The 144,179-nt window shown below is 40.1% G+C and overlaps 5 protein-coding genes across 5 annotated transcripts; 3 read left to right on the top strand and 2 right to left on the bottom strand.

The window, feature by feature from the left end:
• The first annotated feature begins 74,629 nt into the window (after positions 1-74,629).
• zhx2a (zinc fingers and homeoboxes 2a) lies at positions 74,630-106,192 on the top strand. Its single transcript, XM_061051132.1, has 13 exons — positions 74,630-75,054; positions 92,826-93,344; positions 93,557-94,270; positions 95,043-95,255; positions 95,633-95,881; positions 96,526-96,741; positions 96,910-96,994; positions 97,910-98,098; positions 100,272-100,672; positions 101,470-101,722; positions 101,817-101,967; positions 102,334-102,459; positions 104,536-106,192. The coding sequence occupies exons 2-12, from the start codon at positions 93,249-93,251 to the stop codon at positions 102,449-102,451; spliced, it is 2,685 nt and encodes an 894-aa protein (XP_060907115.1). The 5' UTR covers positions 74,630-75,054; positions 92,826-93,248; the 3' UTR covers positions 102,452-102,459; positions 104,536-106,192.
• Positions 106,193-108,079: 1,887 nt separating this feature from the next.
• derl1 (derlin 1) lies at positions 108,080-114,919 on the bottom strand. The gene is made up of 8 exons (XM_061051131.1): positions 114,587-114,919; positions 112,753-112,864; positions 112,599-112,663; positions 111,984-112,010; positions 110,805-110,900; positions 110,512-110,564; positions 109,612-109,722; positions 108,080-108,928 (listed from the first exon to the last, which is right to left on the bottom strand). The coding sequence occupies exons 1-8, from the start codon at positions 114,737-114,739 to the stop codon at positions 108,793-108,795; spliced, it is 753 nt and encodes a 250-aa protein (XP_060907114.1). The 5' UTR covers positions 114,740-114,919; the 3' UTR covers positions 108,080-108,792.
• A 1,218-nt stretch (positions 114,920-116,137) lies between these two features.
• On the top strand, positions 116,138-127,643 carry tbc1d31 (TBC1 domain family, member 31). The gene is made up of 23 exons (XM_061051129.1): positions 116,138-116,569; positions 119,628-119,768; positions 120,372-120,487; positions 120,639-120,817; positions 120,977-121,128; positions 121,281-121,440; positions 122,074-122,274; positions 122,383-122,556; positions 122,659-122,738; positions 122,842-122,988; positions 123,119-123,252; positions 123,578-123,711; positions 123,814-123,993; positions 124,081-124,313; positions 124,406-124,478; positions 124,625-124,704; positions 124,808-124,943; positions 125,148-125,240; positions 125,473-125,601; positions 125,734-125,928; positions 126,172-126,232; positions 126,327-126,500; positions 126,908-127,643. The coding sequence occupies exons 1-23, from the start codon at positions 116,499-116,501 to the stop codon at positions 127,060-127,062; spliced, it is 3,198 nt and encodes a 1,065-aa protein (XP_060907112.1). The 5' UTR covers positions 116,138-116,498; the 3' UTR covers positions 127,063-127,643.
• A 1,888-nt stretch (positions 127,644-129,531) lies between these two features.
• Positions 129,532-133,658, top strand: LOC132984332 (protein FAM83A). The gene is made up of 6 exons (XM_061051128.1): positions 129,532-129,902; positions 130,081-130,209; positions 130,370-130,482; positions 130,751-130,918; positions 131,727-131,851; positions 132,090-133,658. Exons 1-6 carry the CDS (start codon positions 129,611-129,613, stop codon positions 133,189-133,191), a joined length of 1,929 nt encoding a protein of 642 aa, XP_060907111.1. The 5' UTR covers positions 129,532-129,610; the 3' UTR covers positions 133,192-133,658.
• Positions 133,659-139,590: 5,932 nt separating this feature from the next.
• On the bottom strand, positions 139,591-143,604 carry zgc:101716 (uncharacterized protein LOC492784 homolog). Its single transcript, XM_061051127.1, has 8 exons — positions 143,380-143,604; positions 142,333-142,434; positions 141,964-142,107; positions 141,367-141,417; positions 141,121-141,265; positions 140,853-140,991; positions 140,238-140,370; positions 139,591-140,142 (listed from the first exon to the last, which is right to left on the bottom strand). Exons 1-8 carry the CDS (start codon positions 143,482-143,484, stop codon positions 139,966-139,968), a joined length of 996 nt encoding a protein of 331 aa, XP_060907110.1. The 5' UTR covers positions 143,485-143,604; the 3' UTR covers positions 139,591-139,965.
• Positions 143,605-144,179: the final 575 nt, after the last annotated feature.

Genomic DNA, 144,179 nt, shown 5'->3' with positions numbered 1-144,179 from the left:
AACTCACTCTATTCTAGGTATGTGGCTGTTTCTGCTTGGTTACAAAAATGGTTTTATTGGTTTTACTTTTACCATTCTGAGGGTAAATTATACAGACTTAAAAAGAAAACACTTTCTTAGAAGTCAACTGCTTTTTCCAATACGAATCTTTCCCAAAGGCCACCCACCCTAAATTGTCTGATTAAGCTCAGTGACTTTAAGGTCGACTTTAGTCAGGTTAGGTGATGGAACATATGTCTCCTCGAGCCTGAAGCAGACATCTTACATCCTACACCCATAATGACTACAACCTGACTCTACAGATCGCTCCTCTTACTTTCATGGCAGCAATTTGCTCTGTGATTGCTTCCTCTCCTCTAAAGATGAAAATGATTTTCTTACACAAATTTTCATTTTATTTTTCGGAGAAAGGGTCTCCCAGGTTGGAGAGCCCTGGTATGTTGGCATATGTGGGTCTCATGAGTATGCGACCTGAAGTTTTAAGTGTGCGTATGCATCGTGTGTTTTGGTGCAACAGCTGGTTCTCAGATCTGTTTAAGCTCATTCTGCCTTCAGGCACTGCAGCTCACTCAGGGTTGAACTTATTTCAAGGTTAACACTCAAAGTTTTCACTTTTCCCTTTGTGCAAATAAAACTGGGGAATCAATTTCATACATTAACGTCAAATCCAGTGACTCTCGACTCAGAAGTAGTCCAACATACATTAGAAATATTAGGATATTTGAAATGAGAAGAAGTGATATCCAGGCAAAACTGGAAGCCTTTTAAGACGTTTTTGATATAGAGATACATTTTGGGTGGAGTACTTTTTTCAATCTTGTTGCTAAGTTGAACTTCCTCCATGCTTGTGAAAGGATGTGCACACAGTTCTGAAAAGCATCTTCCAGCCAACGTTTGACAGCTGAAGAGAACAAAAGATCTCTTGAGAATGACATGAGACAGAAACGGTGAAAACAAAAGCAAATGTTGATCACAATGAAAACAGACAGGAGAGAGACGAGGGGGAAAGAAGATAACAAGGACGAGACAGCGAAGGAATAGCAGGGGGTCTCAGTGCCTAAAATGTGAGATTAGTTGTGGAGTAGTTCCTGCAGTAATTTTAAGGGGATTTCCCTTCTGAGCCGCACAGCTGATTGCAGGAGGGCTTTAAACTTTAAAGGGCGATTGAGGAGAAAGAGAGGGGGGTACAGGGATGTCAACAGTGTAAGAGGGGGTGATGTTTGGATAACCAGGGAGGTAGTGGTGGAGATGAACATGAACAACAGATGAAGGAGAAACACGGCAAGACTTTGAATAAGTGGATATAAAGATAATATTAAAAATAATGAGGAGGATCACTCGGGCACTGATCAAAGAGATAATCAGTCAAAGGTTGATCTTAAAGTAAATAGTCCTGTGACCCAGTGTAATACTCATATGTTAAGACTTATACTAGGTATTAGCTTGAGGCTAGTTACCAACATGAGTCTACCTGTCTGTCTAGTTCTGCTTAAAGTGCAGATTAGATCGGCGCCAGACAATTGATGCTCCATGTGCGTGTTACAGGTATTGCCTCTCTAGGATAAGGCCTAAAATCTCGTGTGTTTGTGTGTGTGTGTTAATTTGTATGACTGGTCGGAGCTGATGGATAACAGAACTAGCAAAAACTTTTCATTGCACCCACCAGCTTTAACACACACTAACGTTGACATAATGCAAGGCCACCTCCTACAAAGTGGCAGCTCTATATAACAAGCAACTCTTCCAGCTTTTGTCCTCAGCATTGCTCCTGTACCAAAAACATATCAACAAGAAAAGTCTCCATCCAATCATAGCACTATACTCTCCAACGCACAGACAGCGCAGGCCAACACTGGTTGCGCTGTTCCCGATGTTTTGAGAGTGTGAAATTGAGCCCAGATGCTCAATAAAGCAGTGGGAACAAGAGACGATGCGTGTGTGTGTGTGTGTGTGTGTGTGTGTGTATGTGTGTGTGTGTTTGCTGAGAAGAGGTTCCCTGCCCAGCATTACTCACGCCAAACTTAAAACAACTGTATCAGTCAACCATGTTTTTTCCTCATTAATGGTTTTTAGCATTAATCAATGTGGATTCACAACTTAAATCACATTAATCACAAAAAATAAAATATGTTTCAGAAAGTCTAAATCAGAATCAGCCCTCCTCTCTTCTTACTATCTCAAACACAAACACACACACACACACACATATAGTCAATGCAGCACATTGTTTTTAATCGAGCAGTCCACCCTTCATTATTTTCCCTCTTATCTGGACCGTAAAGGGGTCAGACACACTTAAAGGAAGTGTGTCCACTGGAAAATTAGCTCACGAGACCGGGGTGTTTACGTAAGACAGTCCAACATCTTATGAGTATCCGCCTGCTAATCAGCGACTGGAACTGATTCTCATTGCTTTCCTATCTGTGTGTGTGTGTGTGTGTGTGTGTGTGTCTTTGTGTTTGTGTGTGGGTGTTCTCCACTTCCGTCTGTAAAGTAATTTTAGAAGGAGCCTGGATGGTTTCCCTCACGCATTCACCTACAACCACAACCACACACACACACACACACACACACACACACACACACACACACACACACACACACACACACACACACACACACACACACACACACACAGACACACTCTAGTTGGAGCTCACTGTTTTTGTTTTGGGTATTTTAAAGGCGTAAATATGTTGCATTTTAAGTCCATTAACATGACACTCAGCCTCCTCATGAAACCGAAGGGTCCATCAATGTGGTGGTTATGGTTGACAAACACATAGAAAACCAACCTCCATGCTAACTCCCACCGCCTGCTCCAGATCAAGTTAAATAAATGTAGAAATGACTTTGAGCTAGAGCAATCGCTTTGAAAGTGTAACGTTTACAGATAGAAATTTGCAAAGAGTGTATTAAAAAGTTGGGACAGATGTAGGAGAATGATGATAACCAAACAAAAATATAAAAATATGAGAGTATGAGAAATGAGCCGATGGATTAGGTTGAAAAAATGGGCAACAAGAAATAACACCCACCTCTTCCAAGAGGAGATTTTACAAGAAAAATGGGAAAAGGAGGAGGGAAAAGTCTATTACAATTTTATTTACAATCAGAGGCCCTCCAAGACAATTTAAGAGATAAACAGTGGCCTTAACCCTGTTTCATTAGTTCTTCTAAAATTATACAATCACAAACTTGAAAGAATAATGAATAACCCACAATGAATGACATGAGTGAGTAATAAGGTAAACCATATAACTAGTGGAACAAAGCCGGCAAGATTCAGATTGATGTGAATACAGTAACTTCGACTGCTTCCAGTCATTTGCACATGTTGATCTCATTCCATTATACCCAAGTTAAGACCAATTACAAGCCGTAGTACACTGGTGGGCGTCAGTTATCACTGCTCTGCTCGGGGATCTTATCCCAAACCAAAGCATGACTCTTTGTGAAGACTAATGTTCCACTCGAGGAGACAAAGAGACCATCCACCCCTATCGAGCTTGACCTGCTGCTCACTCAGATACAAGCAACAGGCCTCATGGTCTGGATATTTTTGGCAAAATACAAACATCAACATATGGTGTGTTTTCATGTTCACATGGTACGATTAAACTGCAATGTACTGGGATGGGCACTTTAAAAAACTCAAATAGGGAGTTTAAATTGTCACTATTAGGCAACCCCTATTAATGACAAACTAACAGGTGGTCAATTTTCTGCACATGTATCAAGAGGCTATGACGCATATCTGGCTAATATCAACAAATGAGGTCATCATGAGTCATTTAATAATCCTCAGAGATAGTGATAGCCTGTTTCTAGGTGAGAAAACATAAACATCACAATTTGGAAAATAAACTTTGCTTATCACAGAAATCCTCAGACTTGAGGAGCATCTTTAATAAAAAACTTTTAAGGGGCTTTCATACTAAGTATATGTAGGACAGGAGTATTTCCTGATGTATTCTTTACACCAAGGGAATAAAGCAAGAAGTCAATATCTGTTCAAATTCTGAACCGTTACTTAAAATGAAACAGGGGGAATCAATAATCCACAGAAACAGATTGAAAGACTAAATCCCCAAAAAGCTTTAAAATGTAAGACTATGGTAGAAAAACTGATTTATTAAATTGTGTATGTACATATACAATATGCTCAGTATATGCTTTATACTAATTCTAAACTAAAAAAATGTGTAAAACAGCCTATTGCCTTGTACAAATCAGAGTTTTCTAAAGCGTAACACAGTAAAAATGGGTGAGCTGAGATGTGTGCAGTGGATTGGAATGGAAGTTGAAGCTGACTGTTCACCAGCTGTGTAATGGACATGGACATAAGTGCTCCCTGGTGGAGCGTCCATCCACTGTGAAGACAGCCTTGAAAATAGATAAGACTACATTTCCTGCTGTGTTATATTATATCTTGTGGTGTTCAATACCCCTGTTGTAGAGATATTCAGCTTTTTAAGTGCACTTACACGATGTCTAAGTGTTAGGAGCATGTGTATTTGTCCTTGTGTGCATGCTTGATTGTAAATGTGTGCAAAGGGGGGATGATGTGAAAAACAAATTTGCAACTGGCATGACTTCATCACAGGCGGGGTGTGAGCTGCCTCCAGCTTCACTGCCAGCTCTGGCACTTCTCCTATTTAGGGCACAGGCCATTTGTAAATGTAATCATCGTCGTGGAAACGTGCTGAAAAACAGGCTGATGTAGAGGGAGCAACCGATGTTACACTGAGGTCAAAACAATTGATTTCGACCGGCTGGCGGTTCTTCATGGGCAGTCACACATCATAGAGAGCTTTGGGAATATAAAAAGAAAATAGTCCATACAACATCTTCATTTTCACAGTTGATTGTTTAAATCATCTAAAACACCTCAGTGTAGAATCTCATGTCAAACCTGGTCGGTGAAGAAAGCACAAAGCTTTGAGCTGCAGCACATACGTACACTCAGTATGGCCAAGTGAACTGTAACTTGTGTTTTGCAATCCCGTCCCATGTGAGTTTTATATTGTGCTGTTGTCGTGGAGTTGTGTTAGTTTAATAAACAGTGCTATATTCCATAAGTTGCTATAAAGATCTATTGGCTTCTCCCAAGCTCTTAGTACTGCATGCAGACATTTGATGGCAAAGACACAAGCATCAGGAGACAGAAAAACTGATTGGACCAACATTTGGCTCGGATCTATTCAGCGGAGTGAAATCTTAAATCTCTCAGAAATGAGTTGGGACAGTTAAATGCCAGGTTCATTTCGGGAGAGGAACCTTTAATAAATAACTTTAATGATGGAGTCACACAGAACAATTGTAGTTTCTGCCCTCATTCATGCAGTGATTAATGGTTTGCCAACCTGTCGGGCAATGTAGAATGTGATGCACTTTGTCAGAAAGCATTTGAAATAGTTGGTGTTTGAGCTGATGGTGCAGGTTCTATATCATTACATTTTAAAATATTTGAACACCCTAATAGAACCTTTATTTAAAAAATAAATAAATACATACTGTACATATGTGTCCAAAATGGGGTTTCTTATAGGTGTCATTGCCTCTTATGAATGGGCTTTGTTGCTCTCATGGAGTTCTGCTTAGCAGGTTTATTGTATCTCTGTGTTAGAGGATGTTTGCTAGATGGTTCTTGATAAGGTAAGGTCAATGAGGTCACTTAAGGTGCTGGCATTAATCATCTTACCTTTGTCATAATCATACAGATTATACTCAAGATTTCGATCTCAGAAGTGTTCTGGTTTCTGTTTTTAGCAGTAGTGTTATCCTCCACTGGCATTTGAGCACACTTTGGCGGTATGTAGGAAACGTTGGCTTCATTATAGCCTCTGGGGTCTGAGATTGACATGGTCACAAAAGTATTAGATTAACTGCACTTGTGACCTAATGACGGGGCTAGCAGAGAGGTTAAGTGGTTAATAAAGTGATCAACTTATGATGCAAGCTTGAAAGTTTGAGATATTCAACTCAAAACCACAATTAACCATTATTTATTGGGCCACTGGGCACCATGTATTTACATTTAAAGTTTCATGATAATGCATGAATTGTTTTCTGACTCAACCATCCTTAGAACAGTGCTGGTTGCGTGTCTACATTGATGCATTAAGTCTTTATTATTTTGTGTGTTCTTAAATGCTACCTTGGCAGCAGGGAGCTTTTTGGCTGGAGATAGTCTGAATCCACTGCTTGTCATGAGGGTAACCCCCTTCAGACACAAAAATACACGTCAGTAGTCATCGTCAGCGCAGGGTAACTATGTCACTCTGTGAGTCACTGTGACTGGGAACACCCAGACAGCAAATTCAAGGGTTCCCTGTGAGTCTGTGAGGAGGTTTGTGTGTGGTTGTGTATGAGTCTGTGGGGGGATTATGTGTGTGCACAAACAATTGAGCAATATGATCTCCAGGGGGTGATTAGTGATAAAGAAAAGCTTCTTTTTCTTCTTTGTGGGGTTTATAGCATTTTTTCCACTGTATCACTTTGCTATGTGACCAGATGTGCAATCGTATCAATGTTTCTGAAACCTCTTGGTTGCTTCCTGTAACGTTTTTCTACTTAACGCATGCACCACACTTGTGAACATGTCCTGACATTCTCCAGGTGGAGCTGCAAAAAGTGAACACAAATTTGTTCACCTGACGTTTCCCAGACTTTTTTCCTGCCAGTCCACAGAAAAACTTTGTGTGCAGTCGAGTGGAGCTGATGTGTGAACCCAGCAGGTAATAGTCACCACAAGTAAGAGTTTGTAATGACATTCACGGTTATACGCTTCACTGCTTAGCTCATTTAGCCCGTTTATTGTTTTTCCACTCTTGTGTTTGTCCCCTATAGACATGCTGTAGTGATATGTTGCACACGTGGACACAAACAGGGACTTCAAAGCATGCATCGTGTTTTATAATAATCTTTTACTTTTACTCTGTGGAAATAGAGACACACAAGTACATCAACTCAGCATGGCGGCATATTACAAGACATCTGGGTCGACTGAATGACGCATGTGAATAACATTCTTTCTCACTCAAACATGATGCAATAAATGCCTGCTTGAAACGTAATTCTCACTCAAACTTGACAAAGTTCTGCACTCACACAGTTAATATTAAAGCAGGCTACAGGTGGTTACATTAGACTGTCGTCAGAACAAGCAAAACACGTCAAGTGCGGCGCTTCAAAGACTGTCAAATTACTTGCAAAACTTCCGTATTCATGACGTATTTGCAGATATTAAGGGACATGGGTGGAAGGCAGTTCCTGAAAAAATCCAGCCCTGAATGTCCTAAAATGATCTAGGCATGAGAGACACCCCGACATTGTCACACCTCTACTTCAGAGTTTCATTGTTTTTTTTTATTGCTTTGTGTTCTCCATGCTGTTGTATTCAACATGCTGATGCTGACAGGAGTTCTTCTTAGTTCTTAGTTCTAAGTGATTATCTTTTATCAGAATGACTACACAATGTTTGACAACATGAAACACAATGAACTGTTGACTGTCTCATTTCTTCATCATTATAGTAGGGAGTTATTTTGTGAAAGCCATCCTGAAAAGTTTATCTAGCACCATTAATGACAGTGATTCATGAGTCCAAAATTGCAGCTGGTTATTGTGTTTCAGACTTGTTCATACCATCTGTGTATTTACAAGATGTAATAAGAAGATATAAGAGTGCCATATATTGTATTCCACTGTAATAGTCATTGTTTTATTAGAATTGCCAAGCTCACCAACAAATGCACTTTTTAAACCATGACTTATCAAGAGACGGATCATATGATCTTATTTTTGTTCCTTTTCTTTCATAAACATCTTTTCAAACCTCACTGTGATGAAAAAGAAAAACTGAAGAGTTGACCAAAATATATTATTTGTTTGTGGTTTCCTAAAACACATCAAGAAACCACAAGCCAACATTGTTTGGTTAACTTTACTAAGTTAGAACATCAACAACAAAAATTAATCACAAATGTGGTTGAATATAAAACACCTATTTTTTTTAACATGACAGTCTTTACTATTGCTTTCTGACACAAACATGGTCACATTTTCAAAAACAGTCACGGACTGTTGACTGTTGTTGTGTTGTTAGGGGGAAAACAATCTCTATCAGATGTTGTTTTTGGCTTTGTTGTTTTGTATCATCCAAGCATTGTGTGGCCGTAAGCAATTATTACTGGCTTGGGCCTTCACATCATTCTGTAAAAGCATGAATATCATTCCATCAGTGCCATCAGCGACTCTTAATTGATCACAGATTCATGAAGACAGAATATATTTGGCTCTTCCCAGTCTGCACCTGGTTATCTTTTGTGGCACCAGCACTGTTTGGTTTCATTGCAATGCATAATGCATCGACCATTTGTTTGGACCACTCAGTCGTACAACTTCATCAAACAAGAGAATTCTCTATACATCTTTCTTGCCAATAACCATTCATCTGAAAATGTCACCCATGATTGATGTTTTTAAAAAGAGCCAAGAAGGTGCAGCAGTGTCGAGTTTGTAGTAAATCAGATGAGCCCTTCTTGAGAGTGCTGGGCAGGTCCAGCAATAGAGCGTATAGACGGTATGATGTCACAGTGGGCAGAGTCACCGCGCTTGAAGCCAGTGAGCGTCAGAAAGCACGTACTGGTGTCAGGAATCAACAAGAAGTGAGCTGTAAACGTCTCTTAATCAGCTGGAAATTGCCGTCTTTTCAGTAAATATTTCTTGACGATGTTGTCTTACAGAAAAAAAAACTGATGTAAAGTTTAATAGAAGCCACAGGAGGAAGCCGTTCAGTAACAGTAATAACTTAAAATACTAATAATAATATAGTTAAAGAACAATGATGACTCAGCAGCTAAAGACGACAGGATATGTTGTCAGACTCCAAAGGTATTCTCAACGTCCGCCCCTACAGTCCACTTAGCCACCTGATGCCTTATGTTGAGTCTATTGACCAATCAGAGGCTGTGTTCCTGATTTTTCATGAACAACATTCTTATGTGTTTCTGCCCTGTGTTTCAGCAGTATCCCTCGTCTCTTTAACTAAAGCACTGCACCTGAAATAACTAGTAGTACAATGGAAATGTAATAAATAATGTGGACTGACCTTTTCCAGTTATAGTCTTGTGAGTATTCTTTTCCCCTTCAGTTTCAGTCAGTTTTTTACATATTTCATAGTGTGTTTATAATTTCATTGATCTGCAGTGATGTCAGAAGACACACAGCTCGCTTATCCAACAGATTTTATTTTATTTCAACTTGCATTTTTTTTTATACAATTGCAGCAAAATAATTTAAACTAACAGTGACAGAAAAGGCCATATGTTTTTTCAGCTACTCGGGCTTCAAATGAGAGCAAATCAACTGCCCTGTTGTGGACAGATACATCCCAAACAGGGTCTGCTCTTAAGGGGTTAGGATACTAAAGGAAAGTGGTCCTTGTGCAAAAGGCTACGAGGAATGAAATAATTTAAGAAAACGTATTTTCTCAATCAGCTTTAGTTCGAAATTTGGTCCTACATCATCACACCGTTTTCTGTTAAAGTGAGGATAGTTTTTTTTATGTATTAAATTTAACTCAAAGATGATGCCATGCTCCTCTATGCAATTGTCTAGATTAATAAAGCTGTGAATCAAAGTCTGATAACTGTTGACTGATTAACTGTTATCACACAGTCCTTACAGAGCAGATGAACTGAGTTTTGTTAATCCTGAAATAATGGCCGCCCCCACATTGATTATTCTTCTACATACTAGAACGGCAGGATTTAACAATTCAGGGGAAAATGTGAAAAAAGAAAGCTTGTTTAAGTGTTTGAACAAAGCTCTATAAGCCCCTCATGTGCACTGCCTTGTTGTTTATGAGTTCTATTACCTCAGCAGTTCTTCAAAGCCTCCATCGACTACATGATGTATGATGATAATATAACCAGACTTAAATCCCAGATGATCCCTTTGGCCACACCATGCCCCTTTAGACAGCAAGCTCATCCTGAAAATGTTCCATTTGATAATGCACCGTACCTTGAAATTTTAATATGTTTTGTAAACAAGCCTCTGACTTAAACTGGACCATGAAATTCAATGCATCAGAAACATGTGGTGTGCTGCAGAGACGGGAAAGCCACAGTGGATGGACGAGGGACCATCTCAGAGGAAATCAGATTCCATTAGTTTGCAAAAATCCCTAACATCCTGTCTGTCTGATAAGCATGACAAAATGCAGCGGTGTTCAGTAATTCTTAGCAGATATGTAGGTTAGGATCAATATGATGCTCTGTGAACTGTTAAGTAATGTTTCTTTCTTCTTCTAAAAAAGAATTAATCGTATGCACAAATACACTGTTTTAATCACTATACATTTTATTTTCCAGTGAGTGTTAAACATTTGCTTTTGGACACATCATGTGTGTTTGAAGTTATCTTATGATATGAAACACATTCAAAACTAAATTCATCATTTTCAATCAAAATCGTCGAAGGTTTTCAGGGATCTCAGACAAACTCATTTTCTGCTCAACTTCCAGGAGGTAAAGTCAATTTTATAGATTTACTGGAGGAAATCTCTGCTGATATTTATCAGAGCTTAATCCACACTAACTGATAGATGGAAGATATATTTAACCATGACTCGGAGCACATGAAAATATTGAATTTTGACACAAATGTAAAGGTGTGAAAGTCTACTCAAAAAATTTCTGTTCTTTTTCCAATTCTACTGTCATACTTCAAGGTGTGAATAATCAAACTTGTATTTTTCATAGTTTCTTTCATGCCAAGTTGAAGCTTGAAGTGCTTGAAAGGGCAAGATCAGATGGATGGAACAAAAATAATGATAGGCCCATATAAAGTGATATTTAAATAAGAAAGAAATCAGACAAATTGTGAGTAAATTCAAAAGAAACAAATGAGACAATCAAGAGAAAACAAACAACAACAGCAAAAGGATATAGTAATGGTAAAGCGAGGTCTACTGGAAACATTAGAAGCAAATTTTAAAAGTTAGGTCTTTAATATACATTTGAACATATCAAAGCAGACCAAGGCCAGATGTTTGTCTTGACAGTTTTAGAAAAGTGTGCAGATGTCTGCTTATAAGAATTCATCTAATCCCCTGAGCAAACAGTGATGAATAAAAAGTCGTGATGGCAGAGGAATGTGAGGTCCTTCATGTCAACTATTAGACCAAAAGCATGACAAACATAAATATTTATCATGTTAATGGAGGAAGTCATAAATATTCATTCACAAGTTCCATGTTTGAATTGTCAAAATACACATTCCTGATCTTCCAAATACAAATAAAACCGCAAAAGTTTACAAAAGTTCATATTACCAGTTGACTTACAGACCGAGACGTTTCAACAGCAGAGAGAGAGAGAGGGGGACAGAATGTGAAGGGGAGCTCCCACATGTGAGACCTCAATCATTCACTCTGATGGAGAGGAGAGCAAAAGAGGAGGGGAATGAAATACACTCTGAACTCTCTCTGTCCTTTAATCCCAATGATAAACTGATGATCCAGATGAAGACGGTTCAGGTGTTAAAGCTGATAAGAAGGTCAGAATCAGGGCTGCTAGTGTGGGAGGTCCAAAACTGTTGAATGGGAAAAGAAAGAGATGAGTCATTATGGCACTATGTGACTGATTTAAACTAAAGTAAGGACAGGTGGCGGTAATGCACCCTAACTCTGGTTGGCAGTTGTCATTAAACAAAAGAAGTACAAGAAGTGGAAAGTTTGGTTATAATGCTGCCAGTTTAGCATGGCTAAAAGCACCTTTATCTTACACTGAGGACAAAAAGGGAGAAAAAGAACATCGGTGAGTCGTGTGCAGCTACGCAATAGGACATGAAAGCATGAAGTCATCCAAACCAAACCATCTAATAAAGATAAACCTGTTGTCTGCTTTCTAAGTTCACTATTGTATTTTGTGATGTTGACATAGTATGGTGTGTCTTTCCCTCATGGCTCCAAACTGCACCAATTTTCATGAAATCAACTTGAGTGGTTTAAAATATTCAGAAATTTGGGATGCAATTTGTCACTAATGCATTGTGAGCTTGTTAGTATGCACTAACACCAGAGGGCTTATAGCATTTTAGAATGTTATGTTTGAAATGTGATCAAAAAAATATAGATTTTTCACATTTCTGAAATCATATATTATTAAATATCCAGATTCTTTCAGAAGTTCATGAACATGTTTAAGCACTGTTTGATATATCTCCATATTTGTACTTTATCTTTTGAAAGCGCAGCAAAACGCAGATCTGTAAGTAAAGTTCTTACAAAGCCCTTCATTGTAATCCTTTCAGCGTGGTTGTGGTGCACTCGATCTACGACTCACCTTTTTGTCTGCATGACCTCAACAATCACGGGCCGAGCTTTTTCCAGGAAAGTGTGTGGCGTGTTAGCTCTTCTAGCTCTCCAAGTTGTAAGTTTAGCCAGGAAAAGAACAAACCCTTTAACAGCAGCATGGCTGCAGCAGTTGATGTCATGATGTAAAGTTCCCCCATGAGATTGCTACCAGGACGGTCAATGTCAACCTCAGAGCTCATATTGCTGAGCGAGATTTCTCAACCTCCTGCTCAAATTCTGTTTTTCCTATTAAATGATTCATAAATGGCACTAAAACAAATTCCACTCCATCAGCTGCTTCAGTTAAATTGTTAACTCTAATGACACTTAACTGTATACATCCCAGAATAACACTATTTTACATGATGTTTGGTATCCTCTCTGTCTGTGCTCTGACATCGTCAGCCCCTCTCCCCCTGATGCCTTTTATGTCATTGCATCTGATTGGTCGAATGGCTGACGCATTGACACATTATTCAGTCAGTGTGTGTGGGGCCCATTAGTGCGGAGAAAGTCCAATCTTTTTTTCTGTCCTGTATTAAATAACAACCAGAAGGGGCAAAAAAAGGAAACCAGCTCTCGATTGGGAGCTGGCTTCCATCCTTCACATAAAAGATATGGCTCATAGAGCTGACACGACCAAAACATAACTATTGGTTTCAAGCTGTCATCTTAACCGTACTCAAAATGGAGTATGTTACAATCTAACTTTAATCGGTGGTGTCAGGTAACCCCCTTTACCTTTTTTAGATTTTTTTTTAATAGAATTTCTAACATTGTGGCACAAGAAAGAAAAAAATGATTTAGGTATTCGAGGCAACAATCTTAATAAATAAGACATGTGATAGTCACAGCATCATTTTTCTCAAACATTTCTTCTATCTTATTTCTTTTTCTTTTTCTTTTTTTTCTGATGACCAAATTTCATCCTCCCTCTGATTCGTTGCATTGGTGTGTTCTCTACTGCCTCTATGTGTTCATTCATTAAAGCTTTTTAATTTATGATGGGTGTCATCAACAAGCAAATCCTCACATCTGGACCTCTGCAGGATGTCTGCGTGCACTCATAAACATGAAACATACTTCAGCGCACACAAACTCAAAGCTGAACAAGTGCACAAGTGCACAGCTAAATGCACACGGCATTGAAAGCAAGCAGATACACTGATTTATGGCAAATATAATCTGCACACACTACAAAACCATTCCGATAAACAGAGCGCACATCTTCATCAATTACCATGACAATGATCAATAACATTCCCACCCTTTCTTCTCTGTAAAGCCCCTAAAGCCAGTCACACACACACTCACATCATTGTAGAGTGGAGTCATGAAAAAGACCACAGTCTGAAGATTCAAGAACTTTAAAGCAACAGCAAAAACTGTACAGTGTTTTAGCGTTGTTTACTTCCATCATAGGACAGCCATGATGATAACGTAGCAAATTCTTGTGCTCACTGCCTTGTTGTGTACTGCTGTCATACTTACATACAACCTGAAACCTTACTGAACGCTTGTTAAAGGCTTTATATGTGATTTTTCACACTTAAATATAATATAAATCAAGTATATCCTCTGAAAATAACTCTGTGAGTCATGACTGTCTACAATGGGTGTAACACCCGAGTCCCACTGTCTGTGATGTTTTCAGAGTTTTCAGATATCTTCAGTTTGTTTACATCGGCAGGACGGCCGGCTGACTCCTCCCTTCACGTATAAAAGTTGTTTAATTGAGGGACTAGAGAAAAGAAGAATAACATACTGTACTCACTGCTTAACTGTGTTTCTAGATCACGCTCATTTCAGGTAAATTTACATGCAGTGTGAAGATACGAGCATAATAAAGATCGCTAGCATTAGCATGCTAACACAACAATGCACCGCGAGTTGTTTTGGTTTCATGCTGGTGCTCAAGGGCGACATCTGCTGGATCAAAAAATCGCATATAAAGCCTTTAATATAATATGCATTGATGAGACACTTAAAGTATTTGTGGACACACTGCTATGGTCATGAATCAGAGTAATGTTTGTCTTACAGTCATTGGCTCTGTGAGTCAGCATGTGGCACATTGGTAACAAGACCTCAGATATTTACAATGAGACCTCCAACACTTGTTTCTATACCCTCTAATACAGTACATCCTACTAGATTGTTTCTTTAATCAGCGCGTCTATGTACAAAATATACATCGTCACCATCCTGCACTGCACAAAAACATGGAACACAACGATGAAATCCTACTTGGTTGGTTAGGGGTAGAAAACAATTAAGTAGTTTTGTTTAAAGGAAATTGATTTGTTGCATGAGTAAGCTGTAAATTCAAGGTGTGTGTGCTAGTTATATACTTTATTTAACAGTCACATAATGTTAGGGGGTTTGACTTTGACTTGAACCAGTCTCCTGAGTGAAAGGCCTTTGTTTGTCACTTTTGTACAATCAACCCATACAGACGTATATGTGGCCCGTCTCACTGTTGAACATGTGTATTTTCCTTATTTAATTTGTTAGCAGTCTTTTGTGAAAATCAATTAAGCGTTTCTATCCTTCATGTATAGCATTCAACACAGCACAGGTGAAGAGAGTGATTTTTTAATCCAATTTGTAAGAGTTTTATCACCCATATAGGACTTTGTGCAAGATCAATTTGAGTTTTGAATTCTAAAAAAAAAGAGGTAAATGTATGTTTCTTTGCAATGATTTGTAGTTGTTGAGGAATAGCTCACAAATACATAGCAGGGTCCAGTTTTTACTTATTTCTGAAAGACTTTCAACTTTCCACATGGAAAGAGATAATGTTACTACATCACAGCTAACTTGCTGATCATGTGATAGCGCCCCTAACTTCTCTCAAGTTTCCCTCATGGGTTAGTGGTTGTATTTGTCTTTAGGATTGTAGAAAGACCTGGGTTATTTCATCTGACACGTCTGTTTTGATTGCTTGGCATTTGAGAGAACTGTGAAACTGTTGCAACGTTTCCACTTGTGGGCTGACGTTGCTAACTCTACCTGATTTCTGTGGTGGATTTTGGGGTTTGATTTTCCATAAAAACAGTTTAGCTAGGATTTAGTCATGGGGTCAAGCAATATGGAGGAGACATGTCAATATGGAAATCAAGAAGGTAAGGTCCTCCAGATGGATAGCCTTTGACAACAGTTTAACAGCAGCGTTAGCCCTGCCCCTGGCTCTGATTGGCTAATCGTTAGTCCCTAGTCCCTTAGTGGATCAGTCGTTTTTAATGGCGGGGACATTGTTTCATGTCATGATGCCATCAAATTATGGCAAGTTGTTGGATTCAAGGGTTTGGACCCTGCATCTGTTTAGATTGAGTCAAGTTTTTTAAGTTCTCAAACTATTTTGAGAAGCGAGAGAAAGTCATGTGAGTCCTGCCTCTGCTTTAAAGAAAGTAAGTGAGAGCAAACGCAGAATGGCCAAAAAAGGCAAAAATTGCTACAATAAAGAAAAATCCTAAGAATTAAAAATACACCTGCTGACATTTGTCATGACATGTTCATACAGAGGGGAAGTCGTGTATCACCTCAGGCAGTCTCTTTCTCTCAGTCCAGCTGGTTGATGGTGTTAGAAATATAGCTGACACCGGAGTGACCCTCCTCCACCCTGCTACTCTTTCCGTTTTAATGCCTCTTTATCTCTTTTCTCTCTCTCCCCGTGTCTCTCTTAATTTTCTGGGTTTTCCTGATAGTTTGGATTCAGCACAAGCATAACAAACACTGTTGCTATAGAGATATTTCTAAAGGTCCCAGGAAAACATGACAGTGCATCACTTCTGAGAAGGGGGACTTCTATTGGCCTATGAGCTACAAGTGTTGTTTAATATGGTGTGACTTTTAATAATGACTTCACCTGATTATTTATTAAACTATTGTGTATTTAATATAGTGGGAGAGAAGGACTAAAACAATATAAAGGTTTTGTTGCACTAATGATTTGTTAAGTGCCACATGATGTCCTTTTTTTCCTGAGCAAGATCCTTAATGTTTTTTTCTGTTACGTCAAGTTGTCTCTGTATGATTTTCCCAGATGAGCTCACCTACTTTCTGCTCCCCGACACCACCTGACTGAGGCTGACGTCTGTCTAACGTAACACATGTCAAGGTTATGGCTGGGGGTGTGTGAGGGTTTCTGTGGTGTGTGTGTGTATATGTGTCTGTCAGAGTAAAACAGGGCAGAAACAGTTTGGAGTCAAATGTACTTATTAGTATAGTCGTTGCATATATTTTTTTATTCATCCACCAAATGATGAATGCCTCTTGGCATGAGACTGACTGTGTGCGTGCTGCCTGTGTGTGATCATACTGAGCGGAGGGACTGAGGTGTGGCAGGGTTAAGGGGTTAAAGGTGGTCTCATATACAAGAGTGACTGAAGATGAGAAAAACAAGTGAAGCTTTGGCAAGTTAGGGATAGTTTCCCCCATCATGCGTCCACCGACAGTGACACTTCAGCCTGCAGGATTTAATGAGTCTACAGTTTTCCACTGAGCTGTTAGAACTGAACTGAACAAAACCTAAACTCATAATCTTAAAACGAGCAGATTATAATGAATGATTAAAACGTTTTAATATCGTTAAACAAATTACTTTTACTTTTGATGGTGCTCTAGGGGAGGCTAAAGTTTCTAATCCTTTTTTTAAATTTCCAATTATTTCATTTTCATTCATTTAATGTATTACATATTTCTTTATTATCTCCTTATTTCTGATATTATTCCCAACTTATTATTCGTATATCTCCTCTTTCCATCTGCAATAGCCCACAGCCTTTAACTTGATAGGCTATCTTGATTTGTGTGTGTCAGTGTGTGTTTTTGTCTTTAGCAGATACTATGTGCCTTTTGGACAAAAGGTTTCCAGTATTTTCAGCTGTTATTTCCCTTCTAATTTCAGGACCACATTTTTCTCACAGTGTAACAAAAGCAGACCACTTAAATATGAGAAGAAAGCATTAAAGTCCTCCACATCTTTTTGAGTTTAAACAGATTTATTTTCAAGACGACAAAACAATCTGATAAAACAGAAATACTGGAACCTCACATTCCTTGTGTCACTTCATTTCCAGCTTCTACTTGCGACTATTTTGGTCATTAGAAGAAAACTCACCTCCTTGCATACATTTGGGTATTACTCTCTGCTGGAGCTTTTGAGTAGTTTACATAACCTTATGTCAACTTCCTCCTATTGATTACAGCATGACATAGCAGTACTTCAGCTCACTGTTATTGTGTGGTGAAGGTTAACTTCTCAGGCATCGAGTGTCGGCATGCACACGTGTATGTGTGTATGGTGGTGAGACTGCTGGTACTTAAGGCTTACTCTATTAGGTCATAGCTTCATGAAGTGCGCACATGCAAACATTTGGGGTTTGTTTGGGTCAGGAAGAGTTATGGGTCAATTTGGAAAAGTCTTCAGTTTTAGGCTTATGTCCATGGAGTATTAAAACCAGGGGATGGTAGGGGGTGAATTCAAACTTTCACCACCTTTTATAGCTTTTTTTTCTAACATCTAATCTGTTAGATTTGTCCATATCAAAGCCACCCGATGATACAATTTTAGTATGCTGTGCTAAATGCTGCTTCTAAAATTCACAAATGTTTCTTTGACTTCTTTTCAAATTTGTATATGAAATTAATTTCAAAGTTATTGCTGAAGCTTTTCTCCAAAGTAGAATACAAAAGAGTTACAATCTAAGTGATAGCAGATCAAGGATAAACCATCAAGAATAAGTGCCACAACGAGAAATAAAGGGTGTAGGTGAGTAAGCTCTTACAGCGATTACAGCTTACAAACAGAGAAGGATATTGTGATACTGTGAAACAAATTGATTTAGTTACCTCATTCCACCACTGAGGTCTCATACAGATAAAGGGATAAGGTTGAGTTCCCTTACTGGCAGTGACAATTAGACTTCAAGATATTCAAAGTAGATTGTTGTGATCGAGAAGGTGTGAATACCTGAATGAGGGAGTTCATGTTCATGGATGTGCTTCGTTACCCAGTGACCCAGTGGAGCTTTTGAAAAGAGGACTGACATATGCTAGTTTTTACTGATTGTAAATAACATGTTGTAGGACAGTTTCACCCATGTGACTGTTAATATTTTTTTGCCATTCTCGAGTTGTATGAGAGAAGTTGAAGAGAAGGATCAGACTGGACCTGATCTTCCCACATTAAAATAGTGCAAAGCAACATTACTGATGTCAGATTCCACTCGTTATTTGAATGCTTATTTGACATCTACTATGATTCTATTATGTCTTGCAGAATTTGTCAACCATTTTGACCAAACAGTGTGGTAAACTGATGTCTGCCCGAGACGATTGAAACAACTGGCTGGAAAGACAGAAAGACTAAGGTATCATCAGTATATCAATATAAGTTAAATATGTGAGTAGAAAATGTGATTAAGTGACAAGGTATGCAAAAGGGAAGGGATCGAGCAATACACCTTGTGGTACCCCAATTAACATAGATCATCATCTTTTAGATAATACTTGAGCAACTCCCCTGTGATATGGGACACTGTCCAATGTTGGAATGGTCCCAAGATACCCAAGGGTTGTGGGTCCACAAATAAAGGGACAGATGCTGCTCAGAATGTTAAGCAAATTAGTTACATCAGACTGTAAATAAAGCGGAAATATGAAAGTTGATAACTTGGCATTATTTATCACTGGCTTTGTTTTTTGTTTTCCTAAGATTGTATTCCTTTGTTATAGCTTTCAGTACACAACACAGCTATATGTAAGACGATTCTCTAAATGTGAACCAAGGGGGTGAGAAAACATACAGTCTGAAGTCACTGCCCTTGTTTTCCCAAGGGTTTTTCTTGAGGTTATCCAGGTTCAAAAACACCCTCATACACACAAGAGTTCTCACATATAAACACTCACACATACATCAGCACAAGTGTGTTAATGTGTATCTCCATGTCCACATACAGACATTTGTCCCTCTAGAGTATACTGTAAAAGCACACATGCACCCTTTCTTAAGCCAGTGGAAGTGATGTAAGTTTAAGCATACAAACACTTCATTCCCAAAATCTCCTCTATGGTCAAACCTATAAAATGTGATATGGCCTTAAACACACTAAGCTAAGCCCGTATTAAGTGTAGACAGTCAAAAGCTGTTTCCATTGAGGCTTAAGTAAAGATTTTATTGCAGTCATGGAACAGTTTGAATTATTAACCTATTTGAAGACCAAAGATAAAGCTGCTCGTGTCTCACCAAAGATATTCTCTGTCAGTTAAAGTAAACTTAATGAGAACACCAAAATGCAACCAACAAATTTGGAAATGAGAGTTTGATAAACATTAAATTGTATTAAGCCATTCCAAACTGAATGACCGTAGAATACATGCCAGAGGAACATGTGTGGTGTTAGGGTAGACTGACAGGAGGACCAGTCTGTAATGGCTTTTGCTTCAAACATATCCTGGAAAGGTTGGTGAGCTCATGGAAAACCTTGATCTTTTACAAAGAGTCTGCAGATCCCAGCTGGTTCTCTGGCTTTTCTTTAAAGGCTGAATCACATGATGGCAACAAACTACTGAAATGCATTTGGGGGCAGCAGTAGCCAAATGATTAGTAGAAGAGACATTCATGTGAAATGTAATTCTAGGAAAAGCTGGTAAAACTGGGTCCTGTCTTCTTTAAGAGAAAGTTAGTTTTTTTGTAATGGGGTTGTATGAGGTTCTTGTCAAAAGTAAGTGAATTAGCCACATATAAAACCTGGACAACAATGGCTCCTGTATTGTTAAACCGGCCAGAGTGCCGACACAGAAGCTAGGCTATAAATCCTTTCAGATGAGGTCAGCTGATATGTACACCATATTTAGATTTGTTTTAGTGCTTTCCTTTGGTGTTAGAAAACCACTTTGTTTTAATAATACTCTGTGATGCACAGAGTCACTCTGTTAAGCGTACACCAGGGGTCGGCAAATGGCTGCCCTTTGGCCAAGCCTGGCCCGTTAGCCATAATATCTGGCCCACAAGATTATTTTGATTTATTGTAACAACAACGCCATGACAATAAGTAAGTGACACAAACATTCATGCCACAGACAGTGGACAGCACCTGGTTCTGAAACAAAGCACCATGACAGCATTACCAGTTATCACCGGAAACGGATGTCTCTAGCCTTTTGCGAAAAAAACGACATTTGATTCTGTTATAGCTGATTGATGCCTATATAAGTATTTGATTAAAATTGAAAACTGAATTTTAAAACAAAAAAAATAGATAGTATTTACATGATGAAGTTAATATTTAGAATATGTTTATTAAAAATCACCAGTTTACACAACCATCAGACATGGTGTAATAACTGCTGTCTTGTCAGGAAAACAAAGATGATGAGAGGTGTGCGAGTGAACCAAAACAACATACTTGAAACAATGAGCTAACTCTTGACAAAAATTATATTTAAGCAGTTTCAACTCTAATCAGAAAAAACTCTTGACACTGTCTAAGATTCAGATGTAACTCGTAAAATAAAACAAAAATACCTCTTCTAAAACCTTTATCTGATTATTTATATGTTGAGTAACACCTCGGTTAAAGAGACCAGATGCTGCTGTTAATGTCTTTGATGTTTCCTTTGGATAGTCAATAAATCTAGACTGTAAACAGCTTTCAGGAAGTCATAGTGATAAGCTTGTAATCACTGTTTTATCAGTTTGAAAAGACCTGCTGTTTAACATCAGTTTCTTAAATGATGGATCGAACTGAATAAACTTTGAAGAAAGGTCATTGTTATTATCGTTGTCAAAAAGAGAAGAATTGTCTCTCTTATCTCTTCTTGGAAAGCTCCTTTGCTTATGAGGTCAAAAAAATATCTCCAAAGTATTTACTAGCTCTTCTTCAGATTTATAATATGAGGAAGTCGGATGTTTTTGAACTTAGACACACAGGGGTGAGGTGTTTACTGACTTTTTATAATTAATTATTACAGCTTTGAGGGTTGTTTTGGTAGTTATGAAGACAAATTGAAAGAAGTGTTTACTTCTCGGGACAATTTGGGGCCCTGACCCACTGACCCAGAGGTGAGGATACCAGAAGAGGAGGGGAGGAGTGATAGAGAGAGACTTAATGACTTAATCTGAAGAGGTGTTTGAAGACAGAGCTGACAGTCACTTAAACAATCCAATTCATTATAACTAACTTAAGAACAGGAGCCACACAAAGCAAAGGGCATTCTGTACCAAATCAGTAATATTTAGTGTAATTATGACAGAAGAGCAAACATGTCTTTAGGGTTTCATCTCAAATAAATGTCCCTAGCCATTTTCAGATTCTACAATGGTATAATATTGGTCTCCCAGGCTGGGAATTCACACTGCATTACAAGCTTTGCGAAAGCTTGAAAGAGCAAGGCATAGCAGGAGCTCCACATAAACACAATTTGGTGTATACTAAACTTTATCAAATTTGTATGAATTTTATATTATGTTTGGCAGATGTAGGTGTGAATGCAGGTGAAAATCAAAGACATTTTATGGAACTTAATAACTTAGCTTCAGAGATGCTGGAAGGCTTTTGGAAAGACCCAGGCAAGGGGGGATCCAGGGGGTGGCCAAAGGTGGCAGTAACGGTAACTCCTTATATCTGATTGGCCACCCAACAAATCTTGACAATGACTGGCTATTTGCCTTGTCAGAAGCAGGACCTGCTTACTTGTTGAAATCACTTATTTGGGCTTTGTTGCAACAGGCTTTCTTTGCATTTCAGTGGCACATTTCCTCCATAGTGTTTTAAACTGTTAAGCTAGGTACTCATTGGTCCAACCATCCGGGGTGGAGTCAGTGTGTCGTGAACAGCAGCGTTTTCTGAGAAATAAATGCATGCAACGACAGACAAGGGCATCCAATGCCAGCCCCATGTCCATATGTAGGAGTGTACAAACACTGCTGCTATTTGTGTATCCTCGGTCCTGGGTCTTTCAAGGGTTACAAATATCAGACTGCCACCCCCTGCTTGTATGGCGAGTTAATGCCTTTTGTGCATGCGCATATGGTACAAACTAATTGGCAGTAGGCTGTATGGTGTGTACAGTGCTACTTTTAAGCCCGATAGCAACTGGCAAAACAACACGCAGCAGTCAGTTTTTGGTCTCAGTTTGGTGTAAACCAGCCTCATCATTGGACATTCTTCTACTTTTTGTTAAAGGTCCCATATTATGCTTTTTCTGGTTTTATATGCCCTTTAGTGTGTTTTCCAAGTGTCCTGTGCATGTTTCTCCTACCTCCTCCTGTTAGCTGTAGCATTAGCTGCATGTAACGCTCGGTTCTAGCCCCCCTCGATAAAAATTTGTCAGTGCAGCGTCATTGTCAGTGTGAGATCACTGATCTAAGCCCATTGGCTCGTTGTGGCAAGCCTTGCAGCTCATGTTGAAATTTCCAAGAAGCGTGCTGAGCAACTGACCAATAACGACAGAGCGGATCGGCAGACCAATCAGAGCAGACTTGGCCCACGTGGGGTCTAACAGTGGGGGCTCAGCAGAGCGTAGCTGACGGACTCAGAGCGTAGAGGGAGCAAGGAGGAGCAGTACATGAAAACAGACACTTTTTTCTGACTTTAGCTATTGTGAACGTACAAAAGTAGGTACATAGATTAAATATACGAACCCCCAAAAAGGGCATAATATGGGCTCTTTAAAAAAAAAAACTTCAAAATGAATATTACACCTTTTAGATACTTAAATGTTAATGGATAAAGAAGATATGATTAGTGGTGATAGAAACGGTAAATAAATGCTTGAAGCGTGAAAACATGTCATCCCTGCATAAGTCAGTTCCCAAGTTCAGCAATCCCTGTCAAAAAAATTTGGTTCTGCCTCTGCCAAGGCTAGCTCCTTCTGTTTCCTCTCTTTATGCTAAGCTAAGCTAACTGACTGCTGACAACGCATATATTTGAGCATTTTAATCTCCTCATTGGCTGCACAGTGTTGCAGTGGTGTGGTGCTGGACACAGCCTCTCTGTGGGGAGTTTGCATGTTGTACACATGCATCTGTGTGTGCTCTCCTATAACCCAGATACTTGTGCTTCCTATCTGTGTCTTTGTGTGAGTTTCCACCACTTCAAAGGCCATCTGTGGCCCCTGAGGCCCTCACAGACCCCGCGCAGGTGTTTCCTTTGAGGAGACACTTGCTGTCAACATTTCAGTCATGAGCCAAAAGTTGTCAAACTATAAACCCTGAAAGGATAACTACTCCTTAAAGCGCTTTGTTTCTTCACCCGGCAAACACTTGTGCTCTAGCTTAAAATTATCAACATCTGCTGGAGAGAGGTGCTAGATGTGGCTCCTGCTGCTGCTACAACACGTGAAAAGCTTTTAAAAGTTCATTGCTTAAAGTTATTCACTTTCACAGCCTGTTGCTTTGAGACTAAAAGCATGCTCAGGTCATACAGACACACCTTTGAAATGCTTTTCTCTGGAGGAATAACACCAGTGTTTTTATAGGGCCTGGTGTAGACAGAGTTTAACACGTGTGAAATACTTCAGGGCCACGTACTAAATAGTTTTTGGGTCAGACAACGTTCGGCCTAGAGGATACTTAAAAAATATATTTTGTTGCAGATGAAGGACAGATCTTCAGACAGACCCTGCACTCCGCTCATAACGTTGACCTTTCTGTTTCTCAGTAAGCAGTACTCTCCTCCAGAAGCTCTTGTCAGTTATTTTTTCTCATCTGACGCTCACACCAACAGGAGTGGGCTGCTGACCTCTTTCACCTGGAGGGGAAGAGAAACAGGGCATGTCTGTCTGGGTGTCTGGATGGTTGATCACATGGCTGACTGCTTAGCAGACAGTCTGCCCACCTCTGACTCCCACTCGTTCTGTCTTACTCAATCTTACTGGCTTGGTTTGTCTCACTCATTGAACATTCAAAGGGATGACTACTACAGTTTGTCAGCAGCTCGTAAAGCAATTTCAACTGCTTTGATTCCTTTGAAAGATCCTGTAGGCTTTACATACAGTAAATGTTGTTTGAGTGATGATCCAAATGATATAGCCATCTTGTGAAAACTGATGAAATTTGCAATTCACAGCGACACACAACTCATCAGTCTTCATATAAACGGAAAAGGCAAAGACGGTATTTATAGCAGTTTAACACTTAAGATCCTAACGTGGCCGACAATGGCAAAAATGATAAAATGGTTGCAGGCTACAGTCAAGAAACAAACATCTTAAAACAATGCAAGGAACAATGCATTTCAAATGAGTGTGCTGCAAACAGACAAAACAGATGCATATACAGCAAGCACAGTACAAATACACTAACAATATAAAATCAGAAAATAACCAAAACCTGGAAAAGAATGTGAAAGAAAAGGGCTGAAAGTCAGAGACTGTCTGGGACAGACAATCAAGGGATTAAAACGAATGCAGGGGGCACTAAGCTTTGCTAGGGTAACATCCACTACAAAGGGTTACTGTGCTTAGCTAGTTAACTCAGAGAGCCATAAAGGTCATGGTCAAATTAAGCGACTGAGTTGAGTTGAGTTTTTGTGGTGTTTATTTCTCTAACTAGCACAGATTTGGCAGCCTGTAAACCTTCTTGCAGTTTTGACTTTGCACTGTTTATGAATTTGAAGCAGGTTTACTGTTCACATGCTACTTCTGGCTTGTTGCAGCACATGCTGTATGTGTTTTTGATTTTGCAGAAGTTCTAAATTTGCAGCCAATCTCAACAAACATTAATCGTTTAGGACCCTGCAACGCGTTTGCCCTTGTTGGGCGCCGTAGGGTCTTAGTTGAGTATTGTGATGTAGGCAAAATGTATTTGTGTTTTGTGTTGTAACACTATTCCATTAGAATAGTCCAAATGATTGGCCTCATTAGAAGGAAGCTAGGATGTATTTGTATAGTGTATATAAATATATATATATATAGTATTGTATAGGTTTTGATCAACTATAATTCCCTCAAAAACAAAGCTGGAATATCTTCAATTTTATTGCTTGTCGACCAATCATTTTTTTATTTTCAAGGTCAAAAGGTCAGCCTGGTGATCTTTTTGGCCAGCCGGGATAAGGAAATCAAAAAAGATGAGTCATGAGAGACTCATTAAGAGTGTTTAGTCTGAGGTGTGAGAAGACATGCCTGGGTCAAACAGTCTGCTCAAATCGTTCTCAAATGATAAGAAACCACATCTTGAGGATGAGACATGTTGATTAGAAGGAGTCTGAATTATATTAGAATTGTTTCTTCTTAGAGGCCAAAACTAGAAAATGTGTGTTATGAGACAGAAATACAAGTGTAGGTATGCATGGTAAAGCTTAGAGGATGCCATTGTCTTGACCTGTTTCAGAATTGTTCTTGAATTAGTCAGATAATATGTTAACAGTCTACACAAGTTACCTGTTAATACAAGAAATAACACAGACATTTGAATCTCTTAAAAGCACAGCAGACCTTTGAGGGTCTACTTACAGTGTAATCTTATTAAAGCTTGCCCTGGGCCTCCTCCTGCTCTCAGCCCGGAAGGGGAGCTGGAGGGTGAGCGCCTGGTGGTCATACTTTGACCCACATGGGGCCCAGCGGGGCAGAACCTGGTGAGGGAACCCTCTCTGTGTGTGCACCAAAGGATCATAAAGGATCAGGTGTACCAGCTGAGCTGCATGTATGGTAAAACTAGTTTCTCTATATAGGCCTCATTAAGAATGAAAACCCTAAACATATGCATGAGCCATAACACTGTTCTGAAGCTGCAGGCAATTCCCTTCAAATCTCTCCATAGGCACAAAACTTTTACCTCTGATATTTATGGAAAAAAGGTCAAAGTCGAATAGCTTATATAATACAGTTACCATGTATTGAAGTGTTATGTTTAAAAAGCCTTGAGGTGGTGGTGCAAAACCCAAACAGTCTGTTGGCTCAGGCTTTTTTTCCCATCCCTCCTCCCTCCTCTTTGCCTCCTGATGGAGGCCAACTGGCACGGTTTGTTCATGTTGACATGGCCAAATAAACCCTCTACCTTTGCTGTTTTTGCTTACACTGAATATTTACACACAATAAAAACTGTATTGACTTCAGTAAAAAGCATATAAACAATGATGACAGTGTATATTTTACACCAACGAATGTGTGTGTGAAGGAAAAGCCATTTAACAGTATTTTTTTTGTTGCACTACATGGGCCACAGTATGATGCAATACTCCCTTGGTAGGAAGATTTTGCTGCAAGATTCAACACAAACATTGTCTAACTTAACAGTGAGATCTGTTCACACCATGCCAAAGATGAATATGATGGTGTATCTTGTATCTGAACGTTTTCTCTTTATACAGATGTGTTTTTTACAATGCAAAATGAGTGAAACATTTTCTTTGCAAAAGTAATCCCAAGCAGCATTTTTTCAGAACACTGCAAAAACTGATAATTGAGTGTTTGTGATAATGCACTTTAAAGTTTGTAATTAGCTGCAGTGATGACACCATTGGAAATGTGAAGTAATGTGTGAAGCGAGAGTTCATACACCACTGTAAACGTCTTTGAGCACATTTCCTGTAGTCTGCACTTTGTCTCCATGGATGGAAACCAAGGCCTTCATGATCCTGTGGGCTTTGACTCATGATGTCCATGTGTTACCTTTTTTACTGCCTCTTGTTCAAAAAGAATTGTGTTCATCTCTCAGATGTAATAAGAGAAATATTTCTGTAACTAAAACTAGAAGCAGTTTTCTGTATATTTTCTGCTTTAATTATAGCAATAGAATACCTCTTCTGGTATTAGTAAGAGCCATTAAGGTAATGCTGTTTTCACACATGCACTCCTCAAGATTTCTAGACAATTTCAGGACAAGATGCTTATTCATGCACATGTCCTTCAGAGCGTGAAGTTTTCCCTGTTAGAAAGGAATTTAATTCAAGATGTGTATGGGACTTGCGGGTGTTTTGGAACCAGCCTCAAGTAGACACTTGAGGAACTGTTGTTTTTTTTCACTTCCACAGTGGCTTTATTTTTGAACACCAGAGGTTGCCACTTGAGTCTGACACCAAAATGACAGGTTATTGTCTTTCTATCATTATTTGTTATTAAGCATATCCATTATATCACCTAAAGAGTTGGAAAAGACAATACTGGCGAGCAGAAATTAGTATTAAGTAGCTTTGTTATGTTCAACCATAAATCGTGTGATATAAACATGAACACCCATGTTTGCTCACACAGAATGTTCCTGAATATTATCTTCTGTGTTTAATCAATGATCAATTCAATTCATTAAATGTGCATTGTATGTGTTAACTTCGAACTAGTACATATCGCGTACCAGTAGTTATTAATAAAAACCTTGAAGAAATTTCCTTCACAAAAACACTTAACAGTGTTATTAGTTTTCTTATCTATTTTAAAACCTATAATGCCCCCTGTACGATACAGTCATTCAAATAAAGCATCAATGTCCTTTAATTTTTTGGTATAAACAAAATAAAAACATTTGGTCTCTTTTTGCCTAATTAAAGGTAAATTACAAACACATAAAACTCACTATACTTCCAAGTACTGTGTGCACTTTCACAAAGCTGCAGTCTCTCTCACATTCACTGTCATACACTAGAAGGTGAACAGCTCCATGCTTTGATCACAAAAACACAATGTTTACCTGTCGTGTCACGTATGGCCTCTGCTCTATGCCCCTTATCACATAGTGAGTGAAACCACAGGGTTACCTCATGCTTAGATGTGGCCCATATTCCCACTTTGGTTTACATCCAAACTTCCTGTATGCTCAGCAGTGAACACAGAGAGGAGGGGTGAGCGTGTTTATAGGTGTGCGTAGAGAGCCATGAGAAAATTACATTTGCTGCTTTTAAGACTTAAACCTGTGTGCCTGCCAGAGAACGTGTGTGTGTGTGTGTGTGTGTGTGTGTGTGTGTGTGAGTGCATGCGAGAGAGAGAGAGAGAGAGATATGGGTCAGGAAGACAGGAGGAAAAAGGTTTCATTGACACATGACTCATGAGTTATGACATGTGGATTAAACCCACGTAAAGATAAAGAACAAGGCAGAGAGAGAGGAGGGACAGACCATATGCACAGATGACATAAGGGTTTGATTCCACTCTCCTATGAATTATAACATTGTTTGCCTTCCCTACAAAGCGAAACGATTACCACGCTGTTACTAATACTGTTTGCGGAGACCGAACCCTGTGGATATGAGAGACAGAGTACAGACTCTGGAAAGACTCGGCCTGCTGTGAAGAAGGCTATTGTGCACACCAGTTTCCATATGTTCTTCACTACTGACAAGACCTGACCAAGATCAGCTTATCACTTCTGTACTCTCTGAGATACTTTGTGCTGTTGTGTTTGCATGTTGCATAACTCATGTTGAATAGACAAAAAGTACTTACTGGTTTAGATTGTGTAAGTGAAGAATGTCATTCAGGATATCAGCATAACAGAGCACTTACAGAGCAGCTATAATTTAAACAAAGAGTTCATCTAAAGCAGCATGTTGGGTTTAGATTAAGGATTAAGACCTTTTACGATCATGACAAAGCAATAAACTAGTTTGGGTTTCTGCATTGGCCTCCTTGATGAGCTGTTTGCCACTTTGATGACAATTTAAATCCCTTCTTCAAATATGAGCATGATGACCCCTTGATGACCAAGTAGGTAGGCTATGAGATCAATATGAATATTCTCTTTAAGTATAGGAACATGTTTTGCATCGGGTAATTAAAGACTCTGACAAAATCTTGTGTGAACATCTGTCCCACCGAAACCAGAACGAGCGATAAAAAAAATAGGTGTGAAAGAAAGAAGGACCAGTAATGCACTGATTAGGATACTCACATGTCTCAGTTTGAGATAGTTTGCACACTATAGTCCAGAAACCAGCTTTGTGTTTCCCAAATGCTGTCCTTTAATTTCTAAATAACTTTTTGTTAAGTTTTGTTACCACAGCAGAACTAATGCATGGTATCATCTGTATGCATGTGTGTGCAAGTGTGTTTCATAATTGCATACGACAATGAGGTAGAAAGTCTTTGAAGTCCCTGTCTAACCTGCCAGATCCCACAATGTGGTTCCCATCAGACCCAAACTGGACTCTGCAGGGGGCAGAGAGGGAGAGAACTTGAAACAGTGGTAGCTACCATAATTACAGCAGAGCACTGTCAGACGGGGCTTAGCCTCTGAGAAGTCACTGGACCCATAGGCCAGCATTATACAAATATCCCAGGTAAAACAAGAGAAATGAGGCTAGATAACAGAGGGCAACAGTGTGGAAAAGAGGGGTTTGAAAAATAGAGAGAGCTCTTCCTTGAGGGTATATAGAGCCCTCCCCAGTGGCTGGAAATGATTAGGAGATTTAGGATTTTATAATATGAACTGTTTTTTTTACTCTGGGAAAACTCTGGGAGAAACAGGGTCAGCATGTAACAAAACTATTAGCCTTAATCAGTTCTGATCTGCTGGTATTGAAGGTTTTGAGTTTCATATGAGGAACATTCTGCCCAAATGAGCTGCCAGCGCCTTAAAAGTGTGTCAAATGAAGAAAATGTGTGTCAGTTTACTAAACCAGGATTGTGTATTTAAATACTTACCATGAAGAAAGTTCTTTCTTTCTTTTTTCAACATAATAAATACAAAGAATATTGTGCTCTGCTTTTGGGCAATTGTATAGGGACATGTCTGCCCTGTCTTGCAAAGTCACCATTAACTTTCATATAAGCGCCACTTGATTGGGCATTGAGATCAACTTTGAACTGCTCATTACAGTCTTCATCACTGAAAACTGTCTGAGGAGCTCAAACAAGCAAGATTGCATGTTGCAAGCCCAAGCCAGTGTGTTGCTTTGAACTACATGCATCTCAATGCACACAGAGTTTTTAATGATGCCTTGCCACCTTTTAGTATACAGTCTTTGGCTCCATTGGTTCTCGGTGCAATGTTTATGAACCGCTTGTAAATTACACAATAAAGAAGCAACAAGGTGTTTTATTAAAACTTGTAAAGTACAATATCCTTCATGCCTCTGTAAGATACGATGTAGGTACATAGCGTCCTTATTTAAGGGATGTTTACAAAAAACTAAAACTGATATTCTAAGTTATAATGCAAACAGTGCTTCTTCCGTCTGACATGAACATGATTGCTTGTGTTTACATTGCCCAATATGGCTCTTGCAAGGAATTCAAAGCTTCTTATTAAATAAACTACATATCCCTAAAGCAGAGGAAATGATAATTAAACCAGAAAATAAATGTTGCCACCTTCTCTGAGCTACTGAGCAGAGGGACCATCTGCCTAATTATCAGTGCACAGTGTAGCATCCATGATGGTATGGGGGTACATTAGATCACATGGCATAGGTAACCTACACATTTGCGAATGCACCATTAGTGCTGGACCATATTTACAGGACTTGGAGCTACATATGCTGCCAAATAGACAACTTGCTTATTTTCAGCAAGACAATGCTAAATCACATTCTCGGGGCGTATTAAGACAGCATGGCTCTGTAATGAAAGTTCAGGTTGATACACTGGCCTTCCTACAGTCCTGACTGGTCACCCACAAAAGGTGTTTGCAGCATTATGAAGCATAAATGAAGACAGAGGAGACCCTGAACTGTTGAACAGCTGAAGTCCTACATTATTCCTACATATAACAGTCTCCTCAGATCAAACCCCTAAACCCCTTGTTTCTGGCCAATTCATGATTAAATATGGGGTTTCAATGTTCGTCTCAATCATCTGATTCTGTTTTTATTTACATTTCTCCAAACTTCATAGTCATTTTGCTCATGGAAAAGGTGTTAGTGATGGCTCTCTTTCTTTCTCTTTGAAGGAGAATTGGTGTTATTGTTTCCTCTGTAGCAGCTCTTTTACTGATGGTTCACCCCCCTCCAGTACTTGCACACCCAGAGGCCTGACTTCAATCATACTTCATGTGACATGTTTGGCTGTGTTTGTGCATGTGTATACATATGTGAGTGTGTTGCTTTTAAGTCTGCAGCGACCCTGCATGTGTGGTTTGGGGACCCTGGTTGACCTGTCTGACTGAAGGATTGTGAAGACTTAAATTCATCAAGAGCAGGAGGGGAGAAGATGACGAGGGCCCATTAGTTGATTTAGTGTGTGTGTTGTGAAAAGCAGAGAGCAGTGTGTGCACATAATCATCGTTTCTGCCCTTGATTAGCCCAAGTACATTCGTGTGTATTCATGTCAATGTGTTTTGACCCGTTTTAGAGCAATAAAACCTTGAATGCAGAATTCTGTGTTCTTTCAACGTAAGCTCTGTGTCAACACGAGGGCATGAGGTAATAATGTTGTGTTTTTATAGAGAATAACCTACATGGCTTTTAACGTAACCTTGAAGGATCATTTTCATCACACACATCTGCTTAAGGAAATGGTAACATATATTTTATTCACAGTCACATGAAGTGTACCGCACAGAGCAAAAGTATCAGTCACATCTAGCCTTGTGCAGCTCTTTATGAGGTTTCACCAAAATGAGAAACATCTTGTTATATTTTAACAATACAACATGTGTGTGATTTGGAAACCCTGCAGTGTTGGAAAGCCCCAAAAGATAATACACTGCAATGGAGAACTTTTTTTTTATGTTAATGACTGTTTTATCCCAATTTTTTAACCTCTTTGGCTGATGTTTTTAATAGCCGAAGACTTGTGAAATTTTTGATTTGGGCTTGATCTGGATTTAAGATTTGGTTCTGTTTCTGCTTGATATCTGCCATATTATCTTATAGTTTCTTGTCAGAATCTCAAGTTTGATTCAGTTTGATTTCTGTGAGCATCTGCAGAGGTCACAAGGCAGGCCCAGAGCAAGCAAAAATGTTGCCTCCCCTCTCAAAAAAACACATTAGCGACATAATGCAAAGCACAAACCGCAAAAACTCTTGTGCAACACACGTGTGCTTAAACTGTAAGCACTGGTTTTGGATGGCTGAACTCTCCTTTTCCACAGTGACCAAGATCGAGAGGCACTGGGCAGTTTTTAAAAATGAAATGGCAATGCCATGTTTGAGTATTTGTAAGTGAATTTGGTATGAACTTTGTTGATACACTTTGTTGTTTTATCATTGAGTCTTTGGCCATATGTCTTGGACACTGCCAGGTTATCACCACCTGGTGGTGAGACAGATCAAGAGGTGGAGGAGAATGCCACTCTGGTGAACTTTGTTATGTGAGGTTGAACTGGGAATGTCTGACTGAGGGCGCGGTCACACTGGCCATCCGTACCGTGCCCAAGCACGCTTCAACCCTAAAGTCCAGTTTGTTTGACCAGTGTGACCGCTCCGTGCCGTGCTCAGGCACGGTACACTTCCTTGGCTTTGGCACACTTTGGAGAGGTGTGCTTCGGCACGGTACACTTCATGCACGAGCACAAGCACGCAGGTAAACAACGCTGACAGCCTTCATTATGGAGAAATCCAGAGTTTCATGTCTGTATCTGACTAACATGACTCAATATAAGACACAAAGTAGCTGTCATGCCCTCTGTGTTGTTCTCTGATGTGCGGCCGCGGACTCGCCTGCGTGTCTCTTTCTCTCTCTCTCTCTCTCTCTCTCTCTCTCGTCCGCCTGTTTGTAAACTGAGCACGCTTCATAATAAAATTAAGATGTTATGTACAAAAGGTAATCGTGCTTAAGCATGGATAGTCCTGGCCAGTATGACCACGGGCCATGCCGGCCAGCGTGGGAATGGCGCAGCGGGGGGGCAATCGTGCTTGGGTACAGCCCGGTACAGATGACCAGTGTGACCGCGCCCTGAGGCCCCAGTCTGCAAGGTCTTCAACTCTCAGCTCAGGAAGAATTTCTTGTGCATCCCAGGGAGGTTTAAGGGCAAGTCAAGTCTCAAATCTTTGATGGCAAGTCCAAGTCAAGTCTCAGGTCTTTGAGGGTGAGTTCAAGTCAGGTCTCAAGTCTTTGATGGCAAGTCCAAGTCAAGTCGAGTTCAAGTCAAGTCTCGTGCACATTTGTGTGCAACTTAAGTGCAACTCAAGTCTAAAACTTGAGACCCCATCTCTGATTTGAGGACCTTAGAATTGTGCTTTGTTGAAAATGATGTGATTCTGTTTGGGTCATCAAAGTGTGACTGTCCAGCAATTACTACTAAGCGTGAAGCTGTTTGAGTGATAATCAGCACCTCCAAGTCTGAGGCCAAAGTGCAAACTGGAAAATTATGTTTTACTTCCACTGGGTGGGGAGCGAGCTTCTGCCCCAAGATATTACTGGATCAATTTAATCTTTGACTTGTGTTGACACTAGAGGAAAGTTCGGTTATCAATAGATAGTTGAACTCATCCTCTGAGGACTGTGAATGAATAAACATAATTTGTAACAATCCATCTTTGAGCTATTTATGTCAGTTGTATTGGTTTAACTTGGTATAACATTTGGGCTTTTTTAGACACAGCCTTTTCACTTTGACTGTCCAATAGGTACATTTGGCTTCCTTTAATCTGAGAATGGGTCAGAAGTGCAGATGGTTGTGGTTGTGCGTTTATGTCTGTGTCATGTCTGGGTTTGGTTTATAGTCTTTTTTATCTATGACACCAGTGATTCAAAACTGTTGCATGAAAGACGTTTTCTTTAACTGAACTGCAAACACTAAACCTCAGTATACACTGTATGTATCTGAGTCACTTGGTTCAATATGAGACTAAAGCAATGTAAGAGCCACAGAACTACAGCAGTCTGTGTGCACAACTTAATAAAGCATCTTAGCATTGAAAAGACCTTCCCCATCTCTCTCTCTCTGTATCTATCTACACTATTTTAGAAACTCCTTCACTATAATAAAAACCTGTTTTGTCGACAATCCATATACAGTATGTAGGTTACAGCCCCATGTTGTTGAATTGTTGAAAGAAAGAGTTAAGATGCCTTTGTGTGGTTTATCTACGCTGTGCTGTAGATTGACAGCAAATTGGCTTGTTCACTTGGAAGATCACATCAGAGTTAAGAGGAAAGGCAAAGGTTTCGCACTTCATCAGTGAAACATTTGACTTTTCAGTAGCCTGGTGAGTTCATCCTAAAACAACTGACTCCTGCGCTCTCGCCTGAGGCCCTGGCGACTCCTGCGCTCTCGTCTGAGGCCCTGGCGACTACAGAGCCGTCATCAGAGGATCTGCTGACTCCTGCGCCCTCGTCTGAGATCCTGCAGACTCTGCCCACTCCTGTGTCCTCGTCAGAGGTCCTGCTGAGTCTGCCCACTTATGCGCCCTCGTCGGAGGTCCTGCCGACTCCTGCGTCCTTGTTGAACGTCCTGCAGACTCCTGCGCCCTTGTCGGAGGTCCTGCTGACTCCGCCCACTGCTATGTCTTCATGGGAGGCTTGGCCTCTCACTGGTCCCCTGTCATCTGGTCACCCCTGTCATCTGTCATCCCCCCCCCCCCCCCCCCCCCCGAACTGATCTCAGTGTTTGGTCGGCCGTCCACCTGACCTTTCCGGGCTATGTGCCCTGCCTCCAGGCCGTCCACCTGAACTTTCCGGGCTATGTGCCCTGCCTCCAGGCCGTCCGCCTGAAGGCCCCATGTCTATTTAGTCTCTGTGTTTCTTCCCTTCTGTGTCAGTTCATTGTATGTGTTTGTCAGTGCGTATGTTATGTCAGTGTACCGGTGCCTCCCTGTCTTTGATCCCTGTGTTTTTTGTTGAACTTTTTGAAGTAAGTTTTTGTTTGACTTTTTGTTAAAATAAATAGTTTGTTAATTCTGCACTTGGGTCCACACCTCCTTGTTTTCCAATCATGACAGTCTCGCTCACAGACCAATCAGATCAAGAAGGAGCAGGAATGGGCAACAGTGACCTAGTGGTTAGCTAGAGTGCCCTATGTGCAGAGGCTGTTGTCCTGGAAGTGGGCGGCCCGGGTTTACATTATTTCCATCTTTCCTTGGTGATACTTCTTTGAATAACAGCCAATATTAAGCACACAGATCTATCTTAAACAGACCAAATGGTCACTACTAAGCGTAGTGGAGGTTATCTTTCGTATCCTAGCAAAAATAGGCGCTGTTGAGAAGTGCTCTAAAAGTGAGGTTGTGAGTGCTGCCAAAGCAAAAAAAGCATCAATAATGGAAACAGGCCCTGATGCAGCTAAATCGCTTGAGTGTAAACTTCTCCCTCTCTCTCTTCTTATGGGAACACACACAAGAGCCATGTAGGTTAAAATCAGTCAACATGTCAATTTCCAAGGGTAAATCAACACTGAATTACAGAGGGCAGAAATGTTGACATGTGACCACACCTAGCGCTGGTGGCCTGCAGGTGTTTCCCATCAACTGTTAAAGGAAAACCACCTGCTTTGACATAACTTCAGTGTGGCAAGAAAAAGGTTTCAACTCACAACACATGATTTATACACTGATAGAAACTGCAGCTTGGGCACATGGGTGTATTTTCTCTTTAATGACATATTTGTATCAGTTGATTGGGATTCAAATGCCCAGTTTGTTCTTTCTGCAGCTAGAGGTCTCTTAGACAAAAGTCTAAAGAAGGATGGGATCATTGGAGTTATCATTACTGCTTAACCTTTAAAATTAGGCGATGAAAATCCATCAGACTAAAACAGAAATCAAATTCAGGGATGAAGAAATGAATTAACAAAGTCTTTTACTCTTTATGTTTAGTCATGTAAGTCACGTTATCATTTTTTTTCCTGATGAAATAGCAGCTAGTAGCATACATAGTCCAACATAAAGACCTCCTTCCGGACTCTGTTTTGGAAAACCTGGAGTTATCTTGATTTATACATGGTTTTGTAATATGTAGGATAATGCAACTTAACAAAATCTATAACATAACTCTAGCTGTTTTTTTGGACATTTGAATGTCAAATAGTTAAATTTGTCATTTGATTAATTTAACCAGTAAAGAGTGAACTAAGTACAACCCTAAACTGCAGTATTACATGCAGAACTTAATGAAACAGTACATCGTTTTGTGGAGAGATCTTTGCAGTTCACTCAGTATGCCTTAGAAAATAATTTAATAAGTTTTGCTCAATGTTGTGTTTCAGTTCATCTTCCTTAAACCTGGCCACCCAATACTCTGAGTCAAAGGAAGTACTCTGATAAGCTTAATCCTCGTCACCATACACAGGCAAGAATCTCTCATAGAGACCCAGGCCAAGTGTCTGGCTGATGACGGGAATTTTTATCGTACTGTATTCATCTGGTCGCATAATTCTCAGACTCTTACACATCTCAGAGATAACATCCACTGTAATACATCTAAATATGTCGTTATTCATGCTGGAATTACTAATAATTATTCTGCGGTTGATCTAATGACCCCTGACTCTTAATACTGCGTCACGGGAAGTGGTGTTACAAGAAGTCCAGTTTAACAGCCAAGAGATTATGACAGGCTTATCTGAGATACAAGGCAGACATTCTGACACACCACACTGACTACACAAGCAATCACGGCCACAGGCAACTAACAAAAAAAGGTACTGAACAAGTGTGGCTACATTTAATTCGTTTTAATTTTTGGTTTAGTAAATCAGTAAAACAGTCAAGATAAATGATTAAAGAAGAGTCCTTGAGGAACAGAGATTTGGTTTCAATTGTCAGTGGGTTTAACATTGTTAAACATTTAGATTACTCCTCCTGTACGCCTTCAAGGTCATCCACAACCTCGCCCCTCCATCCGTCTGACCTCCTTCAAATCGTCACTCCAGCCCGCAATTTCAGGTCGAGTTAATGACATCATGAGATTGTTTGGGAAATTATGTACGTGAACATTTGTTGCCTTCAGTATAAAGATGTATTTTTACATTTTCCTACCACCTTTTCCGTCAGTTAAGACAATATTTATGCTAATATGGCTTTAAAAAACATGAAGTGTGTGGCCTGAAGTTTGTTACAGTAAAGAAAGGGGACAAAACATCTTTAATAAAGGAGCTTTAAGTAAAAAATGAAACCTACAAAACTTGGTTAACAGAGTAGTTTGTTGATTGGAAGGTTGGCATCTTTTTTTTGTCACTCTGTTCTCCATCAATGAGAAGTCAAATCTGGGTTGGAGGCACATATGGAACTACTACACTCTCCCTGCATGTTTATATTGCTCAACATCTGTTGAAAGTAAGAAAACTGACCACAGAACTCTGAGCCAAAATATTGGTACAATATTATCATATAGGAGGATTGAAAGCACACTGTGAATGAAGGCCGTTTCACGAGATGAAAGCACAAAGTAATATCACTTCTTAATAGGTTGTTGAAGTGTTTTTTTTTTCATATTTATGATAAGCTGAAATGAAAAGGACTGGAGATGGCAATAAAAGCAACAGCATGAAACTTAACATTTTAAATATGACCAGTTGAGCAACCGCATGTCCATACTGTTCTGTTGATCCATATGTTACACTGCTGTGCATGAGAAAGCAACTGCACTATAGTACATTACTGAGATATAATCACTGATCTCTGTCTTTTAATGTTTATATAGACCTTCTCCGAACTCGTTGAGGAAATTTTGAGATAATCGGATTGTGAAGTCTCAGCAGGAATCATGAGAGATGCAATCAGCAGGCCGCACAAGTCTATGCATCGCTGATGGAGGCTTGAGAACCTCCACCATGCTGCAGCATGTTACTGAGAGATGTGGAGAGCTGCAGTCGACTCACTGACGCAGAGGGAGAGAAGCGAAGGGAGAAAAAGGGGCTTTCCATTGCCCTAGTTTCCATGACCCAGTGTGTGCAAGTGTGTGTGGTTGTTTGTGTGTAAGTAAATGTTTGTGTACGATGGAGAGTAGCACAAGTTCAAGACAAGAACTACAACTACTGTGTGTGTGCATGTGTGTGCGTGTGTGTGCGTGTGTGTGCGTGTGTGTGCGTGTGTGTGTGTTCTCTCATAGGTGGGCTGAATGCACATCATTCTTGTGAGATTATGGTGCAGCCACAATCTCTCTCACGTTTCCCCCAGCTCTTTGCTTGCAGTAACGATCATGGAGCATCAAAGAGCGTTCTCATGACTAACAGTGACAGTGACGGATGCTGTAGAGGAAGAAAGGCTGTTGGAGAGAAAAAAAAGTCAGGGCTGAATTTTTGTGGTGAGGTTTTCACCAGTCCAATTGAATCCAGTCCTCAATTACCAAAGCCAAAGGTTTGTGAATCACCAAAATTGTGTTGGAAGACAGGGGAAAGTATGCAGTTATGCGGACGCAACATGCTTCCTGTGACCGCCCCCACTCTGTCGCTCCAACTCTGTGCACGGACAATGGTTGTTGACTTATTTCCGTTTAATTTTGCAGGTCTCCACGGTAACTTCTGTGGGAGTTATCTGTCGCAACCTATTTTGATCTGCATATTTGTTGCTGTGTATTAGCAATGACACATTGTTAATGTGGATAATTGTGGAATTGGTTTATGTATTCAAAACTTTCTGCTGGTGTTGTCCCTGCTGCTGTGTTGACCCTGTCTCATCCCCTTTGCCTCTACACGACCCCCACTGTTTATGTGCATCACAGTTATAAGTATACCAATTATATGTTGGGACTAATGGGAGCATAACTGTCTGTACCTATTTTCAGCAACAAAGCTCTTTGTCTGCTTAATGCTACTCCTAGAGATGATTTGTTTTCTTGGTTTTGGGTGTTTTTGACTTTATCCTGTCAGAAGACTTTATCCTGTCAGAAGAAGAGAAAAGAAAGGGCTGGAGAAAGTTTCATCTCATCCAAGCCAAGCAAAACAATAAACTGAGTTTCTTTGGTTCAACATGTTTTATCATTTAACACATCTCCTCCTATTTCTTTACAATTGGTCAATCTCGTCTTTCCTTTACTGAAGAGCCAATTATTTATTTCAGTCCAGTTGCCAGGCTTAATTTGACACAAGCCTCCATCTTTTGTGAATGTTCCACTCATCTTTGTCCTTTCTAATAGCGGCTTGCTTCTGACGGCTTTACTCCGCTTAAACCGGTTCTCCTGACCAGGGCATTTTTGGTCATCAGATCGCTTCAAATTTTTCACCGCTGTCCTGATATTTCACTGTAATCCGATAATATTCCATAAAATGACATGGCAATAAATCAACATGGCAACCTCACTCAGAGCTCTTGAACCAGCACCTCATTTGGCCAATGATAAGCTTCAATTCACTGTTCCCAGCCAAGAATAGCCAATGAGAGTCTGAGTTTAAAGGAGGTGTTTACCCCAATTCTGACATCTCTACACCCAGCTGATTGCTCGCGATTGTGCTGATGACTGACATGTCTTCTGACACTCGAATATGCTGACCCAATTAATACCGCACATCGATTTTTGGAAGAGTTTCAACACATTCTGAAACAACAAATTGTTAGCTTTCAATGGAGATCTTATTTGGGCTTGTAGTCCATACGGTTCGAGAATCACAACTTTTGTCGTCATACGTCTGGATATGTATTTTTAGGCCGACTTTACAGGATTCACAAGCTAGCTACCAAAATTTTGCATTGTTTATGTTTATGCAGTGTTTTGCATAGTCTGGACTTTTTAATTTGCAGAACAATTGTACTTCTAATGATAAAAAAAAGAGGCAATCTTAGACATTTTTCATTTAAAAAAATCAGGGGATCAACTAAATTCCTGGGGATTGGTTGATTTCATAATGTTGAGATCACTAATGACCATGTTAAAGAATGAATGGCAACCTTTCCAATGTTGTTGACATATATTGTAGTCTCTTCCAAAGTGTTAACTTGCCATCCCTTCATTCCCACCAGCAGTGTGGCAAAAGAAAAACAAAGAAACGAAAAGGCTGATGCAGTCCAAACTGTATCCACTGGATGTTCCTTTGGGCCTGATTATACCTTTGTTAGACTCCTTGGGGGTAAAATGATTATTTATATTCCATTTGGAGCTCTTTGTTTTAGCAGTCATGACTCAGTCGCTGATACCTTCACTCACAGCTGTTTCTCTGTGCAGAATAAGAATTGTGCAACATATGCCACTAATTATAGCTGCAAGAATCTCTTTCAGTGTCAATTAAGACCACAGTCTTTCTGGAACATATTGAAACCTATTAGCAAACATTGTGGAGTTTAAAAAGACTGAAAAAAGAAATACCCCCCCCCCCCCCCCCCCCCCCCCCACATCATATACCTACTGTAATTTAAGCAGCATTTTCTTACCAAACACTACGCAGTGCAATTCATTTAAGTGTGGCTGCAGAGTTTGAAGTAATAACTTGAAGAGTATAAAAGTCATGTTGTTTATGAAGCTAGAAGAGACACTCTTAGACCCATTACAGCTCAACAAGCCATTTCACTGGAGACATGCTGTATCTGAAGGAACCCAAAGAAAATACATAACAGAAGGCAAATGTTCTCATGCTTACTGTTAAATCTGCAACCTTTGCAACAAATTAAGTTAACATACCATTCTTGATTTAAGTTCAGCCATGCACAATTGAATGTTAAACCAACGTGACCTCAGCAATACTGCTCCAGTAAGCTGCCACTTTATGAAGCAGCTGGCCTGCAGTCACTTATGTGCTCGTAACAATTCCACATCATCTCGTTGTGTAAACCTACTCTTTATTGCTGTTTTTTTAATCTTAGGATGTAGAGAAGAGCTTTGAGAAGAGGGAAATTGACAACAAGGTGCTCTTAAACCCATCAGGAACCAGACTATTCAGGGGTGATTTACAGTCATCTTCCTAAAGCCGTCAACAAAGAGGCCTTTGACTCCAGGTTTCTCCTGCTTCCTGTAATGAATGTTGCAGACCTCACAAATTGTGGCTCTACATGACAAGAGTCACAAATCGTTTTTTTTAGGAGAAACTGAATCTTGTTAATAGACTAAGGGAATATAGGCTATGAGTTGGATTTACTTTTAAAAGGCCATACAGGAGAGGGAAAAGTACTGAAGAATCAGAATTTTGTTTGAACTAGCAAAATGCCATAAGCAAGATAGCGTCTCTTCGATATAATAAGGCCATCATGAATGCTGCTTAAGACATTAATTTGACAATTTCACAAGACCTAAAGTCCACACTATCAGCCTGCCACTCTGAGACTGTGCTTGTCCCGATAAGAACCTTGGTTTGGCAATAGGGTGTCAACATTTGTGTTTTACCATTATGTAAGTAGTTAAATGATGTGTCTTTGTAGTGCTGCTCTCTTTGACGGTGATCATGACATATCCCAAATATATCAGTTCATATATAATTCAAATCATGTGCATTTCTATTCCCAGACCATCTCTTATGACCCTCATGTGTACGTTGAAGATGAAAGCATATGCAGAGGTTGTGGGACTGAGCCCTGTTTGACATTAGTTTATCTCTCGGGTCAGTCCCTCAGTGCACTTACTCAGCACTTTCTAACTCTAACCAGATGTTTAAAGGATGCTTTGCATTATGAGAGTGACATCACATTAAAAAAAAAGTAATATTGACACACCTGGTCCATTACTAAAGCACTGATTAGGTTAGAGCCTTGTCATTAATGCATGTCCCCACTCAAAACTTACACGATCACACAATACACAAACTGCAAAGGCTTGTAAATGTACAACTTCCCTACCCAGTCAGCTGAAATTGGTATGAAATATCATGTGAAAGTTAATACGCAGTTCTATTACATAATAGATAAAACACTGCATTATAGGCAACCAGACTTCCTCCTAAACAGCAAAGATTTCCAAATGTTGCTACTGAGATGAAGTGAGTATTTACAAAACCTCAGGAGGTCACTTCTCGTGAAAATGTAAGCACAGATCTTTCAGCCGGTCTCTTCAGTGATCATTTCTTTTGTTTTTCTGAACAGGTGAACTCTACAGACTTGTAGCTTGTTAGTCCCCTACAAGACATCTGAGGCATTGATTGTGAATTGGACACCCTCCTCTTTGTGCGTCAATCACTCCGTACATGATGAGAACCTTACCTGTTCCATTTCAAGGCTGAGTATACAACGTTTGGTGGTTTATATTTCCCCTAGGGTCATCTGGAGCATTTTCAGTTCCAGTACTGAAAAAAAAACATAAAACGGACTAAAAGCAAGAAAGAGAAGTCAAACATTTTATTGATCTTACTTCATAATTTGTTATGCACAAAAAATTGTATTGCAGAATTCATCCGTCTTATTAAATATCAGCAAATGAGGTGGTTTTGATCCTGTGTGTCATTTTATCGAGAGAAGCCAACTTTCTCCCTCTTTGTTTATCATGCAATAGTCTCCATGGTGATAATGAGAATATTGTCCAGACCGAGAACTTGTGTCGCAACATTTAATCCTCTGATTGAATTACCGGGGAGGAGCAGAGGCAGAGAGAGAGAGAAAGAAGAGGGAGTAACATCTACTCTAAGATTGTATCTTACAGTGCAGAGGTTCCAGTTGTCTCTTAGGTGGGTGTGCCATCATCAATACAAACTGCAAACTCCTCATGAGGGTCAACCGCTCTATTAACAGCCGTGCGTCAGAAGGAAAGGAGCATGGTCGGAAGCTAAGCTAACCAAGTTTGGACCAAAGGCTGCTTCTCTACCGAGCCTACTTCTGGCAAATGTCTAGTCACAGGACAAGGCTCCATCTGGGCAGGCAGTATTTATATTCTACAGTATTGGTTTGTAGAACTAATAGCCTGCAATGTGCATGTCATTGTGAAGCCATAAATTTATGAAATGAAAAGTCTATGACCCAGATATATTGTTAAACCCATTTTAAAAGGATAACTTCAGGGGCGCTGGTGGTGCAGTGGTTAGTGCGCACGCCCCATGTATGGAGGCTGTAGTCTTCCAAGCGGGCGGCCCAGGTTAAAATCCGACCTGTGGCTCCTTTCCCGCATATCATTCCCCACTCTCTCTCTCTCTCTCTTTCCCTGATTTCCAACTCTATCCACTGTCCTGTCTCTCAAATAAAGGCACAAAAAGCCCCCCCCAAAAAAAAAAAAAAAGCACAACTTCAAAACTGCCATGGGATTATCACGTCTTTAGGTTATCTTCAGTTTGAGAATATTCCAGAGATTTTGGTCTGTACATCCATGTGGTAGTGTTGTAGTGAAGACTACACTGACCGAGACCAAGACATACCCGAGACCAGAGTGCTCCGAGACCGAGACAAGACCAAGACATTTAGGGATCAAGATCGTTTCAAGACCAAGACCAAGGCAGGGATAGACTGAGACAAGACCAAGACCATAAATATCTATGACAAATCATCAATTTGTGTGCAGGGGGCGTGTCACTCACTTAGATCGTAACACCGGGAAGGTTGCAGTCGTTACCGGGGGATGAAAATCAAACTACAAATGAATTAAAGTTAATTGTTCTTTTAGAAAGAGGCATTTTACTTCTACAAACAGCAATGACTTTGAGAAATAGCCTGTCAGTGTTGGTATATTTATACCATTTGATTTAGCAAAATCATTTGAAACATTTTACATTTCATAGGACAAATGAAAGGAGAGTAGTAGAAAGGGCCATTCTACCACACAAAAAAAACATATCCATTAACTACAACAGAGCAAGTTAATTCACTGAACTTCAAAGGGAAACATATAACAGCTTTTAAATACCTGCCGCGAAACAATATAAAAATGGAAATGTGTGATATGATCTGTTTTGAGAATGTGCTGCTGCCCCCATGTGGCCAAAAACATTTTAACTGATAAGAATAATCCTAAAAATGGTTGTAAATAAGCTAAACAACAGTATTGTTTGTAAAGGTTTAATTGGGTATTTGATATATTATATATAATATAAGTTGAAATGATTGTAAAGTTATAGAGCTAATGAGCAAATAAGATTCAAATAACTGGAAGGTAGAGACATTATGTTGCAATGTAACAAAATATTCCTCCTGACATGTTTGAGATTAAATGCTATGTATGTGTTGGCAGATTATTGGAGGGGGGGAGGTGCATGTCATTGTGTGAAAGCACTTTAAGCTTTTAGTGAGACAGGGTGCTTTAATTCTGTTTTTGTAGACATTAAACTCTCTCTTTCATACACACATTTCCCCCTCTTGCCTTACTACCCCCTGCTCTCGCTCTCTCTCTCTCTCAATTGCCACACACTTTCTCTGAGTGGGTTGTATACACAGTGTGGTTTCATTCTCCTTAATCTATATAGAACCAGTGTGAGTTCATGTATTGTTGGTAGTGAAGGCCAGTCCTCTGAGGTCCTGGTAGTGTGTTATTGCACAAATTCATCATCATTAGGCAATCATGGCAGAGCACTACCAAGTGGTTTAAAACATGCTGAGAGGAGAAGCCAAAGAGGAGAAAGTGTGTCCTCTATCAGAAGTGATTTTGAATGTGTATGGTAATTACAAATTGAGTTCAGTTCAAGTATTGACTTAGTTAATGTATGAGTTAATTTAATTAAAAACCAATATTCACCAACAAAGTCTTTCAAAGTCTGTGTGTGTTTCTTATATTCTAACTCACTAAAACCTCATTGTGTTCACATGAGAAGAACAATGACAGTCTAGCTACCATATTGTGAACGAAGACCAAAACAGGACTCTTCGGAGCTATAACTGTCGATACAAATCTAATTAAACGACCATTTGACAGACTGGATGAAATAAACTGACCAACAGAGACACTTTTGTCTTGATTCCATGTAGTGAGTAAATGCTTGGCTGGAAAACTCTAGGAGTAACCCACAGCAGTGCCAATCTGTTTCCAATGCCACAACACTTCATTCAATCGTGTGAACATGGACTAGAGGACATTAAAATCAATTATTGGTTTAAAATCAACAGCTACCTGAGAAGAGGAAATGACTAATGCTATGCTAGAAGAGTAAATGAATGAGCCACACGGACTAGTTTGTTTTTTCTTAAGACCAACAATTGTCACTTTTATGCCACAGTTTGATATAAAACCATGTCATAGGTGAACTTGTGAGGTGTTTGTAGGCTTCAGTCCTTAGACAGGCTAGCAGTTATTTCATGCTTCCAAGGTCTGTGTTAAGCTTAACTAATGTCTCCTATTCCTACCATCATATTAAATGGGTATAGGCATGAGAGTTACATTGATCTTCTTGTCCAACTCTCTGCATCAAACATATGAGCATATTTTCCTGTCATCCCAAACCTTTTGACTTCAAAAGGACAGCAAACTGAATTTGAAAAAAAATCTCAATGTAAGTGAAAAAAATTGATAAGATTTGCATATTTTGCATCAGAGTGACATTTTGAGGTGAGTAAAGCCTCAACTCTGAGGATACGAGAAAAAAGTCAAGATCTCCAGAAACCAACTTGTTATCCTGGAAAAAGTTAGTAAATAAAATGTATGGATGCATGTCCACTCTGGGCTTCTGTAGAAATCAAATTGCCAGTATACTGCATATGAAGACTACTTGTTGCACTTCTAACAGCTTGGTCCCATTACAGTGATTATGAAAAAGAAGTTAAGCTATAGCCTCAAATTTAGCTGAGAAGCCAAATGTGACCTCAGTGTCCCAAAACGTTGTCTGAATTCTGCTCACATTACCCCTCCCATCATCTATTCCCCAGCTCCCTCTCTCATGGCTGCATACAGTGGACTAGGCTTCCATCCAAATATGTTTAATGGTTCACAATGCTGCCCCACACGCACACACATGTGCACACACAAAAACATCAACACAGAGAGCATGCAAGAAAAATATTACGTTTTCATGCATTCTGCCAAGTAGGTATCGTTATAAGTAGCAAATGCCCCTGTTTACCTCTGTGTTGAATTCCAACTGACATTATCTCTGTGGTTTGTCTTTGTAGGGACTTCATAGAACCATAGTTGCATGTTAATGCAGTCACAATAACCCTTTTCAGACATACAGAAATCTGCTGAAAAACTCCAGCGATTAGTCTACCCGGAGGTTCTTTAGTCTATGTGTGAACGCAAACAGCCGCATTTTTCGCGCAGACTTTACCCGGAGTTTCTCCGGCCAGACCCCAAGTATTTTTTCCGCAGAAAATCCAAGTGAGCTGATGTCTGAATGTTTCAGCCAATGGAAAGAGAATGACGTTTATATAGTGACCGGCTAAAGTGTCTGCACGCGATCTCTACGATCTCTGTGCATGTAATTAAACAGCTGCATTTATTTACATAGCTCACATCAGCTGAATTAAGCTACTGTTTGTACATGTGTGAAATTGCAATAAGCCAATGCTTATCAATAATCTTAAATTCACATCAATGTCCAAGAAAACATTAGTACTTCATACTTGTTTTTATGGGCCAAATATATGAATAGTGGGAAGAGGTGCATTTACCGTCGTCAGATTTTTATTTTTATTTTTAACACAGTCGGTCAACCTATAGGCGAGCTACTGAAAACCTGCCAGCGAGCTATCAGTAGCTCCCGAGCTACCTATTGGAGAACCATGATCTAGTTATTATCTGGAGTGCATATGTGAAAATGGCTAATGTCACAATAACGTATTTTGTTTCTTTCCCTGGGAAAAGGATTCAAGGTGGAAGACGACATCAAGGGGTACAGGCTTTTAGAAATATATTTAGTAGTTATTGGTTATTGAGTTAAATTTGACAAGGTGTCTCCAAGGGATAGGCATTAAAAAACATGTTGTGGGTTTTTTTTGCTAAGTAATGTGTTGTCTGACAGCTCTTTACCTCTGTTGCCTGCAGTGTTACTTTGGGAAAGAGAAAGTAGACCACACACACCTGCACACACACACACACCCGAACACACACACAATTACACAATAATAAACACATAACAGACATTATTCCCCAAACTATGTTTTCACTCCAGGGGGAAATAGTACATCAAATGGTAGAGTTTAGTTTTAAGTTTGGTGAAAGCAACACAAGTACAGGACAGATTAGTGTCCATTCAGGACAAAGCATCTGTAAGTAGGCATTAAAGGCCTTTAGAGCTAAAAAAAAAAAAAAAAAAAAAAAAACTACATAAACATATCTTTTTGCATGTGGCTGAAGTAAAGAGATCATTTGGAGGGTTTGTGTCATTGTTTCAAGTTTGTACCAATTAGTTAGAATCTAATGGTGTTTTTTACATTAGGCACGATTGCTTCCCCCTTTCCTCTTCCCTGCTGGTCTGTGTTCACATTAGTAACATTTTTCTGTACCCGAATACACTTGCATATATACACAGTCTGATACAGTAGGTGGCAGTATGCACATAGTCTGTTTGCAAATCCACCAAAAAGCAGAAAGAAGAAGGAGAAACCATGGCAACCACTGCCGGCTGAGTCCATCCTGCTAACTGTGGATTTGTCATTGCTGAGATGCCAACAACCACCCTCTTCCTACTTTTACATCTACCTTGCAGCTCAGAGGAAGAAATTGGCCCGTGTTGCACAGATAAAAGGATTTTTGAAGCGCCAGGAGCCGTTTAGAATTACGTCATATAACGGTCCACTTCCTTGTTTGAGCCCGATTCTGTTTACATCTCCCACGACCGTACTCGAGTACACATTAATCGTGCCCTAGACCACCTCCTTAAGCAGAGTCAGGCACAGTTACTGAGTACGGTGTGTGTGTGTGTGTGTGCCGAGAGAAACACCCTAAGATTTTGTTTTTATTGTGATTGTTTTAAATGTGGGATTCTCTGGTCTAAAATTAAACAGATCTATTTGAAGGTGAGCAGAACCCTTAGTATAAAATGAGTTTACCAAAGGGAAGCACTGAGGGAAGAAACCATCAAGGGCCTTGTGATCATAGACAAGACCCTCCTTCCTGGCAAGTTGAACCTGTGGTGCCTGCAGTTTGGATTGCTACCCCTTCTGATGTGGCCTCTGACGGTCTATGAGGTTCCTGTCACCAAAGTCGAGAAGCTGGAGAGAACAGTCAGTTCATACATCAAGAAATGGCTTGGACTCACCAAGGTAAGACTGGACATGACCCTGAATACGAGAGGCTGCTCCCAGTTTGGCAACAGGGAGGAAGTGGACCCCAACTGAGGCTGTACAACAGGCAAAGTCAGCTCTCAGGCACGGAGACATGGTAGGTCAGGTGAAGCATGGAATAGGTGGTCTTGGTCTCGGAACAAGCAGACCTACATGGCACGAAGCAACACTCGGCCAGAGAAGAAAGCTTGTAGTAACAGAGGTATGTCACCAGGAGGAGGCAAAAACATGTGCAAAGGCCGTCTCAGAGGCCAAATGGGATGGGAAAATCTGGAGCATCGAAAACTCACATGGAAGGAAACAGACTTAGTTTTAACAATAGAGCCACCTATGATGTCCTACCCACTCCTAAGAATCTAGACTAGTGGGTTGGAGAAGACCCAGCATGTCCACTCTGTCAATCACTAGCAACCCTCAGACACATCCTCACAGGCTGCAAAACAAGCCTCACCCAAGGACGTTATACCTGGAGGCACAACCAGGTCCTACGGCAACTGGCTCTAATCCTAGAAGGGAAGAGGGCTACCACCGATGCAATCCGTCCCCCAACCTCTGGCTTCAATTACCTCACTGCCATCGTACCAGCAGGACGAGTCGCCTGCTACCCCAGGTGTTGCTGTTGAGCCCTCAGGAGATGTCTTGGGCCTATCAATGAAATATCAAGGAAGAAGAATGCCCACCCCAATGAAGACTCAATTAAGAGCCGATTACTGTAAGAGGGATTGTAACATCAAGTCCTATGAGCTCAACTACTAGATTAATACAGGAAAATTGACATCTAAAATAAAATTGAAAAAAATAAATAAATTGAATTGTACACCACTGCATTAAATGGATTTGCACTGAATCATAAATTAAATCAAACATAAATCATGTAGCCGTGTATATAGATTTTTATCTGATCATCTTGCAAGGGGGGATGTACATCATTTGTAACAAAGGGCAAAGGAACTAGGATGAAATGAAAATACTTAAATATGAATGAACACAGGATACTGTACATTTATCAAAATACACATGAACTTTGCTTTGAACATGTAGTTAACTGGATAAACTTACTGCCTTTCCAGTAAAGCTGCATCCAAGCTCCTCCACTGGACCTGCTTGTGCTCTTGTTGCCTGGGCTTTTTAAACAAAGGGGTCAAGGAGAGAAAAGGCAACAGAGTACTTCCACTTTCCACCACTCTTTCTCTCCCTCCTTTTTCTTCTTCTTAGCGTCCCTAGGGCTCCTATTTTTCTTTTTTGATTAAATCCCGTTAACACAAACTGTTGCTGCTAGTGAGTCAGACAAATATGTACTAGCCAGCCACTGTTGTGGTATCTTTGGCTGTTGCTATAGTGCTAAGTTGGTTCACTAACCAATAGCTTGAATCAAGTGACAGATCCGTACATTTTTTTTTACTCACCAGTTAGTCCAAATTCCTTTCTTCCTGTCCTTTAAGCCAGGCTGCCAGAACAATCAAGTCATCTTTTTTCTGATGCAAACACAAGATATCAGTAAAGCCAGCTCAGCAAATCGTTGCTGATTGATTGTTTTTAATTTAACATCACAAGGACCACTGAAGTTTTAGATTCATAGAATTCCTTTACTCAAGACAGTCAAAAGTACTTTTCTATAAGACATAGTTCATTATTAAAGGATAACAAGGATATCTGTGTACAAGTAGGTTTCTATGTACCTTACAAGATGCAACCTCTCTAATCATTAAGAAAATCAGAATATGGCAACACCATGTCAAACATGTTCCAAAAATTGCCACAGTTATACGTAAACTATCAAGTTGAAGGAATTAATTGAAGTGATACATTTGTCAAATACACAGTTTGTAAGATAAAACGTTGACTAATTTTCCAATTTTTTTCACATTATTGGACTTCCAGCTACAGAGAGAAAGTGTCCATAGTGAGATATGATGAACTTTGCAACTCCATTGCATTGGGTGCCACACACACACACACACACTGCTCGCTAAAGGAGGCTTGAATATTCCATTTCCCTTTCTTCTTGTCTCTTTCTTTCACTCCCTTTAACACACACACACACACACACACACACACACACACACACACACACACACACACACACACACACACACACACACACACACACACACACACACACACACAGCACTCTCTGTCTGACCACCCACCCACTATCCCTGACCTCAGCAGGAGGATGATCGTCATATAAACACAGGCGTTGTACACCCTTTTTCAGAAACCTCACTCTCCTCTTTCTGCCTTTGGATTGTTTTTTTGTTCTTCAATCTGTTGAATTCTTTATCTGCAATTTTTAGGCCAACAGGAATTATCTGACCCCCCAGGCCTGGATGCTTAATTAAGTATGAGCATTAGTGGCTTATCAACAACAGGGCTTTTTGAGAGCTGCACTAACCAAGACGAGATTAAAAATTTGGACATAGAACAAATGCCTTATTTGTAGGTCTTTCTAAACCACTCTGGTGCATTTTAAATGGGATCCCCAAGTGGTTTTTCAATGGCCATTTTTTTCCATTATGTGAATTTGGGGAGTAATTTTTACATTAATACATTTAAATTCTCGAATATTAAAAAATCTTTTGATGCTCTCAGTGCATAAAGTGTGCAGTCGGTGGCAGCAGTGACATTTGTAGAAGTCTCTAAGACAATGGCTTTTGTCTAAATCGTGCATCACTGTCTCACCACTAGACTGCCTTTGGTGCCTGAGTTCATTAACATATTCCCACGTTATTTTTCAAAGTCAGCATATTTCAGTACTTTTTTGCACCCATTGTGTACCCTGATTTACACAGAGGGTGCAGAAGTTTTATGTGTAGCAAACACACAGCACTAACCAGAATTAGTTTATGTTTCAAAATCATGTTGCTTTTAAGCTTTTCAGAGTTTTATTAACCCTAACATATGCTCAAAATGTTTTGGAATGTTTTCAACAATTTCACAATTATAGACATGCCACCACTATAGGCTATGCCAGTCTTTTTCTTGCGGTGCCACTTTGCTGTTTTGCATTTGTGCCAGGATGGACAGATGCACCATTTCCAGTTATTTGTGGGCGTTTCTCAGCTGAAGTGATCTTGTTTCACATTGAATCAAAGAGCTATAAAGCATCCACCAGCTCTTGGCATCTTTCCTTTCTTACAACAGCTGAAGGTCACGGGTTTCTTAGGAGAGTGCGATGCTTGTGAGATCGTATAGCTTCCCAAGTTGGAAATTTGGCGAGAAAAACGAATTACATGTGTAGGTCCGGGTAGCTGAGGTAACTTTTTTTATGGTTCCTTCATCAGTCCTAACTTCTCTTGGGAATCTTACTTGGACAGTTACCTCTCTGTTTTTGCATTCTTGTGTTCGGTTTGGTTTAACATTTTTTCTGATCTTAAATGTCAAAAAAGCACATCATCATCAGCACCTCTATTCCCAGTGCTTCTGTTATCAAAAAAACTCAAATGTCAAACTCAATGCTGCTCTGCATTTAACCTTTCTTCCTGGTGCTGCACTAATATTTTCTGTGACAGGTGATCTGAGTTTAAACCATGGGCTCTATCCTCAGGGACTCAGGAGGGTACTACTCGGTGCATTTTCACTGAAGCAAAAAGGGTCCTGATACAGTCTTAACATCTCTGTAAAGCCTTGCTCAGACTGCAGGATAATCGGGTCGATATTCGCCTGTCTCGACAATCGAGTGTTCCAGACTGAAAACACTGCTCGGAACGATTATCCTATAAGATGTGAGTCGTATAATGATCCAATATTAACCAATCTTAACGTCCAGATCTTTGGGGACACCCTGATTTATTTAAAACATAGTTGATATTCAGGATTTAAAATCTTAACGACTATGCAATGAAAGGCTCTGGTGGAAGTCATGTGTGACTACAATAACTGCGAGAGACAAGGGAGGACAGTCGTAGTGGACAGTAGTGGTGACTGGCATTAAAATGCATTCCTCAAAGATGTGCCAGACAACTGTAATGCATAAGACAGTTACAATCTGACCTCCAGCTTTTGCTGATAAATACACAACCCATGTTGTTTGTGTCTCCCCAGACAATTCTACGCAAAAAAACGTGGGTATTTTTTAAATGTTTTTTCCTCTCTACACAAAGCATTATACTCGCACATTTTAACTCCTGTAGTGTGACTGTGGGAATGAATGACGTGGTGGTGGAAATGCAACAATTTGTTATTTCCTAACTGCCAATAAACCTCAAAGAAGAATTACTCCGCTCCTCTCTGAATGTGGTCATAGTGTCCGGTACCTGCAGGGCGTGGTGAGGGGACTGGCCAATTAAACTAGGGCTTCGCCCTACAGTAAGTGCTGTATTGTTTTAAAGCACACCAATACATTTGTACCATAAGGCTACCAGGCTGACTGGATGCCTTGTTCAGGCATATTAGCTCTAAGCGTTTGCATAGCATCTGTGTATGTAATGTTTTGCTGCTGCGGTTGGTACACGGTGGTGGCTGTGTACCAACTTGAAAGAATTAAAAGACAGTTTCTCTTCCAAAGTACACCATAGAAATGAAGGGAAACTGCAAGAAGATTAAAGTCAGACAATACATTATCACAATCTTGTTGGAAGTGCACCCTCTCACTAGTGATGATAAATTTGTAAGGGACTTCCTAAAGGAAGATCGATCTGGTTTCTATCGGTCAGGTTTAGCTTTTTCACAACTTGTAGATGTAAACTGGTAGCAGATCCTGCTCTTTGCTGTTGGTTGTTGACCTCAACAAAACTGACCATGACTAGGCTGTTGGTTGTAAAGGTATTCAGACGAGGATTCCATTATCTGCTAAAATCTGAGCCAAATGTCATTAAAGAGGTCATATTATGCCCTTTTTGGGGTTCGTATATTTAATCTATGTACCTACTAAAGTATGTTCACAATAGCTAAAGTTATAAAAAAGTGTCTGTTTTCATGTACTGCTGCTCCATGCACCGGCTCGCTTCTGACTCTCTCTCTAAGGCTCTGAAGTGCCCACATTCAGAGTCCCCACGTGTGCCAAGTCTGATCTGATTGGCCGGCCTCTCGGCTCTGCCGTAATCTGTCAGTCGATCAGCACGGTTCTCGGAAATGTCACACCCCTTTTACCATATTGGGAATGCAGCCACTTTGGCTCAGAGGGGAGCAAAAACATTAGCACCTTAGCACTACTGTGCTACCGCAGGCTACGGCATATCGTGGGCGTGCTACAGAAGTTAATGGGCCTGCAACATGAGCTGCTGGGCATGCCAAAAAGAGCCAATGGGCTTAGATCAGTGATATCACACTGACAAGACGTCACACTGGCAAAAATTTTCGAGGGGGGCTAGAACCGAGTGTTACATGCAGCTAATGCTGCAGCTAACAGGAGGACGTAGGAAAAGCTGCGTTTCCGTGGACTTTGACTTTTGACTTTTTTGCACATAGATGTGCCTAAACATGCACAGGACACTTGGAAAACACACTAAAGGGCATATAAAACCAGAAAAAGCATAATATGGGACCTTTAAAGTGGCTGATAGATATATATACTATTGCTAATGTCACTGTGACTAACCTTTTCAAGCAAAGTATTCAGCAGGCTGAGAATTTTGAGTATCTGACTTGATTTATAACACTTCCTCTTTAGGCTGCATCTCTGTTTCAAAGTCAAAGAGCGTGTAATGGGCTTAAGTGTCCGGCATGTTTTTGTAGAGAGGTTGAGGAAGAGAGCCAGTCACGCATCCTAAAACATCAAAGTATTGGGTGTTAAAGAGATAGTAAAAGAGACATAGAAGTAGAGAAGCCAATAGAATCACCATCATATTTTGAATGATCAGTTTCCTCGATGGAGTCCAGCCATAAATTATATTGAATGTGATGCTTTGGTCTGGTAATACAAACTATGATCGTGTAGGGACTTACTCATCATATACTTCAAATCACTACGTATAAGGAGAAGAGAATGGTTCAAATACTGAACTTGTATCCAAAACAATTCAGAAAATTAAGACCAATGGTAGATTTTTTTTTTGGGTGCTACCTCAGTTGCAGAGTGGTTTCCATTATTGTTGAAGCCAGTGTTTTGCATTGCAACCACTGTCAAAACCAGCGCCATCTGTGAGAGTGGAACTAATGTGATATATTTTGTTTCATATTTGGAAACGTTCAAAGTGAAAATGTATCTACTAAAGGACTGGCACTGTCACTAATGATCTCCCGCTGGAGTCATTGTGGCCTCAGTGAACTCAGATCGAGGTTTTAGCCAAGTAAGCACACAGTGAAAAGTGTTGGATAGGTCCAGTCCAGTTAAGCTTCAAGGGTCAGTTCTCCAAATCAAACAATGAAACTTGTTTTCTCACTTAATCCAATTGGGAATTTGGCCATCTGTATAGTTTTTGGGGACTATTTCTTCAGATGAAAATAGTTCCAATAATAACAGCTGACACCAAGGTCTGTGGATGAGAAAAAATAACTGTAACATTGAGTCTAGAAGGATAGCATTTGTCAGTGTTTGAGTGATATAAAATGTACTTACAACAATTACACTGAGATGCATCCAGATGTTGTCAGGAAATGTGAAGGGGCGGGGTCATATAAACTTTATATCAAACCGAACTTCATCATTTCATATTAACACTTTTGTAGGACTTCTATTGCCTGCTGAGAGCTGTGAAGTGTAACGTTTGATATAAGTATGAGGATTCAACTTGCAATGTCAGAGCTACAATTAACAGGAATACATGCTGTACAATTCTCCATTATATACTTCCATGCAAGAAAATTGGTTCCTACAAAAATGGGCTTTTTTTGTTTCGTGTGATTGGGGAGTCTTGTTTCCAAAGTCTGTGATTGGAGTTGGATTGAAGCATACAGGGTGCTATTAGAAGAGTCAGTTGCTTTCTAAAGTTAATCAAATGTGTTAATATTGCATCAAAACAGAAAGCAACAACCAAGCACCGTATTCCATCAATTTCCTCCTCAAAATGTGCAGCTATTAAAAAAAAACTTGACTGATGCTTTTATTGTAATGCCTCCATGTGCATCACAATCTCCTGAAAACTGTTCTGAGAAAAAGTTAGACCAAAACCCCTGCAGTACACATGTACAACTGTTTTGTCTTGTTTCCTCAGCACTAATCAATCACTAATAATGCACAAAAGCTTTCAAGAAGTTTCTTAACTATAGGTTGGCCTTGCCAGAAACTCTCGACATCAAACTTGGCTTCATTGTCCGTATGATCATACACTTGTTTCTGATTTATATGACACAGTCTGCTGTAACCTCATCATTCAGGGGGGGGTTACCAGCTGGAAAACATATACTGTGTTAGTCAAAAACCCAAAGAATCGTGTGATTATCTTTTATTCTACACATGGAATGCCAAGGTAGCTCGTAGTTCATGAATCACTGAGACCATTTTGTTTCACCTTTGCTACCATTTTATAATTTATGTGAAAGCCGGGGTCAGGAATCTCTATACAATATGATGAAGTTTATCATTTTTCAAACACTGAGTTAGTTCTGAGGATGGAAAGGTGCCATACTTATATAAGATGTATGACAATTCAATATCCTTAAACTTGGGCAGAACCTTTAATTTTTTGTCAATCACCCCAGTATCACCATCAGTGTGGATAGTATCTCGGGATTATTATTATTTTTTTACATTTTGGAAATTCTTAAAGTTCTGGGCCTGTATCATAAAAAGAATATACCTTGACTGAGATTAAGGGATCATTTGTATTATATAACACTAGATAATAAGACACTTGATAAGGACTGGGCTCTCTGCCTTCAACCTCACAGAAACAAGCTCACTTTTCTGTCCAGTTGTGACATTTTTCATCTGGTCACAGTGGGATGTTTTAGTATAGATGTTCTTTTTGATTTAGTGGCTGCACTCCTCTGTTCACCTTAATCATGAAACTGAGCATTAATAGGTGGATTATGCATGTCTCTCAGAGATCACAAAGTATTCACCTGCTGAGTGTGCACACTTGTTTCTTCCAGTAAGTCTCTGACTGTGCTGGAGGAAGTGTGTGTATGTAATTTGGTTGTGCGCGTGAATGCTGCCTGTTCCTCTTCATCACACAAAGCTTGCTGGAACTAAAAGCTAGAGGGCTAATTAGTATTTGGCCTTTGGTTTTATCTAACGACCCCATGGCGTTCTTTGCCCTCATTGGCTCTGAAACTGCAGGCCAGCAGCTAATTGGATCAACACAATTACTTACATTCCGAGCGTGTTGAGGGTTTTTCTTCATGTGTTGGATTTTTTAGAAAGACATATATATGAATTAGTTAAAATTTCATGAACATTTATTTGGAATTTTTTGTTATGTCTGACCTAAATCCCTCTTCTTTACTGTTGATTTTACTTTAGTTTCTGGAGGTACTGGAAGTTGTGTGCATAAAGTTGTTATTCCATATGAGGAGAAAGTGAAGCTTTAAGGGGAGTTAAACTATAGAGTGGCTAAGTGCTTTGCTGACAGCCTGAGGAAATCCTGTTGAAACTACGCTCTCAGTACAGGGAAATCAATATGTCAAATATTTCATCATCTCTCTGACTGCAATGTTTTAACAACCTCTTACTTATGTACTTGTGGGTCCAAAATACATTATGGCATATTTTAGAAATTAAATCCAGCCACTTGAAGAAACATTTAGATTTGACAACTTGTAACAATTAATTATTTCAGATGCTCTTTCAAAATATCTACTATCTTTTCTTGTCTTTAGGGATGAAAAAAAACTACTAACAAACTGTGGATTCAAAGCACTGCTACTTGTGATCATTTTTTAAGGCCAAAAATAATCAAAAATGTGTGTCATTGTGGTGTATAAGGTTTGTTGCACTGCCCACAAATGATCATACAATTAATTGACATACATATTTAGTTGAATTAAACTGAGCCAAAAAGACCTTTATTTGTTGTTGTGATACTGTATAAATTAGTATCACAAGGAGGCAGTAAGATAAAACAGAAAGTTAAAAGTTTGTTATAGAAAAAAAACTATTTAGATACTGAAAAGAAATAGGAGAAATAAGATGTTTGTATGTGTGTGTCAGAGAGAGAGAGAGAGAGAGAGACAGTCCAGTCTCCATTGCGCTCCACTTCACTTCATCTGTTGCCCATTTGGTTCCAATTAGCAGGCAGCCCCCTCCAACTCAGCCTCCTCTGTGCTCTACCTCCCTCCTTCTGCATCCTCTGTTCTCTATTTGCAGCCCCCTTCCCCCCACCCGACCACCACTCTTCCTACACCATACATCTTTGACACAGTTACCTCCAGTAGCCTTTCTGATCAGTCTGCTTGTGTTTACGAGGGGGAAAAAAACAGTATGTGCATGGATCCACATGCGTATCTGCGTACATCCTGACGTATGTGTGTGTGTGTGTGTGTGTGTGTGTGTACCTAGCCCCCTGCTGCCTTTTTCCATAATAGGCCACCACCAAGGCAGACCCCCTTGTCTGTTTTAAAACGTAAGCACACACACTCTCAGACTGAACAAAGCTCCCACAGTCAGTCAGCGAGTCCTCTGAGCTGCACAGAGGTTTGGGTTTGTAAATGGTTACATATTCCCTCTGCTGCAGGGATAATGAGCACTTACAGCAACTTCAACATGTTAGATCAAAAGATGGCTCAATGGTGATCCATTTTCCCATGAAAGACAAAGCACCAAAGACTGCCTTTCTTGTAAATCATAAACCATTTCATATAACTGTGAATACCTCTAACTAAAAAAAAGTGCTGAAAAAGCAGTAAAAAATCTCTTTATTTGAACCTGAATACATTTGTGTGTAAGTCATTGTAGAAAACTTTGCCGTTTCAGATGATTAAGTTTCATGTTTATGCACGTGGTTAATCATGTCATGTCATCATACTCTGTTAAAATATAAAATACCTTTCTCCACGTGAGTCTGTGTTTGTGTTACCAGAAGGTGACTCCGTCAGAGACACTTTAATTGGTTGTTTTAACTGCTGTGACCTGTCATATTCAGATGACATCACCAGGCACACACACACATACATATCCATACACACTCAAGTCTATGGTCGAGTTATTAAGTGAGGTCTCTCTCGTGGTTGTTGATGTTTTCACTTGCTGTGATTGGCCCACTGTCCCCTCAGGATGAGCCCTTATTGAGTCATTTGGACTCCTCACACTGTCAGACCACCCAATGATGAGGACTGCACTTGACCTTGACCCTTGCTGCACATTACACCCTGTCTCTCTCTTGTATCTCTTCCGCAATCAATATTTAATACAAACAGAAAAGTTCAGGAAAGCAGTTTTCACACATGGGAAGAATGCTATAGAGAATCTGACGTATGTGGTTGAGAAATTCCGTAAAGGTAAAGAGGGCTAACTTTTTAGAAATGATAAACAATTCTAAAGGCATTTGAACCTGTTCCGAAACAAATAAGGAGAAGATTCAGAGTCGGTGTGCAAACATGATTGACACAACATGAGTTTTTGTATTTCTTTTTAAATTGGCAATTTTGAAGGCAAAAAACAGACTCAGTGTGCAAAGGCCTGAAGAGTAAGCCGTGCTGCTAGCTCTGCGAGGCCCTTAGGAATAATGGTGCTTTGAGCTGAATGCTAAAATTAGCATGCTGACATGCTTACAGCTACACTGCTAACATAATTATTGAAGTTTAGCATGTTAGCATTTTCTTATTGGTACTAAATTTCTACAATTTCATAGTATGAGATTAATAAGGTCCATCCATCCATCCACCTATCCATCCATCCATCCATCCATCCATCCATCCACCCATCAATTCATCCATCCATCCATCCATCCAATCATCCATCCATCCACCTATTTATCTATCCATCCATCAATCCATCCACCCATCAATCCATCCACCTATCCATCCATCCACCCATCCATCCAATCATCCATCCATCCATCCATCCATCCATCCATTCACCTATCCATCCATCCATCCATCCACCCATCAATCAATCCATCCATCCATCCATCCATCCATCCATCCATCCATCCACCCATCAATCCATCAATCCATCCATCCACCTATCCATCCATCCACCCATCCATCCACCCATCCATCCAAACACCCATAAATCCATCTATCCATCCATCTATCCATCCATCCATCCCTCCATCCACCCATCCATCCATCCATCCACCCATCAATCCATCCATCCACAAATCAATCCATCCACCCATCAATCCATCCATCCACCAATCAATCCATCCATCCATCAATCCATCCACCTATCCATCCATCCACCCATCAATCCATCCATCCACCCATCAATCCAGCCATCCACCCATCAATCCATCCATCCATCCATCCATCCATCCATCCACCTATCCTCCATCCATCCATCTATCCATCTATCCATCCACCCATCAATCCATCCATCCATCCATCCACCCATCAATCCATCCATCCATCCATCCATCCACCTATCCATCCACCCATCCACCCATCCATCCATCCATCCACCTATCCATCCATCCACCTATCCATCCATCCATCCAGCCACCTATCCATCCACCCATCAATCCATCCATCCACCCATCAATCCATCCATCCATCCATCCACCCATCAATCCATCCATCCATCCATCCATCCACCTATCCATCCATCCACCTATCCATCCACCCATCCATCCATCCATCCACCTATCCATCCACCCATCCATCCATCCACCCATCCATCCATCCATCCACCTATCCATCCACCCATCAATCCATCCTTAAATCAGTTGGATTCATCCTCTCATGAATATAAATGGTAATTGCAGGCTCCTTTTACTTTAGCAGTTCGGGGTCGCGGTGGGCTGGAGCCGATCCCAGCTGTCAATGGGCTTGAGGCGGGGTACACCCTGGATTGTACGTCAGTCAACCAAAGAGCCAAATGGAGAATATGCTTAACATTTTTAATTTTGGTTGCTGCTGATCTTAGACTGTGGTCACATTAAAGAAGTTTGTTGGCAGCATTGGGTCTCATGGCTTTGAAGTTCCTAGATGTTTATATTTCCTTTGTCTTGCATTGCCATATGCCAGTATGTGGTCCATCAACAGTTGTATTTTAGATTGTTTTGTGAGTATTCTTTGTAAGTTCCTAAAGAGCAAAATTTCACATCATATCCAATCAATTCTTGAATTTTCCATCCCTTCACAGAGACAGTGAAACAGACCTGAGTGCAGGACTTAAAAAGCCCTTCCAAAATCTTCCTATCTACATTATTTATTAGAACGAGTACAAAAGCAGTGGACCTGGATGATGTCGTACTGTAGAGATTTTCTATGAAATATCCCTGCCATGCTCACCAAGTTCCAACTTAATATCTTTTTGAACACGAAGCTCTTTTTATGCTTTTAAGAGAGTAAATTGCTTTGTCACTCTTTATTTTTTACGAATGCAGAGTTTGTTTTCTCAGTTTTTAAGGTTGTTGAGTCACTATGTATCACAGTTTACAGCTGCAGTGTGTTTGAGAAGTTGTGTAATAAAGGCTTTACTTGTCTCTTGCTTGGAGCCGGACATCTGTTGGGGGGGGGGGGGGGGGGGGGGGTAAGGGAGATCAGCAGGATCCAACAAAAAGAGAGTCAGTCCCAAAAAACACCAAGCTTTATTTGGTCTGACACAGGTGAGACTAATGTGTCCCTGAAACTTAAATGACTTTGAGTGATGAGTGCCAAGCTGTTCCCAGAGTTCTGATGTTTGCACTGGATATAAAGTTAGTCATCAGTTAAGATGATGCGTTTTGAACACTGAATTTGTTTTTCTTTATCATCCATGAGAACCATTACGGCCCTACTTTTGGTACTTAATGTATTAACCTAGGATTGGGTTGATGTTAATCTGACTATCATTATGTAAAATGTGCACATAAGCCCACTGGCAACCTTTATTTTGACAGAATTCAGTATTCTTTCTAACAATTAAAAAAAAAGTGGAACACAATAACCTCTATAATAGCAACCATCTTGCTGAAAATGGCATCTATTAAAAAACATTTGGATGTTGCAGTAAAGCCGATGTTTGCGCCAAGTGATTTCGGGGAATTAGCCAGTTAATGCCAAAGCTCATCTCCCAAGTGAGAATTTCCCACCAAAGTCAATTTTCCTGCAGACACAATTTTGTAAAGGCACTATTACTGAATCATGGGCTAAGTGCTAAAAACAACACAAAGCATTTTCTTCCCATTATGGAAAATTATGATGGCATTAGCCACACCTCTCTTAAACCCTGGTGAGACTAAGATGATGTATACCCCTGTCATTCAGTGATTTCCACCCATTTCAAGACATAAAACTAATCTTTCATTGAAGATTTTTCAACATTGCAGAAACATTTTGAACCAAGCAAAGACTAAGTGTTTCCAGTCAGGTTTAAGAAGACTTGGTGACCAGTGAGTTAGGGATAAAACAGTCAAACATTTTTTATGGGGTCATTTTAAATAATGTTTGACCGAGACCATGATGGCTCAGTCAAAAATGACAGTATGCAAAACATCCAATCCTACAGAAAACCGATAATGGTGCATTTATGTACAAAGTTAAGCTCCTTAACTATTTTGCTTTCTACTGATATGATTTTGACTTGACCAAAAATAAGTCTTAAGAACATTTGTGTGGTAATGAACAGAATGTCTAAGACATCTAGAGGCTGACCATTATGTTTTTGTTTTTTTATCAAATCCAGATGTGAATCAATCCTTATTGAAACACTCAGTCCAACTTGCTGTACAACATTCAAACACTGCAGTGATAGTGGACAAGGTTGTCTCATTATTAAGAAACTTTGGATCAAAGGGGCCACCAAAGAACATAAAACAATCCGGCCTGCAGATGGTGGAGGTACATGAATGTGGTTCACCTCTTCAAAGCTGGTACAGATGTGGTTCTTTATTTCAGGTTAATGTGGGGACAGAGGCTTACCAACTGACAGTTAACAAATGGTCTCCCAGCTTTTATAGAGCTGCAGAAAGGAAACCAGAGTGCCACTCAACTTCCTCTAGCAGCCACACACACACAGTCGCTGACATACACACCACTTTAAAGTCATGAGGAGGGGGTCGACTGTGGTCAAATTTACAAGAAGCCTCAGTAGTGGCCTACAGTTTGTGTTACCCAGACAGATTTACGAGGGATTATATTTTAGTTTGTTTTTTTTATATCCTGCTAAGGACCAACACTCTTATCGGCTTCTAAGACAGTTTTGTGATTGTGTTATCTAGGAAAATGATGGATAAGGAGCGGTATGTGACAGTAAAGTGGACAGAGGTGCTGTTTGAGAAGGCCCTCAGTGATCCAAGGGGCCCAGAACAGGACAGAGACCCTGAATCATGTCAAGGGTTAACGATTGGTGTTGTTTCAAACGTGTTGTTAGAAGATGAGAAGATCTTTTTAACCATCCCGAGTACCCAGACACTGCATATCTCTACCTAGACTGGACAGTGAAAATGTGCAATTTATGTAACTCTGGCATCATACTGAAAGAAAACATTAACAATGCAGATTTAAGAAGTTATTACAGGTCAAAGTTGCACAATGATAATGAAAATTTTCAATTTTGTAAACTGTTACAATGTGGCTGAGGACCCCAATGACATTAGCCAAAAAATTTCAAGTCGAGATATGTACGTCCATCCAAATTTGATACCAAAAATCTAAATCTGCTCAGTAACTGATCATTATGTTGTCAGGGACATTGACTTATGATTGTTTTTTCATGATCAAAAGATGCTAAATACTAAAACCTGAACAGCTATGTACAACAAGGTGACAAGTATCAAATTACTCAGGTTTACTTTTCACGTCTTTAAACAGTGTAATAGAGGTGTACAGTGCAAAGTATCCATCCCCCTCAGCATTGGTGACCTACTAAATCACCAGCCAAACTGAACTTGTTACAAAACACTGAGAGGAAACAGCATGAAATCAGGTAGCACTCCAGATCCCATACTGGACATCAAACACTGCTCTCAGGGTTCAAACAATTTTCCCCCTCAGCAACCACATATCCATTCACTCCTGTTCCCGTCCATTATTGAAGGAAGCCGTTTAACCCGTGTCCATGACCGTGGGTCAGTCATTCAATTAAACCAGTAAATCTGAGGGAATCAAGCTGGAATAAATCCTGCTTCCCAGGTGAGTCCATTCCAAGTTGACCGGCTCAGGCGGCGGTCACAGCAGTGCCCCCATTCGCTCGTTTGCTGGGTTCGGTTCACTTGGCTGTAAACGGACACCATTAGCTGGTAGGGTTGTTAAGCCACTTTAAGCCAATTAAATTTCCTTTACACGCAACACACCCAGCTGGAAGGCGCATGTTTGGGTTATGCAAAGAGAGAGAAAAGGAGACAAGGACAGAGAGAAGAACAAAATGAGGCAATATTTTCCATTTATATCCTTTCAGTCTGCATTCAGCACAAAGATTATCATATTGTTGGTGTTGGTGTACTAATTCAAGAGTGACTTGACCGCGTGTTTGTGCATAGATCACCATGTTTATTGATGGGATGGGTTGAGAGGACATAAGAAGTGAAAGCCAGAATGGTGAAAGTAGAAGAAAATAGAGAAGCAGAAATGTCAGCTGAGGGGAGAACTAAAAAGTGAAATCAAGTTAGGGAGGAGTGGGCAAGGAAGAGAAGAGGAAGCAAGGCGATGAAGCAGAACCTTGTTTTTTTGGTTTCTTTATCCCACAGTACACATTGCAACGTTTTACTAAAGGGGTTTTTCAGTGGTCTGGCATATCTAAACTGACTACATTTTCAATATGAACATAATATACTGGGAGAAATAAAATGGTAAATGGACTTGAGCTTGTATAGTCCTTTTGTAGTCTTCTGACTTTAAGCACTTTTACACTGCATGTCACACCTACCCATTCACATTTTGCTGGCAGAGGCTGCTGTGTAATATGTCCATCAGAATTAGCTTATGCCATTCATGCACATTCACAGGCCACTGATGAAGCAATTTGGGGTCAAGTGTTTTGCCCAGGGAATTGAGCCTCCAACCTTCCGGTTGAGAGACGACCGACTCTACCAACTGAGCCACAGTCGACTCAGCATGAGGTGATACAGATGGTTTCTTCAGATACTTGTAGAGTAACATCACTGAAACAGTGTTCAAACGTTTAAACTGTAATATGAAGTGTATATTTGTAACAATGATAAAATAATGAAAAAAAAGACTAAAAATGCAGCAGCTTCTAAATAACAGAGGAGAGAGAAAGAGGGAAATTTGTACAAGAGAGGATGGTGAAATTCTGTAAAGATGTTGTTTTCTTTAAGATTATAGCTCTACTCTGCTGTCCTGCAATAAAAAGCTCATCTAAACTATTTACTGAATGTATCCACGGACTTGTTTACAGTCCCGTCATTATTCTACTGCTGTATGCATGTGAAGTACCAGACAAGCAAGGGAACGCTCTCTTAAATGCTGTATACACAGAAATAAAAGGGGAAACATACCACACTAAAGCCAACATATTGCCACAGATTACATGCTGTTGGTCTTGTATTATGAATTTAGACAAACAGCCGAGATGCTTCATGCATAAAGTAAACCTACATTCATGCGTAAACAAATGTCCTAACTGTGGGTGATGCGTATTCAAAGTGTCATTGACAAAGTGGATACTTAAACAAGGGATTAAAAGACCGTATTCATTGGCATAGCCGCTCCGAAGACCATGGATTTTAAAATTGTGGAGGGACATCAGGCAATTGTTTCAAATTCAAAAAACCACATCATAACACGATATGGTCACACAACAGCTCATGTTGGCATCCACTTCCTAGCTGATGTTAGCATTTGATAGGAAGTAGCTGAATGTTAACATCAATATTATGTAGTGTTATATGGTACAAGAGGGAAGGAATACATTCCTAGCTAAAGCAAATGTAAACTATAATGTTTCAATGCTAACATCAGCACCTTTAAACAACATATTGACAAGTTGTTACATCAGAGGAAAATGGCTCAGTGTTTTTCCTCTGCAGATGGACCCAAACTAAAGGTATACCATATATGGCTGTATTTTCTTTTTACGTGTAAATAGCTAGTTGTTCTCCAGCATATTTTCCTTTTTTATTGATTCTTATCTTCCATTCTTTATGTTAACTCATTTTCATAGACACTGCTTTTGTTGATCTGGTGATTTGAAGCTCTGTCCCCTGGTCCAGGCATGAGTCAAAACAATGTTCTTTTCCCTGACCTCGTCCTCCAGTTCTTCCCGGGGGATCCCGAGGCTTTCTAGGGCCCAGATGAGAAATGTAATACTTCCAGCATGTCCTGGGTTTCCTGCAGGGTCTCCTTCCAGATGGATGTGCCTGGAATATCTCTACTTGAAGGTGTCCTGGAGGGAACCCAGTGAGATGCCCCCACAAACTAAACTGGTGCCTTTAAACACACAAGAGCAGCACTTCTGCTCCGAGCTCCTTCTACATCGAGTTTTGTGTAAGTGTGAAATCTGAGTGCAACACTACACGTACCTCCAGGAAAGAACAAACAGTTTTTCCAGTGTTGAAACTCATCAGTTCAGTTGACTGACTTTGCTTTTAACTGTGGCCCTTTAAAAAACAACTACAAACACTTTGGCCTTCGGAAGAGGTTAGGCATATGTTATGATAATGCGTTGTGAGGATTCACTTCAGTGTCTTTAGCGGTGGGTGTGGTTGGTAGGAGGAGAAGCAGGGTCAGTACTGATGACACACCTGAGGGGGGGTGTGGTGGCTCTGTCTCTGTAACCTTCATTAGCAGCACCTGCGGAGGAGCCGGCGGGAAATTGGTTTTGAGTGGAAGAGACGCCACGAGGAAGACAGCTGTGGGGTTGTGGAGCGGCGTAACAGCGTACTACAGCTAGTTGCTTCTGAAGATTACTTAACATTATCTGATACAAATCACCAGTGACCTCCAGAATCTGAACACATACTTTGCGCACTGCTTCACTGGTTTTAAATTCAGCAGCATGGCCACAGACTTACTGGTGCAGGCGCTCTTCCCAGATGATTTCCAAATTTGAACACAGTGGAATGTATTCATAGTATTCCACATTATCTGCACTTTGTCCAACAAAACCTGCCTCTTTGTCTAAGAATTGGTAACAAGGCACAACGGCTTCCTTGTAGAAAACGTGCCACCGATTGTTCCTGTGGACATGAACGCATTGTATAGCCCTTATCAGACTGCTGCTCACAAAAGTGCCGTAACTCAGCCGTCATCATGTCTCTGTACATTCATAGTGACTCCTTGATGGTAATCAGGGGAAACACTTCTTCCTCTGATTACGCCTCTGCGTCATTCAGACTGAACTAAACGTCACAGGGGCGTAAATATCGCAGTCTGAACAGGGCTTATGACCATAAACCGGTAGCAATAAACAAATTCTTTAGTCTTTTACAAATGTGCAAAACCATGTTTCCTGCAAGTACCACATAGATGACATGACATCTTTACACTTTGGGTCAACACCTGACAGCAAGTAGAAGATTTCAAAGAGCAGCTGCAGGGAACCCTCTCTTCCCTCAACCTTTCTCCTTGTTCTTCTCATTTTCATCCTTTGCTTGTCCTCCTTTGCCTATTTCACTTTATCTCTCCTTCCCATCGCTTTCTTTTTTCTCTCTCTCCCTCTAGTACTCAAAGCCATATGGTTGAATTGTAACCATGTGTGTGTTTGACGAGTACAGTGGAAGCTCTGTCAGACTGAGAAACGTTACCATAACACACAGAGAGGGCAGCGACATTCACACACATCTTCAGACGCAGACATTATTGCATCACACCAGAGAGAGGAAGCAATTTTTTTTTTCACCTCCCAATTCATGTCATTGTGGTAAATATTTTCATATTATGGTTTGTGAAGTGTCAGTACTCTACACCACAGGGATAAGTGTTTCACAGAAATGGAAATTGGGTGATGAATTCTCTGGTAAATGGCCCTCTTCCTTTTCTTGTGTGCCTTGGGAAAACAAAATACTGCTAAGCTCTGTGTACTGTGCTGCTGCCTCATTCAATTATAGAGAATGCTGTTTTTGTCTTGAAAAACAAAAGGATTACGTAGATTTCAAATCAAAGAAAGCTGAGATAAACAAGTAAGAGCAGAGGGAGTACGAGAACAGAAGAACAGTGATCTTTTTTTCCTCTGTGTAATGACTTGAAGAATTTACAGGCTAAACATCGAATTTTACTTCATCGAGTAAATGGAAGGTGAAGGGATGCTTCAAAACACAATGTAATAGAATGTAAGTATATTCTCAGTTTAAAGGAAATCATCTGAGATCTGCAGCTCCTTTGAACAGGATACAGTCGAGAGACGAGCCAAAGGAGCTGGATTCAAGCTCCTTACCTGAGCCAATAAGACAATTTAAAGAATTGTTTAAAAAGCGTGACTCCACTGTAAAATAGCTGAATCCAACTCAAGGTTTGTTCTTTTTTTGGTAAAGCTACACTCCACTGATTTAATTCATTTACCAGCACAGTGACCTTAAATGACCTCCAGAATTCAAAGACTTTAAGCCTCATGACAGTTTCTTGAAGCATCAACAGAGAGTGCAGTTTAAATAGTGTTTGTAAGGAAGCTCACATGATGATAATAGACTGTATAAAACAACCCAGTGGTTTCTGAAGTGTAGTTTTGAAGCTCATCGATGGCGGTTGCCACGTTGGAAATACTGTCTCAAACTTACTTTTTGTTAATCTAGAAACAGGTAAAGATCTGGAGGTAGGCCTTTAGCCTCCTGACAAACAGTTCAACACACCCACCCACCAGTCAGATCAGCCTTGCCCCTTATCATGCACAACTCTTATCCTTAACAATATCATCAAAACAGATGAGTTCTAAAGCCTCCCCATTTTGTGCAGTGTAGAGTGTGTGTCGATTTAGAAATGAGCTATTCAGACCTAATCATTTTCTGAACCAGGCTGTACCCATGTTTATTCCTGCTGTTAAAATGGTCCTTTTGGTTTTTGTCAGTCTTGGCACGTCAGCATTGGCTTCATTTTTCAACACCTGAGGTTGCCACTCTGTTTAGATACACAATAACCCAGCAAAGCACTAACACATGTGACAATCAGCACAGTGCAGCACTAAACATAATAACTATAATCAAATTAATAATAAATAATCAGATTTCTGCAATCTGAGAATAAGTCATTTAAATGGGTTACTGAATGATAAATTAAAAAATGCTTTGCTATCAATATCACAGATAGTAGTTAGCATACACATGCAACAGTAGCTAAGATTCCCTTATTTTTGTCATATATGTCAATCTCTTCTCCCAACATTTCCTGTCTCTCTTCAGCCGTCCTATCTATGACCTATCTAAGACAAAACAAATATATATTACTTATTGCAGACTGGGCAATCTTTTTGAAAAAAGTGAAAACAGCTTGTTGTCTCCTCATCACTTTGTTCTGTTTGGTGTAGTTCTTAGACACCCAGTAAGATACTTTGCCAGTAAACACAGCTGTAGCCAGATGGTTTCTTTAGCAACCAAGCTGCTCTTCTTCCACACCTACAGTCTCCAGTCTCTCTCTTACTCCTCATTTTGCTGTATCATGGTTGTATCAGCAAGTGTGTCATAGTTGAACCTGAACGTGGGACGGGAAGCTAGTTTGAGGTTGCAGTCAAGATAACAGGATTTATAAAATCACCGCTGGATGAGCCCTGTGTGAATGCATCATAACCAGACAACGTCTTGACAACATTCCAACTGTCTGCTGTCTGAATGAGACTAATCTGCTCTTTGGGGAAGTGCATGCACAACCTGCACACCCACACACACTTCCAAATACAAAAGTCATTTCATTTATAAACGGTGCTGGAGATTTCTGTTATCAATGCAAAAGAAAGGATCTTGAGTCAATCAATGTCTTTTGTTGTTATTTATTCTTCTTGCAAGCAGAGGGAACAAATCTACAGAGTGTCAGTCAGAGAACAGTCTGCGGGAAAGTTCAAAGTAATCACAATATGTTTGGGTTTTTATACACATGCTTCACAGAAAAAACCTTCATGCCTATATAAGGAGTGTCGATACAGGCGCAGTCACAAATATCGAAGACATTTTGTCATACATTTCTCACAATTTCAACACGTCGCACAACAGTAATGTCAAGGCAACTTCAGGTGTGGGTATCTTTGATCATTTTATGGACAAAACAAGAATATTACTTGTGAATTATTGTTGCATTTTTCATGCGAGATGCGAGTAAAACGTGTCCTTGACAGTAAACAGAATTTTTCCATCACAAACCTCCATTATAAAGCATATTCATAACAGTGAAACAAGAAAACAGCCAAATGATACAACAGGCCAATGAAACATATACAGCCATTCATTATTATTGTAGAGTGTCTAATTGGTCAATTAATCAGCTGTTGGGCCTAATCATACTGTTGCTACAGCACATGTGCAATTTAATTTTTTTATAATATTTAAAGCTGAATTTCTAAAAAAAAAAATATATTTTTAATATTTTAAGAAAGAAACAGACATGGGATTTTTTTTTTTTTAGATAAAAACATGTTTTCAGCTATCAGCTTCATTTTTATTTTTTTGCTTTTTATTTTCCATCACTTTTTTGTGGAAAGCATTTTGGTGAACATTGCCATCTTTTAAAATGTGCTCTATGAATAAAGCTGGATTGGATTCGATAAAGAGGCTATAGATAACAGAGTCCTGATTAAATCTGCCATAAAAACTCAGAAATAAATGGGAACATGTCTTAGTATTATTTGCACACACGTGTTTTTGGCTGTCAAAGAATCATTTCAGAATATCAGTTCATTAATGTTGAAGACAATCATGGACAGAAATGTTGTTGATGGGGATATTCCTACGATTAAAACCCTGTGAATCATTACGCCAAAGATTAACCTGAATCACACATTTTTTCCAGGAAGGTGGCTATAGGGTGAGGTGAGACAAACACTTTGGGGGAAATTAATCAAGCTTTTCAACTAACACTAGCATAAAGCAATGAAGTTATTAGTCTCTCTCATTGGGCTTCATTAGTCTGTGGTTAACATCATTGTTTTTTACTGGTACATTTTTTGAGGATGGGTAAAACTCATAATTATGTCTCTGATGTAGAACAATGCAATACAAAGCATAGTGGATCTCTGCGACACTAAACATTCAGAAACAGCCCAATGCAAAAATAAAAACCATCAATGTACAGGTAGAAAATATAAAAGCACCAAATAACTGCAAATGGTAAACTTTCAAATTATATAGCAAGACCTTTTCTTTCTTTTTTCAGTGAATTCTTCAGTTCTCCTTGTAGTACCTTCACAATCCACCAGAGGGCATCATCAAACACTACGGAAACGACTGCTCAGGCAGGTCAGAAGCCAGCTTTCATTGGCAGGAGTTTGATTAGAGCAGAGTTTATCTGCTGTGGAAACATGCGGGGGGAAATTAAGCCCCCCCATTCACAGTGTTTGTATTTTTATCATGCCCTTTGCTTCATCAGGATGTGAACTCCAATGCATGGCTGAACTTGATGTTTTAGATTCCACACATGCATAATGCCAGGTAGTGTTCAGGTTATTCAGCAGTGTCCAACAAATTTGAATGATTAACAAACAAAAAATAACAATGAAAAAAACCCACATCTCCTGATGTTATTTTAAATCAATTGAATGGAGAGGAGAAAGAAGTGGTTTGTGTTCATCCATTATGGGCAAAGCCAATTTCTCTGTAAAATCTAACCTTCATTTTTGAGTTTTTTTTTAAATGCCATTTAAGTTTGAAAAAAAAAGAAAGGATAAAATGTTTTTTTTTTATTTTGTATCACTTTATTGAAGCAGTGAGTCCCATACAGGAGGTTAAAGAATTCAACAAGAGGGAATTAACAGCTGTATGGCACCATCTAGTGACTTTTTGTTTAAATCACATTTATTTATAGAAAAGGTCAGACTCAGTTGAGCGTGTTGCATGGTCTCCTGGATTGTACCATAGATGCATAAAGTACCTTTATTGACAAAGTCATTTACCTTATTGCACTTTCTGAAAGATGTGTATGGCTGACAGCTGTAAAATCACAATAAACCTCCGATGTTATCCTGCAGAAGAAAGTTAGAGACAGAGATTTAAGATGTAGAAAACTCTTACTTATTTTCTGTTGCACTTTGGTTAAAAAAAAAAATAAAAACACTATATGCCATTTACATCCAGAGTGTGGAAGTGACCTGATTTATGTTGTAGTATTCTTGGATCTGTAGAAATGTCAACTGGCTTATCAGTGATGGTGTACAGAAAGTAAATTTATTTCGGTATTTCAGGAGTCTTTGTTGTTTTTTTACATAGGCTCAGATATTTTAAAATCAAAGATCAAAATACTTCCAAACACTAATCTTTTGAACAGAGTGTCATGCCTGACCCTAGCTTTGGAGGTGCCCCTACTTAAATGTCACTTAACACTGTCTATGAACTGAAGTACTATACAAACACACATTTTTTTAGGTTTATTTTCTGTGCTTTTTATTTCTTTATTGAGAGAGATAGGATGCATATAGATCCAAAATCAGGGAGAGAGAGAGTAGAAGATGACAGGCGGGAAGGGAGCCACAGGTCGGATTTGAACCCGGGCCGCCAACTTGGAGAACTATAGCCTCCGTAAAAGGGGCTCACACACTAACCCCTATAGGCTACCTTAACTTGATATTCTAAGAGCAGAGTACATGTTCTAGTCATACATGTAATGTAAACACTATCTGATTAAACTCACATGGATGCACCTAAAGTTTAATCAGGAGAAAAGTGTTCATTCACATTCTCTGAATGGTGTGACCGTCCCAAAAATCTGAGGTTCTGGACCACATGGAGTGCTGGTTAAGCTTAGTAGATAAACCCTGAATACAGAGGGAAAATCTATGACGTCGCTCTAGTCACTGGTTCAACTCCCAACCTGGTACCATCTGGCGCATCATGTCATCACTCTCTTTCCCCCACCTATTCAGTCTGTCGTTGTCCTATCAATAAAGGCAAAGGACAAAAAATATAAGTTAAAAAAATTAAAAAAAACATTCAGGATGGATTGAGCTAACCAGCGAGTTGACATTTAGCTTTAAAAGATAAGTTGATCCCTTTAACTCATTCAGCTTGTAGAGAGATAATGTGGGCAAGGATCTGAGCAGACTGTAGGACAACTTCATAGATGACACAGCTCTTTCACTGATGATTCATATTCAGGTCTGTTTTCTTATGACCAAACAGAGAGTTTATTAACTGTGATAGGAGGTTCTCATGTCAAGACCGAGAGACGTGACAACCGGATTCAACCAAATAGGATGTGAAATGTTGCTTCAAAACAAGGTTGGAGAGATACACTGCTCTTGATCTTTACTATGTTCAGATGTCTCAACATCTTTGATTATGATATTGTTTTAGACATTCAGTGTATCAGCTTTCCTTTTATTCTAGCAGGAAGAATGTATCTCTATGTCCTGGATCGAGAGCAGGAAAGAGTATTAAGGATGCTGCACTACACTGAATGTGTCTTAAAAGAAACTGATCCAGCATGATTTCATGGCTCAAATCATAAAAGAACAAAAAAATATCTCTACTGCTCGTGAATTATCTTAGCACCTTTATGCAGCAATAAAAAAAAATGTTTCCTCTAGATGCATCCAATTGCCAATCTTTTTATGTGCATGTAGAGATATCACACTATTCATTGTATGTTTACATAAAAACACACTAAGACACACATAATAATTGACAATGACACAGAAGCAGACCTTACTTTAAACGCAGCTTACAGCATCTTAAAATCACTGTTAAGTCAGAGTAGCTTCCATTGGATATTTTTAGTGTTTATTGGGGAGAAGGTAGATTGAAATATAAATGAATTAAAATCATATCAACATTTGTGTTTAATATATTTTTCCTGATTTTTCTGAGGAGCATTTCATGGGACATTGACTGACTCCAGTTCTGAGTTTGATCAGGGGCAGAACTGTTCTTTATTACTTTATAAAAAAAACACTAATGTAGTCATGTGTAGGGTTTGTATGTGTATGTATATACTGTATGTGTGTATGTGAGTATGTGTATTTGTGCATGTAAGTAAATAAAGACATTGGTGTGTGTATCTGTATGTGCATGCTGACAAGCCTTGAAACTTTTTACAACTGTAAACCAAATGTAACATAGATTAGCTCTTTCTGTAAGCATGCTCTCCATATTTTTATCATGTATATGTTATGTAGTTTATATTGAGAAGGCCTTTTCCAGGGACAGGCATTGGAAATTAGCATTAGCTATAAATGCTGGGGTGCAGTGCATTGGAATATTGTTGTTCAGGTCTGCATCTGTCCCTGCCAAATAAACCAGAGGAAAAAAACTGACTGGCTAATATTAAAACACCCACGAGGAAACAAACTGTCGAGCAAGTTTCCCAGATATTATGGATGTGAAAAACAATATTACTGGAGAAGCATTTTGAGATAAAACAATTGAGCGTTGTTCAAAAGCATTACCTGATATCAAACATGAAACCTCATGTTTTATCAGGCTGACTTATCTGGTCCTACATTCAAACAGATTGACATACAACCAGACTAAGGTAAGGCCATTCACAACTGTTTTAATGAGGGGGAGGTTGAAGCACAATTGAGGCATTTGTGTGAAAACCAAGATGGCCACTGGTAATGTTAAAGGATGTAGGCCTAATTCCTATGAGCATCAAGCATTTAAACTACACAGCAGCTTATGTTGTATTAAAATGGAAGTGTCAGCCACCATGGCATACCAAAAGGCTGAGAATCATATTGAACTAAAAAAAAACAAATTAACAGCTACCTAGCGGTGCTTTCTTTGTATCCATGTTCAGTTATTATGTGTTGCCTGTAGATAACTAACCTTGCAAAGCAAATAATGTGCACTGTGAAACCTTGCATCTCCAGTTGATTATCTTTTTTTCAAAGTTGAGTCTTTTTTGTGAAAAAAAAAAAAAAAGCAAATAGCCTAGAAAAGCGTCTGCCTATTTTGTATTCTTTAATGTCATATGATCGGGGGAAAATCACTGCAGTACAAATTTTGTGCAGGACTCCACCACGAAACCAAAGCTGTGATGCATGCATGGGCCAAGGTCAGGATCAATTCTGAGGTAGATCCAGTGGAGGTCACTGTTGTGTGTGTGAGCTCTCAGAGCTAACTGTGTCACTTCAGGACATGTCAGTAAAAAACTGTTAGTATATCAGTTGACCTCGGATTTACCTTTTGTGGATCCAGATGTGAGCGTGTTTTGTGTGTGTGTGTGTGTGTGATGAAGGGCAGAGATGTATCTGCAGAGCTGTAGAAAGCACTGCAGCAGCACCTCACATGTACATTCAGGGAGAGAGCTGGGGGAGAGAGAGAGAGAGAGAGAGAGAGAGAGAGAGAGAGAGAGAGAGGAAGAGGGGTGGGCGGGGTGAACTAGGGAGGGTGGGGCTTTGGGTGGTAACACACGCCCCCTCTGCTACTTGAATATTCAATGAGCTTTGAGCCCAGAGTCTGGCAGGCATCAGCACAGGGGCAAGTTGACGGCAACAACACGCAGTCCATTCATTTTTACAGCAGCAGGCATGCTTCATGGAACCACAAACACTCCCCCCAGTTCTTTCACTTTCCCCGGTTCTGCTTCTGAACTTTACGCGGCTACAGCACCATGGACCCGCCATGGACGGACACCGGCGCCCCGGTACGGCATGCAAATACGTACTCTGACGTCGGCGATCATGTGGCTTTTGGCGTAGATCCTCCTTGTGATCGCCAGTTTTTTTTTTTCTTTCCTGTCGCCTGTTGTCTGCTCGGTTATTGGACCGCCGTGAGAGTATTTAAACAGATTTGCGTTTTTCCTCTCTTGGTCGAGCTTGGCCGTTTTTGGGGATTGTAGCCTTACGCACTACCTGAGCATCGCGCCAAAAACGGTGTGCAGGTAAGAAACACATCAACTCTTCTGTTTTTCCTCTCACCTCTAAAGTCCCTCAAGTTGAAACTACATTGTTGTTTTTGTGCTCTGCCTTTGCGTGGCTCCAAAAACACCCACACGCCTCTTTATAAATATTTTAACTTGTCTAGCCTGCATGAACTTTGACTGGCTTCGCCGTGCACACCTGCCCGCTGAGACTATATCTGTGCCGCAAGTTGTTACCCGGATGTTTTCTCTCATGTGTTTAAGTTTAACTTTGCTACTTGTGACCGCTGCTAGGAGAAGGCAGAGAAGGAGAAAAGATCGTGTCTACTTTTCCTCCTCCTCCCCGTGTGTCGACATAACCAGCAAAACATGGCCGTCCTTTGCCGACATGTTGTTACGTCGATGGCGAGAGAGGGGGGAACATTTTGGGGGAGAGTGTTTTCCTGCGCCCCTCTCGGGGTTGGCCCGGTGGGGAAACCTGCCGTCGGGACCGGGAGGTTTGAGTGCAACTTTCCGAGTCCGACGTTGTTTATAGACTTTGATATGCGTGACTCGATGTAGGCGTAACGTTACCCCTAGTGATGCCCCCTCCCCTCTGAGACCACAGCTCTCCTGCTGCATACACACCACAGAGCTGTAGCATAGCAGTCCACACACCCCGGGGTTGCTGCTGTACAGCCTAGGCCCGAAAACTGCTGTGAAAGTCAGGCGTGGTTCTTCATCTTCAGAATATGAACTTTGCTTTATGAACACACAGAGGGCTGGACTGAGCTGTCTGAAGTCTGCACACACACACACACACACACTGCTGCTGCTGCTGCTGCCTGTGTGTCCTCAGAGCACCCACAGAAACATGCTGAAAGGAGACAGTTGTGTTTGGATTATGTCATGGTGTTGTATAATTAATGAGGCAGCATGAGTGAGAAGGTGGACATAAACAGATACAGCATGATGATCAAACATGCCTCAATAATAGACAACAAACAGTAAAAAAATCAAAAATACACCTGTGTGCCAGAGATCAAACCAGGTTAAATGTGCATGGTCCTTAAGATTTTTCAATCTGTATTCTCATCAAGTAGTTTAATAGTTAACATTGTGTCATTTAACAACATCATAAACAACAGTACTATGTCCTTTATATTAGGGCTGGGCGATATGGACCAAAACTCATATCTTGATACTGATTAGCTGAAAGGTGATACTCGATATATATCGATATGTATTTTATTAACAGTGAAAACACATGGAAAAATAAACTACCTGTTTGTGAATTTAAAAAGTAATATTATAAAATAAAAATGTTCCTTAAATACAATAAAAGAGAGAGAGAGGAGGAGGAGCAGGGTTAAGAGAGACAGACAGTCAGTCATCATCAGTGAGATAAGAAAAAGGTGACCTGGCACCTCTGTAACGTTATTTTAATGAAACATAAACTATAACGATATTAACGATATTGTCTTACCCTATATCTTGTTTGAAAATATATCGATATATCCAAAAAAACCTTGATATATTTCCCAGCCCTACTTTATACCATGCTGTAATGTGTCTATAGAGTAAGCTACTGTTAAAAAAAAATATGTTAATGTTTCCTTCTGACAGAAGTAGATTCTAAATAAGCCCTACAATTATTGTCTTATTACATTTTGGGGATATTTATCACAATATTGGTGTCATACACCTTACAGCAGAACCAATACTAACACGAGTCAGTGTCTTATAATACCTTGGATTAGTGTTAAAACTGACCTCTTTTAGCATCACAGGTGTCAGCCATGCCTTAACAGATCTCCTTAAATTCTGTTTCTGCTTCAGTGTTATTATAAATTATTATAAATATTATCCTAAATGTTGTGTGTGTGAGTTTCATTCTCTTCAGTCACAGAAGGGCTTGCCCACCTTGTTTTTGCAACCACAGCAGTCCCTGACCTCAGGTAACCTTGGATGAACCTTTTTTTACTAGGTATTGGTACACATCCAAAAATAATGTATGACAGACATTTCCAACAGTGACACGTCAGCCCAGTAACAACAGCTAGCTGCCATCAACAGTCACAATCAGATATTGGTTCAGATGGCACAGAGCATAAAGATTTAAGAGCCATTTTTATCTCTTCCATACTGCTGTTATAAAAAAAAAAACAATCCTTGACACCCATTTACTGCACTGTCATTCAGTTCACCCGTTAACCTGTGAACAGTCCCCGACCTTTAATAACACTCTCTCCCACAAGGTAGGCCAATTATTAGAAAACATAGCGTCTGTTCTCCATACTGCTTTTGAAGCTGTCATCCAGTCGTAGTCTGTATTCATGTTCTTGCCGTGTGTCTGAAGAAACACCTTGTTCATTAAACGGCACCATGCTGGGATGACCTGTTATGTTATATTTCTGAGCGTGCCTTGATCAGCAGTGGAGCACAACCCGTAAAAAGATGCAAGTCTGATCACAGCGCAGTCAACCCCCCCGCCCCCCTCCCCACGTCATACCCGTTATCAGTAACTCCTTTGGGTATAAACTCGGCTTCTCTCACTAAGCCACGCACTCTTACTCTTTCCATGTGAATCAAAAATGTGGCTCATGCTTGTTCTTCTCACGGTTTTCCACTTGTGATCTGCCAAATCACAGATAATGTTATATAATTTGGGATGACAGCCGGCTCATTTTTATTGGTGACTGAACAATCAAAGGGTTTCTGTTGATGAAAGTAAAACGGTTTTCATTTGAAATCACACATTTGCGAAGCATGCACTGTAGCCAAGCTCAGGAAACCCAGCCAAAAATAGGTGTTTCAATGTGTTCAAAATGAGCAATTAACCCAACTAAATGAATTCAAGCTCTTATTTAGTACCATTTTTATTTTTTGCTTGTCCAAACAAATAGACCGTAATAATGCCGGGGTACCAAAAATAAAAGGAAAACACAGAGGATGACCATTTGAAATCCTTGCAGTTGTCCAGCGCTAGATAAAGAGGACAGCATTACTGAATTGTTTTCACTCATGTAAGATTAACTCTTTTTAAATATTTTAGGGAATTGTTATTGTCAGGGTTGCTTAAGAGATTAGAGCAATGCACAGATGTCACTGCTTTACCTAGTTGTCCATAATATCAGTGATTCTCCATCATCTCTTCACTGTGACCGAGCAGGAAGAGAGGAGTTGTATTTACAGTAAGGACTCTTTTTAACTTGCTTCAAAAGTAACTCTACTCTCCTGGAATTACTATTGTTTCCAGTCTTGCCCAACCGCGTGTTGTTTCTCGATGTACTGTGACCTCTCAGAATGTCACAGCCAAAACATCCCGCTGTGAGGTGATCCACGCTATTTTTTTTTCTTCCTCTAGGCGTTTCTTGGTTTGCTGTAGTGAGATGCTGGAAAATAAACAAGACCGTTTGTTAAAATTCAAATGGAAACCATCAGTATGGTCTGACAAGTAGAGAAAATGTAGTACAGTCAAAAATAATGTGTAAAAAATGACGTGAGAGATTTTTGTTTTTGACAGCCATCATGCAAACCAGATGTTGAATGTGTCAATCATGCTAGCACGAGCTATTGAACCTGTCTGAAGCAGTTTCTGACTGCTGACTGGAAGAGCAGAAGACTGACATTACAACACAGAAAAAATCATGTCAGTTTTTGGGTGGGCAGGAAGTCCTGTTTTCATGCTGTGAGGGACAGTAAATGAGAAATATGTGCTGCTTATATTGTAGTCATTATTTCACTAACAATACTTTAAGTACATGCAGGGAATGCTATAAATGATATTATAATGGAAACAGTGATAAACTGAAGACATATGATACCTGATGTGGAAAAGAATAGTTCACCAAAAAAATAATATTTATAAGATTTGACAAATCATGTCGCTGAGCAAAAGGGTATCCCCAATTCCTTTTGGCTGTAACAGTGCCCTACCAGTAACTGCAGTCAGCTTTATAGAACATCTGTAGAGACTCAAGATAATAATCGTTGTCATACTAAGTGATATTTAGTTTTCCACAAGTTGCTCAAAAGTTGTGTGCCAATTGAAGCACATGATGTTCTATGAGCCCGTCTCCCCTCTAGCTGCTGAGCTAACGTTAACGTTAGCTTATATTACATGGTTAGATGAGGCAACTTTTGCGCATACCTGAACATGCGATTACCCTGATTTAAGTGATACAGATGTTACAGTAATCAACAACAGAGGGATTATTTTTCTGCTGCTGTTAGCAGTACATCAGTGACCAACAATGATCCAGCTATGACATACAAGCAGCTAACATTAGCTTGTATGCTAAACAGGAAAGTGCATGTGTTTTAGGTATACATCTACAGTGAACTTTTCAATTTCCTTGTCTGGGAAAAAAATCACATATTAAACAACTTCTGGTAGTTACAAAGTATGCTAACAGTATTTAATCTACATCTGAAGTACACGGAGACGACTTAGTGCAAAGAGGTTGTAGGGATGGGATGTTGGTTTTTACTAAGGGCTCAGTGATGCATTTGACCATTATTTACAAGGTTGATTGTTTTTTTCCTCTGACATCACCTTCAGAGGAGGAAGCCTAAATGCTTTTATTATGTCATACTGCTGTTTTCAAAGTTGTGAGATAGTATGTTTAGGTAATACCTGCTGGGACCTTGGCTGGTGAAAATAGGCTTTTGGTGGCTACTTTATATTATATAGTATAGATGATGAAATGTGAGACCATGTTCCCTCTAAATTACTTTAACTACTTGTTTTTGTTTTGCTGGGAAACAAACTAATCTGATGAATAAGAGCCAAAAGCATCAAGAAACTGGTCCTGAATGTTTCTATGTGTGCGTAGGGCTCACACTTATTTGAACAGTATGTGACTATTATTTTTGGAGTTGTTTGAGCTCACCCATGATAGTTTTCAGTGACTAAAACAATCTCATTCACCTGAAACATCCAGCATGTCGCCCTTCTATATCCAATCCTGAAATGTATAATGGCATCCTTTCTCTCACAGACATTACAATGAGTCATCATGGGCTGGAGGATGTAGGTTGTGTCATCTCGGCCTGTCGTGCTCAGCCTGGCTCAGTGATGACATCACCAACATGTACGCTGTGCCTCTGCTGGCTTCTCAGACGTGTTGTTAGGTGACTAAGGCAACCACAGAGATGAGCTCATCACCTGTAGGTGGGGCTGAGAGGAGAGGGGGTGGGGGGGGGGCACAACTAGAGTGGCAGAACTGAAGAGTTACATAGGGACAAATGGAGAGGAAGCAAGAAATCAGCATTGTAGGGTCTCAGTGATACAGAGGCCGAGACAATTGAAGTGACACTGTATGCAAATAAGAAGAGATCAGGGTTTTCCCTGGCTCAAAATGAAGTGGTGGCGGTACCTTTCCTACCTTGTACATGTGCGTATGTATTGTTCATGCAGTGGTGTAATAGAAGAAAGGATAAATCTCACATTAAAACTCTAATTTATTATATAAATCAGAATGAAATCTAATGTGTTGACTTCCCCATTTAAAGCAAATATGTTGAATTAAATTAAGCCTTTGGGGGTCTGGGGGTCCTAGCCCTGAACATTTTCAACATACATTTTTTTATGCACCAATTTGACAAAAAAAAAAAGTTTTTTAAGAAAATTGTTTCATGTAAATAATAAATATCTGGTATTTCCTGCATGGAGGTCAAATGTCACATTCTAGCAGATTGTGATGTGTTATCATCCCCAGGACTAGAAAATAGTCAGATGTCAAGCTGATATCATGACCTGTTGATATTTACTATGTTATTATGAACTCTTTGTCTTAGTGTGAACACTATTTGTGTTTAAGTTTTAACTTGTTATTCACCCCTTTATGAGCAACGTTTTTTCTTCTATGGTACTTCTACAATACGTCGGCATGTCGAAGCTTTTTAATCACACGCTGCAAAGCTGTAACCGAGATGAGCCAGTGATCAATAATATATTTATATGTATTATACCACGTAGGCATTTATAATTTGAGGATCAAATCATTGATAGAGACGATTCATTTGTAGCTGGATATTTGTGTAGGACATGTCTGATGATGGTGGTTTTGATTTTGATGATGACGATATTTAGGGAGGGTATTGATGCTGATTTTATCAAGAACAGCTGTCGATGTTGTTGATGACAATATAATTTATAATTAAAGTGCTCTGCATCTGTGCACCTCCTGTCAGCACCTGTGTGTCCTATCAGACTTAAAGCTGTTCCTTTGCACTTACTGACATTGTTTCCTCCTGTCTAGATCCTTGCTTGTGTTCTACTCTCTGCTGTTCCTCACTTTGAGTAAAAGAGTCTGCTAAATGAATTGTAGAACATGCCTTTACAGCAGTGTGGAGGTGGGGGGGGGTGGGGGGGAATCACCAATCATCTCGTGGAAAACTTTGAACGTCTTTCTCTCGTTTCACTTCATTCCTCTTTTGAACTGGAGTACCTACCATACAGCTCTGCCACCATATCAGTGTACAGTAAGAAATGATACATTGACCATGTGATGTTCTTGGAACACTGTGTTGTTCATGAAAATGCCCATTAGTCTCTGACGACGGCCGGGGGCAGCATGAAATTAGGCGAAGGGGGCTGCTGGCAAGTTTTGAATGCAGGAAAACACCCAAAGAAGGAGTTACAACTAGATGAAGACTAGAGCCCCACATGCACCTTAAGCAAGTCAACTTTGATGTTTTGGGAACGTTTGGGTTACCGTATGTAAGGTAATATTCAAAACCTCAATCCATAAATTCTACAATTCACTTAGCAGACGCTTTTATCCAAAGCGACGTTCATCAGAGAGTAAGTACAACACAAGCAAGGATCTAGAAAAAAGTGAACAATGTCAGTAAGAGCAAACGATCAGCTTTGAGTCTGATTGGACACACAGGTGCTGACAGGAAGTGACCAGAGGCAAAGCACAACATTGAGGGCAGTTCTTGAGAGCTCTAATCAGTATAGAAACCATCTTATAAGTCGTCGCTATCAAACAAAAAACATCGTCATTACCATCATCATCATCAATAATATGGAGACCATCATCATTAAGTTAGTAGGTATTCATGAAAGAGCTGGGTCTTTAGCTTTTTCTTAAAGGTGCAGAGGGACTCTGCAGATCGAAGCAGAATTTCCAGTTTAAGGACACAATAGGTCAGAGATCTCTTTGCCGTTGTTTGTTTCCAACAAAGTAACTGAGACTTTACTTGTGCAAGAAAAATGAGGCCGCAGTCACAAGTAGCCAGCACATCTTGATGCAGTTGTTTTCTGTGTCAGCATTGTGTTTTTGTAAATCAAACACTGTTGCAGTGCTGATTTGTAAATATATTTTTTTTTTCACTAAAATAATTCTGCACTGGTCAGTGGATGCCAGGCTGAAAAAAAAATCTAAAGTGGTGTGGTTCTTGTGATGGAACTTTCTTGGTACCAAACATGTCTGAAATTCAACAGAAGTGAAGGCTTTACAAAGAAAACTCAAGGTGCTGACAAAGGAAAAAAACAGCGACAAAGAAAAGACACACGAGGCAGAGTGTCTAAGCAGTGTGAATGAGTAACAAGAGACAGCCTATCTGTGAGATAAATGTGTGCGTGTGGGAGACAGAGTGGGTACATCAAACCCCACCGTTAGTACCTTGCAGCAACTCACTTCATATGCTTCTGCGTTGCTGCATTGATTATTAAAAGTCTAGGGGGGGCATTGCAGTTTGGACAGCGGTGTGCTTCTGCATACGCAAGCATCTATTAAACTACTCCGTCTCTACATCATCCAGTCACCAGTCAGAGGGCTCATGTCTCGCAGCCACTGCAGTCTCTTAGAACTTGACACGACTTCTGCAGTGCTCTGCTGAAACTCTGAGCCCAACCAGTACATGCAAAGTGTTGAAAAAGTTATAATCACAGCCATGCACACAATCAGTGTCTGCATGGCATGTAGGTCTTTAAAGTCAGTGTGGGGATCCTGTGAGCGGCTCCCCGACCCACTCTGTCCTCCAAAATGTCTAGTTTGAGAAAAAAAAGAAAAAAGGAAAGGGGGAAGCAGAGAGCGAGAGCGGACTAAAAAGGCCTTCTGCACTGCACCACGTCAGCCTTTGGCAGAGCACAGACACACCCCTCCTGCCAGCGTGTGACCAATGAGGAGAGTCTGGAGACAATTCACAAGCCACACCCACTGCAGGGAAGGCAGAGATTGACAGGTTGGAAATGTTGCCACATGAAGTGCCCAGTGAGACTCCGGAAAAAACACAAAGTAAAGCGCGCCAAAGTCCCCAGGCTGTCTCATTAATCCTGCTCTCCTTGTTATGCATGCACACAGAAAATACTTTATATAAAGTTAAAAACTCTAGCCATAAAGATATCGGATGCTTTTTAATGTGGTATCATTATGAGGTTCTTGCAAAGTGCTGACCATAGTGCTGAAGTTTTGCAGAGCCCCTCCTATGTCTCCTGTCATTGTTGACCTAATTTGCCCGTCTCCGCTGGTTTTGGTGCAATTGGACCCTTGCCCTACTTCACTTGTGTAACAGTGAATGCATTAATGCAAGTTCAAACTCATATTTTACATCGATGCACTGAGAAAATGAAGAGCCTTTTTAGCTCTGGATTAAGCTCTTTAAAACTGACAATGTGGAGTAGGATGTTTCTGTTGGACATAAAATGCTCTGTTATCAGTGTGCACCAAGGCCATGAGGGGGATAGAGTAGAGAGGAGCATCAAGCTGGACAGAGGAAGGGCAACTAGCCAGCAAAATCATGCCAAAGGGGACCATTATCATGGGAGGCTGAATAGAAATGTTCAAGAGGGAAAGTTAACCACTGTATTACTCTGTTTGATGTTACCAAACTCTGCCCCTGTAATTTATCTGCTTTTCATCCCCTCTTCCCAGCTCTGATTTACACAAATGCTCTATTATCAGTTGGTCTATTATCAGGTCATTTTGTGTTAGTTTGGATAGCGTTTCAGCAACAAACTTCATCGAGACTAGGGCTGCGTCATTTTTTTTTTGCAATTTCATCGTTCTGATGGTTTGAGCTTCCACAATAAATGCATCACAAAAGTCTGAGTTTATTGGAATTATTAAGAAATGATTCATCCAAATATCTAAATGTATATATTTCATTACTTTGCCTTTTTAAAAAAAAACGTATTTATACATAGATTTTGTGTTTTGTTCTGTCTTAAGCTAGGGGTGTTTTTACTTCCTGTTCGGATACAAAGCTGCTTTTAATTTGAAATAAAATAACAACATTACTGTAACCACGTAAAAAAAAAAAAAACTTGTCACTAATCGAAAAGTGAATGAAAACAGCTTGTTGATGGTAAAAAAAAGTGAAATGTTCAATGTCACATGGTGGATATCACTTTTGAGTTTTGACTCAACTGAATAATCTGAGAGTTTTTTTGAAGTGAAACAAGCTGAGGCGTCTGTCTTTTCACTGTGTCTACAGGGAGACACTTAATTGCATATCGATAAACACATTAACGCTGACCACCCATATATACATACGTACCATATATTGCCATGCTTTCAAATCCATCCAGATGATGATGCTGCTACTGATATTTGAAGTGAACACTTTATTCCTACCACAGGGTTTCCTGCCTCTGCTTTATCACTCAGACATTTTAATGATGTTTGTACAGAGTGAACCTTATTGTCTTGCAGAAAAAATGAATTGTCTCTTGATTTTAAACAGAGCTGCTGTCGTGACGAATTGACCTCTGGATTTTGCTTCTGGATGCAAGCACACACTCATGCATGGACGCTGCTTACATTGTTGCCATAGTAACACAACCATCAGCTGCAGAGTGGGTGACACTTAGGTATTTTTATAGCTTGGCCTTTGTGTATGTGTGACAGTGTGTGTGTGTGTGCAGCGAGGAGACAGACAGGTCTGGTAGTGTTTTGGTCATTACTGATCTGGAGTAAACAGGACAGGATTTTTAATCAAACACAGAGCAACCTGCTGGACTGTGTTCCTTCATGCTGTACTGTATGTAGGCCACTGTGTCTCTTTCTATGTTGGATGATTTAATAAGGTCACAGCAGTGATAATGGCCATACTAGCTTTCTATAGCTTCCATAAGAGCAACATATTTGGTTGATTAAATTAAATACTGTAAAGGAAAAAGTTTTGGAAAAAAAAGAGTGAAAATGTGTAACATTCACAATTTGCAGCTGATGTAATCGTATTGTTTTGAAATTAAAATAATGTAATAACTCTTCTTCGTCACTCTGGTGCATATATTGTATCTGTGGGAGTGTTTCAGCAGGACAAAGAAAGAAAAGAAAGAGGGAAAAGTTGCTGTACAGATACTTGAGCTAATTTCAAGACATGTCCATAAATTTATCAACCAAAGAACCTGACAAGATTGGGTATTACTCAAATAAAAAAAGACAGTTATTCTGAGACAGTAAACATTTGAATTTAGTTAATAAGACACGTTTGAAAGGAGAAGTTGTATGTTTTTGGGAGTTAGAGTTAGAGGAGAGGATTAAGGACACTGTCACCTCTGTACAGTAGGGATGTTGATTGAGCCAGAAACCGCTTTACTAGCTCAGTGTGGCATATTACAAGACTGGAAGCACTCATTAACATGCTATAGTTAAATTGTTGAATCAAAAAAACAGGGTTTGCTGTGCTTAAAACAAGCTAGGCTAGAAGTTTATGTTAGCTAACCAGCTAACGGCTCTAGCAATATATTTTGTCATACAAACAGGAGTGTGGCCTCACAGAAAAGAAACTAATAAATGTTTACCCTACAACACCAAAACTTTCCTATTTTTTGTTTTTTTTAATCTGTGTCAATTTCTCCCTTTATCTGTTCCTCTATTGACTTCAAGAATCCAGGTACTCGTGACAAAAGTGCATTTTATTTTTGTTCCCCTTTCCCCCACGTGTAATCTTCATCCCTGCCCAGAGAAAGTAGTGCTGCTCTGTTGCTATGCAGAACACACCGAGCACTCAAACACAGTGCAGCACTGCTTTTGCTCTAGAGGAGCAGTGTGATGAGATTTAAATTAATTCTGCGACGGTCCGAAAATTCTGCCTATTCCACCCCTGCTGGGACACGTTGTATTAATGACGGCGGTGCTTCTTCACCCACACAATTCAGACGCACACATTGTCTTCCTCGCTGCGGTGGAGCAAGTCAGGAGGGAAAACACATCCCATACAGCAATGCCAACAAAGCAGACTGAACTTCCTCTGCTATGTGTTTTAGTCACTTGTGATATAAGATGTGTGTTAAAAAAACCCTTAGGTGAATGTATTAGCAAAGTTGTGTTTCTGCTTTACTGTCTTGTGCTTATTTTAGAGCTCTAGTGTTCCAGCCATGTTTGTACTTGGTGCATGGCTTCAAGCCGCAGAGGTTGCCACTCGTATGCTTTTGTGTTTGTGCTAACTGCATGCCTGAAAACTCTGGCATTCAATAGTGTCTCTTCGTTCGTTGCTCCAGCATTTTTCTTTTTTCTGTACCAGAAACTGCCGTTCGTTCAGCCAGATCCACCCTGGAAAAAGCTGTGGCAAAACACATGCTGTTCCATTTCTGCCAGTGAGTGGCCTTGCGATAGACTCGTGAGCACCTGATCAGTGTGGAAGCATTATATAAAGTTTTAATCACCGTGTATTGAATCAGCGATGTCTACTTCAATTACTCTGTGAAGCACAGGCAAGCCTTTAACCTCTCATATGCTTTATTTAACTTACTGAAAAATGCAAGCTTTACATCGGAGCTACTGCAGTTACAATAGTGATTCAAGATGCATTTTTTTTTATACTGTACATCTTTATCATGGCAAGTTTAGGCAGGAAATATGCAGTTTGGTAGTCATGGAGAATTATGTGTTTAAATAGAGCCTGTCTGATATGTGCCTATCCATTTTTTCCATACAATGAAAGATAATGCACTAGAGCTTGATGACATTTTGACATTTTCTGCACAAGTGTTTGAGGTAGCAGCCTTCTGTGAGCCTTTACAATCGATTGCATTAAAAGACTGTATTCAGGCCAGCTAAAAATCCCATATCTGAGCCTGTTGTGCTTTTCCAAATACTCTGTTTCTTAGAGTACACCGTGAGCCATATACTACACTGTACACAGATTACAGTAATGATGGAGAGAACTATGAGCTGAGTATGCTGCTGTGACTCATCAGTCAGTGGCACTCTCTCTTCCCACTGCTGTTTGGATAGATATCCTTCCTATAGCAGCACTATATTTCTGCTCTATTAGATCATCTGTCTGTCCTCATACATTAGACAGGCTCAGTGGTACAGAGCATTTGTATTGATTTCCCCTGCGCTCGCTCCAGTATGTATGCCAGTGTGAAGCCTAAACTGATCACTGCCAGAGCTGATGAATGTATCTCCTGCCTGGCAGCATTAAAGCTAACTGGTTCAGAAAGATGGCTTCTCTAATATGAAGCACCAATCAGACAACAGACAACTACAGACAGCTACAGACAGCCAGACAACAGACAACTACAGACAGCCAGACAACTACAGACAGCCAGACGGACAGGAGGGGGGGTGAAGGACTGTCAGGCTGTGTGTTCATACAAGTTTAATGAGCATCCAGACAGTGGGGAGTTTGTGGCTCGTGCACCGAGCTCACTCTGACTCTGCACACACATGAGCTAACTGACTGACTAGGTCAGACGCACCGACAGAAGGTGGGAGACTTGTTTGACCCTGAGTCAAAGCGGCCCAGATTGAGTGCACTATTTTATTGTTGTGAGAGAAATTAAGTTAAAACAAGTTTGTTTAAAAACTGACAACTGAAGAGGTGTCTAAGGCAGAAGTTTGTAACAAACAAAAACATGAACTTCTTCTCTTAAAGATACCAAATGAACATTTTCATTCATGAGCCTGGAGCCCATCACTAAGATTATAATATATGCAGCTTTAAGTGAGTTATAGATTGTCGTAGTTATAAATCTCAAACTGTGCCAGTTATCTTTTCCATGATGGCTTAATGGCACTCAGATAGCCAGTGACGGCAGCAGGAGATAGCGGAGTGGAAATGGTGGAGTGGAGGAAAGAAGAGGATTTTGGTGCCAGTGTTTCCTCAGTGTTCATCACTCTTTACACACGGCTTTTCTCTTTGTTTGAGACAGTCCAAGCACACAAGTTTAACTCGCCTGCAACATCTCAAACAGCAGAGCTGTTTGCTTTTAAACTGTGAGATAATACTCTTGTTTCTGTGTCAGCCTCCTCTCAATAGCTTTCATGCTGTGAGCACTTTTTCTACAAATTACTCAATAGGCATTTACTCGATATGCAAACCAACGTCTGATGTCATCCAGTCATTGGAGCCCCAGGCAGCTTTTATAAGCTGTGATTTGAATACACTGACTTTATTAAGCTGCATAGATATTACTGAGATAGATGTTGCATAAATGGCACTGCTCATCCTCTCTCTCTCCCGCCTCTTGTGTGGGTTCAACACACCAGTAGGAGGTAACACCATCCAGCTCCAGCTTTGTGCTTTCTCTCTGCTCACAGTCAGATCCTCGTCCTGCCACTGCCAGCCATCAGCTCATCCGAGAAGCGTTCAGGCTGTGTCAGGAGAGAGGCAGCAGAAGCTCAAAGAACAAATAAAAAGTAGACAGATGTTGCTGGAAGATTTCAGAGTGATAGTTAGTAACAGAGTATGTACACAGGAGAGTTTACACCCTGTGTGTGCTGGGTGGAGTTCTTCATCTAGACAACATCCAGAACTGAGGGATTGGATTTTTCAGCAACCTTGTTGTAACCTTTTATTAGAGTTTTTTATATATTGATACACGAAACAGACAGATCTTAAATTACCTTCAACACATCTTAAAATGTGGGTATGCCTGTCTGTTCACAGTCAGATGTGATTCATTAGTAGGATAGAGTTCACCTTATTTTACTCTGGTTACATGACATCACATGAAATCAATTGTCCCTGCTCAACCCCACAAAATAACCTACACATCAGTTTGAGCTCTGCTGCCTTGGATCTAATAAAACCGCCCCTAAGAACGTTTGCTTTTTAAGTCATTTATTATGTTACCATAGCAACTTAATGTCATATTAGTAAGTACTACACTAAATAAAGATCTTGCTCTTAAGCAGACAAAGCACATACAAAGGGGCTAAGCTACCGCTAATGTTCCATCAACTTTTTTTTAGGTTTGTAAGCCGTTCTAGTTTATTGTTCATGATGTTTTTACTGCGAGCAGAATGATCCACACAGGTCTCCTTCTCTCCAAAACAATCCGACCCGGTTATTAAAACTATTAACACTGAAAATGGCAGTGTCTTAATTTTTTGGATCTTTTAAGGGTCTGATTGACTGTCAAACTAGATAATACAAAAAACTATTAGGCATTAGTCATTTTGCAAGTTCAGAGACCGGCATTTGTTTCAGGGAGGGAATAATGGAATTTGAACATCTCCATCTGCTACCTGAAATGTATTCTATGTTTGATTACTCTGAGAAATTCACTTTTTTTCTATCCTCAACCCCCCCCCCCCCCCCCAACTTTCAATAAGTGGATCTGAAGAAAAACCTACAAGTGCACCACAACACTGTATGAATCCTGCAGGAGTGGATCCTCCAGGCTTTTTAAAAACAAACACACACACACAGATGTATAAACACACACACACTCTCCTGTCAGTTACTTCTGCAGGATTTCTATTTTCCCCTCTCTAATAACACCAAACACAATCCCACATGCAGTCGGGTCTTCCCCTGTTTATACAGTCCCCGTCAGTGTCACGGTTGTAGCAGCTACTTGACTAAAGCTCTACGTGTGCGGTTGCTATGGCGACGCCATGGTAATGAGCCCGCATTCTAATGATGCCTCGGTGGGTTGTTTGAGGAGTTGAGATATCTCGGGACAATGAGTCGGCCAGCGAATGACAGCCCTCAGAGCTCGATGGGTGCAGTGCAATGTGATTCATGCCCAGACTTAAGTATGTGACACTTTAGTGAGACAGGAGACCCTAAAGTTTGATTTCTCTCTCTCCGTTTATTCTCTTTTTTTGGCTATAGAACTTAAATGTGATCACACTGTTGGAACAGGGTCTTTGTTGGGTTTGATTAAAAACATTTTTCCTGTCAATATTTGCCCGTAAGCATCACACATTTGAGTATGAGATTTTAATTTGAAGAGGACTTTCGCTCGTCCTCTGTGCTGACTCGTTTTTATGGAGCCTCATTATGTCCTGATAGAGGAGCGCCACTGCTGCATCGACTCATTTGATTTTTACTCATGTGAATATGAAGCCTCCAGAATATCAATCGCCTTTCTTCAAACAGACGAGCTCCCCTCTCTCTCTCTCTCTCTCTCTCTCTCTCTCTCTCTCTCTCTCTCTCTCTCTCTCTCTCTCTCTCATTTTAATATTACCCTGTGAAAGTTTTCCTCTGCTTACTCTGCCTCAGCTTTTCATAACTTCTTTTCTTTGTGGATTTGTCATTTCCCACAGCACCCAAACAAAGCTGCTCTAAGCTTCTTCAGATGCGTCTGAAGCAGCTTCCTCTCTGCTTTCTCACTCTGTTCACACTCCACCACATGATCTGATTTTAGTCAATATTTCACACGCTAACCTGTCTTTACTGACAGCCGGGAAGACCTGTCAACTGCATCTATTTGCATAACAGCTATGTAATCAAGCTGCTGCCATCAAAGTGTGGTGATAAGTTTTATGCTAAATACACACTGGAAAGCTCGTCATGAGATGTTGAAGCTGGCACTGATGTGGGTGTGCTGGAGGAGGGTGGAGTTTAAATGCTCTTTAGGATTGTTGCTCATGTTGTTGCCCTGACTGTGCACCTGCTAATGGATTTCTTTTATTTTTATTATCAATTAACCTGATAGTTAGTTTGGCGTTTGTCTGATCGATGATTTTGACTTCAAAATGTCAAAATATTGTGATAAATACTGTGGCTCAGTTGGTAGAGTCTCAATTGGAGAGATCTACATGTGTCCATGGGCAAGAAACGTCACCCTAAGTTGCTCCCACTGCTTCGTCTGTGGCATATGGGTGTGTATGAATGTCCGCTCCCTTGAAGGTCAAGTTAATTATTTTTATTTTTATTTTTTTAGATTTATTTTTGGGCTTTTTGTGCCTTTTATTGTAGAGATAGGATTGTGGATGGAGTCGGAACTCCGGGAAAGAAGTCATTTAAGGATAGCTTTCATTAAAAGTAACGCATGAACACCAAGATCCCTTAAAGTGTTTGTGTCTGTAAGCTGTAAACCTAGGGGACACACTGCTTAACTATCAGATTCTCTATGTTAATTCAGTGTGTTGCTGTTCTGGTTTCTGTTTGTAGTTCTATCGTACACTAGCTTTTCAGTGAGTCTTGGCAGATGAGAGGCGTAAGAAACCTGCTGTAACCAGTCCTGAAACCCATCAGCATATACCTGACCACCATCAAGCCAAAATAAATCTCTATCAACATTTGCATGATAAATTAATGTTGGTGTTTTGTAGATAATAAATTAAAGAGTAAGGTCTTTTACCTGCTCTTATGCATAGTGTCTTGAGGTTACATTTGTATTGAATTGGCGCTATACAAATAAAAGATTGATGGATTGATTTGAGTTAAAGTTCAGCTTACAATAGTTGTCTCTGAACTCAAGCTCCATTCTCACTTCTGAGCTTACGGACTGTAAACAAATGCAACACAAAGAAAAGGACGTCTTGGCAAGAAGTCTTTTTTTATTGCTAACGGTTGTTCCACTGAAAGCTCAGAGAAGTTGTCCATCATTACTCCCAGAGGTTATATCATGAGCAGACAATAACTGATTGGTTCAGAGATAGGAAGAACCCAAGAGGATCATTTTACCTTCCTTTTTTTTTGTAGTAGTTAATAAACCAAAGAGAATGATGGGGGGCATAAAACACTAAGAAAAGATTCAGACTGGAGGAGAAGGTATGATAGAACTTAAGACATTAGATATATCACTTAGAATCTTCAAATGTTGGTAGGTGGAACTCTTGTAATGGTTTGCTAGTTCAAGTCAAAGATGCACATGTACTCGTTTTTTCTGCACACTTACCATCAGCATAAAACAACACACACTCATTAAGCAGGGCACTGCTATTCTAGACCTCCAGTGTCCAGTGATTTTGCTCCTCAGCACACTGCAATTAGTCCCAAATTCTTCAGGGCATTGCTTAGCTGCTACAAAACACTTTATTTTCTTCTGTGACTAGTGTCATACTTATGTAGCAGTCACAACCGCTGTGGGCGTCTGCTCTGCTGCTCTGTTTGTTTGTCATCTTCCCTCTGCTCTTTTTTCGTTTCCCTTCGTTTCCTTTCATGACCACCAACTGACTGTTGACTTTACCTCTTTTGATTTGTGGCTCGTTCCAGATCTACACGAGACACTGTTGAGTTGAAAAAAAACAAAAAACAGCTTGTTTCATTTCTCGACATGCTCAAACAATGTTTAATGTTGAATTTTGGTTCATTCTCCCTCATGTGTAATCCAATGTCTGATATCTCATACATTTTTGAAACCATTTTTACCCCTTATTGATTTTTTTTTGTGTGTGTTGAAACTGATCAAGAATTAAAGTTTCTATGTCTGTTGTGGTCCAGTCATTCCATACCTTATACCAAAATAAACAAACTTATTGGTCTATGTTTGTTTCTGTGACTTACACTGTGGTGACCACCTCAATAGTTCACTGTTTCATGTAAAGCCTGAATGTAGAAGAAGAGGAAATGAAGGACATGTTTTCTTCATAATGGAAGAAGGCTAAAAATAAAATTTTAAAAAATCTGTTTTACCAATCAAACTCTCCTTGTTTTTTTCCCTCCAGGTAGCTTCCTGTCATGCAGTTCCAGGTGTTCGCCCAGCACTGGAGCTGACACTGTCAATGGGCCGGGCCTTCAAAACAAACTACAGCAGTCCCATCACCACCAGATCTTCACCTTCCCATGCCCTGGACTCTTAACTCCCTCCTGCCACAAATCTTACCCCGGGGGACGACCCATCCAGAGACTCCTTGGATGCCCACTCCCATTCCAAACTCAGTCCTATGCTCTCTTCCTCACCTGATACGACTGACATCTCTGGCCCCTGGCTGTTCTAGATAGCTACGACTGTCTATCCTCAAGTCTGTGACAGCATTCTGCATCCTTCATCCTGGGCACCTTAGCCACTGTTGTATCACCGCTGGCCAAACACAGGCACAGAGTTTGGGCAGCTGACCACAGAGACAAATCCAGGATCTTCTATCATCATGTCCAGTCGAAGGAAGGCGTCCACTCCGTGTATGATCCGACCGGAGCAGACCATGGTGGAGCTGGATGATGATGATGAGTCACATGATATGGAGGTATACTTAAAGTTTTTGTTCTTTATTGTATTGAGCACATGCATCCTCCTAATGAAAATGTAGTATTACATTTCTTGTAGCTTTGCTTTTGTTTAGTTGTTCTATGGGTCCAGTAAACCATTAGTTAATAGAGCTGTAGTCGACCATATTCTAACTGTGTTTTACAACTCTTAGTTTGGTTCTCATATGTTTTTTACTTCTTTGTACTGAAGCCAACCGTGGAGAACCACAGTAAGGAGGGGCCCATGGAGACAGATCTCTCGACAGATACAGAACCTGCTGTGGAGTTGGACCTAACGGGCAAAGCCTCAGACCCCCCCGCAGCTCCAGACAAACCAGCAAACGAGCCGCCGGACCCGCCCAAGCCTCAGCGCAGACAGCAGGGGGGCTACGAGTGTAAATACTGCCCGTTCTCCACACAGAACCTCAACACGTTCAAAGAACACGTCGACGCCAACCACCCCAACGTCATCCTCAACCCCCTGTACCTGTGCGCTGTCTGCAACTTCAACACCAAGAAGTTTGATACCCTGACGGAACACAACGAGAGGTGTCACCCAGGGGAGAGCAACTTTAAATTCAAGCGGATCAAACTGAACAATCAGACAATCCTAGAACAGACGATAGAGGGCTGCAGCAACAACGCGGCCATTTATAACACTTCCACTGTCGGCAGAGGGGACGAACTCGGCTCTCTGCCGCTCAACAAACCCACCACAGTCAAGATCGGTAAACCAAAAATAATGTCGTCGGATAATAAAAGGACAGAGTCTCAGTTGGGTAAGCTGACCCCGGATCTGTGCAAGACTCCAATCACAGCAGTGAACGTGAATGGGACGGTTATCATCCCTGAGACGACTCTACTCAAAGCAGACGGCCTTTCTCACATTATGCCTTCCTTACAGCGGCCTCTAAACTATACTCAGGTGAGGCAGAAAGTGTGCATGCAAATGTTCCTTCTTTTTTACTATTCCTGCAGAATGACACAAAGTGTAAGATGAGAAAATTATACCACTCCCCTGTCTGTATGTGTGAGCTGAAAACAGGGAGAAATTACTATTATTAATCCCTCCAAAGATTAATAAAAATAACACTTTACTTTCTTTTTTAAATGTTCAGAATCAAGAAACGGGCTTTAATAAATCTGTTTTTGATAGGGTCTCAGGTTTTTGTTTGTCTGTTTTTTTTAACTGTAGCAGACTCAAGCTAGTAGTTTCTCCATTAGAAGTTAAGTGTTCCCATGTTTCTCACAACAAACTAACCCATGTCTCCATCTGCATTAAAAGTGTTTTTTAGAACTGGGAAAAAAATGGCAATATCTAAATATTATCCTGATATTTGATTTAATAGGTCTGTATTTTCTGCTCATTTATCTAATTTCTACAAGTCATAAGGAAGAGAGGGAAAGTATTCACCTGATGCTCTTTAACATTAAAACCTAGTGAGTCTGTTAGTGAGAGCACAGCAGGTGAACTGAAGCTGCTAAAATACAACACAATCATCCACTTTAACATCTGTAGAGAATAAAGATACTTTTCATGGATTTGTAATAACTTAGGCTTTCATTAATCATATCATTATTATTCTAAAACCCCGTAAATGAAAACATACAATGTTTTTTTTTTTATTCACCATGCTGTGCTTGCATATTTCTGTGGAAAAAAAAAAATCATCAGTCTCTATCCTGTATTTTTCCAGGTGCCGAAGATCGCAGTGCCCCTCAACACAACCAAATACAACCCTTCGCTGGACGACAACCTGACACTCATCTCCTCCTTTAACAAGTTCCCCTACCCGACACAGGCTGAGCTCTCCTGGCTCACCGCAGCCTCCAAACATCCTGAGGAGCAAATCAAAGTCTGGTTCACCACACAGAGGCTCAAACAGGGCATTAGCTGGTCTCCTGAGGAGGTAGGAATTAAAGTAAAAATAACATTTTAAGCACTCCTCTAAATCCCTCAAGTGTGTTTAAATGTGCTTCCTGCAAGGTGGCTTCATGTAATATTACTCTAAAGCACATTATAGCTTCAAATACAAGTACACTCATTTTCTGTTTCCTTGTTAACAAATCCAGCTGCTAATTTCTACATGTTAAAGAAATAATAAATGACAAACTAGCAGTTCTGTAGACCTGTGAAAATGATATTTAATCATTTAAAATAAAGTATTGAACAGTAGAATTTAAATTAGTCAATGTTTTTTAATAAGAGGGCGATCATTTTATTACTGTGATCATCATACAATGACATTAGTTCATTTGTATTTATGTCAACTGTCCTCTATTGCAGGTGGAGGAAGCCAGAAAGAAAATGTTCAACGGCACGATCTCCTCCGTGCCTCAGACCTTTGCCGTGGTCGCGCCTCAGCTCAACTCCCAATCCTCCTCCTCTGCAGCCTCCAAACACATGCAGCAGGCCGCTTCCCTCCTCCAGTCGCTGCCTTGTCAGCTCCTGGGACAGACCAGCCTGGTGCTAACTCCAGTAGCTAACGGCTCTACGGTCACATGTGCACCGCTGGCATTCACTGTGTCAAGCCAGGTACAAAACACTAGTGCAGAATGTTAACTTGTGTTACTTCAGTGTGTGTGTGTGTGTGTGTGTGTGTGTGTAAAACATGGTATAAAAATGACCTTCCATTTAGCTGGAACTCCTCTCACAAAATGTGCCATGGTTTGCTAGCAGTAAAAAAAACACTGCATTGTTTTTATTAAGCCTTGCCAAGTGATGGAAAAGATTGACACCTCTGCATCTTTCAATAACTCATTTCACTTTATGAAATAAGAAAACTAGACGGCTCAGTTGACACATCAAAAGTAAAAGTAATTCAAGTTTAAAAAATGTGATTAAGAATGTGATTTAACGCAATTACCTCTTGAATTTAAGTGTTTAATTGTGATTTTTGTTTGACCTCCCTATGAGAAACACATGAGAACAAAAGAATGAAACAAAGACAGATCATATCACTAGTGAGACAGGAAAACTCAACCTCGTAGAGACTTTCCCCAGAGGAGTGATTTTCACATTAGAGCAAAGTTCATATTAACTATGTTCACTATTTTATTTCCCTTTTATATGTTTCACCACTATTTTAAATATATTTATTTGAAGTGTAAATAATTTGTAGTCACCATAATAAACTCTGTAAGGTAGATCCATCAGAAGGTTCCCTCTTCTCTCCACAGGTGGTGCAGTCGCTCAAACGCCCGCTGGCCTCCCCTGTGATCACCACAGAGAGTAAAAGACCCTCCATCATTCAGACCATCTCGGCACCCATGGCCGCCTCCAAACTGGCGTCATCCAAACTTCTCAATTTCACAGTCGACCACAATAAAACGTCTGAGCAGCTATCGGTGCTGAGGTCCAGCTACACACGGTGTCCTTTCCCCGAGGAAGATGAGGTAAGAAGAATAAGTGAGTGAAATGACATTTTGAAGTGCCATTTCTTCAAAGGTCAAAATGTAGCTTCTTGTACTCTCCAGTTTTTCTGCTACAAACGCTCCACTGCTGTCGCTGATAAACACCCACCTTGTTGTTTCATCTCATGGTCGCCTCTTGTCATGTGATAGATCTACAGGCTGATAGAGACCACGGGGCTGTCCAGAGGAGAGATAAAGAAGTGGTTCAGTGAACAGAGGCTCCTTAACCTCAAAGGTACGTGGTGGGATCAGCTCCACACAGATTGAACCATAAACTGACTGACTGACTTACTGTGATTAATCACAAATTTTACTGTCTTTAGTAAGTAAACAGGATAGAACGTGTTCTTGGAGGGTGGGTTTTAATCCCTTAACCCTGAAATACAATAAAACACTGCACACTGTTTAGAATCGTTTGGGCTCTGTCTTGTGGACCTTTTCATATTTCTCTCTTTGGGCCTCTTCTCAAACCACTCCCTACACCCTCTCCCTCCACACTTGCACTACTTTTGTGAACTCACGTGGAGTGTTGTCCATAACCCCTGAAGGTGGAGTGACAGTGGGATGTTAAACAGCGAGTCTGCACTGATGCTGGCCTAACTGAGCAGGTGTAATAACTTTATCGAACGCCATTGGAGACGATTCCATAAACTGAAAGTTCTGCGATATCACCCACAATTACCTAAATGCCTTTTAAAATAGTCGTGTCATACAGATTCAGAGATTGAAAGGTTGACATTATAAAGAGGATCTAATGAACATTTTCCAGTCTTGAAAACGGTACACGTGCCTATTTGACTGTGAAGTGTTTCATGTTTACAAACTAAGCAGTCCTATGAACATCAGATTGAAACGACAAGATGTTAGAAATAGAAATTCCACCATATATGTACGAGTCTGCCTAGGTTTTTTTTCACTTATTATTTGAGTGAGTGACATAAAATTAAAATCCCAGATATATAAAGTTCCTGTTTCCTTGGGAGTGAGGGGAGTTTGTCCCACAGCTTGCTGCTGTATTTATCCCCCCTCCACCTTAATGGAGGGTACTTAATTCAGCTGTGGGCGTGACGTCAGACTCAGTCCACTCCCTGCTCGAGTGAGAGTGTGTATGGAGATGTTTTGAAAAAGGCCCTGTGTGTCTTGCTTGCAGGCGTTCCTCCTCCTCCTCCTGTGCTGGTGAAAGCAGAGATGACCCCAGCACCCAAAGATAATCCCGTGAAGAAAGCCGTGCCCAGCCACTTCCCCCTGCTGGAAAGGGTGAAAGGAAAGTCATCGGAGCAGCTGAAGGCACTGGAGGAGAGTTTCCAGAGAAGCAGCTCTCCAACAGATGCAGATCTAGGTACAGTCTTTTACCACTCGTTATGCTGTTAGCTTCTTCATATAAGGCTTTGCAGTTTATAACTTGAGAGCAGCAAGACAAGTGGAGGGGGGCATCAAAGTCCCTCTTTTGTCAAAACATGTTTTTTTTTTAGCAGTGTCACACAGAGGTCGGAATTTACAGTGAAGAAAAATCACAAGGGTTGCCAGGTGTTATGGAATAATTTAAGGGAACCTCAGAGGGAGAACCTCATCTTCTCAAGCCTAATACACTGCAGTATATCCTGAATAGAATAAGTCTCCTTGCAAGTAGAGTGGTAAATACAATAACTCGTTGTTCGGTTTTGGGCGTGTTAGGCATAGAAAGGATTCCGCAAAATGGCAGTGAGGGGGTCAAGGTCCAATGTTCTTAGGGCACTGACAACACTAATATTGAATATTGCAGATAAACGTGGGCATGACCAAAACATATGCATATGATCAGCATGTGACTGTTTACATCTGTTGCATGCATCAGATCTGTCAGGGTAAATCTTGGCTAGTCTTGCGTTGGTGAAGTGGGCCCTGTGTAAAATCTTGCATTGTAGTAAACTGTGCCTTGCACATATAGAGAAGGTATGAACAAGGCCAAGTACACGTGCCCATTGGTCATCCAACATAGTGATAATAGATGACTTTTATATCAGACACAAACTGTTAATAAAAGCAGAGTTATCTGTAAAGAACAATGATGTCAATAACTTTATTACTGTTACATTATTACTGAAAGACTTCTTATCAGGGACTAGGGGGGTGATCGAACATTAAGACATGAGTAGGGTAGGAAATCAGGACGAGAGGGTGGGGAAGGACATGCAGAATAGGAGCCACAGGTCGGAATTGAACCCAGGCCGCCCGCTTGGAGAACTATAGCCTCTGTGCTGTACATGTGGTGCTACCTAACCGCTGCGCCATCTATGTGTATTTTGTGTCACATTTAAGACCCCCTTCCATGGCCCAGTTGTTGAAAAGTAATCTAATCGTATTAAAGCTTTTGGATTGAATCAAACGTTGGATTGTAGGTAAGAAAAAAAGGATTAGGAAATCGAAGAGTCTGTAATCCAATCTTGTTTTATACCTGGATAAAGCTCCAGTTTGTGTTGTTTAAAACTCGTGAGAGCGACAGATTTACTTTAGAGGGCTGGAACCAGGATGGAAATCAGGAACAAAATGTAATAAAACTTAAACAGTTTTACATTGAGCTTACTATTTACAGTTTTTATACATTTTGCTGATTCGCTTCATTGGCATTGAAGACAAAGTTGACTTTAGGGTTGTGAAAAATAATGGATTTTGTCCTCATTCAGTATTTCTTAGTAAAGCTGTTATCAAACACAAGAAAATGTTATTTAAAGCAGTGCAGGAACTTTTCAGTTTGTGTGAGTTTGGCGCCCTCTGTGGACAAAGTAGGTATTGTAAAAATGAACACTTCCCTGTTTAGAGCAGTGTTCATCTTGATTTGGGTAATACATAAAAACTGTAACTGGATCAGGTCGATCCTATTAAGGAAAAAATAAGGTGTTCTTTACAACATGCTTTTAAGTCGGAAGAAAAGTGATTTAAAAAAAAAATAACCTCATATGTAATTATGCTTAATATGTCCGGTTAAATTATTCGTTTTAAAACTAGTCAAACTCTTTTATGGTGTCCGCAGTCATCCAGATTGTTAATGTTGGATCACTTAATCTGCCGACAGAAACACCACACAACCGTCCTGCACACTTTGCATCATGAAGCAGAGAACAGGTCTGTTTTTAGGATGAGTTTATGTTCTGATGTTCCTCATAAGTAATATCACATAACTTTGAAATTCTTTTTTATTAACTTTCTTACTGCTCTAGGATAAACTACAGTTGTTTGGTGTTCTTGCCAGAGTCAGTACTCTCTCTAACGTAGATGTAAAACAATAAATCACTGAAGTCCAGTAGTGTTTCTTCCTGTTTATAGTGATTCTCAGCATGTGATTTAATTTTCTCTCGCCCCATAAAAGCCACAGACACTTCTCTGATGGGTGACTGCATGACAGGAATAGCAGACTCTTTTTTTTTTTTTAATGAGCCCGCTTTTAGGTCCCCTGGAGAGCCTGGATTCCAAAATAACCTTCCACTTCAAGGTAACTCAGCTCGTCTGATCCTCTGAACTCTGTTCTGCTGCAGACCAGCTGGCCCAGGAGACCCGGCTGTCCAAGACGGAGGTGGAGTGTTGGTTTTCAGAGCGGCGGGCGCTGAGGGACAACATGGAGCAGGCTTTACTCACCATGACTTCAAAGACCCCCGAGGACAGAGTGGAGCAGCCGGGGGCGCTGCTGAACGGAGCGTCACATTGGGAGCAGGACGGCAAACGCTCCTCTCCGCATCCACCTGCTCTGTCTTCTTCCTCCTCCTCGTCCTCGCCTCCTGTGCTCGCAGCCTCGTCCCCTCATCCGCCAACCCTGTCCTCCTCAGCATCGCCTCCCATCCTCACTTCATCCTCCTCCTCTTCTCCTCATCCTCCCATCCTGTCGGCCTCCACCAGCCCAGCTCCCATCAGCGGGCGCTCCCTCAGTCTGCTCAGAGAGGTACGAGTAGCTGCAGAGAAACTGATTAGATATGACACTTCTAAGTACTCTATTGTAAGCTCACGACAAGAAGATGATACCTCTTGAAATAGCTGGAAGGCTGATAAAGGTAATAAGACATTAATGAGCCCTGACTCTAAAAAAAATATTTGATGGCACCTTTTTTTTAATAAATCTGAAGTGAGATGTTGAGTGAAATTGATTCATTTTGAGAAGGTGCTGGTCTGATGCTTAGGGACAATCAGTGTGACTGACAGTTTATGATGAGATCTGCTGATACCTGAACATAGGGAGTGAAATATGAAAGCAGGTGACTGCAGGGTTCAGATCTGACATTGTAAAGAGACATCGCTGGAGTAGTGTTGTTACGGTTTCCCATAGGATCACAGAGCCTATAAATGGAACATGTATCCAAGAAATCCATCTTTCTTTCTTTTTTTTATGCTATGTAACAGATTGCTAAAGCACAGGCTGTTGTTTAAGGATGCTCACAGTCGCCTTTACCCATACAATAAGTGTGTTCAATGCATCAGCCAGTGTAGCAAATGATTAAAATAGAATAATGTGTAAATACTCAAGGGAGTGTTTGTGTTCTGTTCAGCTCTTTTCTAAATATTCATCCGATGACTGTGGATGACATGCTAACATTTGATAATAAGCAACAAACAAAAAAGCTGCTTTCCAAGTGTTTGTATCCTTCATATCTCATGCTGTCGATCAGCTCTTAGTGTATGAATTCCTTCTTGTTGTTTGGAACCTAAGTATATGTGTTTTGGTCTCATCATTTGTCTTCACAGATGTTCTGCCGGGCTCAATGGCCGTCGCCCGAGGAATACAGCCAGCTGGAGGTCCAAACAAGCCTCGGACGCACAGACATTGTCCGCTGGTTCAAAGATCATCGCTCTGCGCTGAAGAACGGTGAAACTCTGGACTGGTTGGAAAGTTTCCAAAACCAAAATGTTGCAGAGCAACAGAGAACCGGCCAGGAACAGAACGGAGAGAGCTCTGATAAAAAACAGAGCGTTTCTTTGGAAGTCAAGGCTGCGCAAAGTGAGTTTAAAGTAGTGTTGTTGTTTTTTTCTATTTATATCATCATCAAGTGTTTTCTAGACTTTTATTCTGTTGTGTTGCATGGTTTGTGCAGCGGAGGAGGCTGGTGAGAACACAGCAGCTTCGACAGAGCACTCTGACCCAGACAAAGTTCAGCGGCTGACTGACAGGTTAGCCCACAGTGAGCCGGATCTGAGCCAGGCCGGACCTGACCAGACCAGCTCTAGCACTGCTGACAAAGGAAGGTAGGTGTAGAGAAGGGAGCAGGTCTTTCTTATCCTATATTTATGTCCTTGTGGGAGTTTCATGTTTATAAAGACAAAAAAAGATCAGCTTCCTGCCAATATCAGATTTTTTTTAAGCATATCTGAGGAGTTATTTTAAGATTTTTCTGTAAACAGTCTAAAAATACTGAACTGTATGGGCATAGCAAGTTATAGATGCTGAATCACTCCATGCACCTGCTGTTTGTTGCATCAACTAAATGCATTTCTCACAGTTTGTTTGTTTTGTTTGCAAGTAAAACTCTTCCTTTCATTTTGTTGTTGTGTTAGTCTGTTTTTGTGTTAAACACGTGTGTGTGTGTGTGTGTGTGTGTGTTTGTCTGGCAGGTGGGTAAAGGTGACTGTGGCAGTCGGAGAGCAGAGTGAAGACGGAGAGGAACGACAGAAACTGGCAACAGACACTGACGTTCTGACCCTGGAGCAACCTGGAAGGGTCACCGGCTGATGGTCATGGTATGTTGGCCTGAACTCAGTTTGTGGTTAAAAGTGAAAAAAGCCTGTGAAATAATGGTACAGTCATGCCCTCTTTGCAAATAACAATAATAAGATTAGGTAAGCTTGATCATAGTTGTAAATAAACAGGTTTATTTGTTTTAATAATCACATGTTTGAAACATCACATTAAATCTTACAGAACTGAAGTATTTATTGGCTGTGTACAGATACAGTAGAGAGGATGTAACGTGAGCATTAAGTGTTGGGTTTCTGCCAACAGACGAAGGACCAAATAAAATATCTGCCTTTGACTAAAAAATAACCAAAGCAGTGAAGTTGTGTAACCTAAAAATGATGCTTAAAGGAAGAATGTGCGACTTTTTGATCCAGTAGATGTCGCCCTTGAGCACTATCATTAAACCAAAACAAACTGCTGCTTGGTGACACCTCCGCTATCCTGAAGCCTCCGCTCTCCTCCAGCGACACAACTCCAACCCCCTCTCCACTCGTGTTCACACGTAGGAGTTATCAATTAGAACGCTCCATAGTTACTGTAAGCACCATTAAGTGCAAGCAGAGGACACGATTGTCTTTTGCTTGAGCTGCAATTGCCTGTTTCCTTCGTTGTTGTGTTAGCAGGCTAATGTTAGCACACTTTGGTTAACTTGTAGCTTCAGCTCGCACATAAATTGACATAATTGGGGTGGCTGTGACTCATTTGGTAGAATCGTCATCTCGCAACCAGAAGGTCGAGGGTTCAATCCCCAGCTCCTGCAGCAACATGTCCCATGTGTCTTTAGGCGAGACACTCAACCCTAAATTGCTCCCGCTGCTTTGTCAGTGGTGTATGATTGGTATGAATGGTTTAGTTACTTCTGATGGTCTCACTACATAGCAACATCTGTCATCAGTGTGTGAATGTGTAGGTGTGACCTGCAGTGTAAAAGTGCTTTGAGTAGTCAGAAGACTAGAAAAGCGCTCTACAAGCTCAAGTCCATTCTAAACACACATGTGAGTAGGCTGTGTTATTCTTCTTCTTCTTCTTCTTCTCTCTAGTCCTTGACTTAAACAGTATATACACGAGGCCGTCCCGTTCCATGTAAACATGAGAGAAACCCGGCCTGACAACAGTACAGCTGACGAGACTCGCACGTCTCACTCATTGAAGACAGTCATGGCTCAGAGAGATATTTACAGAGGATATACTTGATCCCTGCAGTATTTATGTGTTAAATGTCCCACACTCTTTCTTTAAAGATGACAACATGCTCCATTTAGCCGAAGAGTCGCAAGTGTCACTGCATAAATATTTTTGAGTTTGTCTAAATGAGCAACTCGTACTGATGAGCACCATATTTTAGTCCATCATAAAAGATATGACTCCGTTAATACCAGGCACAAAGGGGTTAAATTGTTGCTAAAGACAAACAGAAGGACATTGCTGCTGCTGTACAGACTGGTATGTGTCTTCTCTCTACGTGCTAGGAAACGCTCCAGCCCTCTTTGATCGAGATCAGGAATGATTGTCTGTATTGGATGATCGGCTGGAGCTTGGCTCAAATAAACTGATTTTTTTTTTTTTTTTTTTTTAATGGTGAACTGCTCTTTTTTTTTTTTTTTTTTTTTTTTTTTTTATAAGATGACACAGCTGCAGCCTCCTGCTATCCAGGAAGTTATTAGGGTATAATTACCTCTGATTAGTCCCTCAAGAGGATGGCATACTGGGATGGCAGGATGATGCTTGGACCACACCATCATTAGCATCAAAGATACAGAGACTCACACACACACACACACACACACACACACACACACACACAAAAACACACTACTGTCACAGGAAGGCTAAGGGAAGGGTGCAAATATTTTACAACGTCAAGGTTTCCTTTTTGGTTGTGCTAAAAAGATTATTTTTGGCAGATGTTGATACATAAATGTCTCTAAAGATATATATTTAATATATATATATTTAAAATGATAATGTAAAAAGAATATGGATAAAACAATGACATGCCGTCCTTTGATTTTATGTCAAAAGTAAGAATATAACAGTGATCATTATATAACCCCTGTTTCTCTTTCATTTCTTTCCAGGTCGAGTAAATCATGAACTACCGCGTCTTCGGACAACAAATCACAGTTCAAGATGACCAAAGGTGAAAACAGTGTAACAAGCTGTGTGCCTGTGATGTCATCACTAAGCACCAGGGACTGTGCAGTTGTGCAGTTAAAGCACTGATTTTTAAAGGTGCAGATGCTGACATTAAGAGGAGTGCCAAAGCTGGACTTGATGCATTGTTCTTTCTATTGCAACACTTTTTTTGTTTTCTTTTTGTTTGTTTTTTAAAGAAGAAGCACCCTTGTAAATATTTTTCTGTATTATATTACCAAAAAAAAAGGTTTGTACAGTTTTACTAGGAGGGCAAGTTTTGTTACATTTAAAAAAGAGCAAAAGGACTGACTGGTGCCCTAAAACCTGGAATGTTTCTGTTGTTGTTTTAAGATCAAAGTGTATAATAGTTTGTTATTTGCTGGAGATCAGTCCTATTTTTTTGGAATACATACATTTGCAGTACTCGGTATGAGTAGTGTTTGATGGCACTTACATCTCCATGGTAGTGATAGATATTTACACGCTAGGTCACTTCATCTCAAACGGTTTAGAAAACATTTCTCTCTCTTGCAGTGTCACCTTAACTCTGCATAGAATCACACTGAAGGTGAGAATCACTCAGAAGTTTGCTAATTGCAGTTAAGAGTGACGGTGAGACTCTTCGCTGTGCGGCCAGAGAATGAACACAAACAGCCACAGGGTCGGACAAAGACGAATGAATGAATGCACTATGTCCTGACTTTCAGTCTTTTCTAATCAGCTGTTGTTGTTGTTTTTGATCAGTACCTGAGGCTCAAACAGTTCAGAATGTTTTGTTCTTCCTGATACAGAACTGATCGATCACACAAAGAAGAGTGGAGTGTCTGTTTGATCGCACCTTGCTGCCTTTTCAGCTCTCTTATCTGAACATTTGCCATCAGTCTCAGAACTGCATACAGCACAAACTGACAATGAAGATTTCAGCTTATCACTTCTTTCTTTTTTCAATCTTGAAATATTATTGACCAAGAACATTTTGGCAGAGGTGTTTCACGCATGATAAAATAACTGAACCTCTTTTTATTTGGGCCATTTCACATGTCCATGTCGCTCAGCTGTGATCTGTGAAAACGCCTCTTGTCTTCTCTCTAGGCTCGCTGGCAAAGGGAAATCATCCAAATCAAAGCTTCTCGTAGAGCCGGTCCAGACCACTCAGACTGATTTCTGAAATCCAGCTTCAGAGATGCTGATTTCCTCAAAAACAGTAAAAGCGTTTGGGATATTACAACAGCCGAAGCTATCATAAACGGCTTGCATGCGCTCCAACAATTTCCTTTTCTTTTTTTTTTTTTACAACTCATTTTCAAAAATAGTTTAAAAGGGATTTCTGTGTGTTTCTGGTTGGAACTGCAAGTGCTTGTAATATTTCAGCAAGCCGGGAAAAAAAAAAAGTGAAGTTGAACTGTCAGCAAAAAGTGTTTTCAGCAGCAGGTGTACTGCTGTCTGTTGGCTGAATGTCTGCTGCTGCTTTAGTTTCATGTTCAGACGAGTATCTGGGATACTGTGCACTCTGTCGGCTACTTTCAAATACTGCTTGCATTTTCATTTTCTACTTTAGGTCTGCTGTAACTCAATAAAAACACAACCAACTGTAAAACTCATCTTGGTCTTCCAGTGTAAATTGTATGCATCATCAAAAAGAAAGCCCATTGAAGAAGTGAGGAAGATTTGTCTTTTCCTCGTCTGTACTCCGGCCTGTCAGCTCACTTTAGCTTTATAAAACCTTATCTGGATTGAGTTAACCCTGTCAGGGCTTATCATTGGACTAATACATCTTTCCACCATACTTATTAAACAACTCCAATTATTCTGTCTCAAAATGTTGTTAGTCATGATCCCCTTATATGACTCGCCCCTGGGGTTATTGTTCAGGTTTTTGGATGTTGCTATTCGTAGATTAAAAGACAAATCCAGAGCTGTGAATGGAACATTGATCAACTCTGTCAATGAGTAAATTGCTGTTTAATATATGTACAATTTTCAGTTTTTAACATTTTAAGGTCACAGAAACTGAGTCACTTCTACATCCCCCTTAAAGAATATGACACCTATTGAATTAGGTGCAGTGGTTAGCGCTGTCGCCTCACAGTGAGGAGGTACCTGGAGTGAATCCCTGTCCGACAGGTCCTCTCTGTGTGGAGTTTGTATGTTCTCCCTGTGCATATGTGTGTTCTCTCCAGGTACTCCAGCTTCGTCCCACAGTTTAAAGACATGCTGATTAGGTCAATTGGTGACTCTAAAATTGCCCGTAGGTATGAATGTGAGTGGCTGGTTGTGTGTCTCAGTTCAGGGTAAACCCAGTCTCTCGCCCAATGACAGCTGAGCCCCAACGACCCCAAACGAGAAAAAGCGGTATACATAATTGATGGATGGATGAATCCTAAGGTCCAAAAATCTGTACAAAGCATTAACAACAAACTTTGAGAAATATGATTTTACAGGAACCTCAAAGAAAAGTCCACAACAGTTTCCATTATTGTTCTTCATTCTACTGTTTGGATTGGACAGCAGCCTCATGCAGGACACTTGTCATTCTCAACTGGAGCAATACAATTCAACAAAGTATTTCTGATTCTGATATAACTTTCTGCAGCTCATCTCATCGCTCTTCTGCTTGTTTTTGAACAGTAGTGATGCTTCTCCATGCTGCATGTATGGAAATGGAGCTCACTCAAATGTGTTTGTTTGGATTGAATACTTGTATGTATTGGTTTCTTTTGTTTTTGTCTCAGTTACCAATAATACCATTCCATGTGTTTGTCTGCAGAGGTGAAAGGTTTAACTCCTGGGAAGCATCATTTCATTTTTCGGTGCAAATGCAAAACTTGAATGAGCATCTTTTAATCTTTGCATTGACTTCAGAAACCTTTTGATCTGCAGGACACTGAAGAATAGAGCAATAGATTAGGAATGAAGTCAATGAACGGATACAGAGAACTGATGATCTCCTGCTGTGGGCATCACATCAGTGGTCAGCTCCTTTTTTGACAACAAATGCAAAACATGATATACTAAATGTATACCTTTATATGTTTGTATTTCTTCAGACTTACAATAAGACCCTGCTCTTATTCTCAAATTGAAATGGATTGTCAAATAGTTGGGCTGCACGATGGTGCAGTGGGTATAGTGTTGTCACCTCGCAGCAAGAAGCTCCCTGCTTTAAGATGCAGCTGGAGCCTGTGTGGAGGTTGCATGAGCTTCCTCCCACAAACACATGCCTGTTAAGTTAATAAGTGCCTTTTAATTTGGAAGTATGGTCATCTCATTTTGTGCCAGCCCTCTTATTGACTGGCAACCTGTCCAGGGTGTTTCCTGCCGCTCACCCAATGACAGCTGGGATTGACTCAAGCTCCCGGATACTCTGAACGGTTTAAGTGGTATATATAATGGATGGATGATTGGATGTTAAATTGCCAAACTGGAACAGAATTGGCTCATTTTAGAAAACATGGAGGACAGTAATGAAACACTCAGACTCACTCGTCCTTTCAATAAACAACTTTTATATTTACAAAAGAGCAAAGTTCCATCATCACCACATTTTGGTTAAGATCATAGCTTTAAGACAGAAGATCCAGTCTGTGCCACAGAGGCTTAAAAAAAACATCTTACACCTGTGTTTATTCAGACCTGGAAACTGGTTCTCTCTAACATAGCTCTGCCCTCCACAGAGGAGGCATGGCTGAGAGCACGCTCCTGATGTTTTTTAATTACAATGCAATCTGATATGGTGTCACAGACGGAGGGGACAGGAACACAAGAATGTAAATCAACAGTGCGCTGGTGAGCAGCTGCAACATCTCTGGTCTTGACAGTCTGAGGGAGGAGAAAAGGCAGACGGGGTGAAAAGAGGACAAAAAAGAGGAGGAGAGATAGTGCACCATTGCATTAAAAAAAAAATTTTTTATCTTTTTTTTTTTTTTTTTTTCAACCTGCTTCATATGAACAGATCCACAGTGTTTGTAAAAGTAGAGATGAAGCCAGAGTCTTAAGTCTCTCTGTGCAGGGCTGTCTCGGTTAAAATGCTTTTTTTTCATCAATTTACTTTGTTAAGAACTAAACATAAATGTGGACAAAACATAAGTTCTAATGTGGAAAAGCAAGCATTTAACCCTGAAACATCAACCGCACAGCCATTTTGTGATCTTGAGAAAACTTGGATGGGGGGGGATGGAGGGTGTAGCTCTCCTCTCAGCTCATTCTCCCCCCAGACGGTTGCCTTCGCCCCAGTTGTATCGTCTCCCTCCTCCCGCCGGCTGCTGTGCTGCTGGTCTGCTGGGAGGGACTCCAAAGCCTGACACCCCTCCCCTCCGATTGGGGAAGAAGCGATACCTGCAGAGAGGGAAACACAAATATATGCACTGTCAGCAGAGGTAATGGGCAAATCCTTTTAGTTTATTAGTCTGAATATTTGTCTTATGTTAACTGTGATCTGTCTTGTTATGTCTCCCTGTAACCAAAATGGTTGTCCCTCCTGTGATAACTACTTTTCACTCAAAAATCTGAAAGACTTGTTTGGAAGTGAAGGAATACATCAAATGTAAAAGTGCAGAAATCACAATGCAAGGTCAAGTTGATGCACACTTAAGCAACAATACCCTGATAGTTTGAATTATCTTCAAAATCATGACTTTTTTTCTTTTATTTATATATTTTCTTTGTTGTTGTTGAAGGTAAAACAGTACACATATTTAAACCCTTTCCAGTTACTCTCCTTCTTGCCCTCATGTGCTGACTTTCAAAGCAAAAGTTACTTCAGCTAAACAGCGACCTCTGAGGCCTTGAGTGGTAATTACAGCACTTTTTTTTTTGTTCCTGAGTCAATTTGAGAAAAATAGGTTTATTTAAAAAAAAGTTATTCAGGCAATAGTTACAAAATCTGACTTTAATCAGGTTACAGCACATTATCAACATCCTAAAACCTCAGCAATGAACCCAGTGAGTAGGTTGTCAAGAGTGAAAATAAAGCAGCTATGAACTCCTAATGAAAGAACAGGTTTGAAATTCAAACTTACAAGAACTCTGGTGTGGAGAGGAAGGAGCGTCCTCCCAGGTCCACGGGGTATTTATACATGAGGAAAAAGTAGAGGTGGCCCACCAGATTCCCTGTCAGTTCATTTACAAACCTGCAGAACAGCAGCAACGATAAGATGGTCCATACAATGTTTAGAAATAATAACACGTACTCTAATATGTACACATTCATTTTTAGTACTCAAACATACTGTTAGCTTAGCAGGTCATCTCCTACTATACTAAAAAAAGCACCCCATCCAGGACTTACACCGGTCCAGGGTCAGGAAACGGGGAGGTAGCATCACTGCAGACTCCTCACACCCCGGACACAAACTTTTCAAACTCCCCTGCAGCAGGCGTTACAGAACACTGTACGCCAAAACAACCACACACAAGAACAGAGTCTTCCCCCAGGCTGTCACTCTGATGAACGCTAAACAGTCACAGAGTGTCAGACCTGTCTGACTTGTGGAATAACCCTGGAACCAAACCGTCACTTGAAATGTACACACACACATGTATTATTGAATCTAAATGATCAATCTATGCACACCTTTAATGTAAACACTGTTTTAAACTTAACCCATCTGTCACATAATAACATCTTTATTATTATCATTTTACTTCAGCATCTTTTGCACTACTCACCACTACACTATTATATTATTTAGTCTTGTACATATTTGTGTTTATTGTTAATGTTTAATGTCATAACTTTGTACCTACTGAGTACAGTTTACCAAAGTTAAATGCCTCGTGTGTGTGAAGCTGATTCTGATTCTATGGATTACAGAAACATTCCCTGCTCCTCTTTTCAACAGTGATGTCATATTTATAGTGCAGTGCTTTCAATAACCATAAAACTGTACTGTCACTCAAAGTGAAAAAACGTTACTTACGAGCCTCCAATAATGAAGTTGAAGGCAAGGATGACCCAAGGTAGATAATGTGCCTAGGGAAGGAGCAGAATATACAGAATGACATTTATATGACACTTGAAATTATCTCCATGATGAGTAATAGGAACACTTCCAATAGAAATAAATATGAGCAATGAAGATCACACAATGACAGGCAGTGCCATAAATACAGCCGTTTTAATAGAACAGTAAAATATGAGAGACTTATAATGAGACTAGATGAAATTCTATTCCATGTAATGTGACGAGCAGCGATAAAAACTTTGACGTACCTTGAATCTTGTTCCAAACCAAAAGGACACGATCGTGTCTTTGTTGAACTGAGCCCACACATAGAGCACCGACATGATCAGTGGGATCATCAGCAGCTAAGAACAACAACATCAACAACAATATGTAAGTCCAGACAAACAACAACAACACAGCTGTGTAAAAAGACTTCCTAGTAATGAGTTCAAAGCTTGGAGTGTATTCAGGTTTTAGTCGTATCAGGACCAGTCTTTTTTTTCTGTGCAGTATTACATAAGATCTGACGAGAGCTTATAGTAAACCCTTTTGGTTTTACCTTTAAGCGATTTCTTAAAGCTAACTCACACCCACTATGATCACACTAAGTGAAGGTGGCTTTTAGGACTGCTTGGAATTTGAACATTATTTTATAATTGCTGAAAATGAATGAAACCGATAGTTAGAAAACAATATTCATGACATGTTTTTTTTTTTGTCCGTTAAGAATTCAACATTTTAATTAATTTACTAATGATGAAAAAGTAACTTAAAACACCACAGGCCAAGATGTGTATTGACTTCCTTTTTCTGCTGTGTGCTAACAGGAAAACTGACAGATACTTAAAAAATAAAGTGAGGTCATAAATGAAATACAAAACTAGGGGAGCGCAGGTCAATGTGATACATTTGCATGTGCAGGAACACTGAGCATGATCACTGTGCAGTAGAGTGAGGGAACACAAGCTTAAGCTTAACCTCAGGATGTTGTTTGTGCATATGTTTGAATTTATTTAGTTAATAGGGACGATGCAATTTACCATAGTTTCTATACATACATGAAACTGATGTGCTACATAAAGAGTATATAGCTATTGCTAATTTCCAACACTTGTCCCTAGTTGGGCCTTGTGTAAACAACATGTATTTGTGCATTCCTGGCCTGTGTGTAGCATGTCCAATAACCAAGCAAACACCAAATTTCTACTTGTGGATTCATTAAGTTTGTCCTCTTCTTTTTAAAAGACAAAAACTAGACTAATTGCCTCGAAAACAAAATGTTCAACCCTTTGTTGAAGTTAGCATAATTATCTTGTTGCTGAGAGTAAAGATTAGCAGATGCTAGTGAACCGAATATTGATACCACTCTTATCAAAAACCTGTGCTAGCAGGTGATAATAATGATTTCATGTTTTTGGAGAAATAAGATAGAGGAGGAGCTTTACCCGCATGTTCATCAGCATCCCAACTATCTGAAGCTAGAGTCAAGGACAGAAACCTCATGTTGCAATACAATCACCGCTGGAACGTTGAGATTATCACAGTGGGTTACTGGAAGGTTACCAGATCAAATGACTGCTGACTGACTGTAATCTGCCACTTCCCTTTTCTTGAGAAAAACATCTAACTCCTGGCATCCATCCCACAGTTAGATAGAAAACTGCCCAAACTTGTCTTGTAGACATAAGATAGATGCAGATATTAAACTGTGTGTGAAAAGTCAGGGCTGAACAGTGTTGAGATATGAGTCGGGCTGCATTGCTGGTGTGACCTAGATTAGGTTTCTCTGCTCTGCAGGGGTAGACTGACACTAGGCCACTGGCACAGAGCCACACTGACATGGCACAGTGCCGCAGAGAAAGAGAGAGAGAGGGAGAGAAATGTACAGAAAGTCAGATGAAAGAGTAATGCAGAGGGGCAAAGACGGCAGCGTGCAGCTAGAATGAAAGGATTTAAGGACAGGTTGGACAAACAGAAATAACCTTAGATGTCATTGTTGTGAAGGTAGATTGATATTTAAGATTTAAAATGAATGTTTTTGTGTGGTCATCAAAGGATACAACAATGCAGATCCAGTTGAACAATAGCATGAAAATATAGTCTGCAGGTTTGCCATCGAACGCTCCTGAAAGAGAATACAAAAACAAAAGGTTAACTTTACAGAAAGTGTATTATTGACTGCATGTATGACAGCTACTGAGGGGTCGGTCTCACCTGTTTCTAGCCGTGTGGAGTAGTGGTAGAGGAAATACAGGTTGACCATATACAGAAACCCAGTGTTAGGTGTTATGGGGAAAAACAGGGTGGCTGTCACTGGTCTCCAGAGCTGAAACAAACATAGGAGACGTTATTCTAATAGAAAATGTGGTTAGACATTAACAGAGCTGGGTTTGTTCACAGACTTGCTGGATACACATAATTCGTTTTGGAGATATTATATGATGACAACAGACACTAGATCAATACAGTATTTGAAAGGTGCCTTGAGGGGTGATGATCATTTCTTGTCTTAACTTGCTCTTCATTAAGGGGTAAACAAAAAGTGCAAAACTGAAGTGCAACATCTTGTGAACTTGTGCCTGCCCATAGGTTACTAGATATGATGTGACCTTTATTTTACTACTAATATGAAAAAATAATTTCATAAAATCATGAAAAAAATCATTAGATGAAGAGGAAACTTAAAATGACTTTAAAGGGTATTTTAAAGCTTATAATATTGTCGGAAACGGAAATGAAATGCTATTTAGTAAGAATAACATTAACAACAAACTGTATTTTAATATTATATTAAATATTTTTAATATTCAATAATACTTAAAGATACTAGTCCAAAGTAAGTCACAAGATTGGGACAAAATATTTAATTTGATTGCAAAGCAGCCACAGATCTAGTAAACAGAGGACACATTAATGAGCGACTCAGCAGCTACTCTGTGTTACATATGAGTAACACATTTTAACTCTAAGAACAGCCAAGTAAGTGTTAGGATTGTCCAATAGTGTTGAGTAAAGTTTTAAGACCATTAACTTTTCAAGAAGCAATATGATAAAAAAAATAATACATTACATTTACTGATCTTAACTATGTAAAAGTATGGAAGTTTTATCAAAACAAAGGGGTTTTAAAGTAAAAACAATCAAATCCATAAATCTGCTAAATTGCTGTGAAGCTATACGTGAGCTTGTATTTTATTTATATTTTATGAAAGGTTTATTGTCATATAATGTTGTTGTGGGAGTAGTGATTACCAGTTATGACTGTTCGAAAACTGGAGCCATTTATTCCATACTTCATGCACCATTGATCAGATTAATGTGCAAAAGTGCATCATATTTTAAAAAATTTATATTTCGGTAATAGGAAAGGTCATACTCTAAGTAGAATAGAATAGATGTTTATTGCCATTTGCACAGGTACAGGACAGTACAGGTACATTGGAATTATTATGCGTTTCTCCCTGAGTCAGCTTCTACAACAAAAGTTTAAATTATATATAAAATAGAATAGCATTATAAGAAAAAAAGAGTAGAAAAGTACAAACAAAAAGTAAAAGTAAAAATAAATAAGTTGTAGTAACAGCTAAGTGATTTAAAATAAACTGTAGAGAAGTTATAAACTGTATTAAAGAAAATATATAATACAAATAAATAACAAAGGTGAACACTGTATAATGAAATGAAAATATAAATATGTTATCCTGTCTCTAACTTTCTACATCTCTTATTATATATTATGTTATATTGTATAAATGAGTTGAGTTCAAGTACTTCAGTATATGCATCTTTCTTAAATACTGGTGATAAACTCATGCCTTATTTGAGTGTTGCTAAATAAAGTCCCATGTTGACAGATTCAGGAAGTTGCTGCGTCTCAGCCTCTGATTGGCTGTAACGTCTCAGCCTCTGATTGGCTGTAACGCAGCTCAGGCCTTCTGAGTGAGCTCTGCTAGCTCCCTGCTAACAAACCGACTGAGCCACAACACAACAACCAAAGTTAATATCGTCCACTCTGACGAACGGAGGTAAACATAGTGGAGAAACTTACATGAAATCTGTTAAAGACCAGCTCCGGGACCAGCATGAGGTTCCTAAAATCAACCAATCCCAGTTTCCCAATCAAGGGGACAGCTATGGAGGCAGCGAACCAGGTCCGGGTGATGAACGGGATGCTTCTGAACCAGTCCCCGATATCTGACATCTTTACACACGATGTTCTGCCGAGCTATAACCCCGAAACAAGACCGACACTTAGAAAATGAACAAATATTAAGAAAAACTTCACACTCCTCGCTTCCTTTGAATCAGAACTGCTCCACTGCTAAGTTTACATGACGTGGCTAATCAAAGACAGCTAGCTTGACAACCTTCACTGAGACAAGAGCACACACATCCGGTTCAGCTCTTCAAAGTAAAAGCCTTAATATTTACAGCCCATGGAATAAACGAACGAACAGTACTAACATGTATGATTATACGAACAGAACAATTAGCAACCAGGGAAAATGTTACTTTTAAAGATGGAGCTGATATTCAAAGGGGAATAAACATGTTTGTCAGAAGAAATAGCATCACTGCAATCTGTATAATAAATTGCTGTAGATATCATCCAACTTTAGTGCTGCTAGCTTTAGCTAAAGCTAGATAAACTTTTTTTTTAGATTATAGCATCTCATTCAAGTGAATAGTCAGGTACATGATCATAATGTGTTGTTCTGTATGAATGTTTGCATTTGACATGAACTCAAAAGATGATAGAGGCATCAGGAATAGGTATATTTTCCTTTTTTATTTCCTGTTGCAGACAAGTCACTACATTTAATTAGAAATGATTTACTTATCTCGTAATTTATATACAGTACTTATCTAATTTCCCTCTGGGATTAATAAAGTATTTCTGATTTTGATTCTGTATTTGCAAGTTAGATGTTTGTGTCATGCACTTAGTTTGAAGGAAAACGGCAAACCGGATGTATTTGTATTGTCTCATTGTTTGGACTTCTTAATCACTACCATACTTCCTGTACAATTTGCAAATGTTCCCACTTCACCATCCAGAGGCAGCCAGCAAAGTGAAGAGGCTGGCCCAAATGTAGTTAAATGTTCCTAAAGCAGAAAACTGACAGTGAAGTTAATAAAAGCTGGAATCATGTTTGCACGGCAGCCTTAACTATCCTTAAATAGTAGGGATGGAAATTATCCCCTTGCCCTGTTTTTTTTTTCTTTTTTTTTGTTTTACAATAAATTTCGAGTTAAAAGAAGAGTTGTGAAATATTATTCAACTTCTAGGCTACTTCAAAACATCCTGATACAAAAAAAATGGAAATAGGAACACATTTTTGTAAGTGGCAGGATATAAATGAAAAAAAAAAAAAAGAAACTCGAAGGATGAAGTCATTATTTCAAAGTGATCTCAATGCACCTATCAGGAGCTTTTAGGTGACTATATCATCCCCAAAACTAATACAGTTTGAAACAATATTTGAAGTTTGGAAGTACATTTTAATGAAACTGTAATGCTCCTTGATCAAAATCTTCGTAGAAGCGCTTAGAACCACAACTCCCACAATGCATCCCGCTTCTATTTACCTGCTACGTCATCTTTATGCGACAATATAACCGCCCTCTAAATACAACTAAAAACAATCCCTGGATCTCAAGTTGAATTTACCTGTAAGCATTGAGTAGTTTTTATCTGCGGGACCCTTGAACATTGATGAAGTCTCCATGTTACTGAACTTTATGAGTTCTGTAAGAGTAACTGTAAACTAACTACATTGAATGTTGCTCTTTTAAATTTCGCGCTGTTGGCTCCGCCTGTTAAACGGCTTTAGCCTGCTAGCTCGGTAACTAGCCTGCTCTGGTAACCTGGAGCAGCAGCTTCAACATTATGTTTTTGAAGAGGGATATTTTCTGTTTTTTACAATCCCTGCTCTGACTTTCTCTGAGTTTCTTTTAACATGGAGGTGACAGACATCGGAAACAAAGAAGAAGGGAAAGTGTGGCATCGAAAACCATCAGCAGGCAAGATGTAAGCTTTAAAAAGATGAAGATGCTCCTTTAAGTTTAAGATTCTTGTTTAAGTTCTGACACATTTATCCTGATAATGCTTTAAGATTTTCATTTGAAATGTAATTTTCTAGCTCAAATAACGTAGAGACAATTCAATACAATACAATACAATTCCTGACACTTGTTGCACTCTTTCATACTGTGACAGAATGATTTTCATTTATTTATTTAAAGGACAGTGCACATTAATCAACATTTCTGTAAATGTGCCAGTGTTAGCCAGCAGGATCATTTTCAACTGTAGTCCTTTGGCAAGATGTTAAGCTAGGCACAGGGTGGCTAAAAACTAAAAACATGTTAAAGAATACACACAGCAACAGATAACAACAGTATAACATGATGCCAATGTACTGGCTCCATTAAAACATATAACCATACAACCATTCATACAAAGCACCATGGGTTAGACAGCACAGCTACAACAATACATAACAACAGACAAACATGCACTCACATTAAATACTATCAAAGGTGTTCACATTTTTGATTGATTAAAAGCCAGTGTTAATGATAACACCTTCAGTGAGCCACAAGACATACAGAGGCCCAATGAACAGATAAAAACAATTAAAAAACACTGAGAAGTAGTGTGATGTAATAGAATATAATTACTTTATTGATCCCAAACTGGGAAATTGTGGTGTTACAGCAGCAGGTTGTCCAAACACACAATATGAGTAAAAAACACAATATTAGCAAATCTAAACACAATATAATATTAAATACAAAGTAAATAAGTACTAAAAATATCAAAACTAAGAATGTGAATATATACAACCAGGATTTAACTAAGCATTACTAGTCTTAAATAGGAAGATTAAATATGGAAGATTACATGTAAATGTGCAAAAACAGAGTCGTAAATGGACAGTATTGACATAAGTTAAAGTGCATGAGTGTAGACATGTTATCAGCAGAAACTATTCAATATAACGGCGAGTAGACAGACAAATGAAGTGAACATGAGTGCAGGGATAATTTGTAAATTTAACATGTGCAGAACAGATGCTTAAGCATTAAGCTTAAGCTTGATCATTGATCTTCCCTACATGTAAAACAGCACACAACTAGTAAATAACCTGGACCCTGCATCAACCACAAACATTGTTAATCTATTGTAATATTTACATCCTCAATACACTAAGAAAACACTATCCCATAAAACATGTTTTACGGATGACTAAATATTCTTCTCATATTCTTCTCATTCTTTTTATATTTTTACTTTATTTATTTCAATTAATTTCATTTGAATTATTTTTATTTGAACATATTTTCAGATGTAATAATTTCAGTGATTTTTACATTTTCTATTTTAATGTTTCTTTTCTTTCCTCTGTCATGATGCTTGCCTTGTTGTTGAAATGTGCTCTATAAATAAACTTGCCTTGCCTTCATAGTTTTAAAAAACATAATATTGTAAAGGTATTGCCTATTCTGGCTCTCTTGAAGTGGAAGACAATATCAAAGCTTTGTTTAATAATAACACACTGCTCCCTTTTTATATCCCACTCCCCAAAAACACAATAAAAGTAATTATAGTAGTTTGTGGGTTCAGATTTTCTTGTAACATTTAACTTACTCAGAGCTCTTGTGAGGAGTTTTGAACCGATAATGAGACAGACTGAATTTAGTACTGATGCCTCTTTATGACCTACAAAAGAAAAACAGATCATCAGCAACGCGACACACTGTTTTCATATTCTTATTATAAATATCAGAAACCATTGAAGGGGGGTGGATGGAAAACAAATGATTATCTAGTAAACAATGAAAAAACAGCCTTTTTTCACATTTTCTGTTGCAAAGTTTCTTAATGAGTAATACTGACTGTTAAGGTAAGCACGACTAGAATTATTATTTTTTATTTTTTTAATTGCTTACACATGTGGAGGACAATTGAGCAAAAAGAGAAGGTACCGTTTGTGTCAGCAGGGTATTCCAAAACTGACACAAACTGAAAGGGCCTTACTCTGCCTTCATGTGGGGTAAGGTGCCCGACTTGATGACTTGACATCATATTCACCATCACAGAGGGGGCAAAATAAGTTTTGTTAATGTTAAGATCATTTTTATTAATTCTATTAATGCACATCAACTGAACTTGTAACAGTGACACTCCTCACATCTTCTTCAAAGCGTCCAGGCTGTTTGTTGTTGTTGTTACTACATTCCAACTTCACCAACTGAAAGCATGTCAACACACGTTAGCCAGAAGAACAACTTTCAAACTCAGAAACTGAGACCATCCAGAGAGCACCTGAATGCAGCATGAAGCCTCCTAAATCACTCACACCCCTAATTATGCATAATAATAATACATTGGTTTTATATAGCGCTTTTCTAACCAAAAAAACCTCTTCTCCTTCATAAAATCTACACGGATTAGTTCTAGAAATATTAAACCCTGTACACTTTGAGCTGATAAAGACATGAACTATTCAGACCAAAGTCCTCTTTTCAACCAGGCTGATATCTGCTGTAAAAATGCATCATTTTAACATGAGTGTGTCTCTGACTTTAGCAGCCAGCCTGAAGTTAACATTCGAGGAACTGCAGTTTTTAGCACTCAATTGGATTCCTTTTCAACAGCGGAGGTCGCAGCTTGTTCAGAACAGACTTTTCTAATATCAGAGAGATTCTTCTTAATATGAACTCTGTGTGTAATTAATCAAATAGGTCTTAAAAGTTCAAACTATTTGTCAATATGTTAAGATAATTTGAAGTGGATCTAAATAATAAACACTTTGCATTATTGTATATGATTTATATTAATGCAAAGAATGCCAGAGAACAACAAACACTTTGGACTTTCAGAGTAACACTGAAAAGCACCTCTGCAGCTGCATCCTGCCGTGAACTCTCCTGGTGTGTTTTGTCATGAGAGAAGCTGTTGCAGGAAAAGCCACATTCTTAGAGTGTATTGTTACCACTAGAGAGCAGCGATGATTCACTGTCATGTGTCACTGTTTATGTGGGAACCGTCTAAGTGTGCGTTTGTTGTTTGTCTTCCTCAGTGTGTTGGTAAATATCGTCCGCACTGCTCATCAGGCAAAGACGGTGCGTTTCCTCCATGTTGCCTTTGACACCACAGGAGACTCGTTCCTGGCTGGGGATCACCATGGCAACATCTATGTCTTTGACATCAGTAGAAACAGGTGACTGGTGGTTTTTCAAGTTTTTGCTTACAACTCGATTTCAACATGATTAGATGTACAACTGTTGGCTTAACGGGAATTATGACATTTTCACAAATATTATGATCCACTCACTCTCATTACTGTCTCCACATATCCTAAACATTGTTTAGGGAGCCATTTAGGCAGTTTAATAAATCCTAATGTCACCATTATTACAATATGAGTAGTTTATTGTTGCCAGTTTAGTGGTAGAAAATGTTTTGGATGCGGGAGAAACATGATGCAAACACTTCTATTGTGTAAAACACAGAAATATAAACCGTGAGTTATAACTAATATGCACTTTCAAACTTTAGTTTATTCATGAAACGTAATATTTTCACTGCATTATTCAACATTGTCATCACATTGCACTTTTTTTTCTCAGATGTTAATTAGAGTAAAAAAAAGACACCTGCAAACTTTCATCCTGTGCTTTCTTTTCACTTACAAGGCCATAACTGTACCCTTACTTATAAGGTTTTTTCTTTTCAGATGAAAACTTGACCTCAAAGTTAGCAGCTATTACCCGTTAACTCATTTTTCTGATCTTGTATTTTCATTGCTTCTTTCTCTGAGCAGGTTTCGTCTGGTGCAGAAGACAGGACAGGCCTGCACTGCTCTGGCATTCAGCCTCCGGAGGACCACAGAGTTCCTTGTGGCCCTTACTGACTACACCATCAAGTGCTTTGACAAAGGTAGGACAGAGAGAAACACACCCTTTCATGCCTAGTAGTCATTTTTACATACACAAAGCAGATAAGTAGTTCAAAGGAACAGGAGTAGATCACTGTGTAGCAGCACTATATTAACATTCCTCTTCTATTTGCCTTCTGTTTCTTTGCACAGACACAAAGCAGCTGGTCAGTTGGATGCGAGGTCATGAGGGAGCGATCTCGTACATCTCCGTCCACGGCTCAGGCCGCTACGCCATCAGCACATCCTCAGACACGGCTCAGCTCTGGGACCTGGACACCTTCCAGAGGAAGAGGAAGCTCAACATCCGGCAGTCTGTCGGCATTCAGAGGGTAAACATGCACTCGCAGAAGAATTGAAAACTATTGACAAAAGTCTGTTGTATCACAGTATGAAGGTTATCTTACATCTGAAGATCGAGGACCTTTTTTTTTTTTTGCTGGACTGTTAATAGTTTTTGTGATCATGAAACACTGTTGTTTGTGTTGCAGGTGTTTTTCCTGCCGCTCAGTAACACCATCCTCAGCTGTTTCAGTGACGACTCCATCTTTGCTTGGGAGAGTGACACACTCTTCTGCAAATATCAGCTCCCTGTTCCTGACAGTGGACCAAAAGTCTCCTACAAGGCCTTCGCTGTCACACGGTGGGTCTCTCATGTCAAAACCAACCATTGATATAAATCAATAAGTATAATTCTTGTTGCTATATTTCCAATCATACATAGCCTGTAAACATAGAATACAGTACTTTAAAATGTCTTTATCAAATGGTGGTGTACCTGATTTCTGTTGACAGTGATGGTAAGAGCCTTGCTGCTGGTGGGCGCTCCAACCTGCTGCACCTGTGGTGTTTGGACAGCAGGCAGCTTATCAGGGTTATTCAGATGCCCACGCAGGTCCGAACCGTAAGACAACTGGAATTTCTGCCTGACAGCTTTGACGGAGGCGCCAGTCAGGTAAACCTGCGACCTCCTCTGTTCTCCAGCTGTAAAGTGCCTTCTCTTCTGGGATCATTTCCATTCACTTTTTTCTTCAAGAAAGCCTATTCACATAACTCTGTGTATTGCAAATGTTACCATATAGCTCATCTTAGATTAGATCAGATTTACTTTATTCATCCCAAACTGGGAAATTGTGGCGTTACAGCAGCAGGTTATCAAAAACACAATATTAGCAAATAAAACAATATAATATTAAATACAAAGTAAATAAGCACTAAAAATATAAAAACTAAGAATGAGAATACATCCAGGATTTAACTTAACATTACTTTTCTTTTTTTTCTTTTTTTTTTTTTGTCAAAACACACAACAGAAAAAAACAATTCACACTTTATCCCATGTACAGAAAGGAGCAGGGAGAAGAATAATTCTTGTCGATGTAAATGTGCAAAAACAGTGATGAAAGTTGTACATTAGAGTTGTAAATGAGCAGTATCGATATAGAGAGCTGTCCAGAGCTGTGCAATCAATGATACAGTACATATATTAAGTGCAGGAGTGAAACTATTAAATATAATGACAAATGAAGTGAACTTGGTAGCATGTGCACCCTCCTCATGTTCTCAACACTTTTTTCTGTTTCTGTAGACGCTAGGTGTACTGAGTCAGGACGGCCTGATGCGCTTCATCAACATTCACACCTGCAAGCTGCTTTTCCAAATGGGTTCCCATGACGAAGCCATCACAACAGTGACAGTCGCTCCTAACGGCCGGCACATTGTGGCCATCATGGACAACGGCAGCATCAATGTCTACAGCATTCAGAGTCTCACACAGGAACTACACAAGGTGGCGGTTAGCTGATGAGTACAATATAACAAAGTTGTGTGGTTTGTGTATAAGATAGTGTTCTATATGTGTATTTATCTTGTTTCCCCCCTGTCATATCTGTCCCAGCCTCCGCCCTCCAAGGTGGCCGTGGTTTCGGGAGTTGAAGCTGAACAGGAGTTGTCTAATCTGAGAGTCAAGGTCAGGTCAGACGGCATTCAAAGACCAGCAAAGAGTTCTGGGAGGCAGACTCAGGTGAAGATACTCAGACCTCCTGCTGGGTCTGCAGCTGAGGATAAAGAGGTACGAACAACACATACCGATCTCTAAACACATTTGGTTCTTCTCTTCCTTTTTGTTAAAAATGAAGGATTTCAACTGCTTATATTTTGTGTCTTTGGGTAGAATGAACTGCCTGCTGGTCTGAATAAGAAGAGACTAGTTGATATGCTCAAAGCATTCGGAGAGTATCCTGCTAAATACAGGTAAAGAGAACTCTTGTCGGAGGAGAATTCATAAAAAAAAGCTTTCAGCCCTTATCTGTGTGAAATAAGTAAGAAGATGTCCTTGTGTGTGTGTGTGTTGCAGGATGTTTGTATGGCGGTCTTTGTTGTGTCTCCCAGAGAACCATGCGGCATACAGCAGTCTGACGGATAAAGGCCTGCATTTAGCCTACCTCGCTCTGCAGGATAAATATCCCATCAAAAGTCACAAGCTACAGAGGGGGCTGCAGAGGTACCTACTTCTCTTTTTACACAAATGTAAATACTTTGATTGCAGAATTTAGAGTTTAAGGTTTTTTTTTTCCCATTACATATATTAAAACAGATCTGCTATGTGGTCCTTTTTTTGTTCCTCTCCTCAGAGTTTTGTCAGCCTTAGCTCACTGGGCGGCCATCTTTGGAGAGGTGGAGTACCTTCCCTTGGTGGCCTTTCCTTTTGTCAAGCTATTCCAGAACAACCCAATGCTCTGCTTCGAGGTGGTAGCCACCGTCCTAGGTAATGACTGGTTGTTGTTATGAAGTGCCATTTCCAATGAGATATCACATTATGAACATTCAGGGTCTTCTATACTGCTACCCGTCATGATGCGGCTCTGTGGAAGCTTTAGTCAAAGTTTATAGACACATTTGACAGATTTACAGTTTTTGTGGGTGATGCAAAGTCCAGGTTCTTTACATGCAAGGAAGAGCACTGCTACATTCTTAAACATGAAGTTACACTCCTTCTCAGCGTGTGTGAACGAAATGTTTCTCTGTTCATTCTGTGTCTTTACTTTGAAGCAAATTGAAAGTGTTTTCATTCTGTTGCTTGGTTTTTACAGTAAACTGGTGTCAGCATTGGTTTGAGTACTTTCCCAACCCTCCTCTGAACATCCTGAGCATGGCGGAGAACGTTCTGGCTCATCACGACAAGGAGCTGCTGCAGCACCTTGTGGACTGTGGAATCACCTCGCAGGTAAACGGCTGCACACACAGCCGGAGGAGAAACGTCATTTCCTACCCGAAAAGGCAACATCCTGATTACATATTTAACTTTTCATCTCGGTATCTGTCCCAGCTCTATGTTTGGCCCCTGCTGGAGACACTGTTCTCTGAGGTGTTGACTCGCGACGAGTGGCTCAAAGTCTTCGATAACGTCTTCTCCAATCACCCGTCGTTTCTGCTCATGGCCTGTGTGGCCTACATCACCTGCTCTCGTGAGCCCCTGCTGCTCTGTTCTCAGAAACAGGACTATGAGGTAAGAACCTTTTTTCCTCTGCTTTTGTTATTAAAGTCAGGGAGTAAAAAAAAAACGTCTCATCCCTCCTGTTTTATTCCCCTTTAGTATTTTTTCCACCATCGTAACAACCTGGATGTGGGAGCCATGATAAAGGAGGCGTACAGGCTCATGGGCAGCACACCAGCTGACATCCATCCCAAGCATCTGCTCTCTAACTTTACACCCCTGACCCAAGGCCAGTACCCTGTGTTCAACCAGTACCCAGAATTCATAGTGGAGTACCAAAGCCGGGAGAGGGAGAAGATACGGCTGCAGGAGATGGAGTATCTCCGCGAGAGGTGAGATAAGAAAAAGAAAACGATTGAGCTAAATACATAGTTCATCCTTTTTAGAGCCACATGTGATGATATGTGTGTTTGTGTGTCATCAGGCAGGAGGTGTCGGCCCTGCGTGCAGATTTTGTGCGTCGCCAGGCTGAAGAGGAGACCTATTATGCACAACAGGTAGTTCTTCAGAATAATATCTAAGCCCAAACTCTTTTAAATAAAAAATAGTGCAGTTCTCTGCTTGCTTATCAAATAGATCTATATTTATATATGAAATAAAAACTCATGTGAACTGAATTGTCTTCTGCATGATTTAAACACAGGAGCTGCTGGGGAAGGCAGAGGAACAACGCAGAAACATTCTGGCACAAGAGGAGGAAAAACTAACACAACAGAGGGCAAAGTGAGATCACAAGATGCTTCAAACCAATTACTAATAAATAAATAAATAAAATGATGTTATAAGGTAGTATTGTTCTTCACGGATACTGCTCCACCCTCTGCAGGTTGGCCGCCATGAAGAGAGAGCTGAAGGTGAAGGAGTTGCAGCTGCTGGATGCTACCAGAAGGCGTTTCCTCAAGCATCAGCAGGACCTGAGATCCTCACAAATCAAAGGGTTAGAGCAGGAGATCAGCAGAAAGGTGAACATGACCTGCAGGTCTTTCACATTATGTTACACGATGGGTCATTTTCAGACACTACTTGTGAAGTTACTTATAAAGATGGTTACATGGTTACATACCACATAATTAGAAGCTCTTCCAGGCACAGTTTAGCTAAAGAACTCTGTAATGACCCTCATGTTGGAGCGCTAACACAACAATCACCCCCATGCTTTGCTGCAGATGGATCTGCGGGAGCAAGAAACAACTGCAGCAGTCCAGGATCTAGAAATCAGACAGATGGAGATGGAGGCTCAGAGGCGGCGACTTGAACAGGTGCCAAATATCCAACCACCATCCTCCTTTGTTCATTCATTACTCTTAGTGATTTGTAGCTCCATTTATTTCCCCACAATGCCTCTTCCAAACCTAAAGATCCTAGAGACACACATTTTTATTATAAGTCAGTCAAACAGTACATTTCTACCATGTGATGACATCACTGTAAGCTTCTTTAAGGTTGTAACAGTTGTTTTCTGTTTGTTTGTGTTTTTTCCATTTCCCTTAGAACCTGTTGAAGGAACAGGAGCGCCTGGGACAAAGGGTGGAGGAGGAGGTGGCGATGAGGATGAGGGGGGCGAAGCGGGAGGAGGAGAGCTACACAGAGCTGCTACACAGCACAGAGACTAACATACAGGTTAGTAGTCATACAGTCAGTCTGAAGTTGTCATTTTAACCAAAAAGCCACACAGGCCTCCAAACACTGATTTGGGCACAGATACCGTCTCCTCCTTGTTTTCATTGGCCTCGTCTCTGTACACACAAACAGGCCCTGGAGGAGACCCTGGCGGAGGCGTGCCAGCTGGGCTTGGATTCAGACTGGCAGAGAGAGGTGGCGGAGCGGTTGCAGCAGGTGGATGCCGAGCAGGAGAGGAAGAGGGAGAGACTGGCAGAGCTTCACAGACAAACCCTGGCAGAGGAGGAGAGACTGGCTGACACCATGAGAGATGTGGTGGGACGGAAGGTGAGAGCAACAACAGTATGTTTGTAAACTAAATTAACTGACATAACTGAGAAAATGTATCACATATGTTTGTGCATCAAAGCATTGAAACATTTTAAAAAGTGTTGATATTTTGTTTATTCCTGCATTACAAAACATCATATCTGACACATCTCAGTGGCTAAAATACATCCCAGAAGACTGTTTGCTAGATTTGGAATAATAAATAATTGAATTAAAAACAGAGTCCTTGTTCATTTTCAGTGGGAGGACGTGATGAGAAGCAGAGCTCAGTTACAGGAGCAGCAGCAGCCCCCGTCTTCAGGTATTTAACACACAGCGTTTCAGTTTGTGGCTGCTGACTTAAACAGTCCGTTATGAGGACATAAATCTGATGTTAAAGTGTTTGCATTTCCCAGATGCACAGAGACAGGCAGCTCCTCATAGACCCTGTGTCATCACTACTGCTGTGTGTGTCGGAACCAACACTGCTGACCCAGCAGTCAGACCCAACCCCACCTCCCCGAAGCAGACAGGAACCAACATGATGTGTCTGAACAGCCGTTCACCTACAGAGAGCACCTCCACCGTCTGTAAGTGATCGTAGACGTGTCCTAAAAAGAGGACATTCAGATGGGTTCTGTTGTTTTCTCTGTGGTGTAAAGTGTGTTTGGCTGCTCCGGGTTTTGTTGTGTCATCACTGGCAGTTTGGTAAGATCGTGGTCAGCAGCATTTAAGCCCCCTGTGAGAAACTTTCTGTTTGTGTTGGATTTTTGATTCGACACATTCATATAAGACAAGAAAAATTATTAATAATTAGAAAAGCTGGAACCATTGGATTTTTACCTGCAGACTTGCTTTGGAAAAATGTACTTAAACCAGGAATCCATGGCCAACTTCTCAATTAGTCCAATTGTCTTATTGTTGTTGCTCCATAATAAAAACCCTGATTAACCAAAGTATTGTGTCAATAATGTGTCTGTGTGTCTTTCCCTGTTAGTTTCTCTGGATCGAGGCCGGGCCAAGCTGGACAGCAGCGAGAGAGAGCTGCTGAGGGAAATCAGAGAGCTGAGACTGAAACTTGCAGCCAGAGCGAGAGAGGGCAGCTCAGCCTCCTCACAGTCTGTCCACACACTGTCCTCTGTCTCCCAGTGACCACACACTGCCCTGTGTCAGGAAAAACATCTTCTCGTCTCGAGTGAGCTACGACAACAGAAACACTGACTCAGACTGTTACCAAGTGCTTATAGACTATCCTTACCTCCGCCTGTAGCAACAAATTATTTATGAAACCAAGATCGTATGGAAATGTGTCTGGTTCCCTTTTTTAGAAAGGTACAGATTCATCCTTTCAGTCATGACTGTGTTGGTGCTACATTGCTGTTTAGCTTAGTGTTGGTATCTCCATGCATACGAAAGCTCCACAGGAAACAACAGTTATCTTACAAAGAAGACACAGATCAAACAGTTTTCCCCTAATGTTCACTTGTACACTATTTATTCATTGTTGTGATTTTTTTTGTTGTCATTGTAGCCGTGATCCGTTTTTTATTTGAATGAATTTTATTTGACTGGCTTTATTTAAATCCTTTTTTTGATAAACTGTTTAATAAAAAAAACCTGATTCAATCTTCAGTTTTATTGGGTTTTTAGACACACGTGTGATACTCATTGATTATCTCTGTATTCTTAGTGAGTGATCGTAGCAGTCATTTTATTAAATAGAGCTCTTCAAACTTTTTATTGTCAACTCAAATATGTTCCCAATGGAGGCTTGTTCTTCTGTTAACACTAATGGATCTCTGACTGACATTTTGACATGTCATAGATCAGATGAATTATTGCCCATTAGGCAAATCCAGTTTACAGCCTTCATCTGTAAACTTATAAAATGACATAGAATAGAGGTATGACTGGTTTGACTGAATATTTTAAAGAGTGCTTACCTTATATATTAGATAATCCAGTGATTAAGACGTTTTTCTTTTTGTACTGAATGGGCTACAGAGCTTCTTTTTCTTTTTGGAGAAGCAGAATGACATGATATTCAAAGACATAGTTTACATAGCAGTGTTAAAAAAGTAACCAGAAAAAAAGTTTCTTGCAGGTTTTGTAGAAAAACATTTAAAAGGATATCTTATTGAAGATGAAACGATGGATATATATTCAAATCAAGCACAATAATGGCTCTGAACCCTTATGTTTGAGCAAACTTATCAGGGAGTCAGATTTGATAAAATATTATGCTAACTAAATGCACTTTACTGTGTTTTACTAACACTAATATGTGTCCCTAATCTGTCTACAAACCCCCCAATTATGAGAAAAGTCTGTCATATCATCTTTAACCTGCTCCACTTTTCAGAGAATGTGTGCTCAAACAGGCAGTCTGGAGATCTTCCCTTCATGATGTCACAAAGGGCAGTGACTCCTCCCCCAGGTGGGTGACACTCCCACAGCTAGGTGTTAGTTCTGCCCTCTGAGTCTGCCTTCTCACCTTAAACAATTGGGCATGGTGCAAGAAAGCCCAAGCCACCAAAGCTCTTCCAGAGAGGGGGCGTGGTCTTACAAAGCTCACTTGTATTTAAAGGTACAGACACAGAAACTGCCTGTTCTGAGCAGGGCTTAAATAGAGAGGGTTATAGGCATGATCAAATACATGTTCAGAGTGGATTTAGAATAAGAAACTTAACATACATGTTATGGGGACTTGTTAAAAAGGAGAATAATATGTGACCTATAATTATTGATTTTAAAAACATCCAAGAGGAACGCAGATTATGTGAACTGTGCAAATTGCAAATCTTTTGTTTTGTCCCTTTAATGGTGAGTTATGGGCACCATAGAAATCTAGGTTTAAAATACTGACATGTCAAGTTTTACGGCTTATTAGCTGGCTTCTTTTGTTTCTAGACTGTTCTTTTCATTTCATACTTGTGATGCGTTTACTTTTGTTTTCTGCTCTGAAACACAGGAGAGCTTGTGGGTTGGCCCCTCCTTTCAGTCAGGGTGTGCCACATCTCTCTCTCTGCATCCAGGTGTAGTTTTCAGAAATGACAGCCATCCCCATTCCTGTCAATCAATCTTTTCTTTCTTTTCTTTCTCTCCACCCATCTTTTATCTCTGCTCATCTGCTCTAAATCACTTGCAGATGAAGCAGCCTAATTCTTTCCTGTTTTGTCACTTCATGTTTTGTTATTCTCTAACTTGTTCAACAACAAACCTTGCTCCTCACAGCAGTATAGAGTCTTGAAGCCAAATTTCCCTAAACCAACTTTCACAGAGCAAGTGTGCTTAAATATTTGTTTGTCATGTTTAAACATACTTTCCAGTTTGACAGCAAATCTAATTTGTGGTCAAGATAAAGTTTCCTGCTTTCACCTGCGGCAAGATATAAGGACTGACAGTGCTGTGCACAAGGCATCAACGTTTGTATGATTAAAAAGTATATTCTCTTGTTTTTGAACAGTGCATTAGCTCATCGAGGGTTACATATCTATATAATGACGTGACTTTTGCTGTCAGCAATCATCTGTCATCACTTATTGCTTGTTAAACCATCCTGCCACAAAAAAGGGGTGGGTCTTGTGTTCTTGTTTTCTCTCTTTCTCTCTGCATGCTACAACTAGTTTGTCTTTTATAGGTGTCAGAGAGACGCAGCTCATCCAAGCTAACAACCCTGCAAGACTTGGATTCATCCCTCATGGATTCCAGCAATGTCTCGGCGCTGTGGTACAGGAGGTCAAAGCCTCTGGGGAAGGTGAAGCGACGGGTGCAGGACCTTCGCATTCCTTCCGCCCATTACAATGAACTCAAAGACAGCGAACCAACACAGGACCTCAGCCACAACGAGGCTGCTCGTCTGGCAGCGGACTCCCTGCTCAGTCACGGTTTAGAGGGATACCATGAGGTTTTAAGTGCAGAGGGAGAGGTGGACTTCTTATCAGTGGTGGAGAAAAGTTACATCCTGGAAAATGGGAGGGATGGCAAATCAGGTTAAAAAATGTTTTTTACATTGTTATTCATCATTTTCTCTCTTTGTACAGCTCTATATATTCTGTTGTGTTTGAATACAATAGCTATCAGATGTATGCATGCAACAAAAAAAGGAACATTGGTTTGATGTCTTTGTATTTATCTGTAAGCTGATACAGTGTTTTGTGCTTTACATAGTTGAACCTGATGCATCAGATGATGCTGACAAAGACCCAGATACCTTGTCTCCAGGTAGCCACTCTTCCAAACATTATCGTTCAATGTCCACAGACAGAAACCCTGTTGAGGACCCAAACAGCATTAAAGGTAAAACACGAGTTAGAAAAACTTCTCTGATACTCTACGTTTAACCGTGTCAGTGTGTTCAGTCTGTTTAGTTTGATGTGCTTCTTCTTTTGGAGAAATACACTTAAACTTCTTTATTCTCATTTGCTCCCTCCTCTGAATATGCTATTCTACTTTTTAGATGTGACTGTGACTAATCGTGGCCAGGATGTGTACAGGATGTATCTCCAGTCCGAAGGCAGATCTTGTGCAATGAAAGATTCTGTCAGAGAGTTCATCAGAAAAGCTGAAACGGTAGGTGCATGTGTGTCTTCATGCATCTGCACATGTATGTGATTTTCATCCAATCAGGAACTTGACATGAACTTCTGCATGTGAATAGTTATGAAAAAAACTTGGCAGTGGATCATGTGTGCCAGGAAGATAATATCTATGCTGATGTGTGTGTGTGTGTGTGTGTGTGTGTGTGTGTGTGTGTGTGTGTGTGTGTGTGTGTGTGTGTGTGTGTGTGTGTGTGTGTGTGTGTGTGTGTGTGTGTGTGTGTGTGTGTGTGTGTGTGTAGGTCCTGGCTATAGTGATTGACAGCTTCACTGACGTGGAGCTGCTGTGTGATCTCCTGGAGGCAAGCAGGAAAAGGAACGTGTCTGTTCACCTGCTGTTGGATCATCTCAACGTCGACCTGTTTGTCAGCATGTGGCAGGAGCTCAAATTGGAGAGCAAAAACTTCCCTGTGAGTTTTTCCCTTGTTTTTACCTAACCTGGTTTAGTGAAATAATCAGTCTGCAAGGTTTGTATGTAAGCTGATTTAAATGCACAATTTCCCTGACATAAAAAAAGAAGCTTACTCAAAGCTTTAGATTTATTATCTTTAATAGCTGATGTTTGATTAAAGTATTTTGTTAAAGGACCCATAACTCCCTATCCTGAGTTCAATCACTGTACAACGACCCTTTTGTGTTGGGCGTCTAGGTTCCATCCTAATCACTCCTTGCAGCTTTATTTAATGCGTAGAAATCTTCAGTGATCAGATGATATCTTAAACCCCAGATCAGAGCCTTCAGGTGTATGCTTGGGTTGTGGCTGATCAAGAGAGCAATACTGGGTGCAGGTCAGAGCAGGCAGTGAGAGTGCAAGAGACCAGAAATCTTGCTGCTTTATTAGAGTGTTTAAAACGCATGTCGTGTGAAAATCAGTGCACTAAAATGCAGGCGTTGCCTCATTAAATTGCACAAATAAATAATATAAAAACATTTGAAAGTCTTCTATGTGCTGCTGCATTCACCCGCTATTTAGCAAACTTAGAATGCATTAAATGCTTTGCCAACATTCAAATAAATCTGCTTTTCTATCTGATTTCACATTAAAAAGTAATCAGAAAAACATTAAATAATTGTTGTTTTGGTTGTGTGTGTGTGTGTGTGTGTGTGTGTGTGTGTGTGTGTGTGTGTGTGTGTGTGTGTGTGTGTGTGTGTGTGTGTGTGTGTGTGTGTGTGTGTGTGTGTGTGTGTGTGTGTGTGTGTGTGTGTGTGTGTGTGTAGAAACTATCAGTACGCAGCGTCAATGGACAGACATACTGTGCCAAAACAGGCCGGAAGCTGACCGGGCAGATTGCTGAGAGTTTTATGATATCTGACTCGACTCAAGTGCTGACTGGGTCATACAGGTACACACACACACACACACACACACACACACACACACACACACACACACACACATACAAGGAGAATAACTAATTTGCACATCAACTCAAATCCAAAATGCAAATCCTTTTTGGGGTGATGATTGTGTTCTTGTGGTCTGCATGTTTATGTCATGTGTCACGCCTCATTGTTTTATTTTCAGCTCTATTCATTCTGTGTGCGTGTGTGTGTCTGTGTTTGTTTGTCTTGTCCCATCAGTTTCTCCTGGCTGTCTTGGCACGTTCATCGTACTATGGTTGTTCTTGTGAAAGGCAGCATGGTTGAACGTTTTGATCAGGAATTCCACCGACTGTACTCCAGCTCCAAACCCGTACCTGGCTTTGTCGGTGATAACTCCCTGCCCTGTGCTCTCCCTCCTCACACCTCTTTACTGTCAGTGAAGGATGGAAATGCTGCTGTCAGCAAGTCCAAAGTGAGTAATGCCAAAACAATGTGCAACAAGGCCTTGAATGAAGATGCTCAAAACATAGATATAAAACCAAAAGTGTTGGTTTTATCTGAAATCCAAAGTCCCAAATTAGAGTGCAGCAAAGGAGACACCCAGCCTTTACACAAAGGTGACACTGGTACACTATTGCATGAAATACCTCCACAACTGGACCCAAAACCTCCGGTGCAAACATCACAGAGTGCAGCTGAGGGGATGCAAAAGCACAAGGAAGAAGCTGTTAGCACCCTTCATGATGCACTACCAAATGTGGAACCTTCAGAGAAAAATCTAAACAAGATACAGACTGAATATACAAACGCTCAGTCCCAGCCAAACAGCCCCTCCTCCACCACTTCAGCTAAAAGTACTGTGAGTGTTCAGGAATCAAACCCACTGTACACTGATTCAACTGCATTTGGACATGTCCTGCACAGGACTCCACGGTATCAATCAATACTGGCGACAGCTTCAAACATGCAGCAACATAATGTGGGTGCTGAAGGTATTTTCTTTCAGCAGAATAGAGACAGGTTTACTAAACCTTCAGGAGGACTTTTTGGAGGTCTGAACACACAAAGACGACAATGGAACGGCACACTAAACTTCAAACCAAATGTGGACTTTGTACCAGAAATCCGCTCTCCTACTGCAACATCACCGCTTAGTCCTGGATCCAACTGGCTGCCCCTCTCTCGCCAACACTCCTTTAACAGCAGCTACAGGTCGGGACAGAACAGAGACGCACAGATGGGCTGGAGGCCGTCTCACAACATCATGAATCCAGGATTAGCAAGGAGCAAGAGCATGGTTGAAAGACACTCAGTAGGGTTCACAGGAGCAGGTCGTAACCGAAACATGAGCTATACCTGAAAGAAATGCAGACTGAGGATCAACGGAACAGTTTACTTTCACAACTATACAGGTCAATGATGACACACTGTGCGGTTATCAATGCATGAGATATATGTCCAATGTAGTTTGGACAGATTGGGAAATATTAAACTCTTGTCTTTTTTCCACCAAAATTATAAGGTATGCATTCATTTTAGAACATTCACCTTTTGTGTTTTTGTGTGTAGTGAAACTATGTATTATTTTCTAAAAACAAAATGTTAACCAAGGATTTATGCATACTAAATGTTTTAAAACTTGAAACTGCAGTACAATTTAATATGATTTTATTTTTTAAAGATTGATTTTATGTTGATCTTTTCCTGAAAAAATTAAACAAGTGTTTCCAGGAAGTGAAATAAGTTTATTTTCAATTGATATACTGAAAATACATGCCTTTTCTGTATGTACACCCCAGATATTTTAAATAACTTTGGAAACGCTGACTGTAGCCTATCAATTCTTACCTGTCTGCCTGAGTGACTGGTTGTGTGCACAAGAGATTTTACACCTCATTTTTATACTTTTAATATCAATGTATTAGTCTGGATTAGCCTATAATGATCCCTGTGTTATGTCCTGGTAGGGGTGCAGATAGCCTTGTGGTTAGTGCACGAGCCCCACATTCAGAGGTTTGGTGAGAACCATAGACTGTAAATATTATGAATAATATGAACCCAACCTCCGCATCTCTCCACTCTCTCTCTGGTTTCTGACTCTATCCACTGATCTGTCTCTAAAATAAAGGCATAAAAAGCCCAAAAATACATCTTAATAAAATAGATATATTTCCTGTTACATCAGAGATTTCACAATAAAACACTTAGGAAAACCTATATGTGAATGGAGTGTCATTTTACAAAATCAAATAATCATTGCACTTTTGATTGTTTAATAAGGGTACCTGAGAGGACACTAAATTACGTTTTAATCCAATTTATATTCACCTGAGAGGACACTTTATTATATTTTATCAATTAAAGTGTACCTGAAACCGCAACGCGGTGACGTTTAACCGAGGTCACTTTAGAGCATCAGACACTTCAGAAGTTATCATTTGCTCTCGGACTTGACCCAAGTTGACGTGATTGCAAAAGCTCTCTGCTGGATAGTGGATTTTTTTGGAAATCTTGAACTTTTACCTGCAAAGCTAAATATCGTACAGCAGAAGAAAACAAAAACAGCTAATTAAAAAACTACAGGTGAACTACCTGCTGGAAAAATGCCTGCACCTGAACCCCCTGACTAGGCCCTGCTGACCAGAGTCACACAGTGGATCAGAAACGTTTCAAGTAAGACAACTTTGGCTTTTTAGTGATATGTCAAATGAATTCATCTTTCTTTAACTCTAAAAAATGTTTCGTTAAAGATAAACAAAAATACATGACGATGTTGGTTTACATGTTTTATGAACAAATAAGTGAATAGACCTATTACTTGTTTTTTTGCCTGTGAGGAAAAATGGCAATTTGTTGATGCTCGATGTTCTTTTCGATCTACAAATATAAATCAATGGAAAGGTTACTTCAAATTTCCCGGGAGACGCGTGGAATATGTTACAAGTCGTGAAGTGATTTGAAGTTATTTTGGTTTAGGGGGCATCTAATTTAACCAAATTTGTTGCAAAAATGTAGAGAAAAGATGGCGACTGTACTATATTTTTGAATAATGCAAAAAAAAGCCCAAAATGTATTTTTCTGGGTCACCATGGAAACGATGGAACCCTCAGCAGAGAACATTAGAACACGCACTATGGATAGTTAGGCCTAGAATAGGAGCCTACTCTGCCTTATTTTCTTAATAACTCATGGCCAAATTATTTGAATTTTTAGATAAATCCAGTTGTTTGTCTAGGTGTTATTTTATATTTTAAAAAACTCAGATGAGAAGATGTGTTGAGCAGTTGTGCGCGTCCTGCGTCCGAGACATTACTGTTACTATTCCACGCTGCTGGATTTAGAACAAACGAACTGGTAGGCCTAGAGTAACCATATTAAAAAGACAGGTGTTTTGCACGTATTTTATTGTGATTTTTAAAGAGAAGTACTGTTTTTACCTGCCTATTATTTATCAAAGGTAGCCTACCAACAGCGTGCGTAATCACAGTCTATAAAAATGACGCAAGGTCAATTGTTTATTACATTTGAGGGTTTCCGTAGCATATTGCAAACTTTACAGAAGTGATGCTCTATCATACATATAAAATATAGATTCCATAGAACCATAGAACCAAGTATTTCTCTACATCACCTTCAAGGGTCGACACCAGTGTGAAATGTTAATGTGTACATGACCGATTCCTTTCAATGGAGATGCAGATCAGAAATATCTTTTTTTCATTTATCAGTTCATTAGTATATGTTGAACACAAATATCTCTCATCTAGATGAAATGAGCCTTTGTTTGAGGGCTTTGGTGGCTTACATGCAGAGCTAATAATTAGCTACTTGAGTGAATTGCACTATAAAATCAGTCACACTGTCCTAATGGGTGAAAAGCAGCAGCAGAGTTGCACAATATCTGAAAACAACATTTTATTTAGAAATCGCACCAGTTTATTGATTATTTTCAACCTTAAGGCTTAATGCATGTGGTGCAGTTCAGGCAGTAATGTTTTCACAAGGTTACATGGACAAAAACCATTAAATTGGCCTGTAAACATCCTCTGTTTCATGGATGTGCAGAATGTGACTTGTCATTTTTTTATTTTCTCCTCAGCTGGCTTCTTTCAGCCTGTGCCTGTTGAAAGTCCTCTGGAGGTCTCCGTCCCACCCGATGACCAGATGGAAGACAGGGATGACATGGCTGGACTGGATGCTGAGAGGGAGCCTGGTCCTTCTCCTCAAGTTCTTCCACTTGCTCCTCTTGCTGATGATCCTCCTGCCCCTGCTTTTGTTGCAGTTGCACCTCCTTCTGACCCTCCCACTCTTGCTTTTGCTCCAGCTCCTCCTCTTGATTATCAACCTTATGATCCTGCTTTTGCTCCTGCAGTACCTCCAGCTTATCATGCTGCATATTCTTTAGCTTATGCTCATGCTTGTCTTTATGCTTACTCATCTGCTCCTCCTCCTGCTTATGCTCATGCTGTATCTCGCGTTCCTTCCTCTGCTTTCTCTCCTGCCTATGCTAGTGATTTTCCTTACGCACATCCTCATGCCTTTTCTCCTGATGCTCATGCTTTCAGTTATGATGGTTTTGCTGAACCTTATGATGCACCTGATGACACTCTCGCTGCCTCTGATTTCCCTCAGGGTGATCCTGGTTACCCTGATGCTGAAACTGTTGACCCTGACACTGCATTTCGCAGAGAGATTGAAGAGGCCATTGATCTCCTGCATGCCTTGGAGCGGCTTGTGTGGCCTGAAGAAGAGTCTGACAGTGTTTCCTCTGCACTTGCCTTCCCTTCTGCAGACCCTCACGCTGAACCTGCCTCCGCTGACTCTACACTTCGCAAACTGCTTCGTTGTCGCATTGATGACTTGTTTGCTTATCACCAGAACGTATGGCCCGTAAGAGATGAATCTGACAGCGGTTCCTCTGAGTACGAAGATGAAGACTATGACGACAGCTCCACAGAAGAAGAACAGGTGGTCCCCTCATCCTCTGGCTCCAGCCTCTCTAGAAGAAGACCCAGAAAATCTCACACAGTGATGGATGAGGCCCTTGATCTGCTGCGTGCCTTGGAGCGGCTTGTGTGGCCTGAAGAAGGATCTGCCAGCAGTTCTTCTGCGCCTGCCTTCCCCTCTGCAGACCCTCACGCTGAACCTGCATCCGCTGACTCCACACTTCGCATGGAGCTTCGTTGTTGCATTGATCTCTTGCATACCGCTCACCGGCACTTATGGCCTGTAGGAGACGAATCTGACAGCGACAGTTACTCTGAGTACGAAGATGAAGACTGTGACGATAGCTCCACAGAAGAGGAACAGGATGTCCTCTCATCTTCCCAGTTACTCCAGAAGAAGACCCAGGGAAGAGAGCGACGATGAGGAGGAAATGGCTGTTCCAAAGAGGGGGAGGTGGTTTGAAGAGTGACTCTGACTGACTACAAGGGAAAGGCTGACAATCCTCCTCCTTGAATCATCAAAGCACATAAGGTAGGATGGATGCAGCGACAAATGGCCTTCATCGTTGCTAGGTTCAGGGATTCCTAAGTTAGCTCCTACATCTGGCAGGGTTGGTTACACCCCAGGTAGCGTTTTTAAATCTTGAGGATGGGCCTTTGCCTCTTGCTCAGGTAGCCTTTGCGTCTGGCAGGGCTGTAACATCCCAGGTAGCGTCTTGCACCTGAACTTTTATTGAAAAACCTTTTGAACCGGCATGATGGATCAACATTTCTTTGATACTGGGGACTGGTCTTTGCGTCTGGCAGGACCAGTGATGCCTCAGGTAGCCCTTTGCATCTGGCAGGGCTGGTGATACCTTGTGCATGAAGACAGACAGGAAACAAAAAAACCTATCTGGGTAGAAACCCAATGTTCTTTCTCCAGCTGGTTAAACCTGGTTATCTACATAATTCTGACCATTATTTGTCTGTTTTTTTTCATCACCTGAGCTGCTTCTGTTCCCTGTGAGTCAAAACCAGGAAATAGGATGTTGAAGAGGACAGAAAACGCAGTACATTCACGGTTTCCTTGACAACAAAGACGAAAACACACACCAGACCTGCAGGAAGAGCTGGCGAGCAGCCAGAGGTGTGGTAACATTTTATGACAACATAAAAATACATATCCAAACAGTCCATATGTTAACAAAAATCAGAGGATTAATCCCTCAATCTGTTGTTCTCTTCATTTATTTTAAAGACTCAACGTTCCTATGAAATCCCCTGTGATTGGATGTCAACCAGACAAGACAAAGCCTGCTTCAAACTCCTTCCCAACTTCACTGGTTTGCTTTTTCATTCAATAAAACACTCAGACATCTAAAGAGATACCGGAGATTTTATTTTACTATTAGGTTATATGGTTAATGTGATTTTTTAAATCAGTTGAAAGTGTAACAAAACCTCTAGTGACTAAACCTGTTATTCTTAAATTAAATGTTGCCTCCAAGAGTGTCTTTTAAACAATCAGGTACACCAAGTCATCTGAATCACTTTGAAGAAACCTGAACAGATCTTTTCTAATCTGCAGTGTACACAAAGATCAATAAACCAAACGCAAAGAAACAGTTCAGAGAAGTCATCATAAATCAGGATTCAGGAATAGTCTTTAAAACCAAATGATGTGCTTCCTGTTGTTGAGCATGGTGTAGCACAGTTTCATCATGATCTAACTCTCCAGCTGATGGTTCACAAAGCTTTATTGATAATAGCTCCAGAAACAGGTCATGAACAATGAGAACACACAGTATCAGTAAAGATTTAGAAGGAAAAAAGTGTCACTATTGCATTCCACCAAAGCATTGATGATTGTGTGTTGTAAATCCTGAGTGATTAATAATACTGTTTACACAATCCATATATCACTATATATTGTATTACGTATGAGTGGGATCAGTTACTTCTGATGGTCACTTTACAAAGCAACCTCTACCATCTGTGTGTGAATTGGTAGTTGTAGTGTAAAAAGTGCACAGAAATTGAGCCAGAAATAATTTTATCAATCCAATAATAGTGTTGTTAAATGACCTTACAGTGATTTCTCCACTTCACCTCATTGTTATTTTAAATTGTGGATTAAGGGTGTAGGTTTTGGTTATAACCTAATCCTTATATAATTTCATGGTTGTTTGTTGATTGATGGCAGTTACCAGAGATTATTTTCAGCCTGCAGGCAAACGACAGATTATGAAAAATGGTTGTCACTGATGATTGGTCACATTTCTGAGGCAATATTTTGGTCCGTTTGGTTACACCCTGCTTGTTAAGATGTCTCTGTGGTGGGACCGTATAATCCAAGAAACACAACTTAAAGGCTTTATGTGATTTTTTGAGCACCAGCATGAAACCAAAACAACTCGCGCTGCATTGTTGTGTTAGCATGCTAATGCTAGTGATCTTTATTATGCTCGTATCTTCACACTGCATGTAAATTTACCTGAAATGAGCGTGATCTAGAAACACAGTTAAGCAGTGAGTACAGTATGTTATTCTTCTTTTCTCTAGTCCCTCAATTAAACAACTTTTATACACGAGGGGAGGAGTCAGCCGGCCGTCCTGGCGATGTAAACAAACTGAAGATAGGACTCTGAAAACTCTGAAAACATCACAGACAGTGGGACTCAGGTGTTACACCCATTGTAGACAGTCATGACTCACAGAGTTATTTTCAGAGGATATACTTGATTTCTATTATATTTAAGTGTGAAAAATCACATAGAAAGCCTTTAAAGTAGGGTTAAGTGTGGACTATGAATCCAAACTTAAGATGGAACTCCTTTAAAAGGGCATTTTATTTCAATAATACCAGAAATGGCACTTCATCAAAAATGAAACAATGTAGAGGCACCAGAGAGGACACTATACGACTTTATACCGGTGGGTATTGTTTAGGACACAATCATTTACCAGTACCAGGGGGGCAATCACTCCCTCTGCCCCCCTCCATGAGTACACCACTGGAAGTGGATGAAACATTAACGGGTAATGAAGGATTAACTACATTCACTCTACATGTCTCCCTGCGTGAACATTAACAATCAAGTCAATAAGGCTGAGTGGATCATCCTGTTTATCAGTCGGACCTGGCATTCAGTCTTTTTTTTTGCCATCTCTGCCAACTTGTCTTTGAACCCGACATGACTGGAGTGTCAGGACTCAGCGCTGGTCTGTGTATGATGTTCACAGCCGTCATTCTCGAGCACTCCGGTCAGTAAGATCTTGTTCCACCAGCGCTCACTGAAGCTCTGCAGACACACACTGAGCAGGCTCTCACCGTCCTGGTAGTCCTCCCTCATCTTCTCCGGGATCAGGTCCTCAGACATCACCTAGGAGATCAAACAGAACAGCTCACAGTGTGTCCATCCATGACACTTCATGATATTCAGGCATGTATACATAGAACCAGATCTTTGACCCTCACCTCAGTGAGAGCTTGCAGCGTTGTTTCTTTAGGATTGAGCCGTTGTAACGTCTCATCTGTTGTCTGTAAAGTGCCTTCACTGCGCTGCAGCACAAACGAGGACTGCTGCTGCCGAAGAATCCTCAATAGCAGTCTGACAGAGAAAAAAATTGACATTCAGGGACTGTAATTACTATATATATATATATATATATATATATATATATATAAAATACTATATAATTTATTTTAAACATGTCAACAAATATTCCAAGTGGACGTTTTACTTCAAGTGATTTTAAGTCCCCATGAAATGGAATTTATAGATTATGTAAGTGCTGTGTTGTGACATATTTCAATTGAAACGGGATAGAACCAATCACAAGAAAGAAGGCGGGACATAACGTTGGGATGAATTTGATTGGATCTTGTGTTTATAAAAGTCGAGGATTACTTCCTTGAAGATTTTAAGCCTAAATGCCGCTGCTCTTACTTAGGTTTATAGAACATCCTTACCAGCGTACTGAACTTCCAACTTTGAAATATTTAACAATGTTTTTAAACATTTTTTTTCACATACTAGAGAAGTATGGCTGATAGTTTGTGCATGTGATAGAAATCACTATGCTGCTGTACCTCGTCCTGATGAAACACGTGCAGGCTTTCAGCCAGACTTCGTCCTTGTTGAACTCGGCTGCTTCCACCTGTTGTTCCTCAGAATCTGTGTGATTCTGCTCCTGCTCTGCTGGTTCACATTCCTTAAGGCAACACGATCCTAGTAAAGATAAACACAGTTCACCTGAGACCGTAAGGCAAAATGATACACTTCACATCAAAGTGATCAAATGAATAGCAAAAAAGTGCATAGGGTGAAAAATGACACCCAGCATGAGGAGCATTGTACCTGTAGTTGTGTTCCTCTCCAGCAGCTGCAGAAATGTCTGTCCCAGGTTGTTCCAGTGCCAGGGGTTAAAGGGCAGCAGGCTGCACAGCTGCTGTAGAGATGACATCTTTGATCCCAAGAATCCAAAATGCTGGTAGATGCTGACCTTTAGTAGAAGTTCAGATTTCAGTTAAATTGTAATGCATTTTGAAAAAATAAAAAGGGGTGAGGTGTTTTGTATCAGTATGTGTATTTGATAATACTGACCTTGAGCAGCAGGAGGCTGATCAGGTGACACGTGTTGGAGGCTTCTTTGCTCTGCAGAAAGACCGGGTACACTTTACTACTAGACTGATTTCTTAATGATGTGGAAATATATCTTTCACCTTAAACAGTTTATCTACCACAGATATTTTTGAGTAAGTTAAGCTTCGGTTATGTTACTATTTCCAGCTTTAAAATAATCAGGGGCGGTGCATTCATGTGCTAATGGTAAACTCACATACATGTTTTCATCAGCAGTAATGAGCTACATTAGTGAATAATGTCACCTACAACACATTTTTATCTTTGCATATTATTAAGATTAGTTGGCAGAATTGTTAGGGAGGGCACTTTCGATACTGGAGCCGACCAATACATGACAAGATGAACACATTCATCTTGAACATTCGATCATAAAGCTGAAGTAAGTGATAAAATAAATGCTTTTCAAAGAAACATGTACTTCTCTGTACAAATTTAGCAGCCTTTGGACTTTATTCTTTACATTAAATTAAAATGTTCAAGGACTTCACAGAGACAGTAGATGGTTCCACCTACAGTTAATCATTGGTACACTGTTCTGGACAGAATAAAACTTACCAGTAAGTCAGCCAATTCGAGTGCTCTGTCCCTCTGTCCCAGTATGGTGCAGCATCGGGCCATTCCCTCCAAGACGTCTCTTCTGATCGTCATATTGTTGTCAGCGACCCACTCTAGGCAAATGCTGTACGCATCCATGGCTTTCTACACCCACCACACATATGTACAGAGCACATGCCAGACAATTAGAGATGGTATGAACAGAAGATAGGAAAAAAGATTAGCAAGTCACTACAATATTTACAGTATTACCATAATTGTAAATACAAGTAAACTAATTCCTTTTCAAGAGTTTGAGCATATACAAATACAGCCTGTTGTTTAAAACAACAACTTAATTTCCTTAATTAAATATGATTGTCTATTTACCTGATAGTTCCCCTGTCTCACAGCCAAGTCTCCTCTAAACTTAAAGACTTTCTGCGTCTCCAGAGGGTCGTCTGTGTCTAGAGCAGCACTCTTACAAAACCACTGCAGAGACACAAGAGGAGAAAAGATGACCTTTTAAAACATCCTCATCACTGTCTGTACTCACTGCTCAAAGTAGCATTTTTGGCTGATAAAGTTGATTTAATGCTTTTCTTTCTTAACTGTGTTTATGTCATCTTATTTGGGTTACATTGTACATTATTGTTATATTAGTAAATCATAGCTTTATTCGTCGAAATCATTTTTGACAGTTGAGAAGGGAAGTCTCTACTCGAGTGGGCGTGGCTTCGGCGCATTCCATGGACACGCCCACAGCATCTCAGAGGAGTGAGAACAGCTACATTTCTCATGATTTTGAAGCTTCATTTTTTAAGTCTTTTTCGTTGCTGAAATTTGGCCTGTCGGTTAATAATACATTCTTCTGTTGTATAAAAAAACATATATATTTTTTGGTTTACAGGGACTTTAATGCTAAAAATAATTCCATTGTTTCGGTTTTCTTGTTATGACGAATTCACGTGCTTCATGGATGCTCGGAGTTCCCATGTTCTCGGGAAGTCGTTTCTCCAACTTCGGTGTTTTGGATACATTATGGACCCCATAAAAACAAAATGTAAAATATATACTGCGCTTAACTATCACGGAGTAACTATGTGGCTAAAACTAACTGCTTCTACTTTAAAAAAAAAAAAAAAACAACAACAACTATATTTCATAATATTTATTCTGGTCCCCTAGGCTTCAGATACGATAACTGCATTTTCCGAGCTTTTTATCTTCTTTAATTTTCTAACAAAACGCTGCTTCAAACCACCAACTCGGACAGCAGGCGGAAGAAGGTGGATAAATAACCTAGCAGTGTCTTTAGCTTGATAAGTTTCATCAGTAATAAAGCCCTGAGGACATTCTTTCTTATCCACACATATTTTTAACAGATGTGTTTGATCATGTAGCCCTCTGGTTTTCAGATTAATGAGAGACTCTAACCTCAGGCTCACAGACTTTGGCGTGGTAAGAAGACAGAGGCTCGGACACTCGGTCCCTGGCCTCCAGAAACAACGAGTCATCTAAAGTGCTCCCAAAAATCTCCATCCGAAGCCGAACAAAATACTATTAATCAACCAGTAAATCCGGAAACAAATCTTCTTGTAGCCAGAGAAATGTTTGTTTACGGTTTACACCCTCGTGGTTACAGTCCTATGGTGTATGGTGTACGATGAAAACACGGGCGAGTACTTAAAGGTTCCGGAGAGAAAGTTTCCGACCATAGACGAAATACCGTAAAACTTAGGGTTTTAATATTTACAGTCTATGGTTTTGACATATAAAGGCAGGTCTCAATTAGAGACCCATATGTTCCACTTGTTTCTATTTCTTTTACTGCTCTTACCTTCTTATTGCTGTTATCTTTTGATTTGCTTTTAACTCTTTTAGTTTCTTACATCTTTTTAAATCTTTGGTTCCTCTTGGTCTCAGCTCGTGTTGTTGGGTTCTTGTGTTGCCTGGGTTCTTATGATGGTTCTTATGATGGTTCTTGTGATGGTTATATATGTCTGTTGGGTATCGTGCACTATGGGTTCTTTTCTGTTGAATTGTATTTAATTATTTTTAATATTTTGCATTTGTTATGTTCTTACTGTTGTTTATGTTCTTCTGTGTTTGCTTTAGTTTGTTCTTGTTTTTGCTGTTTGTCAAAGCATTTTGTAAACCTGTGTTTTTAAAAGGTGCTAAATAAATAAAGTTATTCTTATGTATTTAGTGCTGATTAGTTTGTGCGTCAATAGGAT

Source organism: Labrus mixtus, chromosome 11, assembly GCF_963584025.1.
Source record: "Labrus mixtus chromosome 11, fLabMix1.1, whole genome shotgun sequence".
Classification (NCBI taxonomy): Eukaryota; Metazoa; Chordata; class Actinopteri; order Labriformes; family Labridae; genus Labrus; species Labrus mixtus.
Note: the sequence above shows the minus strand (reverse complement) of the source record. Positions and strands in the feature narration are given on the sequence as shown.

Coding starts and splice junctions, on each gene's coding strand:
- zhx2a (XM_061051132.1), top strand. CDS start 93,249: ATGTCCAGTCGAAGGAAGGCGTCCACTCCGTGTATGATCCGACCGGAG. Junction 96,995..97,909: donor GAGGCTCCTTAACCTCAAAG/GTACGTGGTGGG, acceptor TCTTGCTTGCAG/GCGTTCCTCCTCCTCCTCCT. Junction 98,099..100,271: donor TCCAACAGATGCAGATCTAG/GTACAGTCTTTT, acceptor GTTCTGCTGCAG/ACCAGCTGGCCCAGGAGACC.
- derl1 (XM_061051131.1), bottom strand. CDS start 114,739: ATGTCAGATATCGGGGACTGGTTCAGAAGCATCCCGTTCATCACCCGG. Junction 112,664..112,752: donor CTCCACACGGCTAGAAACAG/GTGAGACCGACC, acceptor ATTCTCTTTCAG/GAGCGTTCGATGGCAAACCT. Junction 112,011..112,598: donor TCAACTGGATCTGCATTGTT/GTATCCTTTGAT, acceptor CTCTAGCTTCAG/ATAGTTGGGATGCTGATGAA.
- tbc1d31 (XM_061051129.1), top strand. CDS start 116,499: ATGGAGGTGACAGACATCGGAAACAAAGAAGAAGGGAAAGTGTGGCAT. Junction 121,441..122,073: donor TTGACGGAGGCGCCAGTCAG/GTAAACCTGCGA, acceptor CTGTTTCTGTAG/ACGCTAGGTGTACTGAGTCA. Junction 125,929..126,171: donor GAGATGTGGTGGGACGGAAG/GTGAGAGCAACA, acceptor GTTCATTTTCAG/TGGGAGGACGTGATGAGAAG.
- LOC132984332 (XM_061051128.1), top strand. CDS start 129,611: ATGGATTCCAGCAATGTCTCGGCGCTGTGGTACAGGAGGTCAAAGCCT. Junction 130,210..130,369: donor GGACCCAAACAGCATTAAAG/GTAAAACACGAG, acceptor TCTACTTTTTAG/ATGTGACTGTGACTAATCGT. Junction 131,852..132,089: donor GTGCTGACTGGGTCATACAG/GTACACACACAC, acceptor TTGTCCCATCAG/TTTCTCCTGGCTGTCTTGGC.
- zgc:101716 (XM_061051127.1), bottom strand. CDS start 143,484: ATGGAGATTTTTGGGAGCACTTTAGATGACTCGTTGTTTCTGGAGGCC. Junction 142,435..143,379: donor CCAAAGTCTGTGAGCCTGAG/GTTAGAGTCTCT, acceptor GTGTCTCTGCAG/TGGTTTTGTAAGAGTGCTGC. Junction 140,992..141,120: donor GGAGAGGAACACAACTACAG/GTACAATGCTCC, acceptor TATCTTTACTAG/GATCGTGTTGCCTTAAGGAA.